General features: G+C 45.4%; 2 protein-coding genes across 5 annotated transcripts; one reads left to right on the top strand and one right to left on the bottom strand.

The window, feature by feature from the left end:
* Nucleotides 1-36,111: 36,111 nt before the first annotated feature.
* PTK6 (protein tyrosine kinase 6) lies at nucleotides 36,112-81,183 on the top strand. Of its 3 annotated transcripts, none has more exons than XM_088442048.1 (8): nucleotides 36,112-36,441; nucleotides 42,885-43,006; nucleotides 62,037-62,200; nucleotides 65,953-66,124; nucleotides 71,792-71,950; nucleotides 75,592-75,773; nucleotides 76,078-76,231; nucleotides 79,914-81,183. In XM_088442048.1, the coding sequence occupies exons 1-8, from the start codon at nucleotides 36,206-36,208 to the stop codon at nucleotides 80,150-80,152; spliced, it is 1,428 nt and encodes a 475-aa protein (XP_088298174.1). In that variant the 5' UTR covers nucleotides 36,112-36,205; the 3' UTR covers nucleotides 80,153-81,183. The 3 variants fall into 3 exon arrangements, with proteins under 3 accessions (XP_088298174.1, XP_088298164.1, XP_088298182.1); XM_088442038.1 differs by having other exon boundaries at nucleotides 75,568-75,773; XM_088442056.1 differs by having other exon boundaries at nucleotides 36,113-36,172; nucleotides 75,568-75,773.
* A 20,307-nt stretch (nucleotides 81,184-101,490) lies between these two features.
* PPDPF (pancreatic progenitor cell differentiation and proliferation factor) lies at nucleotides 101,491-114,466 on the bottom strand. Of its 2 annotated transcripts, XM_088442849.1 has the most exons (6): nucleotides 114,314-114,466; nucleotides 112,227-112,364; nucleotides 106,745-106,835; nucleotides 104,689-104,766; nucleotides 102,991-103,087; nucleotides 101,491-101,859 (listed from the first exon to the last, which is right to left on the bottom strand). In XM_088442849.1, exons 3-6 carry the CDS (start codon nucleotides 106,797-106,799, stop codon nucleotides 101,748-101,750), a joined length of 342 nt encoding a protein of 113 aa, XP_088298975.1. In that variant the 5' UTR covers nucleotides 106,800-106,835; nucleotides 112,227-112,364; nucleotides 114,314-114,466; the 3' UTR covers nucleotides 101,491-101,747. The 2 variants fall into 2 exon arrangements, with proteins under 2 accessions (XP_088298975.1, XP_088298974.1); XM_088442848.1 differs by lacking the exon at nucleotides 112,227-112,364.
* Nucleotides 114,467-143,173: the final 28,707 nt, after the last annotated feature.

Raw genomic sequence — 143,173 nt, 5'->3', positions numbered from 1 at the left:
GAATTTGAATGTGTTTTCGTGACGTATTTATTAGGGGTGAGCGGGTTCGGATTTCTGAAATCCGAACCCCCCCGAGCCCCCCCGATCCGAGTCCGATCCGAATCAGGCTCGACTTTTCCCGCCTGACTCGGATCTGAAATCGAGGCAAAACGTCATCATCCCGCCTTCCGAGTCTCGCGGGTTTTGGATCCTATATAAGGTACCCACGTCGGCGCCATTTTCTCACTCGGCTGTGGACAGTGAAGAGGGAGGGTGGGAGTTAGGGCTGTGTAGTGTAGTGTAGTGTAGTGCTGCTGTTGTCCACTACTTCAAAGTCCATAGGGGCTGGCTGTGTTGTGCTGTGCTGCTGTTGTTAATAGGGGCTGTGTCCACTACTTCAAAGTCCATAGGGGCTGGCTGGACTGTGTTGTGCAGTCAGTTCTCCATAGGGGCTGTGTCCACTCCAAAGTCCTGTGCAGTGTCCCAGTCCTAAAGGAGTGCTGCAGTGTTGTCCAGGGGGTGCTCTGTCCATCAGGGGTGCTCCCCCCAAGTGCTAAAAAAATAATATATTTTCTGTGTTTGTGAATTGTGTGCGCAGTAGCCGCACGTGCATCAACAAAGTAGTGCCAAGCGTGCGCCTGTGTCATAAGTAAAGGGCCGGCTGGCTTGACCGTTAAGGGTGCTGTAACCCCCGAAAGTACACTCCAGTCCAAACCAAAAAAAAATTATTTTCTGTGTTTGTGAATTGTGTGCGCAGTAGCCGCACGTGCATCAACAAAGTAGTGCCAAGCGTGCGCCTGTGTCATAAGTAAAGGGCCGGCTGGCTTGACCCGTTAAGGGTGCTGTAACCCCCAAAAGTACACTCCAGTCCAAACCAAAAAAAAAATTATTTTCTGTGTTTGTGAATTGTGTGCGCAGTAGCCGCACATGCATCAACAAAGTAGTGCCAAGCGTGCGCCTGTGTCATAAGTAAAGGGCCGGCTGGCTTGACCGTTAAAGGGTGCTGTAACCCCCGAAAGTACACTCCAGTCCAAACCAAAAAAAAATTATTTTCTGTGTTTGTGAATTGTGTGCGCAGTAGCCGCACGTGCATCAACAAAGTAGTGCCAAGCGTGCGCCTGTGTCATAAGTAAAGGGCCGGCTGGCTTGACCGTTAAAGGGTGCTGTAACCCCCGAAAGTACACTCCAGTCCAAACCAAAAAAAAATTATTTTCTGTGTTTGTGAATTGTGTGCGCAGTAGCCGCACGTGCATCAACAAAGTAGTGCCAAGCGTGCGCCTGTGTCATAAGTAAAGGGCCGGCTGGCTTGACCGTTAAAGGGTGCTGTAACCCACAAAGTACACTCCAGTCCAAACCAAAAAAAAAATTATTTTCTGTGTTTAGCCGCACGTATATATCAAATCGATATAACATAAATGGAGGACCAAACTTTCTCCGATAAAAATAAAATAGAGAAAGATCAAGAACCACTTCCTCCTAGTGCTGAAGCTGCTGCCACTAGTCATGACATAGACGATAACATGCCATCAACGTCGTCTGCCAAGGCCGATGCCCAATGTCATAGTAGAGGGCACATACAATCCCAAATGGCAAAGTTCAGGAAAATGACCTTGAAAAAGACATTTAAATCAGCTGAAGAGAAACGTAAACTTGCCAATATGCCATTTACGACACAGAGTGGCAAGGAACGGCTAAGGTCGATCCCTAGTATGTTCATGACTAGTGGTTCAGCTTCACATGACGATGGAAGCCCTCCTCCCACTAAAAAAATCAAAAGAGTTAAGCTGGCAAAAGCACAGCGAAGAACTGTGCTTTCTAAGAAGATATCACAAATCCCCAAGGAGAGTCCAAGTGTGGTGGTGGTTGCGATGCCTGACCTTCCCAGCACTGGACGGGAAGAGGTGGCTCTTTCCACCATTTGCACGCCCCCTGCAAGTGCTGAAAGGAGCACCCACAGTCCACTTGCTGATATGCAAATTGAAGATGTCACTGTTGAAGTACAACAGGATGAGGATACTGGTGTAGCTGGCGCTGAGGAGGAAGTTGGCGAGGAGGATTCTGATGGTGATGTGGTTTGTTTAAATCAGGCTCCGGGGGAGACAGTTGTTGTCCGTGGGATGAAAAAGCCCATCACGGTCATGCCTGGGCAGAAGACCAAACATTCCACCTCTTTGGTCTGGCAATATTTCTATCCAAATCCGGACAACAACTGTCTTGCCATATGTACCATATGTAAAGGTGAAATAAGTAGGGGTAGGGACGTCAACCACCTAGGAACATCCTCCCTTATACGGCACCTGCAGCGCGTTCATAAAAAGTTACTGTCAAGTTCAGAAACTTTGGCTAAGACCGTAAGCAGTCCAGGGACACCTAAATCCCGTTGTCCTGTTGTATCCAAGCGCCTGCAAACCACACCGTCAACTCCCTCCTCGTCAATTTCCTCCTTAGTCAGGATCGGAAGTAGTCCTGCAGGCCATGTCACTGGCATGACTGACTCTCCTATCCGGGATTCCTCTGGAGGATCCTGCATTGCTACGCCTACTGCTGCCGCTGCTGCTGTTGCTGCTGCTGGGAGTCGTTCATCATCCCAGAGAGGAAGTAGGAACACCACTACTTTTACTAAACAATTGACCCTCCAACAGTCCTTAGCGAGGAGGATGAAGTACGACAGCAGTCATCCTGAAGCAAAACGTATAACTGAGGCCTTGACTGCTATGTTGGTGTTAGACGTGCGTCCGGTATCCGCCATTAGTGCAGTGGGATTTAGACAATTGATGGAGGTAGTGTGTCCCCGGTTCCAAATCCCGTCTAGATTCCACTTCACTAGGCAGGCGATACCGAGACTGTACAGAAACGTCAGAAAAAGTGTCCTCAGTGTCCTGAAAAATGCCGTTGTACACAATGTCCACTTAACCACGGACATGTGGACAAGTGGAACAGGGCAGACTAAGGACTATATGACTGTGACAGCCCACTGGGTAGATGTATCACCTTACGCAGCAACAGCAGCAGCGTCACCAGTAGCAGCATCTCAGAAATGCCAGCTCGTTACAAGGCAGGCTACGCTGTGTATCACCGGTTTCAGTAAGAGGCACACCGCCGACAACCTCTTAGAGAAACTGAGGGAAATCATCGCCCAGTGGCTTACCCCACTTAGACTCTCCTGGGGATTTGTGATATCTGACAACGCCACCAATATTGTGCGGGCATTACATCTGGGCAAATTCCAGCACGTCCCATGTTTTGCTCACACAATAAACTTGGTGGTGCAGAATTTTCTGAAAAGCGACAGGGGCGTGCAGGAGACGCTTTGGGTGGCCCGAAAAATTTCTGGCCACTTTCGCCATTCAGCGACTGCGTGCCGAAGACTGGAGCGCCAGCAAACACTCTTGAACCTGCCCCGCCATCACCTGAAGCAAGAGGTTGTGACGCGGTGGAACTCAACCCTCTATATGCTTCAGAGGATGGAGGAGCAGCAAAAGGCCATACAAGCCTATACATCCACCTATGACATAGGCAAAGGAGGGGGTATGCACCTGACTCAAGCGCAGTGGAGAATGATTTCCGTGTTGTGCAAGGTTCTCCAGCCCTTCGAACTTGCCACACGTGAAGTCAGTTCAGACACTGCCAGCTTGAGTCAGGTCATTCCCCTCATCAGGCTTTTGCAGAAGCAGCTGGAGAAAGTGAAGGAGGAGCTAAGACGGAGCGATTCCGCTCGGCATGTGGGACTTGTGGATGAAGCCCTTCATTCGCTTTGCCAGGATTCCAGGGTGGTCAATCTGTTGAAATCAGACCACTACGTTTTGGCCACCGTGCTCGATCCTAGGTTTAAAGCCTATGTGGTGTCTCTCTTTCCGGCCGACACAAGCCTGCAGAGGTGCAAAGACCTGCTGGTGAACACACTGTCAGCTGAAGCGGAACGTGACACGTCAACGGCTCCTTCTTCATTTTCTCCTGCAACTGGGGCTGCCAGGAAAAAACTTAGGTATCCTAAGCAACCCGCTGGCGGTGATGCAGGGCAGGCAGGACCAAGTTTGGACATCTGGTCCGGACTGAAGGACCTGGCAACAATTTCTGACATGTCTACTGTCACTGCATATGATACTGTCACCATTGACAGAATGGTGGAGGATTACATCGGTGACAGCATCCAAGTAGGCATGGCAGACAGTCCATACCTGTACTGGCAGGAAAAAGAGGCAATTTGGAGGCCCCTGTACAAACTGGCTCTATTTTACCTGAGTTGCCCCCCCTCCAGTGTGTACTCCGAAAGAGTGTTTAGTGCAGCCGGGAACCTTGTCAGCGAAAGGCGTAGGAGGTTGCTTCCACAGAATGTGGAGAAGATGATGTTCATCAAAATGAATTATCAGCTCTTCCAGGGAGACCAGCCTCCAGAAGGTACAGAGGGACCTGTGGTGGTGGATTCAAGTGGGGACGAGTTAATACTTTGTGAGGATGAGGATGTACACACTGAAGAGGGTGAGGAATCGGTGGATGAGGAGGATGAGGATGACATCTTGCCTCCATAGAGCCAGTTTGTGCAGGGACACATTAATTGCCAGCTTGTTTTGTGGGGGCCCAAACGAACCAATCATTTCAGCCACAGTTGTGTGGCAGACCCTGGCGCTGAAATGATTGGTTTGTTAAAGTGTGCATGTCCTGTTTATACAACATAAGGGTGGGTGGGAGGGCCCAAGGACAATTCCATCTTGCACCTCTTTTTTTTCTTTGCATTATGTACAGTTTGGGGCCTAGTTTTTCAAACTGCCATCCTGTCTGCCACTGCAGTTTCACGCCTAGATGGGTCACGTGTTTGTGCCGCCCACTCGTGTCGCTTAGCATAGTCATCCAGCTACCTCGGTGCAACGTTTTGGACATAAAAACACTATTGTGAGGTGTGAGGTGTTCAGAATAGACTGGAAATGAGTGGAAATTAAGGTTATTGAGGTTAATAATAGCATAGGAGCAGAAAAACCTACAAATTCTGTGATTTTAGCTGTTTTTATGCTTTTTTTAAAAAAAATACAGATCCAAAACACAAAACCCAGAACCCAAAACACGGAAGGGTGGTTTTGGCAAAACCAATCCAGATCCAAAACACGAAGAAAGATCCAGATCCAAAACCAAAACACAAAACACGAAAAGTGGCCGGTGCACACCCCTAGTATTTATACATGCGTCCTTATTTTGCGGCCGCATCATTGATTGTGCGGCCCTATGATCCCTCCTTAATTTGTGCGGGAAACGAAACACTATTTATGGCTTGGTGTGTCTCAAGTCGAGGTGGCGTTTTTGGATTGTTGGAGGTTATCTTGGCTGGAGTTATTGATTGCGTAGAAAGGAGTTGGCGGTTGGAGATTCGTTTGTTGGTTTGATTTGCGTTTTTTATTTCCGTTATCTTTGTTGGTTTATATTTTTGGGACCTCGTTTCTTGATTTGGTAAGTTTTGTGAAGTCTAACTTTTGTTCAATTGTTGTTTCATTGTGTTTCGTATATTTTGTAATTTTTGGATCCATAATTTCTTCTATTTTCGATTTTGTTTATTTTCGACCCCAAAGACCTTTTGATTTTGAATCTTAGATATTTGCTCTTGGTAAGTCCATTTTTTATCTTGTATTTGCAAACTAATTAGCGCTTTTGTAGTAGTTACTCTTGTGACTTGTATTAGCGAACTAATTAGCGCATTTTTAACAGCTTAATAAGCATTCTAACTTTTTGGTGGTTTATCTTTCGCTTTTTGAGCCAACATTTCGAACCGTTTTGATGTACTGTGTTAAATGTCGCTTTGCAGTTTTGCTAAATGGGTGTTTGGCATATTTTAACTTTGGTCTAGCACAAAATTTATAAACAAAAATGCACAGAGTGAAATGTGTCAAGTAATTTTGGTGTTTATTTTCAGTTTGGACGTATCGTGACAATACCCCGGCATGTAAGCAGCAATGGATGGTATCATCAAGCTAAGTTGTTTTAATATAGTTTTGGGGTGGGTCAAAAGCCTTACTTTGAAATCTTTGAATTTCAGGTTGATCTGGGGCGGATTGTTCTGGCCATGCTCCCGGAAGCCGACCAACCTCAATCTCATCCCAGGCGTAGGCATCGTAGGCATGCAAGGCCCCAGATATTTCGAACACGTGTCACCCTTTTTGGAATGCCCGATGATGAGGTTTTAAGACGCTACCGTCTACCTCCCAAAATCATCATAGACACTCTCTCATTAATAGAAAGTGATCTTGAGCGGCAAATTGACAGTCCAACAGCAATATCACCACTGACGCAATTTATGGCGGTGTTACATTTCTGTGCCTCAGGATCGTTTCAAACGGTGGGAATAGTGGCGGGCATCTCCCAATCATCCTTTTCCCGGATCCTGAGGGCAGTGATGGAGGCACTTTTCAAGCACCTCCATCATTTTATTCAAATGCCTTTGGATATGGGTGCCCTTAGTGTGGCCAAGGCCAATTTTTACCAAATAGCTGGCTTCCCACACATCATAGGGGTTGTGGATGGTACTCACATACCACTTCAGCCTCCAGCATGGCTGGAGGCAATATTTAGAAACAGGAAACACTATCACTCCCTGAATGTAATGGTGGTATGTGATGCCTCCCTCCAGATCCTGTCCCTGAATGCTAAATTACCAGGAAGTGCACATGACTCCTTCGTCATCCGGCAATCAGGGATATGGCAGAAATTAACCAACCTACAAGCTGGTGATGCGTGGCTTCTGGGTAAGTGGAGACCTTTAGTACATAACAATGTTAAGCTTGATACACAGTGTTCCTGATGTTGTCTCTTATTTTTCACAGGAGACAGTGGATACCCTTGCATGTCCTGGCTGCTCACTCCTTATTTGGCTCCCACACCAGGCCCACAAAGTGAGTATAATTCCACACTTACAGCGACCAGGCAAGTGGTGGAGCGCTGTATCGGCCTTTTAAAAGGCCGATTCAGATGCCTCCACCGCTCTGGTGGCGAGCTCATGTATTTGCCGGATATGGTGTCGAAAATTGTGGTCCTGTGTGGGATATTTCACAACATCGCCATAAGGAGTGGTGTCCCAATGCAGCCAGAGGATGCCTTACCTGAGGATGGCCCCCCCGAGGTTGGTCGGAGGTCAGTATGTGGGGGGGCCATACGCGATGATGTGGTGGCCAGATTTTTTAGGTAAGTTTGACCAAAACTACAGTGTTTATACCTAATGTGTTTGTGTTTGTTTGCGAACATCTAATTTATTTATATTTTTTTCACCATCTTCTGTTTGTTCACATAATCTTTGGCACTCCAACGCTCACTACTTCCTGCTACCCTTACCAAACCTGGATCTGGTGATTTGGGGCATATATTCTGGAACCCATATCGCAACGCCATGTTTGTGGAATCATGTTGGCATGGTCCTTCGTCAACCAGTTCTTGATTGTTTTTTTTATTTAAATTTTTTATTTGTATGTGTTGTATTTGAGTTTATCACTGTGTTTTTTTTGAGGGAGTGACCACTTTGATTTCTCATTTATGTTGTGAATAAATGTTTGGAGAGTGAAATGGTCTTCCTTTTTTTGGACGTTAACAGCAAGTGTAACCAGGTTAACACACCTTACATTTGACTAAGGGGTAATCCAGTACTGACACCAGTTGATGTAAACTGAAATATGTTTTCAGGTTCCCAACCCACACCAAAAGGAAGCCTGTCCAAACCTTTGGATTTGGAAGATTGGCCTAAGCAGCTTGCACACCAACTAGGAACCTGTAAAATGTAGAAATATCTAATTGACAATACACCCAAAAAGGGAAATGACATTGTTACTGTTCTGTGTTTCTTGTGGCTGTTTTACATACAAATACAAAACACAATCTAACTTTTAAAAAAGGGAAATCCTTGCAGGAACAGTCAACTTATGTCAGGGAAAATTTTTTTTGTTTTTGAAAAAAAGAATGAGCCAGAACGTATATTCGAAATCAACAATTTATTTAGAAAACTAAAAAAAACAAAAAAAACTACTGGCGAAGGATGCCAGACAGCCGGTCAAGGCCCACAAGAACGCCAATGACATGTTGGCGCATCTGGCCAACACATTCGACCACCTCTTGCCGACGCCTCTGTTCCTCTGTGGGTGAGAAAAGTGTGTGGATTAATAAAACAATAGGGAAGCCACATTAAAAAAAAAAACACAACGAAATCACTCCTAAACCTAAAAAAACAAAAACAAAACAAAAAGGGGGTGCTGCCAAAAATACAAGGCCTATGTACAAATTCCCACAGGTGTGATATGTGTATGTTGAAACCAGCAGGAAGAGGTAAAGGCAAACTGCTAAATCACCAAAAGTAAACCCAAAAATCACGAATAAAGGCACGACACATGATTACATTCAAACAGTTTGTGCTTAAAAAAAATGCGAAAGAAAAACATACCGGGAGCCAAAACGGGAGCTCCGGAAGTCCCTCCATGTTCGTCCTCGGAGGAGCCTTCATTCCCCAAAGAACGGGGAGGGGTAATGACGGACTCCGGGGAGGGGGTAATTGGAAGAGGGGTGGGTGGAGGAGAGGGGGAAGTAGGACGGAGGGGAATGAGGCCCGACAGTTCCGGGAGAGGGTCTGGGAAGGCTGGGGAGGAGTGGGGTATAGGGGAAATATTTGGGGTGGAGTGTTGGCTGGGGGTTGTGGATAGTGGGCGGGAACGCCGTCTGGCCGGACGGTGACGGCGTAGTCTTGGCTGTCCACCTAAAATATGTCAAACAAATTGAGGTTAGTTTCTGGCCAAATCCGGGGCCCAAATAAAAAACAAAAAACCACCAACAAAAAATATGCAAATAGGAGTAGAATGAAAAAAACAGAAATAGAGGGAAAACATGCACACGCAGATATGAGGACAAATAATAAATATGACAGACAGGAAAGCATGCACACGCAGATATGAGGACAAATAATAAATAGGACAGACAGGAAAACATGCACACGCAGATATGAGGACAAATAATAAATAGGACAGACAGGAAAACATGCATATGCAGATATGAGGACAAATAATAAATAGGATAGGCAGGAAAACATGCACACGCAGTTTGCCCCACAAACACAAACATGAAAACCACAATACATAACACTTACTTTCCAGTATCTGCATGCGAAAGCATGCCAGCAAGCGGGGCATTCGCCGTTGCAGGTCTGACCACCTGCGCTCCAGCTGCCCGATGTTGCGGCGTGAACCTAAGGACCGCAGGCCGGACCGTGCCTCCGTATACGCGGAGCGCTTCTGCCGTTGGTGATGGGTGGAGGCTGGCTGGTGATACGGCGATCCATCACCTCCGTAAGCACCAGCAGCTCGCGCCTGGTGAATGCGGAGGCTCTCATGATGGCAATGGAGTTTTTCATACAAAACATTTTTGATAAAGTGTGCAAAAAATTTCTGATTGGCTAATGTATTTTGGAAATTAACAGGAGCAATTTTATTGGTTAGTGTATGAGTCATGTGTTCAACAGGGCCAGAAATCTCTGGAGAGTTATGATAGGCTTGATGCAGTGACATGCGTTTGCAAATTTAAATAAAGAAATGAACCCCGGGAAATATGCGGGGATCCACAGCAATAGAACAATTGTTTAATTGTGGTTCACATGTTTTTTGAACAATAAAAGCGAATGTTCCACCCGTATGTATTCTGCGGGTAAACACAAACACGGACAAGAGTAAAGTTTCTTGCATTGTGTTGAAAAAAAACAAACAATTAAGCTAATTGATACATTGATTGGCATGATACGATTGAGGGAGGTAGGCAGAATAAAGGAGCAGGTAATCGACATCTGACAAGGCCACTTCCGGTTTCACTTGTGCGTGCGTTTCCTTCAAGCCATTTCGGGGATGTACGCTCGCTATTTCGCACGCTCGTTAGTTAGAGGAGGGGTCGCCTGAGTTTAGGGAGGAATTTTAGATGCGAACGAAAATACGAGCGAGCCATTGAATTTAAATAATTTTGTACGTACGCCTAACGTACGTGCGCCCGCTTGCGAGTGGGTCTGAATGAGGGCCTAAATGTTTTTCTCATTTGCTAATTGTCCTTTGCCCTGTTTCTTCTACTATTCGGTAGCTTTCCTTTTTAGCACTGGTATACAATACAAATAGGGAGAAGACCAACTTCATACTGACCCTATTAGGTGAAAGTGTACCTGCTGTATACAGAAATATAGCGGCATATTTATCACAATCTGCATGTCAGATGTGGATGGGATGTAATAACATTGCCCAAATTCGCATTGCAATAACTGAATACATCACAAGCATAGAACTAATATCACATACAGGGACAGAGTTTGCGAGGTCTGTCCCTGTGAATCCTCTCTGCACAGTTTTTGCAATGCGGGGCTGCCAGCTACTTCTCCTGCCTCTCCACTTGAACTTATGCTACCTCGGTGATCAGTGATCTGGTGAGCTCCTCTATGCGGTCAGCTGATCACTGGGCTCCTGCTCTTTGACCTCGGTCCCCTGATGTGTGCAGTTAACTGAGTTGCTGGTGTACAGGCATAGTTGCCAAGTCCGCTTATAACAATCGGAATTGGGCTTCTTTTTTTGCAAGTTGCTTCTTTTTTTTGGAAGTAGCTTGTTGCTTATTTTTGGGCTTATTTTTGTGTGTGCATTGCCGAGGCACCCCTGGAGGTAAGTAAATGTGTGTGTGTGTGTGTTTTGCACTGGTAGTGACTGAGGGAGGGGGGAAGGTTGTGTCTGGGGAATAGAGGGCAGTGGACAGGGTGAAGTTGGAGGGGGCAGGCCAGAAGGAGAGGTAAACTAGATGATAGAAATGAGGCAGGTACATGGGGGCGAGTTAAAATTACTGAGGCTGTTAAAAAGAGGGGATAATGGAATTAGACAGACAGGTGACAGGAATGAAGGAGGTAAGGGTGAGAGAAATGTGGAGAAGAAGAGTCAGGTAAAGGAAAAGTTGGTACACACTAGACAATATGTCGCCTGATCCTGCTAATTGGGCTCACATATCGTCCATATCGGCCAGTGTGTACCCACTATGCGTGACTCTGCGCACTCCTGCGGGTTGTCCATCGGGGTCGTTCTGTTCCAGCATGTAGGGCCGATGGAACGACCCAGATGCCGTTGCTGGCATAGTGGTTGTAGCCGGTGCCCGACATATCGGATGTTTGGTCCTCACATCATGCAGTATGTATCGACTGCCCGATATATATTGCGTGGACGGGCATTGCATCACTGGGTACACACATCGGCAAGTGTGTACCCAGCTGAAGACTGGCTAGGGAATGAGGTATCAAAAGAGGGATGAGGTAAAAATATGGAGGCTGATGTAGAGGGAGAAAAGTAATATAGGCAGATAAGGCTGTGCATAAACTAAAATATTTAGGTTAGAGAAGAGGGGGAATAAAGGAAGTTAACCAGGTAGAGAGTGAGGACAAAGAGACACACCCATAAATTGGGCTTTTTTATTGGGCTTTTTAGGATTGGGTTGGGCTTGTTTTGGGCTTGTTTTTTGCTTATAGGTTGCTTGTTTAACATTTCGGAGTTTGCAACACTGTGTACAGGACACATCAGATGCTGGGGTCACAGAGCAGGAGCCTGGCGATCAGCTTATTATTATTATTATCCTTTATTTATATGGCGCCACAAGTGTTCCGCAGCGCCTTACAAAGTACATAAACAAATAATTTGACAAGTGACTTACAGTACAACAATAGGACATGGATAATATACACTGGTGTCACTTACCTTAATTGCACCCGGTGTGGTGATAGGCCCTGGGTCCATATTCTTGTGCGCTGGAGGCGTGCGAGCGGAAGGAGGCGTGGCTTCATCCCACTAAGCCACGCCCACTTGTTTGGCAGTCTTGTGGGGATGACACGCCCTCCGTCCTCTGCAGTTAATGGGCAGGGGAGAGGCTAGGGGCTGCTGTGCTGCTTCGCTGAGTAAGCCCGACTCAGCGCAGCAGCAGCTGCTGGACAGCCAACATCCTCTCCCTCCTCTCACAAGTGTGGCTGCTCAGTGACACCATCCGAGGGGGTGACACCAAAATAGCAGAGCAGTTCTGCTATTTTGGTGTCACCCCCTCGGATGGTGTCACCCAGTGCGGCTTGCACCCCCCTTGTGACGCCAGTGAATATACATTGCTACATTAGTGACCATAATACCTAGATATGCAACAGAGCGTAAGCAACCAAGTGTTAAGTGCCCTGGTGGGGGGTAAGAAGTAGATGAAAGTAAAGTAAGGAGAAACACAAGAGGGCCCTGCTCGTAAAAGCTTACATTCTAAAGGGGAGGGGCAGAAAAACAGGTGTGACACTGATGGGGTAAACAGGGAGGAAGGAGCATGTTGCAGCAAGTTAGAATGGGTGCTGATCAGAACTATTGTTGTTTGCACAATATTTACACAATAAACACACTGGTTTATTGCATCTAGCCCTGAGTGCCATTTTTTGCAGTCCTTATTAATAATGTTGGACTCTGATACCTGGGGGTATATTTACTACAGAGTGGGTTTTTGGATGTGGAGATGTTGCCCATAGCAACCAATCAGATTCTACTTCTCTTGTGAACATTTTTATATATATATATATATATATATATATATATATAGATATATAATTCGGTACTCCCCATTCCTTATACAATTGCCTGCGTGCCCTTGGAAATATCAGGTACACAAAATATGTAATGCCTGACCGGCAAAACACAACACGGCATTGCAGTAGTTGAATAGAAAAACTTTTACTTCAACGTTTCTGGGCTATCAAGCCCCGTCGTCAGGAAGACATAAACAAAACTAACGGTGCGTACACACTGGGCGATAAAGTGGACGACTGAACGATAACGATATCGTTATCATTCAGTCGTCCACTTTATCGTCCATTTTTAACACCAAAAAGATGAACGATGACGATGACGCGCGTTCCCGCGGGTCGTTCGTCATCATCGGGCTGACATGCAGGCCAACCTGTTGAATTTGTCAATAAACCTTTTAATACATTCCTGCCTGTAAACCTCTAAGATTCACCTGCCTAGATCCTCTAAGACAAAACCTGCCTATACCTTCTGAAACCACAAGATGTCGCTAATTAGCGCTATGTTTGATTATACCATTAATGAAATATTGAGACAGTTGAATAGCGGTCTAACGCGCTAAAGATTATTATTCAGGTAAAAGTACAGATGTTACAACGCTATGATCTAATGATGAGCGCAAATAAATTGTACAAACATTAGGTCATAAGGTACAGTTAAAATACATGAAACGGTTATTAAAGAGCAAAATACAATGAGCAATATGAGACAGAGAGAGAGAGAGAGAAAGAGAGAGAAAAAGAGACATCAAAATACAATGAGAGAGATATCAATGTCTGCTGGGAGCACATGTTCAAGATGGCTGGTGATGGTGTGTGTGTTTGTGTTTGTGTGTGAGGGGGGGGGGGGTTTAGGAATGCTTCCTGCCCTATTGTCCAAACCGCATGGTCTACAAACAAACTCCATTATGAAGCTACCTCATTGAAATCTCCCATAATGCCATAGTTAATTAAATATGCAAGCTGGATATCATATGCCAACACATCAGGCAAACACTGCACCATTTAATATTCCAACATGTACAACACAAGCTGATTCCAATATACAACAATACCATCCTACAACAGACCTCATCCAGTACCCACTGGGGAGGGGGAAGGGCTGAAGCACATGCTCTTCCTTTGTTTGCAAGCCTCATGATCCCTATTTGAAAACTCACATTAAGTTGTAACTCTGTAAATCATCCATCCATCAATGATCACAATTATAATAAGGACAATATACCTATCTGACCTATCTGACCAATACAACACCATAACTGGGTAGAATTATAATTTCCTTTGTTCACCCCACATGGAAGTAGCCATCTCTAATAAACTGCAGACAATATACCTATCTGACCCACACGGCAATTACTTATGACCATTCAAAGCTGTTATTAATTCAACTTCCATAATATAGAACTGATACCACCCTATGATTACATTCATGAGTACACAACACATACCAAGCTTATCTCTCCCAAGCAGAGATATTGTTCAAGCACATGGCAAGGCCCTAACACAGAACACATGGGATCTCAATCAACCAGCATCAATCATTTACAAATATTACAAAAACTCCATAATCAATCCCTTTCCTGCATGCTGATAACAGACTATTGTACCCTACAGTGTAGATGAAGAGTACAGATTAGATAACATATCATCCACTGTATGCTAACACAGACTCATGAATATCCTTAGAAAACTACAAACCACACACCATGCTAAGCTAATAACAGATTAACACCAAACATAGCTACAGACACCCAAATAGGCTAAATATTGCACATTTTATACTTAGCTATAACCCAGAGGAACTGAGACCCATTTTTCCGTTGTCTTGTGAGAGAGGAAACCTCTCTCTCCTCCAAAGATCTGCCAGTGTGTGTGCCGGCTGCCGGCCTTTTTTGTCCTCAGAATGTGCATGCTATGGTTCCCACCCCCTTTTACCTGTGAGGTCATCAGAAAAGGAGTATCCTTTTGATTACCTGAAACTACTGTTAATTAGGTTCTACTCCCAGTTAGCTAGCTCTATTGATTAGACTGGAATAACCAGTCCTTTGGACAAAAATGTAAACAGGCCTACACCATGTTATTGTCTTTTGGTAAAGGTTAGAAATCTGTTACAGGGCATTTATTGGACAATTCCAAATGGATACAAAAGGTCTCCAACCTCCTTTTGTATCCCCCACATGCAAATCTAAGCTGCTATGGCAAACAATATTTGAAACAGTTATTCTCTCTAACATTCATATTTCATAGCCGCATGTTCTGATCTTCATATTGATGTCACCGGAACGCTGTGGAAACAGAGTAGATCAGTACGGCTCCACACACAGTCCAATTGTCATTTACTAAGCCATAGTTACAGAAAACATTCATTTCTTTATATACTGACATTGCGTTTAAACCAAGTAATAATTATCCTTTTTTCGTTACGGGACCATTGCTTTTAAATGTATGTATGCGGGGAAAACACCACTGCTTTGCTGTTGCTCAAATATAAGTCTGTGGTGATTTTAATGTGTTGGAAAGTTATTTTATGTATTCTGAAAAAGCTGTTCGTGCTACTTTTAGCAACTTTGCACTGTGGTTTGTGTACTATGTATTTTTGACAAAATGGCGCTTGTGTAAGCTTTCTTTTCTAAAATGGAGTCTTGCTGCCATTCACAAGATGGCGTCGTGCAGGTTTTCCTGATTGCAAACAGATTCTGTCTTACCCAATTATCCGGTTTCGACAAACCTGACGATCTCGTCAGGTTGCTGCATGTCAGGGAATGGGGGAGAGAGCCCATCGCTGAACGATATCGTTAATGATATCGTTCAGTGGCTGTGCTCAATGTCATGAACGACATTGAGCACAGCCTGCCGGGGACACACTAGACGATATCGCTCAGGGAGCATATCGTCTAGTGTGTATGCACCTTAAATGTTTGTCTTCCTGACGACGGGGCTTGATAGCCCAGAAACGTTGAAGTAAAAGTTTCTCCATTCAACTACTGCGGTGCTGTGTTGTGTTTTGCCGATTAGGCATTACATATTTTGTGTGTGTGTGTATATATATATATATATATAATCAATTAGAGCGCACCTGGGATATTCGCTGACCAGAATTGGCTTACGTATGGAAAAATGGGGTGCAAAAGAAAGGTTTACGCAAATGAGCTAGCAATGGAAATCAATGGAAAAAAGCATAGTTTGTGTATAAACTCTGTGTGATACCTGGTGGCAAAGGATGCAGAGCAGTTCTCATGTTATTGTGAGTCAGGGTAGGGACTGGCCAGAGAGGGAGACTGTGATGCATTTGGCCATCTTGACAAATTATTGCAATATTTTGGAACCAACATTCCCTGAATTGAAATGAAATACAGGTTGGATGGCAATTAGGTGAGTGCAGAGCATGTATGATTTAAAAAAACATTTTTTTAATAGTGTGGCCACATATATCTCAGGCACCGTAAATGGTTGAGTACCGTGGATTAAAGCCAAGAGAGAGAGTGAGTATATATATATATGTCTATATATAAATATAATCACTGACAGGTGAAGAGAATAACATTGATTATCTCGTTACAATGGCACCTGTCAGGGGGTGGCAGCAAGTGAACAGTCAGTTCTTAAAGTTGATGTGTTGGAAGCAGGAAACCTGGGCAAGTGTAAGGATCTGAGCGACTTTGACAAGAACTGGATGTGATGGATAAATGACTGAGTCAGAGCATCATCAAAACAGCAGGTCTTGTGTTCCCATTATGCAGTGGTTAGTACCTATCAAAAGTGGTCCAAGGAAGGACAACTGGGGAATTGGCAACAGGGTCATTGGTGCCCAAGGCTCATTGATGCACATGGGGAGTGAAGGCTAGCCTGTCTGGTCCTATCCCATGGAAGAGCTACTGTAGCACAAACTGCTGAAAAAGTTAGTGCTGGCTGTGATAGAAAGGTGCCAGAACACACAGTGCATTGCAGCTTGCTGAGTATTGGGCTGCGTAGCCCCAGACCGGTCAGCGTGTCCAAACCGACCCCTGTCTACCACCGAAAGGTCCTACAATGGGTACTTGTGTGATACCCCAGAGTTGCAATGTATCACTTCAGTGTCCCTGTTGTAGCTGCAGATGTCTGAAACCTCAGGAGTCTCAGATTATAGGAGAGATAAGTGTGAAACCTGGGAGGAGATCTTCCAGTGCAGGTGTGATGCGGCTCAGGACCATACTTGCTGACATTCTGAATCCCGTCCCCGGGAGAAGCCCTGGAGTGGAGATTCTGCGACATCTTCGGGGAGCGGGACCGGACTGTATATGTCATCCGCCCAGAAAAAGCTGCAAGTAGTGGGTCCGCGAATAAAGGCCGGGGCTAAACAATGCGATTCGCGTCATTTTAGCCCTACCCCCTACTCGCGGACCCGAAAATTCCCTGTACAATCTCCCCATCCTGCTCACTTCCCTAGGAAGTGGGCGGGATGTGGGAGATATGCCTACTCTTCCAGGCGAGCGGGGGGTTACCCGAAAAATTGGGAGCCTCCAGCGACTTCCAGAAGGGTAGGCATGTATGCTCAGGACAAGGAAAAAAAGGAACAATAAAAGATGAGAGATGTGCAAGCAGGAGTGTGGAGCGAAGCAGACACTCAGCCAGAGAAAGATACTTAGGGGTCTATTTACTAAAAGTCCACTTAACGTGGAGTTTTAGCTGCTCCTGCTTCGCCTGCTAGCGCTGCGAAGTAGGAGCTGGCTACCGCAAATATTACTAAAAATAGACCCACCGAGGAGCGTGATCATTAAGTCACCCCCTCGGCGGTGTAAGCAGCACAGTAAACAGACCGTGTACTCGCCATCACCATCACCAGGTCTCCGGAGCCCGAGCAGTAGGAAGCAGAGAGAAGGGTTTTTTTTTTTTTTTTATTAACAAACTTTATTTAAAAATGGTCAACCTGACACAGCTCCTGCTTCTCCAGTGAGGAGGAGGAGGTACCGGCAGCTACAGGAGGCAATATCAGCACTGGAGAAGTCAGCAGACGGTAAGTGACATCTCCTCTTGGTAATACCTGGGACACTTAGCGCTGCCATCAACCATACCTCCCAACATGACCCTCTCCAGGAGGGACACAATGCTCTGGTCCTGGACTTCCCTGGTCATTTATGATTGGTGGTGGCTTCAGGGGTGGGGCTGCAGTACAGTCTAAAATTCAAATAGGGGAGTCACACCAACTGCCAGTGAGTCCCAGCCAGTGATGTTTGGCAGTGTGTGAAATGGAAGTTGGTGTTGCTCCCCTATTTGAATTTTGAACTGCGCTGCAGCCCAACCTCTTACCAGGGAAGTCCAGGACCAGAGCATTGTGTCCCTCCTGGAGAGGGTCATGTTAGGAGGTATGCATAAACACCTATGGCAGTGCTAAGTGCCCCAGGTGCATTGCGATGTTGTAGCCTGTACTTAGCGCTGGCAGGCTGCAGGCAGAGAAAATCCCTTTAGTACATACTGAGAAGCGGTATGTAGAGGGATTTTCTCTGCCTTTAGTGTTTTTCCCCCTTTTCTCCCGCTAGTAAATAGACCCCCGTAGTGTGGAAGAATTAAATAAGTAACAAGTAAGTAAGATGAACTACATGTGAAACACAATGCCCAAAGAGAGAAACTGCATTAAAGAGATTGCTGAGACTTGTGGTGCCACAGCCAGACGAAACATCACAGTGGAAAAGAAAGCTCCAGTCATCCCAGATTAACCTAAACAGGAGGGGAAGCAGTTGCCTGAAAGCAGAATCCTATTTGGTGAGAGATACTGCTACAATTAAAGTACATGACAGCGCTGCAACAATAGACTGTTTCTGCGTATTCACAGGCTCCATCTGTGCGCACAAACGATTCTGAAAGTATAGCCCAGGCTGCAATGGTTAAAACTGCTTTATTAGCTCTATTACATTGCTTTGATTCTGGACTTTATCACCCAATATAAGAAACTGAGAACTTTTATTGAACCACATATTACTGAGAGCATATAAAAATCCATGTGTCTGTATTATTGCATGATTATTGTAAAGCATTAAGTAGGTATTATTGTGAAATGTTTAGTAAGAAGCATCATCTAGGTGCATGAGAGGGTTGGGTACAGGATAACGGCGCTCGGAATACTGCGGTCAGTATCTCAATGCCGGCATCCCGACAGGGTTAGGTATCAGTAAATATATGCAGTAGTTATGTGGCTATATGGGTTGGGTATGAGATACCGGTGCTGGAATCCCAACGCTGGCATCCTGACAGGGTTAGGATACTGACACCTGTCGGTAGGTATCCTAACCCTTCCCCCAGGGCCGGTGCAAGATTTCTAGGCGCCCTAGGCAAACCCTACCTCCCCTGTTCCTCCCCAAAAGAGGTTAACCACATAAGCAGGTTACGTGTGTCCCATGCATATGGTACTTGTGAAAAAGGGACACAGACAAAGTGTGGGATGTACTAAGCATCACATTAGCGATGCGGTACATCCTGCCTGTCTTAGGTACATACTGCGGTTCATTATACAGTATGTATCAAGAATATCGCAAAGGACAGTTCTCCCGAATAGAGCTGTCCTTTGCGATGGCTCCGGACAGAGGGACTTTCAGGTTTAACACCCAGAAGTTCCTCTAGCATTCCTTCTGCGGAATGCATCTTACATTTGGGAATGCGGTGAAACCCCCGAAAACTGAATTTTCGTGGGTTTATTGCATTTTCACCTTCAGTACATCTTGTCCATAATCTTACTTGGAGGTGGGGATGTCCTGGGTCTTCCATGGAGATAGGATGAGGCGCAGTGCTGCTGGGGAGCAAGGTGGGTTGGGACAGAAATGAGTGAGTGGGGAGACAAGGTGCATGCAGGCAGTAGTACAAATGGCACCGGGAAGGCCAGGGGCAAATGTAGGACTTTCTAATATAAATTATATATATATATATATATATATATATATATAGCCACACACTAACACATAGTACACTAACTCATACCCTTTATACACACAGTAACACATACACACAATAACACATACATACTCGCTAACTCATGCACTGTATACACACAGTAACACATACGTACACACTTACACATATTTACACACTACACAAACCTACTTACACTACTGATGCAGCAGATGCTGCAGATTGCTAATGGGGGCACCTTCATCATTAGGCCCCCTCGTGTTGTGATGCCGCGATTAGCTGGTGATATGGGGCATACTTGCCTACTTTTGAAAAATACTTTCAGGGAGATTGCAGCAGAATGCGCCGTGCGGCGCACCGTTGAGGGGGCGTGGCCTGCCCAAAGGGCGTGTCTAGCTCCACCCATGGGTGTATATATTCCTATAAACTGACACCCTAGCTCCCCCACTGACATTAATATATCTCTGCCCTACCACATTCACATTACTAGATGCCCTACACACACACACATTCACACACACACATTCACACATACATTAACACACTCACACATTCACACACTCACATACACACACTCACATACATACATTCACACACTCACACACACATTTACACATACATACATTCACACTCACACATACATTCACACACACACACACACACACACACATACATTAAAACACTCACACATTCACACACACACACACACACACACACATACATTCACACACTCACAGATAAGTGCACTCACCTTGGGCCCGGGCACTTCTCCAGCCTCTCCACCGAACAGCGCTGTCTCCACCAGACCAGAGCTTCTCTCTGCAGCTCCAACAGGACTCCTCCACCATGTCTCAGTCGCCGTGGCTCCCATGTGCAGGTAGGAGAGGGGGAGGGATCCGCTGCTACGGCCACTGCCGCTGGAGCCAGACACTGGTGTGTGGTCTGAGTCTCCATGCGGCTGCTCATAGATGCCCGACACCTGCGTTGCTACAGGCTCCGCCCGCCACCGCTGTCGCGCCCAACCCAAGCACACTCTGTGTGCGCACTTCTCACTAGCGCCGGCCACCGCTACCCACAACCCCGCGGTGACCGGCTTTTAAGTAAAATATTGTGCCGTTATGACATCCCCCCGCAGGTCCCGCCCCCAAACTGGGAGTTGAAGTATACTTTGCGGGGGAGCGGGAGGCTTCATTAAAAACCGGGAGCCTCCCGCTAAAGTCGGAAGGGTAGGCAACTATGATATGGGGTGGGGCTTGTCATATAGGCTCCACCCCTTCTGCTGTACTGTATGAGCTAGAGCGGAGGTTGAGGAATCCAAAGGCTGTCAGTGGGGATGCAGGAGATGCTGGCGCCATGCTCCATCTCTCAATAAAGTTCGGAGCTGTGCCCCCTCACTTGTCTCCCTCAGATGCTGCCCTGACAGAGCCCTGGTGCATGCACTAGCACTGCTGGCAGTAGGGTTAGCATAACCTGGACAGTGGGACTCTGGGGGGCCCTGTCTCCCCCTCTCCCTACTCCTAACTGTAACCCTCCCTCCCCGATGACTAAACCTAATCTCCCTCCTTAGTACCTAAACCTAACCTCCCCCTCCCCCGTAACCCCCCTCTCCCTACCCCTAACTCACCCCTTTAGTGCCTAAACCTAATCGCCCCCACAGCCGAAACCTAACCTACTCCCCTAGTGCCTAACCCAAATCCTCCCCCAAACCCCACAACTTACCGTCGAGATGTAGGTGCCAGCATTCTGAGTATCAGCATCCCAACGGCTGGGATTTCAACTACCTTCCAGATATATATATCTACCAGGGCCAGCGCTAGGTCTCTAGGCACCCTAGGCAAAGCTTCACTCAACCGCCCATGCTTTCCCCAGCGCATGTGTTGTAGTCGCACGCCCCCCGCAAACATAAAACAGCATGTGCCACACATCTCTTCTGCATACCTATGGATGGCAACATACTTAGCACAAATGGACTGACTGCCAGCAGAATAACAAACAATGGTGCCACCCTACCATCAATGATATTCACAAAATATAATAAGACTAGTACTGCACATGTGCTTTTCACAATCATAGTCCTCAGTATTAACTCATTAAATGTGAAAGTAAAAAATGAGAGGTGCAATAGTGCATTATCCCTGATAGATTGCTAATGCAATTAAAATGGTAACATGCAAGCTCAAGTCGTGAGTATCTTCAGCAAAAAGAAGCAGGTTTGAGCTCTCAATGCTTTCCAACTCTCCTGGAAGGTCCTGGTGAGTCCTGAATTTGGGGGGGCTCTCCACATACATACATACATATACCAGATGCACATATACATAGGTACATACATACCATGGTTGCACAATGAAAACTTATTCTCAGCCTAGGCCTGGCAGCTGGATCTTCATCAGTCATCATCATTCATGTTTCCCCAAAGGAAGAAAGGAGGAGAGAGAAGGGGAGGAGCTCAGCTGCATACAGGTGCACATCGTGGGGTCACAGCGGAGATCAGTGCTGTGGCTGACCGGGTGTTAAAGACTGACCTGGAATAGTCAGTTTGGGTGTCGGGGATAGCGCCAGTTGAGAAGGTGGTGGCGGCTGAGGAAGACCCGGGGAAGGGCGGCGGCACTGGTTTCACAGCAGATGTCAGCCGATGACGTCAGCGCTGTGACAGCCCGGGCACAAGTACGGACAGACGCCAGTGTGGGGTGGATCATAGTGGGGCCCCCTGGTCCAGCAAAGTTGTGGCTGTGGGCGGCTGATAAGACCCGCAGCCACTGTCAATGGCATTTAATAATCATATTTTTTTTGCTGACTCGGGGGACTATACAGCGCCCTCTGCTGGCCAGCGCTCTAGGCAACTGCCGAATGGTAGTGCCAGCCCTGATATCTACATATAGATAAAAGATATCCAGTACCCAGCACTCCTCAGTAATTGTTCAAACGACTACTCCGGTGCCCTCCTAGGGTGTTATATAGCCCATATATATAGTTCCATTGAATGCGGCACTCAGAAGACTGTTTTAAGGTGCTGTAAAAAGTTTTTTTACAGCACCTTAAAACAGTCTCCTCAGTGCCGCCTTCAATGGAAATATTCATATGATATATATATATATATATATTATATATATATATATATATACAGTTACACATATATACAGTCAGGTCCATAAATATTGGGACATTGACAGAATTTTCATTTTTTGGCCTCTATTCACCACCACAATGGCTTTGAAAGGAAACAAACAAGATGTGCTTTAACTGCAGACTTTCAGATTTAATTTGAGGGTAATTACATCCAAATCAGATGAACGGTGTAGGAATTACAACAGTTTCGATATGTGCCTCCCACTTTTTAAGGGGCCAAAAGTAATAGGACAAACTATACAATCTTAAATCTAACTTTCACTTTTTAATACTTTGTTGCAAAACCTTTGCAGGCAATTACAGCCTGAAGTCTGGAACGCATAGACATCACCAGACGCTGGGTTTAATCCCTGGTGATGCTCTGCCAGTCCTCTACTGCAAATGTCTTCAGTTCCTGCTTGTTCTTGGGGCATTTTCCCTTCAGTTTTGTCTTCATCAAGTGAAATGCATGCTCAATCGGATTCAGGTCAGGGGATTGACTTGGCCATTGCATAACATTCCACTTTTTAGCCTTAAAAAACTCTTTGGTTGCTTTTGCAGTATGCTTCAGGTCATTCTCCATCTGCACTGTGAAGCGCTGTCCAATGAGTTCTGAAGCATTTGACTGAATATGAGCATATAATATTGCCTGAAACACTTCAGAATTCATTCTGCTGCTTTTGTCAGTAGTCACATCATCAATAAATACAAGGGAACCAGTTCCATTGGCAGCCATACAGGCCCACACCATGACACTACCACCACCATGCTTCACTGATGAGGTGGTATGTTTTGGATCATGAGCAGTTCCTTTCCTTCTCCATACTCTTCTCTCCCCATCACTCTGGTACAAGTTGATCTTTGTCTCATCTGTCCATAGGATGTTGTTCCAGAACTGTAATGGCTTTTTTAGATGTTGTTTGGTAAACTCTAATCTGGTCTTCCTGTTTTTGTGGCTCACCAATGGTTTACATCTTGTGGTGAACCCTCTATATTCACTCTTGTGAAGTCTTCTCTTGATTGTTGACTTTGACACATATACACCTACCTCCTGGACAGTGTTCTTGATTTGGCCAACTGTTGTGAAGGGGTTTTTCTTCACCAGGGAAATAATTCTTCTGTCATCCACCACAGTTGTTTTCCGTGGTCTTCCGGGTCTTTTGGTGTTGCTGAGCTCTCCGATGCGTTCTTTCTTTTTAAGAATGTTCCAAACAGTTGATTTGGCCACACCTAATGTTTCTGCTATCTCTCTGATGGGTTTGTTTTGATTTTTTCAGCCTAATGATGGCTTGCTTCACTGATAGTGACAGCTCTTTGGATCTCATATTGAGAGTCGACAGCAACTGATACCAAATGCAAATGTCACACCTAGAATCAACTCCTGACCTTTTACCTGCTTAATTGATAATGAAATAACGAGGGAATAGCCCACACCTATCCATGAAATAGCTTTTGAGTTGATAGTCCCATATATATATATATATATATATATATACACACACACACATACATACACAGTGTTCTCCTCTATGCTTCATTTCTCAAGTGTAAGTTTGATGCTGCTGAAAATTAGGCTGCACTATCTTTAATATATAAATGTTTTTCCAAGTAGTGCAAGTTATTGGCCACATCAAAGTGCTGGGTGGTGTCAGACTGGAGGGCAGGGCAGATCACTCCTCCAGTATAAAAGGAATGGCGTAGTTTCCGGCAGTAAGAGCTGCTGGTGGAAAACGGGGATGAGAATGGGCTGCCTTTATAATGTGTTTGTTAATGGGGGTACTTCAGTTTACTGTGCTAGTGGTCCAGTATTTGGCCAGTGCTTCCATCTGTGTCCAGCCAGTGTGTTGTTTATTACAGGGCCTTTTGCTAATCCAGCAACTGGAGCAGTTTCTGGGCAAGTTATCAGTCCATATAGCAAGTGGGGCTGACTATCTGGGGGTGTTTAAATTAATTTATTGGTCACCTTAACTAATGTTCGCACGATTGAGCAATTTAGTTGTTTTGTTCAGACGCCTATGTGGGCTCGATAGCACTGGGCTTAGCTGGGCTGTTGGGAAATTACTACGCAATAATAGTGTTTTGTCCAGCCAGAGCAAAATAAAAGTTTAGTGCAGTTATTTAAGGGGCACTACTACTGCATTGTATAATGTGTATAAGGATTACTACTGTGTGACATAACGTGAATAAGTGACATGACACTACTGTGCGGTGTAATGTGACGAAGGGGCACTGCTATGTGATGTAATTTGAATTGGGGGTACTCAGTGTCTCTGCCTTCACCCTTCCTATAACTCCCCCTCAGTGTCCCTGCAATGTTTGGGCCTGTCAAATTTCCTGTTTATTATCATTCTCACTTGTAGCTTCCTCTTCTTTTATATCCCCAGCATCTCCTGGCCTCCCCTATCTCTTCCCTGGCCCTTCCCCATAAGGCCATTGCCCTTTTTCAGGTGCATTCTCATGTCCCTATTTAAAAAATGGGAGAGGGGCGACAATGCTTTCTGTGGCACACCCAAAATTTTAGTTATGGATCTGCAGCCTATCCTCACAGTAAGGTATATTTCCCCTTCAGTAGCCGTACCTGGAAGTGATGTGAGTGAAGGCGGAAGTCCAGGTTTCTGCCCACACTTTCCACCAAAAGAAGAAAGTTGTCCCATTGCGGGCTCGGTGGCTCGCTTTGCTCTCCACAAGAATATATTCCCCCTCTATGCCCTCGTGGATGGTAGGGAATGACGTTGGTCAGTAACTGATGATGTTAGAGTCACTCTACGGAAGTGGATCTAGCTCTCTTCCTATCCTCACCTCCCTGTAACTCCCCCACAGTGTCCTTATCCTCATCCTCACTGTAACACCCCCACAGTGTCCCTATCCTCACCCTCCCTGTAACTCCCCCTCAATGTCCCTATCTTCACCCTCCCTGTAACTCCCCCCCAGTGTCCCTCTCCTCACCCTCCATGTAAATCCCCCTCAAGGTCCCTCTCCTCACCCTCCCTGTAACACCACCTCCGTGTCCCAATCCTCACACTCCCTGTAACTCCCCCTCAGTGTCCCTACCCTCAACCTCCTCGTAACTTTCTCTGTGTACCAATCCTCTCTCCCTGTAAAACCCCCTCAGTGTTCCTATCCTCACCCTTCCTGTAACTCCCTCTCAGTGTCCCTATCCTCACTGCTCTGCCTTCACCCTCTTTGTAATTCCCCCTCATGAGGACACACCCCATTTCAGTCAGACATGCCCCCAGACACCATGCCAAACTTCCAAGGTAGCATAAGTTCTGGTAATGGGTTGGAACTGGGACCACCAATTACCAAATGTCTAGTTTGCCTATGCTCCCAAGGATTCCTGTGCATGTCTCTTTCTACAGCCGGGCAGCACAGCAGAATTCCCTGGGACAGGTATACAGTGGTGTATCTCTGGCAGCGGTAAGTAGACAATCCCTGGAGTCCTCTCAGCTTCTGTTCTCCGGCAGTGAGGTGATCAATGTGGTCAGATCTTCTGACAGGTAACTGGCAGAAACAAAAAAACAAACAAAAAAATGGCAGCTGCTCAATCAATCTGGTAGTACTTTTTTCAGGTGCATGAAAGGGAGGGGTCATACCAAGTAGAAAAGAGAGCGGGGTTTAACCCCCTATTGTTCCTCAGCACACTGAACCATACCAGCAACAATATATGAACACTATGGGGCATATTCAATTACCCACGGGACTTCTCCCATGAGTAATTGTGGGGTGAAAGTCCCGCGGCGGTTAAGCTATTCAATAGAATAGCTTTTTCCCCACGTCAAAAAAACGGACTTTCACGCGAGAACACTGATTCCGCGAGAACTTCGGAATCAGTGTGTCATTCTTGCTCGCGCGAGGCCGTATAGGGCGGCCTCACGCTGATTTTACCTCGCACCTACATGAGGTACGAGGTAAAAATCAAACAGCGGGGACTCGCACGCGGGGTCTCAGGGACACCCACGCGTGGAATCCCTGCTAAATGAATCCCATCCAGCATGCCAATTAGCGGTTAATTGAATATGCCCCTATATGGTAATAGAATTTCAGAGATATTAGTTGCATGCATTTGCAAACGCATGGGATGCTGCTAGGCCTCGTCAAGGCTTCTCTGTTGCTAGCAGTCCCTACACTAAATGGTTCATGTCCAGGGCGCAGAGCACCCCAAAATAACGTCCAGCCCAGGACCCCCCCAGGACATCACACGAAAAATGGAAAAAGAGTGACAGTGCAGTGTAAAGTATAGAAGTGTGCAAGTAATTACTAAAGGTGCATACACACACAACGATTTTTTGAACGATTATCGTTAAATGATATCGTTTAACGATAATCATTTGAAAAAATCATTCACTTTCTGAGTCAAACGATGAACGATTATCGTTCATGCTCGTTCACGTTTGTAGTTTGTAATTTGTAGTTCAGTCAGACTTGTCAACTGAACGATTTTCAATAAGTTAATATGCAAAAATCGTTTGTAGTTCTAAAAAATCGTTCATTACATTTAGTAAATGAACAACTTTAGTAAACGATTTTAGTTAATTTTTTCAAGGGAAAAAATCGTTTACTAAAATCGTTCATTAACTAAATCGTTGTGTGTGTATGCAGCTTAAGTGTTAAGGGGTTAAAATATATGTGAAAAATTACATGAATAATAAACAAACATAAAAAAGTGATGTGAAAAGTAACTATGTGTATTAAGTGGTGATGCCCTCAGAAGGCCCAGCCAGAGCAGCCTCGGGGGCCCTACGCCCAAACGCTCACCCCAAATGTAATGTATGCCAATTAAAGCCTCATAATATAGGCACATATATATTTTTTTTGGCAAATGTAAGGCCTCATGATAAAGGCACATACATAAATGCATCCGAATTGAGAGCCAGCTTACCTGGGAGTCACCCCTGGGAACTCCAACTAGCACTACTAGAACCAGCATGCCCTGCTAATGCTAGCTCATTCATGCATCTCATAACCACAAACAAAAAAATGGCAGCTGCTCAATCAATCTGGTAGTACTTTTTTCAGGTGCATGAAAGGGAGGGGTCATACCAAGTAGAAAAGAGAGGGGGGTTTAACCCCCTATTGTTCCTCAGCACACTGAACCATACCAGCAACAATATAGGAACACTATATGGCAGTGTTGGCTAACCTTGACACTCCAGCTGTTGTGGAACTATATATCCCAACATGCCCTGCCACAGTTTTAGCATGCCCTAATAGCAAAACTGTAGCAGTGCATGCTGGGTTATGTAGTTCCATAACAGCTGGAGTGTCAAGGTTAGCCAACACTGCTATATGGTAATAGAATTTCAGAGATATTAGTTGCATGCATTTGCAAACACATGGGATGCTGCTAGGCCTCGTCAAGGCTTCTCTGTCACTAGCAGTCCCTACACTAAACGGTTCACGTCCAGGGCGCAGAGCACCCCAAAATAACGTCCAGCCCAGGACCCCCCCAGGGCATCACACGAAAAATGGAAAAAGAGTGACAGTGCAGTGTAAAGTATAGAAGTGTGCAAGTAATTACTAAGTGTTAAGGGGTTAAAATATATGTGAAAAATGACATGAATAATAAACAAACATAAAAAAGTGATGTGAAAAGTAACTATGTGTATTAACTGGTGATGTCCTCAGGAGGCCCAGCCAGAGCAGCCTCGGGGGCCCTACGTCCAAACGCTCACCCCAAATGTAATGTATGCCAATTAAAGCCTCATAATATAGGCACATATATATTTTTTTGGCAAATGTAAGGCCTCATGATAAAGGCACATACATAAATGCATCCGAATTGAGAGCCAGCTTACCTGGGAGTCACCCCTGGGAACTCCAACTGGCAGAGGCAGGCACCTCTTTGGGACAGGCACTTTTCCACTCATACAGTAGCAGCCCATCCCATAACAGCCATGGTCTGTCACTTTCTCCAGCCGGCAATCAGCAGTAACATCCCTGAAGTCAGGGTCCTGCAGGGGAGGTGGGTGTCTTGCGTTGGCATACCACAGCCGGGATTCCCTTCGCTGAGGCATCTCTCAGTGTCCTCAGCCGCTCCCTCTTCTGCAGGATTTCTAAAACCTATACTAGCTACATGGCAGAACCTGCTGCCCAGCTCCTTCCTATCAGGGCTCTGTCCTCCCTCACGCTGCCCTCTTTTATAACAGTGGCTGGTTGGCCCACTTAGATCCCTACTTCCTAACTGGCTCAGGGGCCCCAGCTACAGCCCACCTCCTGGGCCTCTGCCCTGCAACCTGCTCCACTAATGGGTCCCCAGGGATTTTCGTGGACTTTGTTGTTGCTGGCCAGGACTAGGGGGAAACCTGCCCTGTCAGCCCAGGCTCAGTGACAGCCTGCTGACAGGGTTATTAAAAGTTCACTTAACCCCTATCATAGAACTTAATGAAACATAATAAATAAAAATAAAATCTATTTGGGGGCTGCAGCACATCTCAGTGAACCCTTAGCTACTAAGAGGTAACTCCATAACTATAGGGGTACCACACATACAAGTTTAAGGGGTCTATTTACTAAGCAGAGTTAGGAGACAGAGCGAAAAGTGATAAGTAAGTGCTAAGGTGCCAGCCAATCAGCTCCCAACTGTCATCTCACAGGCTGTTTTTGAAAAATGACAATTGGTAGCTGATTGGCTGGCACCTTATCACTTTTCACTCTGTCTCCTAACACTGCTTAGTAAATAGACCCCTTAATACCTTATATCCTCTAATCTACAGCCATGGAATACTAAGGGCAGGTCTGCATTTTAAAATAATGCTTCTGTGAATGTTTCTGTAGCTACTTATATCCACAATACACAAAATGTTTGGATATTACGGTGCTTAAATAAAGTGGTTATGTATATGCAATTGTTTAAAAGGATCACACAGACAAAATCTGAGTTAACATACAATTGTATTGTTAATGTATAGGAAATACAGTGCACAAGATACAAGCAGTATTCAATTGGGATAGACAAATAACAAGATGAAATTATAAATGAAGTATTGCAGTGAGCTGTTCATCTTGAAAAGTAACCAGTGTGTTTGGAAATTAGAACTGTATCAATATGTTATTTGGAAACAATTGCCAGGCAAAAAGAAACAAAGCTGACAGTAATGCTGGCCATACACTCTGCAATTATCGGGACGATCCGCCCGATATCGGCGGATCGCCGCGATAATTGCAGCGTGTATGCGGGCGACCGAGGGTTAAATATTGCTCGGTCGGGCATGCTGGATTGTCCAGCATGCCCGTCCGATGCGATATTTACCCGGGAAACTGTCGGCCGCATCGGGCAATATATGCCCAGCGCGGCCGACAGACAGACATTTCCTGTGTTCCTTCCTACGGAAGGACAGGGAAATGTCTCCTCCCCCGGGGGGCGGAGCGTGGATGTCGGGCTATACACTGTGAGATTTCTCTCACAGTGTATGCCGGCGACATCTGCGGCTGGCAGGAAGCCAGATAAAATGTCTGTCGGTCTGACAGACATTTTATCTGGCAGTGTATGCCCAGCATTAGTAATCTCTGAAGACAGAACAGTCCCCGACATTTATTTCCAAATTAAGAATATTTCACCTAATCTATGTTTTATGAAGAATGAATAAAAAAACAAACCCTTTTATTTAAAAAAAAATAATGTATTAAAAGCTAAGTTTTATATTTTAATATATGACCAGTGCACCATTCCACTATTCTTTTTTTCTCCAATAAATCATCAAATTTTGTTAATAATAGCTATTTAAACCTGATTCAATATAGTTTTTGTTTAACAAAAATGCTAATTCAAGTTTACATAGCTATTATTTACATAATGTGATAATTAAAAATAAATCTACTAACATTTTTGAAAAAAAAAATTATAGTTAAAAAACCACACTCAACTATCAAATATCTGCTCTCAACAATAACTACCTGACCCTCCTCTGAATCTCCTCACAAACCTCAAAGTGAAAGAGGAAGTGGATAGCCTAATTGTGCATTTTGTGGTAATGTCAATTGACTGGGGTTTTCACACACCAATTAAAAGGCCCCAGGCAATGAATGTTAATTGAATGCCTTCTAAAGATAGGTACACAATGAACAGATGGGTTGGGTATGAAATACCAACAGTCGGGATGCCGGCTGTCATAAGACCGACAGCGGTGTCCCGTTGCTCAGTATCCCGATCGGGGCTCTGTGAGTATGCTAACCCTCCCCGCTTCTCTCCCTAACACTGACACTCTGTTCCTGCATCCTAACGCTAACCCTCCCCCCATCCTAACCCTCCCCGTTAGTGCCTAAACCTTATCCCCACCCCTTGGTGCCTAACTCTAGCCCGCTCCCAGAGGAGGTGCCTAACATAACCCTCCCAGTCCATAGCCTAACCCTACCCTCCCCCCCACGTAGCTTAATCCTAACCCCCCCGTGGTGCATAAACCTAGCCCCCCCATGCTGCTAACACTTAACTCCCCCCGCTATACTTACGTTAGAGGTGACGGCTGTCGGGTATCTGGCATTGGCATCTGAACTGGCGTTGAGATTCCAGGTCGGGATTCCGGCACCGGATTTCAACAGCCGGCATCCCTGCTGTAATTGTAATAACTTCAGATCAAGTGATCTGCAGGTATATCTGCAGATTATGGTTGTTCATACACACTGAACGTCCATCATCTGTCTCTGACCATGGGTCCCACTGGCCAGGGTAGCGTGTCCCGCCCCCCTCCCCACGGCCTCTGCTGCAAGTGTACGGGTGGGCGGCAGCCTGCCCATACACACTGTCTGGTGGACAGATATATCTGCAGATATATCTGCCATCGACCATGGAATCTACGCAATTTTTGTCTGTGAACGACATTGTTCACAGACATATCGCTGGTACACACCGGTCGACGGGCACTTGATATACTGGCCGATCAATTGATCGGCTAATATATCTTCCAGTGTGTACCCAGCATAAAACACAATGGTTTCAGTAGAAACTGCAGTCAAATAGACCACACCATGGTGGATTGTAATTTAGAAACCTCCGGGGATCGACAGGGTGTTTCAGTCTAGACATCAAAACCGACCTTTAGTAAATGCTGTTAATTAATCATAAAAACCATTATCAATTTGCTGCAGTTTCCAGCAGTTTCAAAATGACACCAAAGCTCAGTAAATTTAACCCGTAATGTCTTTCTTTCTAAAGCTGGGTACACACTGATAGATATATCGCACGTTGACATACTATTAATACTATAATGATAGAAGTTTATTCTTTGCTGATTGAAGTGAATTGTGAACTTGCTATTTATTTTATTATTTTTGTTGTTAAATCATATACTGTCAAGAATTTTGTTGAATGTTGCAAGTTACCTTGTGCCTCATCTAAGAGGTGCCAAATGAATGGAGCGGAGGGAAACCTCTCTGTGGTAGAGCTGTCCTCCTAGACTTCCACCAAAGCAAACCAGTTTGCAGAGCACATGGTACAGGTACAGAATATGTATATAGATGTGCCTAGTTTTTCAGTGCAGTGATAAATTTTTAGTAATTTTGTGGAGCAATATTAATGATACAATCCCCAAATCCAGCGCTCCCCTGCATAGAGAGGCTGGGTCCCAAGAGTAAAGACAGTGGTCCCCAAACTTTTTTGAATCATGGTGTCCTAGAATATCAGAATCTTTTGACGACACCCCTAGGCTAAAAATGTCTTGAAAAACTCAGCAAAAACTATTAAATTAAGTAAATTGTGCTCACCTGTCCTCCTTAGGTTCAATTCTGCTGTGGTAGACAGGGGTGTGCATCTATTTGTCCACATATTTTATGATTGGCAGCCACCAGCACTGATTTTGTTGAAATATGGAGTGCATTACTGCGCTACCACCATGAATGCTCCTTACTTGAAGGCCTGCGTATCTATAAACCTGACCTGGTTAAGCACCTGGACTGTTTAGTGTATCTGGAATTCTGCTGGTGTTGCTATTTAAATCTGCATACCACCACCAAATAGCACACAGATATCAACAGGTTATGGACACAAGCACACAAACTCCAAGCACCTAAATGCTAGAAGACACATGTCAGCACAGAGTGTCAGCGCAGAGTATTACAAAAGCAAATTAGTGAGATTGCATAACTTTTATCACTGCACAGCATGTACACAGGTGCTGCATCCATGATGGAGTTCATTAAACTGAATGGTTCAGAAAGTTACAACACATAGAAATTTGCAATGGAAAAGCAAATAAAGCGTAAATTTGTGGAAAATTACAGTTGTCCCAGATGAAAATACAAGCCCAGATTATATAGAAAGAGACATGGAAACAATAGGTTTAAGTGTTGAACATCATGTTTATTCTATTATACATGAAAAAATGTCAGCTAAAGACATGTGGATAGCCCTGCAGGCAGCATTTGTGGATGGGTGTCTGATAAGAATAAGTGGTCTGAGGAGTATATTGTATAATACCAAGTTGAGTGAATGAGTAACTACATTGACAAAATGATATCCGTATCCCAGCAATTAACGTCTGTAGGAGTCCAAAATGATGACAAGGAGACTGCAATGGTAATGCTACAGAACTTAATGCTTGAATTTGACTTCCTGGTAGTAGCGTTAGAAGCTAACATAGCCAAGCTAACTGCAGAAATTGTCAGGACAAAACTACTACAGTTCTAAGAACATGTCAGTTGAGTTAAATGCTTAGAATACTGCATTATACTCTAAAAGTGAAAGGCCCAGAAAATTCAAATACAAGTTTTCCGTATGTCATAAAATAGGACACAAAGCATCTGAATGTAAACTGAAAACTGTGAATGCTACATAAAGTAAGAAGTACAGCAGAAGAGATGAGTTGGCTTTGAGCGTCGCAGACCCGGACAGAAAGGATTTCTGGTATATTGGCTCAGGTGCTACAAAACATTTCAGTTGTAATAAAAAGTGATACACTATATTGAAAATGTATGATCCTATAACAACTAAAGGAATTAGAAATTAAGTGCTTACTGCTACAAAAGTTAGTCACTACCCACACGAAAATCAGGACTACAACCAAAGTCACAGTAATCCAAGATGTTCTTTATGTACCAGATATGGGAGAAAACATCTTAGCCATAAATATCCTAGAGCACAGAGTCCAGCTCGCAAAAGGAAAGTGCATTGTTCAGAACAAAAGATGGATTGTGAATACTGCAGGTACCCAAGCAATTATATGTCCTAGACACATAACAGTATTATGCATTGATGACATCTGAAGTACAGTCTATGGCACAGAAGGTTAGGTCATCTTGGATATGACAGTGTTCAGACCCTCCTAGATGGGATTGTTACCATAATATCAATGACTGATACAGAAAAGCCTATATGTGAAAGCTGTATTAAATGCAAGCAAAGCCATTGTCTATTTCCAAAATCAGCAAGCAGAGCTGAGGCATGCCTGGGAATGGTGCATACGGATATGTGTGGTCTGATGAAAGTTAAGTCAATAAGTGGATACAGATACTTTATAAAATTCATGAATGATTTTGCAAGAATGATGCATGTTTACTTCGTTAAAGTAAAAAAATTAAGTGATGAACAAGATTGCAGACTATAAGAAACTAGTAGTGATACAAACCAGTCACAAAATAAAAGTCTTGAGGTCTGATAATGGAGAATATCTCAACAAAGATGTGGAAATCTCCCTGAAGAAGCATGACATTGAGCATGAATTGGCCATTGGATACATGCCAGGGCAGAATGGTGTAAGTGAGCATGCAAATCGTACTAAACGAGTGGTTTTGGGCAAAAGCAGTGCCCACAGCAGTCTATCTGAAATATCAAGCTCCCTCAGTTGCCTTGAAGAACAAGACACCAATAGATGGATGGTCTGGGAGAAAACCAAGTATTGGGCAGCTCAGAGTTTCTGGGTGTACTGCCTTTGTACATATACTCAAAAAGAGAAGACAAAAGATGAATCCAAAATCCATGAAATGCATCATGCTTGGATATTGCCAAGAGACTAAAGGTTATAGACTCTGGAATCCAAAGACTAAAAAGCTTGTCAAGTTAAGGGATAGTGTATTCCAAGAGAGAGTACCACAAATAGAAAAGGTGGAATTGTATTTGCAGAACAAGTATGTGTTACTAGATATGCCAGCAGTTGGAGACATACCTGAACCTGAAGCTATCAGTGTGGACATCCAACCACAGAAAAGCGCCTCTGCAGAACCAGTGGAACAGTAGAAAGCCACCAAACACATATTATGAGGAGTTTGCAAATATTACATTATGTGAGCCCCAAAATATCCAAGTCAAGTAATGACTGGTATGAGTGGAAATCCAAAATAGCCAAGGAAGTTTCTCACCTCAAAGAGACTTTGGGGTATGTTTACTAAAGTGTAAAGTTTTAGAAGTGAAGATGTTGCCCATAGCAACCAATCAGATTCTAGCTATTATCTTCTAGAAGGTGATAGATAAATGTTAAGTTGAATCTGTTTGGTTGCTATGGGCAACATCTGCACTTTTAAAAACCCGCACTTTAGTAAATACACTCCTTTGAGTGAACTGAATATCATAAGCAAGGACCAAGATGGCCGCCATTTCCATTTCTGAGTCAGTCCCTCTATTGTAGCATCCACACAATGGTTTCATTACTGCACTGGAGACATTTAACAGATAAAAGTAAGAGAGAAAGCAGGGTCTACTCTACATACAATTTGATCAAGGTAAATGCATGCACAGTATTTTTATACATTACTATTATAAATATAATTGCTTTTATCATTTGGGCCCAGATGTACTAATGGCGAAAATGCAGTTTTCGGGGGTTTTACTGCATTCTGCAAATGTACTAAGTAACAGAATGCAATGAATTCCGGTGCTTCATCCCAGTGGGTAATGCCACCTTCAGGTAGTGTTACCCAATAGAAGTCTATGGGCGTCTTATTGGGATGCTCCAGGCTGGGAGGGATCCGATCAGATCCCTCACATCACCCCCCCGTGGCCCACGGCCTTCTGCACATTTCAAATCGTGATGAAGTGGTTCCATTGCAAGAAGCAGTAGTACCAAAATAAAATGTTCTCTAGCTATTGACTCTTAGATTAAAATCGAGGTTGGATCTGCTGCCAGGAAAGGGTAAGTAGAAGAAAGTCTAACATAACTAATCAGCTTTAAGTTTAAGAAGCAAATAATGAGAAATATATCCCAGAAAAATAAGATTCCAGCATTGCTTAGTGGCCTATTTATCATTCAATATTTGTGGCATAACCGCAAATCTAAAGTATCACCCGAATGTCCGACAGCAGTCTCAGCTACCATAGGTTTCTAGGGGGCTGTGAAGCTGTCAGATTTACCAGGGTCTGGAGTTTGGCCCGGCAGCTAACGCTATCTGTAGAACTATTCTTTTACTTGTCTTAAGAAGGTGCAGTGTTATAAATCAGGGTAGCTTCTCTCACCTGTCTCCTCCCCTCTCCTGGCTGTGTTCTAATCCACAGAGAGGTGTGTAACACAAAAGCTAATAGTGAATTCAATCAGGAAGTAGAGGTAGAATTTCAGATATATGACCTAGCAATCACTGCACAGGGTGACCCGGCACAATTTACATATTTCATAACCTGACTACTGTATTCTACTCCCACATACGCCCAGAAATGATGCCAGAACTGGAAAGTCCATGCTGGTGAAATTGTTTCTGATCTACCTGGCAGAACTGTGTTAAACTGCTGTGAGTCTCTTTAGTTTATTCTGTGAACACGAGATGAATGATTATGTAGTGATGAACCATCCAGCACAAAGATACGTTAGCCAGTGGGATTTCAAAGCATGCAGTCCAGAGGAGTTAAGTTTCAAAGCTGGGGATCGATTCCAAGCACTGGACAGGACTAGGGACTGGTGGCTCATGGAAAAACTGAACACAAATGGCAGTAAAACTGGCAAGACAGGATATGTACCTTGTAACTACATGGCAGAGGAAGGAACAGTTGAAGAACAGTCGTAAGTAACCACGGACAGCAATACAGTGACTGACATATGGTGAATGTATATAAAATTGACTCATAAAATACAAAGCTGGCTAAAATTTCAGCAATTAATTATACTAAGCACATTAGTAAACAGGTTTAGACTAGTAAACTATGCAACATTGCGATTAATAATAATATGGAATAAAAATGAGGTTCTCAAAGCACATATTTAAAATTACCTAAATTTCTGTAACAGGGAACTTACCACTCTCAGAGATCTATGGGCCTGATTCAGACCCGGTCGCAAGCGCTGAGCGCTCGCAACCGGGTCGATGGTGGCCCAGAGCGCATGCGCACGACGGAGCCGGCTCCGTCGTGCGCGTGCACGAGACCCGAATTGCGACGGGCAATCCGTCGCTTTGGGTCTCGCACCAAAGGGGGCGTGCTGTCGATGTTGAGTGACAGCACGCCCCCTTTGGTGGGCGGGCTGGGGGTGTGGCTGCCCAGACGGAGGCGTTCCCATGCCTACCGTTTGGGGCTGGCCCCACTGACATCATCAAAATTATGCTAAGGGCCTGATTTAGAGGTGGATGCAAATCAGGTTTGTGCTGCGTCTTCGGTCGCAGTGGATCTAAGAAGATATTCAAATGCTGTAGTGGCTTTCTTTTGTAAAGACACAACCACCGCTAGCTTCTCAGATCCGTTGCTTGCGTCCGAAGATGCAGCATCAGATGAACATTTGTCGCACCATCGGACCTCCAAGCAACCCTATAGTTGCTCAGAATGTCCATCGCAACTGAGATGCCAGGACTAGAACCACTGCAGTAGCTGGCTACGAAACGCCCTCCTCCCCTGTGTTTAGTCGCCACTCTGTCATCTCCACATATGTTTGTTGGCTGTCAGTTAAACTGCATCTAAATCTTCACTGCGACCACCATCGCAAGACCATCGATTGCCAGTGCAGCTCAGATGCATGCGCGGCAGCCAAAATATCGGGCAGTTGTGAAAGCATCGAAACTGCGAACAAAGGCCCTCATTCAGAGCCACTCGCTAGCGGCAGTACGCTCGTTCCGAGCGATGTTCGCACATCTGCGCATGCGTACGGATCGTTATACGCATGCGCGAACCAGTCAGTGCGGCCGAAATTCATGTGCTCGCAATATAGCGAATGCCTGCTATTTTGAGTGATAGAATGAGGCGTATGTGGGTGGTAACAGGGGAAGGTGCTTGAAAATGGGGAGTGGAGATCCGAACGCAGGCGTGCTTAAAGGTCAAAACGGGCGTTTTATGGGTGTGCATAATTAATACAGCACGTCATTGACCACGTCACTGGGTTATTTTATAGCCAGAACTGCTCGCAAGATTGTGGTAGCAAAAACCAACCACAAGAATAGCGAGCAGTTCATACGCTGGTCGATGTACTCGATTAATCTAATAAATAGCGGACATGACGTATGGTGCGTGCGGCCAGGGGGCGTTTTTAACAAATAAACGAGCGTATGTTTTGCTCGCTCATTCAGACTTAGAGGTGTGAACAGACTGCAATTTGCGAACTGATCATTTGAATAGCCACCCCTTGTTTTTGAACGAACGACCGCAAATAGCGAACGGCTCTGAATCAGGCCCAAAGACCTAAGTTACCCCCTCCAACTGTCTTTACTATATTTTGGCACTGTATACTATATGAAGGCAAGGCCATATTTGGAACTGTTGTTGATGCTTTAGGCATTATGAGGGAGTAGGCATCTAATAAAAAATGTCACCGGTATATTATTTAACGAACAGAAAAACAGGTAAAAAGTACATGAAACACTTTCTATGCTGTGTAAGAATGCCAAAGGAATTTCCCTAGTTGTTATTACCAATATAATAAAGGCAGTGTTCTCATACAGTATCTCACAACATTTCATACTGTATGACTAAACAAACAGTGACATACACAGTATACTGCAATAAAAGAGGCGTCCCACCTAGAACTACAGGTTAAAATTCCTTTACAGGTAACCTTTCATTTCTTGGCAGTTTTCTATGCTGATTCAGCTCCTTCACTGTCAACTTCATTTCCTGTTCCCTGACTACACAGCTATCAGTCTTTCTTACCTACCTGCTTGTAGAGACACAGGTGACTGGCAATTCCACACCCATTTATAACAAACGAATAAGGCAGAGAGAGAAAACAATCTTTACTATAGCCAGAGCTGACACAAGACCAGCTGGTGATATAGACATGTTGGCAGATATGGAGCCCCTAGGCTTCACAACAGTGCCTTCAACACATTATACCCACAGTGTGGCCAATTATTCCAGCAGCCAGGTCCCAGTTAGCTTGCCAACAGTCAGGGGCCATACACACATTACTAAGTTTCATAGATCCTTGCCTAAGTAAGTTGCACAGCTAGCAATCCACACTCAACTGGTACATTTTCAACTGCCCTTCACAGAACATTTGTGATATATCCACACACAGTCGCTGCAGCAGCTCATCAGTGGTTCAATCTTCTGCTATGGTTGCAGCAACCAGTTAAGTTCATTAGTGCTTTTAACACAAGTGACAGCAGCTAAATGAACCGTCACCGTGGGTTTTTGGCATCAGTGTCACAGATAATTATGGGATCACTGAAATGTGGGCCCAATGCAGAGAAATTCAATACAAATAATGTGAGCAATATAATAATGAACTTCTCACCTGTAGGATTCTGATGGTAAGCAAGTTCGGTGCAGAGGTGTCTGTCAAAAGGGCTAAACAATTGCAGTCCAGATAGCAGGCCAAGTTATATCGTTATCGTCTGTATCGTTCAATTTATCGTCTAGTGTGTATGAGCCTTAAGTTCGTCATTGGCTGATGGTTAGGTACATTCTGGAAAATTGTACCAAGGTGGCATTATTCTGGGATACAGATTACAAGGCACAATCCCATAATGAAACTGTTATGACAAAGTACAATTTCTCATAATAATACCTCTCTGACATTTGTTGTAACCTCTACTACATGACAGTTTAGCTCAGTCCACACTGGCTACAGTTTCACTTTAGAAAGTAGGCCCAAGTTTCCTTATCTACACGTATCTGTTCTTGTCATAATTACTTAAATGTTACTCTCTCCTAATATACATCATAAAGAATTTATACTGAAAAAAATAGAAGGTATTTACAATGTCAGGACAACACAGACTAACACCCCTTTCAGACATACGACCTGGGAAATTTCTTGCTCAGACCTGGGATTTTCTCCTCAGCAAAATTCTGGGTATTTGTCGAGACCCACCTTCCACACTACAGCTTCTACCTGGGACATTCCTGGGGTAGACCCCTTTCAGACATAAGCAGGGTTTTTCAGTGTTTTACAAAGCATAGTAGTGTCGGAATCGGTATGATTTACCGCCGGCATCCGGCGGTTGGAATCCCGATAGCGGCTGCCCGACATAGGTGAAAATCCCAATCGTCCCTAAGGTAAGTATCGCTAACCGGATTCCCTCCCTTACTTAGGGGTGCCTAACCCTAACCTTCCCCCCAGTGCCTAACCCTAATCCCCCCTCTAAGTGCCTAAACCTAACCCCCCTTCCCTGCCGCCTAAACCTAAGTCCCCGGGGGGGGGCCTAACCCTAACCTCCCCCTTCCCCTAGCCTAACCATAACCTCCCAGGGGGGTGCCTAACCCTAAGTCCCCCCCGGGAGCCCCTAACTCTTCCTCTCCCCCCGCGGCTGTCCGATCGGGATGCCGGGCGCCTGTCTCCTGTCGTCGGTAAAATGACAGGCATCTAGATTTAGATGCCTGTCATTTAACCCTCGCCGGGATAAAGCAGTCGGGAAGCCGGTTGTCGGGATTAGGTCCGCCGGCTTCCCGACTGCATACCTAATATAAATGAGTAGTTAACAAGAGGTTTAATTAAAATCCCGGGTTTCACCATTCAGACATGAGTAGGGTAATCTTCTCGGGACATAAGTCCCGGGAAATTCCCAGGTCAATTGCAGGGTCGGCTAACTGGGAACTTGTTCCCGAGGTCGGTACCTTTCAGACATACGCGAGACCTTTCAGTATTTCTGAAAAGGGTATAAGGGGTGTATTTACTAAAGTGCGGATATTTAGAAGTGGAGATGTTGCCTCTAGCAACTAATCAGATTCTAGCTATTATCTTCTAGAAGGTGCTAAATAATTGTTAAGTTGAATCTGTTTGGTTGCTATGGGTAACATCTCCACTTCTAAAATCCCGCACTTTAGTAAATATACCCCCAACAAAATAGAGTGCACTCAACAAGGAAGACAAAAGTACTTACAATATATCTAGTTGATTTTATTAACAGGAAATATATATATTATATATTTTTTCTGTGTGTATGTGTGTGTGTGAGGAGTTGCACTCGTATACATAATTTAAATATATTGGAGCATTACTAGTAAAAACATTTTGATGAAGCCATGTGTAAGGCTTCATCAGTGTTGGTAATCTGCATACCTGGCATACTGATGTAATTTAGTCTATTTGCACAGACCATGCCTTTAGATCTGTGTCACGATCCGATGCAAGAGTTCCTCTTTGGAGGACGGTGAGCCCGAGTGTTCAGATGGCTAGGGAAGTGACAGACCTAGTTCCCTTAATAAAGGTCAAACCCAGGTGTTGGCGAGACCTAGCCAGAGGCATGGAGTCTAACCCACTCAGTGGTCTTCACCAATGACCCCTCCAATTGGGATGTGGGTTTTGCCGCACCGAGTGAGCAGGTCACGGCCCCCTGGTTAGGTACCTGGGAGAGACAAGGAAACTAAGGAATTACACTGTAATACTTGTACACAGGAGATGAACTGAATACTTGAACACAGGAGTTGAACTGAATACTTGAACACAGGAGTTGAACTGAATACTTGAACACATGAGTTTAATTGAATACTTGAACACAGGAGATGCACTAAGAAATGTAGAAGTAATCACAGGAATGCAGGTTGACAGCTGAATTAGTAATTAGCTTGAAGCCTGGCACATGTAACACAGTCAGCTTGGGAGCTGAGCAGCACACTAATAGAAAACACAGTTACTGTTACATGAGACACTGGAGTTCTGTGAGAAAGCAGAAGTAACATGCTGAGAATTAGCATGGTAGCTGATACAAGTGATACTGGAGACGTCAGCGTGAGGGCTGAAACAACACACTGGGGATATAACATGGAAAACACCAGAGAGCAAAACAATCACTGGAACAGCAAAGTTGAACTGCAGTTTCCTGTTCCTGGAGTCAGACTTAAGTACCCCTGGGTAGCAGGTCATTGGATCAGGGGATCAGCTGAGTGACCACAGGAGTACCATTGGGAAAGACTGGTCAGGTGAACCAGGATGCACACACGGAAGCCCTAGCAGACCCCGGGGAGAATACTCAGACACCATTTGCCTCCACTTCCAGTGACTGAACACCTAAGCCCAAGGACACTAGCGCAGAGGTGAGTAGCGGCCGATCCCAGGCTGCATCCTGACAATCTGCTTCTTGGTACATGTGACCAGAGTTGCACGAGCTGCATACACCATAATGGAACTTTATTTAAGTCTTATACATTTAGCAAATATTGTTAATTTGTGAACTGTTTTGACCTGGACATCTGACACCCTATTGGATATCACTGATTGCCATCTAAAATCTACCATTGGCTCTCTATTATTCAGGGTTTTTTTTATGCTCATGTTGAACCACTTAATTACTTAAATATTTAGATTTTATTAATAGATTGGCATACGATGGGGCTATTTTAGACCCCATTACCATGCCTTATAGCTGTAAATAAAATAAATGTTAAAACAAAATAAAAGATTTATTTAAGATTACCTCAATTAATAACATCATGTTAAAGAGTTCAACTTTAGCAGGATGAGTACATTTCCCCATTAATAAAAACTGACAATTGATGCAGCGTCTATATTTGTAGACACCCTTTTTAAGAGCATGTCATGTACTAGAATCACGAGAAATAATAACAATTTTAACTAAAAGTTCTTTAAAGGTAGTACTGCATTTACAGAAATAATAACAGTGTTTTAATTATATGCGTACCAAAGACAGATGCCCCAAGGTGAGCAGGGACATTCCTCCCAATTTGCTCAATGATGGGAGAGATCTAGACTGACTCAATCAGGACAGTTGGGGGTATGATTTACTTCATCATACCAAATTCATCTAGGTACCAGTGATGTCACTGGCCTGTGAGAAGTGATATCACTAGTTCATTGTGAAATTCTTAAGCAGCACTTGTAAGGAACATTGGCTCAGCAGGTAAAATGGCTGCCTTCGCTGTGAAAGGAGATACTCTCACTTTAACTGTAAATGGTACAGTTCATTTCATTAGCTGTTGGAAAAAAGCCATAGTGCAGTAGCAACTTTTAAATGTTATGTAGCACTTCTGTATTGCACCATCAGATGCAGTAAATGTCTTTTACATTGGCTGTGAGCTTGCAGTCTCTTTATGCACTATAACTGTATCTGTCTGTCTCTGCAGATGGTTTTTTGGAGAATTGTCACGGACAGAGGCTGTGAATCTGCTGATGAAAGGAGGCAATGGGACGGGATCCTTCCTGATCCGTGCTAGTGATAAGAAAGACATTGTGTATGCCCTCTCAGGTAATCCATAATGTGAGGGAGGCAACTCTTTAACCTCTATAAAAAATATGTTATTCAAGTGCTTGAAAATTAAAGTAAAGTGAACCTGGTAAATAATGTAACTTTGTTTCATTATATGTCATACTAAACACTTGTATGTACACCTGATTCCAAATCATTTATAAGTTAAATCTGATAGTTCAATGTGACACTGCTGTCAGTAGCGTAACCAGGGCAGGGCAAGCGGGGCACATGCCCTGGGCGCCGTGGGACCCACGGCGCAGAGATGCTGCCGGCCACGATACCGGCCCGTCGTAGTTACCCAGTGTAGAGCTGACCACAGTGAGTGCAGTCAGCACTACACATTTACACACAACCGGCGCTAGGCTTCCCTGTGCCCAGCGCCATCCTGTGCTGCACAGCCGAGCCCCTTCCCTCCCCCTGAGCGCTTACCCAATAGCGCCAGGAGGAGGGTGGGAGGTGGGCTCAGGCTGTGCATTTTACACACACATAGCTGCCAGCGCAGCGGCGATGTGTGTGTTAACCAGAAGCCAATGAGAGTCAGACAGACTCTCATTGGCTGCTGCTGCACACACATCACTGCCACGCGATGGCGATGTGTGTGTTAGACAGCAGCCAATGAGAGTCAGACAGACTCTCATTGACTGCTGCAGCGCCCACTGCAAGAGCCGGGTTGGAGCTCACTCATGAGCTCCGCCTTCTGGCTCCTGCAGTGGGTAATGGGAGAGATGTCATGACGTCTCTCCCATAATGCAGAGCGCGCCAGCCCGGGAGGGCTGACGTGTGGACAGTGACATGAGCTGTAGCAGGAGCCGGAGCCAGAACGTGGATTTAGGTAAGTGTATTTTTCTTTTATTTACTGTTATATTTATTTATTTGCAGTGTGTATTTGTTGCAGGGGGGGGGGAGGACTACTACTGGGGGCACCACTGGGGGTGGGGGCTACTACTGGGAGCACTGCATCGGTGGGAGGGCAGACTACTACTGGGGGGACCTCTACTTGGGGGCACCTCTGGGGGGGACCTACTGGGGGCACCTCTACCTGGGGGACCACTTCTGGGGGCACTCCATTGGGGATCACTACTGGGGGCACTGCATGGGTGTCTACTACTGGGGGCACTATATAAAGGGCACTGCATAGGGGGGACTGCACTGTATGGGGGGGACTGCTACTGGGGGCGCTATATCAGGGGCACTGCATAGAGGGTCTACTACTGGGGCACTGCATAGGGATGTCTACTACTGGGGGTACTATGTAAGAGGTTTACTACTGGGGGCACCGAATATGGAGGACCACTACAGGGGGCACTGGATAGGGGGGACCACTACATGGGGCATTGGATAGGGGAGACCACTATATGGGGCACTACTGGGTGCCCTGTATAAAGGGGACCACTACTGGGTACTGGGGGCACTGTATAAGAGAAACTAATGGGGAGCTGCATAAGGGGGGCCACTACTGGGAGTACTATATAAGGGGCACTACTGGGGGCTTGCATAAGAATGACCACTGCTAGGGACATTGCATACTGGGGGTAGTGTACAATGGGCACTACTGGGGGCCTACATAAGAGTGACCACTACTAGGGACATTGCATACTGGGGGTACTGTATAAGGGGCACTACTGGGGGCCTGCATAAGAGGGACCACTACTGGGGGCATTGCACAGGGGGGACTGTATAAGGCGCACAACTGGGGTTAAGGTGCATATGGAATGGAAAGGAATGTTCAGAGTGACGAGAAAGGGGTATATGTGTCATGTTGACATGCCCCATTTTTAAGTGACCACGCCCATTTTTCATTGGGCGGCTTTGGCGCGTGCACATGGGGGGGGGCTCAATTTTTAAATTTGCCCTGGGCTCCAAATACCCTAGTTACGCCACTGACTGCTGTGCTAATATTTAAGTGTCACCTTGCACGTATCTGAATGACAATAAATCAATTTACAAATATTTGGAGTTCTGCAAGTGTATGGAACAAGTAGACTGTAGATTAAATACTGCTTCTTGTTGTAATTCTTAAATCTGAGCACCTTTCGATACAGGGAATTGTAAGAAACAACCTCTATTGTTGTTACAATGTGCAGTATCTCTAGCTGCATAGAACACAAGGGCTGGCTGGCAACTTCTAGCCTGGGGGCAAATGCAAGCAAATGGCCCTGGCTTTATTACCTATGCACAGCAATGGAAATATGGGTGTGAACCTAGCGTATCAAGTACAAGAAATGCAGAGTTGTTGGAATGGTGGAAGATGGGAGGAATAGGGGGAGACTAGAGGAATAGGGACAGGAATAGAGGGAGATGCAGGAATCGTTGAAGAGATAGTGGAAGAAGGGAAGAATAGGGGAAGATGGGGGGAATATAGGAAGTTGGCAAATAATAGGGAGAGACAGGTGATAGTGGTGGAATAGAGAGTAAATAAAACCTGCAAATGATGGGTGCAAAATACTAATATTATTTACAGAATTTTACTTGACTAATTTAATATTTCTTGTGGTACATGGTGCATAATATTTCCAAAATATCTGACATTAGCACTAGCACTGATTTTACTTTATTTCTGTTGTAAGTTTAAGAAACACAATTATCCTATTTATAGAGCTCACCTTTTACCTCACATTCCTCCACTATTGCTTATAAGGAATCAGTATGAGATGCCAGCGGCTAAATAGCCATCGGTTCAAATACCGACGCTGGAAGCCCGAATGGTGCAGAATCCTGACAGGGTCTGGTAAGTACCCTAACCCTCCCGGGGGGGTGCCTAACCCTAACCTCCCCCTCGATGGTGCCTAACCCTAAGCCCCCCTTCCCATAGCCTAACCGTCCCCGGAAGGTGCCCATCTCTAATCTCCCCCAGGGATGCCTAATCCTAACCCCCCATCCCCGGCTATGCACACTTACCACCGTCCAGACATTTGGCATTTCGACGCCGGTATCCTGATGTCTTTCGGGATATCGGCGTTATATTCCGGGCGGCGGTATTCCGGCGGAGGGATTTTAACTGCCGGCATCCCATCTGCCGGCATATAAACTGCATCCCGCTTATAAATATATTGACACAGCTTAGTGCCATAAACAAACCAATCATTCGGCATATAAATAAATTGTGTGTATGTTACAGTAAGTATTAACTTGTCACTTTGATGGGGGTGTGCGTTGAACTGTTCAGGTTTTGTTCCTGGATCCACCTGTTTGTGCTCAAAAGGGGAGCAGGAGGGTGTGAGGGTACTGAGGGAGGTGCTGTCTCAGGGCACCTCGTGCAGTATTTTGCGGCTTGCGAGGATGACAGGGAGCCGCAAGTACACAAGCCCGGAACTTCCAAAAAGTATTTGCTGATTGAGTTTTGCGGCTTCGTCTATTCTGGAGGAGGAGAGGATAAGTCTAAACGAGATGTGTGAGAAGCAGTTTAGAGCCGCTTTAAAAGTGCCCGATAATGGTCACTGGGGCAACCAAAAAATTTTTTTTAAAAATCTCAAAAAGAACCGGGGGGTGGGGAGTGGCACCGGTAAACCCTCCTCCTAGGAATGAAGATCAGAAGCCCACCATCAAATGATGGCTGGGGGCTTCCACCATTGAATCTTTCGATACGATGGTAATAATTAACCATCACATCAAAAGAATTCAATGGTAAAAACTATTTATATGATACGCGCACGCGCAAAAACCACTGCAGCGCAGCAGGCAGGGGGCAGGATCAATGGCGGGGATGGAGCAGCAACATACATACTGTGTACTCTCTAATGTACCACTGCTGCTGCACTGTGCTGCAGGGACTGTAGGGTACACTACATGTGCAGTCCAGCTCCAGCATGCCTGGCACAGGTAGAGAGGCTGATGAAGTGAGTCCAGCGTGTTTTTACAGCCAGGCAGTGAGGAGGAGAGACACCTCTGCTCTACTGTGTCATAGCTGACAGTGCTGAGCAGCACCCAGGAAGTACCCATGAGGATTCCCTGATGCAGACAGCAGCCAAGAAACCAGGGAAAGCATAGCTATTAGAATTTTTTTTAAAAACAAGCCACCATCGAATGGTGACAACCATCGGAAGGGCACCTTTGAATGGTAAAAACACTAATATCGAAACAAAAACATTGATGGTTAGTAAACATCGGATTCCGATATCCACCTCTACCTCTTCCACCACCCCGCCACTTCTAACAGCCGTCCCTGCTACACTCTCAACAAGGCTGAGTGGAGCTGCGGAGCATAGTCACCTTGGCTGCAGGCATGTGAAGGGAGGAGGAGGTGCCCGGCACCTAACTGCTCAGGTAGGAGGGAGGGGACCATGTAGCTGCTGCCTGCCCTGGCTCAATATAGATTTACTGCAGAAAGCAGCCCGTTGCTTGCTGATGTGGCCCAAGCAGATAAGCGCGGCCCCAAGTTCCTTAAAGTGTGCCGGCCCGGGGGTACAGATGCCACCCTACCTCCCGGCCCTGCCTGCCCAGATTGAAAATACAGCAAACTGTGACAATACTTAAAATAATCACCTAACTGCATATATTGTGGCTACTTACATGAATAATATTGTAATAAGTCATTGTAGCAGCGCTGATCACATGTAAGGCTCTTTCAACATACTGTAGGAAGATAAGGAATTATTTTATTCCTGCATGTTAAGTCTTGCTTACACTATGCAGCTGTACATATACATACATTATATAACTTACTCCATGCAACTATACATGCATTATATAATGGAGGTGTTCAGATGTACTGTACAGTAACAATTACTAATAATAGCAGAGTTTACTTGTTTCATACACACACTGTGAAACAAATATTTCTCATTTAAGGCTCTATTTATTAACATTATTTTTACTAAAATAAAGTGAAAATGGTGTTTTCACACCCTATTCACATTATTTTAGTATCGCCTAAAGTTACTAAAGGGCAATTGGAGTAGAATTCATAAAATTCTACTTCAAGCCCTAATTATCACTTAGTTTTAGTAAGCAGATAGCATTTCCCATAATTGATAAGGCAAAATGTGATCTGGACAAAGTTACTAAAAATAAATTGTGAAAAAATACCGGGGAAAGCCCTGTGATAATAACACCACCTGGAGGTGGCATTATTCAGGGTCTCCCCCGGTCTCCCCCGGTTACCGGACTCCTGCTTCGCTCTAACAGGCAGAGTAGAGCCTGGAGCCGGCCCCAGTGATCAGCTGTGTGGTCTAAACAGACCACACGCTGATACACTGTAAAAAAAGAATTTTTTTTTTACCAGAGTCCAGGGACCGGAGATTGGTGCTCCGGTCAGCTGGCCTCCCATCCTGCACTGGGGCGCAGTCGTCACCTGACCTGGTCCCAGTGCAGGATGGGATGTCAGCTGACCGGAGCCACGGAGGAATTCACCGGAGCACCAATCACCGGAGGAGCGGGGGTCGCAATAGCGGTGGGCGGGGCTTAGCGACGGGGCAGGGCTTATTTGTGGCTGGTCAGAGCATGCTCGGGCACTTGTCACGGTATTTTTTGCAAAAATACCGTGATAAGGCTGCGGAGGGGATTCGCAGGGACAGAGCTTATCACAAGCTCTGTCACTGCAAGGGATTTTTAGCAAATCCCTGTAATATTGCCTGAATTCGCAATGCTATTCAGTCAGTAATATCACACTACAATCTGCATTACAAATGCGGATTGTAGTAAATTGAGCCCTTATTAGCATATGCATCTAGTTCTAAGGCATCATTATCTATGTGTACTTGCACCTGCCCTGCAACAGTTCCAAAAGATACACCTTGTGTCAGCTGCATTTCTAGAGAGGAGGGGGCCCGTGTGCAGTCCCCATCATGGGCCCCCTCCTCTCCCTCCGGCGGCCGGCAGCGCACTGAGCAGCGCGCGGCCAGCGCAGCACTTATAGACTCTGGGCACTACAGTGTGCCCAGAGTCTATAGACCTATGCGCAGGTCACAGTGAAAATGGCCGCCGCGGCCATTGCCCCGGTATTGCGCATGCACAAATGATGGTAAAATGGCCACGGCAGCCATTTTCCAGCCGTTTTTACAGCGCCGCCCCCCCCGCGCCGACATGGGACTCCGGAGATAAGTATATTATGGGTGCAGGGTGTGTGGTGCGGGTCCCCCCTGGACCCAGGGGCCCGTGTGCACCGCACACCCTGCACCCATTATAAATATGCCCCTGCCTTGCGTTCGAGTCTACAAGGCGCATATGCATTCATTTGCTTTCTGAGTATGTGCAAAGGGAAATCAAGCAAGATAGGCTACGTAATCATTACACCGCACTGGACGACTCCCTATAAGTGGTGCTGGAATGTAGTCCCCGTTCTGGTGGTCAGGATGCCAACGCTCAGAATACCAGGGTCAGAAGCACCAACAGCAGTCAGAATCCCGGCTCCAAAATCCCGACCGCCAGCATCCCAACGGTAAGTAGTAGGGTTAGCGGCAGAGTTAGGTTTAGGGTTAGGCACTAAGGGGAGGGTTAAGTTTAGGCTGTGGGAGGGGAGGTTTAGGGTTAGGCTGCGGGAGGGGAGGGCTATGGTTAGGTTGTGAGAAAGGTGGGTTAGGGGGAGGGTTAGGGTTAGGCTACTTACCTTCAGGCATCAGGATTCTGACTGCTGGGATGCCGCTGTCAGTTTTCTGACCGCTGGCATCCCAACCGCCAGGATCTCATACTCAACTGATGCTAAATGGTTATGCTATGCATATAATTTATAGGTTGACTAAACTTCTGAAAAGACAGAAATAGCACATAAAACCAGTTACAAGTGCCTGTACAGTAATAATCATTAGTAGTAATAAGTGTTGGAAATGTTCAGGTGTACAGGTGCAGTGGTATGGCAGAGTTGTGTACACACCAGCAGAATGCCTTATCTCCCACTGTGGCACTCTCTCACAGTGAAGACAAAGTGTCTTCATACATGCTCAGTAATAGACTCGGTGGCCATGTTGGAACAGGGAAAGAAGCCTTCCTGGAGAAGCAAAAATGTAGTCTGCGCAATAGAGCACTCCCTTATCAACACTACCCCCCTGCAATATAAGCTTCTCCATTTTACACAAACATTTCATTTTAGATTTTCTGTAGCAACCTAAAAGGGAAACAGAGTTAAACACATAAAAAGGCATCAACATATCAAGTGACTTTAGTTTGGCCTTCTTGGCAGATATATTAGCAAGAGTCCACTCACTAACAGCATGGGCCATAACAACAGTCTCTTGACTCACAAACTCAGGACTGCTGTCACTATCACGATTTTTGTATGTCTTTCACACTTGTCACTGTTAGATCTTACAAAGTGTCTTTTCCTATCTTGGATTTCTACTCACACCATCTTGGGTTTGGATTCTGGATATCCTGAGGCTCACTGAATGTAATATTTGCTAATTCCTCATCATACCCCTTAGGTAATCTGCCGATATTTGATCTAACAGAAGACCTATTCTATGGTTGAACTTCCATACTTGTAGCTTGTGGTTCAGATACATCTCCAGCTGCTGGTATGTCGAGGTTTTCTATAGCTTGCGTCATTTCCTTGAATATAACATTTCCGGATTTGACAAGCTTTTTGGTACTAAGGGCCTGATTCAGGTTGGATCGCAAGGCTACGTTCGCACCCAGCCAGCCGATGTTTGCATTCTGCACATGCGTATAAAGACGCTGTTCACGTGTGTGAACCAGGCGCTGCAATCGGGAATGCGATCACAGACAGTACGCCGCAGATCCAGTACTCAGTGATTGACAGGAAGTGCCGTTCATGGGTGGTGACAGGGGGTGGTCGTGCGAATGCAGGTGTGTCAGCGCATTTGAACTCTGTTGCAGGAGCGTGCATAAATTATCCACAGCGAACCCATGCGCAGCCTGAGTACTCACTGCGTGCAGGAAGTTTAGCAATTCCTGCAAGAGGGTCAGGTCAACCATCATTCTGCAAATTGGTCCAATGGTTCTCGATTATACCAATGTTTTCGCTATCTTGCACATTATTACAGCTGTGAGGGAAGGTAAGGGGGTTCTTTATAATATGGTGCTGTAGCAATGGGTATGCATTCATTAGTATATTTTAACAGCGGCCGGGTGCGTGCGAATGCAGCCTTGTGATCCAACCTGAATCAGGCCCGAAAATTCCATAATCTGTAGCTAATGCACTATACTGATTTAGAATCCAGCTTGTGTCTTCTTTACTTTGGTATGTGTACATAAGCAGTACTTCTAAAAGTTCTTGATGTTTTACACTTCGCTTTCTCTTTGAGCATGCTTCAATAGGTGTTATATCCTTTAGGGCAGTGGTCGCCAACCTTAATTGGGGTGTGAGCTACTCGAGACACATTAAACATCCTGGCTAGTAACCGAACAAATGAAGGTCATTTAATGAAAATGAAAAAAAATGTTTCATAGAAAACAACAATGAATTTAATTAATACAGTGATATTGTTGCAATTTGTAAAAATTTAAGCACAGGCACATTTCACTGTTAATTACCGGCTCCAAGGAGGTACGTGCAGGAGACGAGCAAAAGACATACTGTAGGCAGGGCTGTTGTGTGATTTTCCAGGAAGGCTGGATAGGAGTCACTCGCAGTGTTTGTCATGTATTGTGCCGCTCCACATGGGTGGAACCACGGGGAAGCACGTCAGGTGATCGTAGCGGATATGGCAATCACTTGACTTGCTTCCCTGTGGCTCCACCCCTGGCATCGATGCCACAGGTTAGCATGCATCAGAAGTCCCTTCCACCAGGGGGCGGGGCTTGGACGCCACTGAGAGAAGTCGCGGGTGACCGGAGCTCAGTGTACTGGAGCCGCTATTACATCCCCACCGCAATCTCCCTTTGCTGCTCCTGCCTCTACAGCAACAGCGTCACTGTGACTTACCGGGCGTTGAAAGCGGCGCCCACGGTGCGCCCAGCACATCAGGCCTTCTGCTGCCTCCCAGCCTCTATTACAGGTACAAACGCCAGAGCCATGGCCCAGCGCTGCACGGGGAGTGCGGGTTCGCTATCCCGCTATAGCGCTGAATAACAGCCTCTCCTGGCCTTCCTGACACTGCTGCCAGTCGACTTGGTAGACTGATGCTGGCTGGCTTTTCCCTGGAAGCCACCATACGCTGTCTCCCCTCCCTGATACCGGATTTGCTGGCGGCCATCTTGAGGCACAGACACCTGGTTTATATTTCTTGCAGCCCTTACTCAGCTGCTCAGGCAAGTCTCCAATTTATTTTTCTATGCCATTATATATATATATATATATATATATATACTCTTTTATATTTCTCAAACACAATCTTGTGTGAGAAAGGGAGGATGAAGTGATTACTATAGGAGTCCCCCGACTCAACCACATCTCTACCTTTATCTATATGAAGTGTACTCACAGGAACATCACACGTATTTTTGAAATTTCTCAAGCTGCATAATCGGTGGGGAGGTTACTGCCAGAAGACAGACTGCATCAAGTTGAGCATAAAGAATTTTAATATCTACAAATAGCCATTTTTTCCTGTCTAATTCTGCTCCATTACTGGTACTTTACCGCCATCTAGTGGGGATATGGATAAATTCATCATTCCATCCACACCACCCAACGCACAAAGGCAGGCAAGACGGGAGATAACACTACATCAACAGACCACTTAGATTCTGACTCTGGTGGTTCTGCAAATTCTGTTGCTCCCGCTCAGGCAGATCCCAATCCCTCCTCACTTAAACACTGCTCGTCCTCATCACCGGCACTCCCATTAATGTATGAAGATATGGTCAGGCAATTAAGGACACAATGACTCCTATAATGGAACAACAAGCGACCAAATTCGCTGAAGCTCTGAAAGATATGAACGCGCATCTAGCTTCCACAGACCTTCAGGTGGTTACTAATGAAACAAAAATTGGAGAGCATTAACAAGCTATTCACGATATGCAACAACACGATATGCAACAACAAATGCAAATAATACAGAAACAAAATGATCAACTCCTAAATAAAGTGGACGACCTGGAGAACCGCTCCCGCAGAAATAATTTGAGAATAGTTGAACTACCTGAAAACCTCAAAGGCCCTGATCTGACCAAGTTTCTTAGCGTTGATTTACTACAAATTCTTGGGTTAGCTGATAATATTCCTGACTTTGCGGTGGAGAGAGTGCATCGACTGGCACCATTCACCAATTCTAAAAGACCTCGGACCGTCATCTTCCGGTGCCTCAACTCTGCTCACAAAACTGTAATGTGGTCAGCAGCCCGCAAATGAAACCGTATCGAATGGCAAAATTATCACCTCCTGATATTTCAGGACTACTCTGCCGAGGTGTCCAGAGCTCGTAAAGAAATGTCTCCAATCTGCTCTAAACGAATCCAAACCCAGAGGAAGTTCGCACTATTATTCCCGGATAGATTGAGAATCTTTCAGGGAAAGGAATATAAAGACTACTACAGCAGAAGATACAGCTGCATTTCTGGAAGAAGAGGAGACGGAGGCCGTGAATACTTCTTCCTAGCTCACTGACCAACAGCTACGTATACTCTTTCTGCTATGTTTAACCACGTATTTTTCTTACGAATGTTTCAGTTGATAATATTATCTCCTTTAAGGTCGATTATAATGTTTTTGGAGATGTTCCCTCACTGGGGATGGTTTTTTCTTTATGTGTCTTAAAATTGATTGTTTTTTTATGTTTTCTCTTCATAATATCTGACTATTAATATTTGAGTCGGGGTTCACCTGTATTGTTTCTGTTTATTTTTGAAGTATCTACTTTATATTGATTGACCTTGGTGTCTGATATTTACACTATGGACAATCTCTTTTATTGCTGGGTACTCAAGGAATTTCTCCTTTTCTATGTTTTTTCACTTTTTTCTTTTTCTTTTTTATCCAATCTATTCCCCTTTTTTCTACCAAATCTCCCTTATCCATTATTTTATAGTCAAGTAATTTGGGTGTTAATTTCTGTCCTTTATGTTAACTGGATCTCGTTGTGGTACATATGCAGCCTAGGTCTGACTTCGGCAGTATTGTATACCTATTGTCTGAAGTATGCCGGACGTTAAGATTTGTTCCTGGAATGTCCAGGGCATCAACTCTCCAGCTAAAAGACGTGAGATCATCACATATTTAAATCCTCAAAATGTAGATGTCTCTTTTTGCAAGAGACACACCTCACTGACTCAGAACATCTAAAACTTTCTATGCTAGGATACCGCGTAGTAGCTGTCTCCTCCTTTAATTCTAAATCGCGCGGGGTAGCAATTCTTATAAAGAAAAATATTCCTATAGAGGTCACACAGCAGAAGTCAGATCTAAATGGGTGTTATGTTTTACTCACAATTGAAATATATGGAAGGCCCTTTACTTTATGCAATATTTATTCACCGACTGTCTATGATAGTTCATTCTATATCTCCCTTGCTAACATACTGTATCCATATCTAGATACACAACTCATACTAGGAGGAGATTTTAACCTTATTGCCTCTCCATTCATGGATAGACAGTCACATATATTCACCCCATATAGACGACGCAAAATAGGAATTCAGTACCTCCTGAATCAATTACAACTGATTGATATTTGGCGTCTACACCATCCAATTGACAAATAATTTACATTTTTTTCTGTCCCACATTCTACGTTTTCCAGGATAGGCTATTTTTTGCCTTCAAATTGTTTAGCTCCCAGAATTAATGTATCTGGTATTGAACCTCCAGGCTTGACAGACCATGCCATGATTTGGATTAAACTTAGCTCTACAACTATCACTGGTAAATACAGTTTGTGGCCTTACCTGTCCTTCCTAGCTTCATCTAACAAATTTAAAGAGGTTTTGCAGACAGCTTGGAATGATGTTGCCTTCTCTAACTCCCAACATGTTACTGACCCTTCTTTATACTGGCAGACCGCAAAAGTGGTAATCAGGGGGAAGATCCTTTCATTTATTGCTCACCATAATAGACACTAGTCGGAAATGACTCTTTCAGCTCAAGTCGCCTTGACCGGGCATACAAAACTCTATGCCAATTGCCCTCGCCCTCCAACAAAACAAGATTTGAGGAATGTAAGGTGGCATTTGATACATTGGTGCAGCAGATGGGTGATTGTAGAATCCGCAATAACAGCTATAAATTCCATATACGTGGCAACAAAAATAGTAGACTATTATCTAATATATTATGGGGTAATAGATCTAATTCAAATATTTTGACTTTGGCTGATACAAACAGCACCCTACAGAGTACTGGCCCAGACATATTAGATATACTTCACTCTTTCTATTCTAAATTATACTCCCAGGACCCTATCGACATAACGAACAAAACAATTTTTTGGAGCAAAACTGTACTCCCACAACTATCAGAGGATCAAATACATTCTTTGCTCCAACCTATTATAGAGTCTGAAGTTTCCGCTGCCATCAAAAATCTTAAAATGGGACCAGATGGTTATTCTGGAGAATTTTACAAAATTATCCATTCGTCTGTAGTTACTCCCCTCACTAATCTCTATAATTCTATTCTCTCAGGTAACTCTCCCCCTATCTACTTTAATGAAGCCATAATAAAAGTACTACCTAAACCAGGCAAAAACCCTACCCTCCCCGCCTCTTATCGTCCAATCTCGCTACTAAACGTTGACTATACACTCTTCACAAAAATGTTAGCAGATCGGTTTAAATTGATAATTCCCTCCTTAATTCATTCAGATCAAACCGGCTTTATATCAGGGCGTAGCTCAGTTTCTAATATCCACAAGGTATTAGCTGTGTTGCAACACTTTGACGATATTCACGAAGACAATTTATCTATACTTTTATCATTAGATGCGGAAAAGGCATTCAATCTAGTAGTATGGGATCACTTATACGAAACACTCCAAAAGTATGGGTTCCCCCCCAAAATTGTTACTTTAATCCAATCACTAAATTCGACTTCCTCTTCTCGTATTTTGGCCAATAATTTTATCACCTCCAGTTCCAATACAAATAGGCACCCGTCAAGGTTGCCCTGTATCCCCATTATTGTTCGCCCTTGTCTTAGAACCTCTAGCCAATGCTCTTAGAGCTAAACTTCATTCCATGGTATACAAGTGGGCAATGTCGAACTGAAGCTCTCTCTTTTCGCCGACGATATGCTCCTCTTTATATCTCAGCCCACAATATCTATTCCTGCATTATTAGATGATATTTCTTGTTTCAGTTCTTTTGCGGGTTATAAAATTAATGTTGCAAAGTCTGAAGTTCTACCATTGACTCACCCAGATATGTTGTACCAATGTCCTGTTCTTTCCTCTAATTTTCACTTAGCCAAATCTAAATTAAAATATTTAGGTATCTTCATCACATCCTCCATCCATCTCATTTATAAAACCAATTTCCCTCAAATCATTGAACAAATGACCCAAAAGATTCAACATTGGATGACTCTTCCGCTTTCACTATTAGGAAGAATTGCAGTCATCAAAAGTGTACCATTTCCAAAGCTGGCGTATCCTTTACAAATGCTCCCCTTATTTTTATTGAAATCAGATCTAACAAAATGCACATCAGCTTTTCAAAGATTTATTTGGAACTGTAAAAAACCTAGAATAGCCCGAAACAGACTGCTTTATGCAAAAGATAGAGGTGGCCTGGGCTTACCAGACATTCAGACTTTTTCTTATGCAGTAGCTTTTCGATACATCTCTGACCGGTGTTTAAATCAATCCAATTTTACTAATCTTAGACTAGAGGAGGAATTATTCTCTCCCTTTGCTCCTGCAGCACTTCTACACCTACCGTCTGCAAAACTTCCAAAGGGAATTGCCCATAACCTATTTTTCAAGGATACATACAAGGCTTGGTCCATTATAAACAAACGTCTAAATTCAAACCCGCATGTCACAAAATATCTGCCTATATGGGGCAACCCAGACTTTTGCCCTTCTCTCTCAATCTCTCATTACAAACTTTGGAAACAAAAAGGGATTTCTGCAATTGTGTTCGACCCTGGAGGTACGCTTTATTCTTTTCAACAACTCAAAGATATCTAAAATATTCCTAACTCCCAATTTTTCTTGTATCTGCAAGTACGCCATTATATTAACAGCAAGACGCCTTCAGGCTCCAATACCTCACTGATTAGTCCACCTGACCCCTCCCCTTTATAGTCACTTTTTAAGTTGGTTTCTAACACTAAATATAAACTCCGATTCCTATATAATGATTTATTACCGAAAGATGTCATGGGTGTTTGGAGACGAGTATGGCAATCTTGGTCCCAAGACTTTCCAGAATTTAATTTTTCGGAACGCATTATGTCCATAATTCCAACTACTGTGAAATGGCTATGTTCTGCCCAGCTACAGGAAATCCATATAAAATTTCTAAACGGAGCATATATATCACAAGCCTAGATAAGCCACATGATACCAAACGAACCAAGTAGTTGTCCAAAATGTCGTGCATCATCTGCCAATTTTATACATAATGTCTGGCAATGTTCTAAAATTAAGAGGTTTTGGAACAAAGTATACAACTTTATGGCCCAAATTACTAGAGTCAAATTAACATTTTCTTGGGAAATGTTCCTCCTAACTGACTTTACCTCCTGCTCCCCAACACATGTCCATTCTAAAGTACTACCCTTTCTCACTATACTGGTCACTCTTGCCAGGAAACTGATATTACGCCATTGGATCTCCAAAACCGCTTTAGAATTGCTTAAATCAGAATTGATTAATCTTCTTTATTTTGATAGACATACAGCAATGTAAGACATTGAAAAAGGTGTTCATAAATTCTATAATAAATGGGAAATATATCTTACATTTCTACCCAAGGCCACCTCAAATCAGATCTTGAAAATTTTTGAAAACACCACATGGTCCCTATTAAGTTATGTTACCTGAATATATGTCTTCAATATTTGTTGTTTTTTCTCTGCAATAAAGTATATGATAACAATTAGATAACTGACTTTCCCTTCCCCCTACCCTACCTCACCCTACCCTTGTAATCTCTTTTTCCTTTTCTTATGGTTTTATTTTTAGCTTTTCTTTTTCTCTTTCTTTTAATTGCAAACTTTATTGCTATTTGAGTTTATTGTTTTCTTCATAAAAACTAAAATAGAATTCGTAAATGATACACGGAATATAGGTTTGTCTAGATTAAGTAATGAATCTTTATTAAAATGGCTTATCTTCGATATCTTATAATATTTCAAGTTTCTATAGTAATACGATGGGCCATAGACTGATTAAGTGTTTCTATGTATTCTCAGTTTCTCTATTCTGTTATATTGCTGACTGCAATTTCTGTTCTAAGCACTGTATATCAACAGAATATATTTATATGTTTTTCTGATGTATGTATTTTGGAATTCAATAAAATTGTTTTTCCAAAAAATAAAAAAAGAAGTCCCTTCCACCTAGTTGGCTCCTAGCTGACTCAGCAGTACTGCAGCTAGATGAGCTACCAAAATTAAGACTGCAAGCTAGAGGTTGGAGACCACTGCTTTAGGGCAACTGTGGGAGAACAGTTTAATTTGTCTCGAGTAGATCACACCATAATTTGGGCCCATTCTCTGGAGATACCCAGAGTGAAACCAAGGACAGTGATTTTGTTGAGTATACATGCAAGACGCCACAATCATTTACTTTATGTGACACTCCTCCCCAAGTTTACATCCCTCACTGATGGTCTCATAGTACACCACACCAGGGGAACATATGGTACTGACAAGATCATAAGTCTTATAGAAAGACGATCCCTAATAGAGTGTCTTACCCCCCACAGTGAGAAGGTGATTGGGGTACCCACACCCTTTTCCATCCCTAATTGGGATTTAGAAATTTTAATATTTACCCTTTTACAGTTGACCATTTTCTGATCCTATTTAATCAATAAACGCGATTACTTTAATACACCAATATAATTGATACGTTTTTTTCATATACCTCACATCTTCAGTTGAGCACATTCTTTATGATCAACCATTAAAACTAGGACCGCTTTTATAGGTATGCAGCCACTGATGTATTATTATTGTCTTTAGAGCGCAGTAATTCCAATTTAAGGCATATTCTCTCTTCTCTAATGAAGTATACATTTGTTATTCTTATGAAGTCATTTATGAATGTCACAAAATATCTGTTGCTACTTACTGACTTTTATGTCCAATGGATCACATACATCTGAATGTACTATTTCAAGTGGTTTTGTAGCTCTGCTTGTTGATTTGAGAAATGGTTTACAACTTTGTTTTCCTGCTATGCAGCTCTCACATTCCTGTGACCATCCCATTCTTTAGCTTTTAAGACCAAGGACCTCATTCAGAGTCTCGCGCTAGCGCTGTGCGCTCGCAAGCGGCCCGATGGTTTGCATACGCACATGCGCACGCTTCGTTCTGCATGTGCGCAAACTTCTCTGTACGATCGCAGGCCGCTCGCTCGCCCAGCAAAGACAGCCCAGTGAAATGAGTGACAGGAGAGGCCGTTTGTGGGTGGTAACAGGGGCAGGACACTAATAACGGGGGAGAGGAGGTGCGAACGCAGGCGTGCCTGAGTGTTTCAATGCCGTTTTAGAGGCATGCATAATTAACACGCAGCATCATAGTACACGTCACATGCCTGTTTTTACACTGAAGTCCTCGCAGTTCTTGCGGTAGGGTAAGGCAACCACAAGCGCTGCGATCGCTTCCAATTGTCCTTGATGTACCAATGTTTTAATACACTTCCTGGAGGTGACGCGTGATGGTGGGCGGCTCTGCCTGTGCGATTGGGCGTACACTGACTGCTTGCTAAGACATGGTGGGCGTGCTTATGCTTTGGCGAGCGATCGCTTCCCGTGGCGTCACTTTGACAAACTTGCATACACTGGGGGCGAGCGATCGCATCTAGCGAGAGCCTCTGAATGAGGTCACAAATCTTCTGTGCCAGAGATCCAGTGACTGTGACTCAGTGTCATTGCGCAACAGTGCTGTGTATCAAGGATGTACAATTGCTGACACCTTGTGCCTGTAGCTATTACTGTCCTTCTTCTGTTTCATACAATGCACTTTCCTTAAGTGAAGTGAACTCTGTGACATTTCTGTTCAAGGATACCGATGGCTACAAGATGTGTTCCCATTTCTGGTACATAAAGCATGTCCCAGATTCCTGTGACTTTAATTTTTGTCCCAACTTTCAAGTGAGCTTTACTTTTTCCAACTTTTGCATCTGCAAGCACTTGATTGCCAATCCTTTTGATTGTGATTGGGTCAGATTTGGTTAATGTGAAGAATGTGAGGAACCATACTTTATTGGGGCTGAAATGCCTTGTTATGCCTGAATCAATATACCAACAATATTTTCTGTGGTTATAAGTAACACTTTGCTTGACTTCAAATGCCTTTTCACCTATCTTGAGACAATTATAGCATTTGACTTTAATCTTTCTCAATTTTTCTACGCAATGCAGTTGTCTCTGCACTTGACACACATTATACACATTCTTGGAACTGTAATAACTTGCTCTGACTGTGTCTGTGGTCAACATTTCTGTGTTTAACGCCACAACCAGAAAGTAAAACTCAGGCATTAAATTCTGTAACATTATTGTAGCAATCTTTTCATCTTTTCATCGTCTGCTGTCTGCAATGCTTTCCACATGCCATTTGCTGATCTCTTCCTATGTATAACAGTGTATTACCTATAATACCCATGGCTCTCTCTTTGTCATCTGGGCTTGGATCTGCACTTGGTTCTACTGTGACCTTTCATAACCTTTCATGCTTCAATTGTATTTACATAGCAAACTTCCAGATTTTATAATTAACTGCACCTTTCAACTTTATAAACCTCATCATGGGTATAGCTCCTGTGTGTAGGTTTCTTGCAGCCATATTTATGCAACTTCTGCACACTAATCAGTCTCTGTACTGATATACTGTGCTGGAAACACTCTGTGCTGTCCTCATTCTGTGTCCTGTAGCAGTCTGTGCCTAAGATTGCACCTGTGTGCTGCTGTGGATGTCTTCGCAACTTGGTTCCTGTATGCTTTATACTTGTGTGCCTGGGCCCATAACCTGTTGGAAATGGTTGTGTACAAGTGTGGTGGTATGGCAGAGTTATGTACACACCAACTGATGCCTTATTATTAGAGACAGCCTATTTGCCTAACCAGTAGGATGGTTTATTGAAAGATATGTGATGTACAGCTGTATTCACTGTGATACACTGGTTATGATGGAGCGGAGCGGGGTGTGATACAGCCCACCAGCCAGTGTCTGTATTTAGCTTCGGGTAGTGGTGCAGGATGCTGGAAAAGATGTAATTGCAGGATAACACACTGGGTCTCTCAGAACTAAGTGAGAGATGTCTTTCTCCCACTGTGTCACTCTATTATGGAAAAAACAAGATAGCCATTCACATAATCAGTAGTAGCCTCAGTGGCCATCTTGGAAAAGGAAATTAAGCCTCCCTGGAGGAACAAAATGGAGTCTGCACAGTAGCGCACTCCCTTATCAACAATAATATCTACAGGCAACTACGTTTTTGAATAATTCTATAAAGGGGTTCTTCACACATATCTAATTTTCTCATGTAAATTAGTCGGTCTACTTGAAATGCTTCTGATTGGTTCCATACTTATACCCCTTTCCCACTGACAGCAAATAACCCGGGTTATTGCACACGAACACGCAGCAACCCGGGTTACTGTACAGTGTGAAAGAGCCCAGTTGAAATAACCCGGGTCGACCTGACATTTCAACTCGGGTAACGAGCAGGATTGAACACGAGTTCAACCCGGCTTGCAGTGCAGTGTGAATGGGTAACCCAGGTCGAGACGACCTGGGTCCCATTCACTGCATACTCGTTTTGAGTGATAAAACTTGATGACAAATATGGCTGACATTCACAAACCAGCTGGTTCTAAAAAATAAACAATGAGACCTCTGTGGAAGAATCCTAAATGACAAATACATATCTGTGCATCAAATGATTTTGCATTTTCAAGTGTTTCTAATAATATATATGCAGCTTACATAATACAATAAATGATGGCGATCGCCCTGCTGGTTTTTATTTGTCTGGCAATTTATATTTAACATGTTCTTTGCATCTTTATGTCTTAGTGCGTATGCAGGACACTGTAAAACACTTCAAGATCCTTCGGAACAGCGAGGGACAATATCACTTGAATAGCACCAACATCTTTCCAGATATGAATGATCTCATTGATTACTACCACTTGAAACCAGTTGCAAAGGATATAATCCTAACCACTCCTTGTGTAAAGGTGAGGAAACATTAGGTGGCACCTAATTAGGGTCTGGTACGGGATGCCGGTGTTCGGGATCCCGCCGGTCAGAATCCTCTGCTGGCATTCTGACAGGGTTAGAATACTAACACTTTGTCGATCGTTATGCTAATCCTCCCCCTCTCCCTACCCTAACCCTCGCCCTCTGCCTACTCTAACCCTACCCCTCTCCCTCGATCGATCGGTATGCTAACCTTACCCCTCTCCCACCCTAACCCTCCCTTCCCGAGGCCTAAACCTGAAATCCCACCCTAGTGCCTAAACCTCAACACCCCCTTACCTCACCCTAAATCTAACCCTCCCCCTAGTGCTTAACCCTAACCCTCCCCCTAGCCCCGCTACTTACCTTCGAGATCCCCGGCAGTCGGGACGTCCGCGCCGGTATTGTGACTAATGTCGGGATTGTGGCATCGCCATTCTGACCACTGGAATCCAAGCGGTCGGAATATTGACCGCATCCCCCTATTTATACCTGGCATGTAAACACAGTTAGTATATGGCTGTGTGGTTGTATTTATTGGGTAGACCTCACCAAAAGAGGGACAGTGTTTGGTTAATTTAGTATTTCAAAACAATATAGTTTTGATCAGATCAGTGTCCACTTCAAGAAGATCATCACCCAGTACTAAAATTATAGGGCCTGATTCAGACTTGGGAATAGAGTGAGATATCTCTCTCAACTGTTCATCTAGGTGAAACCATGCTGCACTGCAGGTGGGGCAGATTTAAAATGTGCAGAGAGATTTAGATTTGGGAGGAGTGTTTCCAAACTGACATCTAAATTGTAGAATAATAATAAAGCATACTTGCCTACTTCCCCAGAAGTCGTGGGAGGCTCCAGATTTTTCGGGGAACCCCCACACCCCCGAAAGAGTAGGCAAATCTCCCGCATCCTGCCCACTTCCTAGTGAAGCAGACAGGATGGGGAGATTTTCCAAGCAATTTACGGGTCCGTAGAAAGGGGACGTGGCTAAATGACGCGAATCGCTGCATTTAGCCCTGCCCCCTCCTCACAGACCCGCTAATCGCGGGGCTTTCCTGTAAAGGGGGCGGGTCTAATGACGGCTATTGTCAGGCTCCGCCCCCCGAAAATGACAGCAGCCAGGTCCCCTCCCGGGTAGGTACAGCAAAAAATCGGTAAGTATGTAATAAAGCTGTGCAGTATTTGTGGGCTACATGCAAAAGCAGCCAGTATTTACCCCACATGTAAAAATTTTTATGTATTTACACCCCTTGCATTGCAATATGGTTTGTTAAGGTTCACAGTTGAGAGAGATATCTCACTCTATTCCCAAGTCTGAATCAGGGCCAGTGTGCAATATCTACTCTTCACATAGCTAGCCTAGTCTTCATAGACATGGAAGTAACTCATTCACAAAGGACCACTCTTACCGAGAGTAGTAATCAACACCGGCATACACGCGAAGAGAGGTGAGATGCATCACATCCCGAATGCGATACGTCATGCATCCCACTCAATATCACAAATAAAATATATTTTTTTAATAGTTTGGCTACAATATATATTTTATATATTCAACTAGATACACTGTAAGATAATTAAATCATAAAAAATATATCTAAACTCCCTTAAGTACAGTATATAATTGCATTTTGTGAAAACAATAACAATAGATTTAGTACATCTAAATAAATACTGTATAAAATAGTTGCAAAAGTGTTTATAGGAATTCTATACAAAAATAATGTTTACATTGCATAAAAAGAATAAAAATTGTTGCAGTAATTAAATATATACTTACTATAATTGTGCCAACTATCATTGCTGTTTACATATAGTAATTCACATAAACTTTTTACAACAATCATAAAAGCAGTTTTTACATAAATCATATAAACACTTTTGCACCGCTTGCGTGCAGACATTGATCATTTATTCTTTAGGATGGAAAACAAAAGTTCCAGCCCTGTGTCAGTGTGAGAAGTGTAGCAATCCTGTACACTCAGTATCTGTATATTCTGTAGAGAATCACAATGTTAAAAGTCATTATATAGGGCCTGATGAGTTGTACGCTGTTAGCATTGCTGCTTCAACTTTGGACGCAGCAGCAATGCTAAAATGTGCTAATGCAGCAGGAGGCATCTGAGGACAAAAGACATCCCCTGACGGCATCACAGATTTTATTGCGGCATCTAAAGATGCAGCATTGGACCACCATCGTGACCGTCTGTCGCGGCATCGGCCATCTGAGTGGGTCTAAGACTACTCTGATCTGACTGGCCGTGGCAGCTCCGTAGTCGAGGTCAATTTCAGTAGTGATGTCAGCGGTCAATCCCGGGAGGCCGGAGCAGCAGGAGGAAATCTGTTCTCCATATGTGCAGAGCAAATTTTCCGTTTCGCAGCCTGGGGAAGGATGTGGACAGCACAGCCGCATGGGATGCGACCGTGTCAGTGAAAGCCAAGCTGGCTGCGGTCGCATTTCATGCGACCGTGCCAGGTAAGTGATTAAGGTCTGGCACTCATAACATATACAATGTATATACAATGTAAAATAAATTCATATGTTCTATTTGGGGCCACCATGAGAAATGACAAGTGCGATACGAATTTTGGATCCCCTTTGTAGATGTTGTGTGAGGTCATTCCCCCCCGTCCTCGGTTCTCTCAGCAATTAAAAATGACCATGTTTTTTTTAAATATTGATAGATATACATCAACCCAAAAGAAGTGTTGATATATATGGAACAGATTAAAAATTAATTGCAAACAATAACCTGAAACCGGCAGCCTAACACGACCCAAAACTAATAATTATTTTAGGTGTAATATGGTGAGAAGAAATAAAACGCAAAGTTTTACTTACCGACATTTATTGGATCAATTCAGTAGGTCTACTGATATGTTTAGGGTAGATGTACTAAGCCTCGGAGAGAGATAAATTACCAACCAATCAGCTCCTAACTGTCATTTTACAGACTGTTTGAAAATGATATTAGGTACTTTGTCTCTATCCAAGGCTTAGTACATACACCCTTCAATATTTCAGCAGAAATATTCTCTGCTGCCTGGTCTGGTATAGTTTGAGTGTCAATGTCCTTTCCCCTAAATTTCAGATAGGAAAGGCAGTGTGAACAACTGACAAGCATCTCTACTGTCGGATAAGTGACCTTGGCAAGACAATCAGGGAAGGGGGCTAGGTAAAGCACCAAGTGTCCGGCACTGGGAAAAAAATATTACTGCATCTTTGCTATCGATGACTGGGAACCATCGTACCTCTGCCATTGATGGAAAAACCATTCACCATTGGTGGGAAACCGGTATTAGTTGCTAATCATCGATGTTCAATGTCCATCCCTAACTTCTAACTATACTTAGATGCAAATAAGAATTTCATAGGGGTGAGGCTTTGTCAACCCCCTACAAGACTGTCAGAGCAACCAACACTATATCCTGCTAACCCACTAAATACACAGAGTATGAAACCTTGTGTTTTATTTCAGGTCAGATAATTGTAGCTAAAAAAAAATATTTACTTATTGCTAGAATAAACATTTAGGCAAACAGAAGAAAAAGAATGTGGTAAGATGATACAACAAGAGGCAACCTGCTTCCCCAAGACCTCCAGTGCAGCGGGTTACCACTTGCTCAAGGTTAATGCATCCCCAATTAGGTTTATTTTATGTGTATTACTAACACTGACTGTGTCTGCACATTAAAATTATTTAGTTATAAGCAACATGTCTTTAATGTCCTTTTATCCTGGGTGAAGGATGAGCCGGAAACCAGTAACCTGAGCCTGATACCCATTGACGAGTGGGAGAGACCAAGAGAGGAGTTCACCTTGGAGAAGAAGCTGGGATCGGGGAACTTTGCGCAGGTCTATGAAGGCTCATGGCAGGGACGAGTGAAAATAAAAGTGGCTATTAAAACAATAACGCAAAGTGAGTGATTGTTATGTTCATGGAACATTTTATTTCATGTAATTACAAGGAATAAACAAAGCATGGCTGGTAAAGTTTAGTGCCGGTAATGAACATTTTCGGGGATCGCATGCTCTTTGTCCTTCCGATTTGTCCACTATCAGCGTAAATTTCATGGCTAAATGCTGGTTACAATTTTGGAAACTGCTGCTTATTATACTTTTAACTTAGAAAAATCAGGATGGAATTTTTGGTTTAAAAGTGTGGTTCTGCATCAGCTTTAACCAAGTAAATCGGCACCATACAAAACACAGAAATCCTGGCAGTTTTACAAACCTGCCCCTTAGTAAATTTACTCCTGAGTGTAATTCTCTTAATTGTATTTATGTATGTATGTATGTATGTATGTATGTATGTATGTATGTATGTATGTATGTATGTATTTATGTATTTATGTACATACTAGAGAACAATGCAGATGATGTTAGATTCGAAAATGGATCCATTTGGATCCCTCAATCTCCTCTGGCCCTCACACTGAAGTGTGCATTGCTGGGACGGAGCCTGGCAGTGTAAACTTTTGCCGCTAGTATTAGCATTGAAAGTGTCACAGTAACACTTTGCTAGGACAGCGGCTTCTTGGAACAGCTGTGTCGGCATGGTAAATTGCTCCAATATGTCAAACCTTTTACAAATCGTGGCGAGCTTGATTGAAGAGTTCTGCAGCCTTATCACATATTTTTATAAAATAGAGGACCTCATTCAGACCCGCTCGCAAGTGATGAGTGGTCGCAAGTGGGTCGATGTTTAGGCCCTGCGCACGCACAGCGGCCGCACTGCACATGCGCAAGCCCCGGAGCGAGAGAGATCACTACAAAAGGGGCGGCTGTCGATGTTGATCAAAAGCTTGCCCCGCTTTGTAGGCAGGGCGGGGGATGGCTACACAAACGGAGGCGTTCCTTAAGGAACGCCTGCCATTTTGTGGGCGGCCGCACTCACATCAGCAGTGATGTCAGTGGGGAGCTTCCTGCTCGATCAGAGCAGGAAGCTCCCTGGGGCTTGCGATTGCCGAGACCCAACCTTAGGGTCTCGTCGCAAGCCCCGATGGTCGCGATGGTCTTGACCATTGCGACCATCAACCTGGTCAGACGCTAAAGCTGTGGTTGGTAACCCACAGCTTAGATAGCGACCAGGAGGCCGCACTTCAAAACCCAAGCGGCCGCCCACATTCAGAGCAACCACTCGCATTTTGCGAGCGCCTCTGAATGAGGGCCAGAATGTCTTATGTCTTCAGATTCTAGAGGTATTTTTTTTTTTTTTTTTTTTTTAGAAAAGTTGCATGTTGTCTACAAAACAACACTACCTTTGTGAGTGAACACATGCAGGCTGTCATTTAGTCTACCAGCCCCATAACAGGGCACAAGTGTGCCCTGTGCTCCCCCGCACCCTGGGGCAGATTAATGAAGCTCGGGCAAGTGATAAAGTGCAGAGTGATAAACGACCAACCACTAAGCTCCCAACTGTCATGTTACAGGCTGTGTATGAAAAATGACAGTTGGGAGCTGATTGGTTGGTCGTTTATCACTCTGCACTTTATAACTTCCCAGAGCTTCATACATCTGCTGCCCTGAGCGGCACGCATATCATTGTAGAGTCGCACCTCATCGTGTGGGTGGGGACACCACTAGTGGATAACTAGGAAGCAGCTCGGAGCATCCTAAGGATGCTCCAAGTGGCAGTACATATCCCACCGCACTGTGGGAGACGTCATGACGTCTCTCCCCACACAGTATGGGAATTGGGAGATGGAACAGGGAGCATGTTGCGGCAGCAGGTGAATGTGGCTTGTTCCGCCCCCCCGGGCATTCGACGGCACCGGGCTCACTCTATACAGCTTGGTAGCCTACTGTATAGTCTGACAACCAGACCCCAATCATTTTTAGTGACCGGGTTTCTCTTCAATAAAATTCAATCATTTCTATCAATGACCACTAGATGGTAGCATAAGCAAAAGGAACACTTCTAAGGGTGCTGTAAGATACATAGGGCCTGATTCTGAATCGCATGTAAATTGGTCAAAATTCTGTCCGCTTCCAGTGATCAGAAATTCCTTGCGAACTCCCACCTGTAAGTCAGATGTAGTTACAGTGCATCCGGAAAGTATTCACATCACTTAACTTTTTCCACATTTTGTTATGTTACAGCCTTATTCCAAAATTAAATAAATTAATTTTTGTCCTCAAAATTCTACACACAATGGGTCTCATTCAGAGCCGGGCGCAAGCGCCGAGTGCTCGCAAACGGGTCGATGAATTTCTCTCGCTCCAGAGCTCATTACAAAGGGGCGGCTGTCAATGTTGATCAACAGCTCGCCATGTTTTGTAAGCGGGGCGTGGGGGCAGCTACACAAACAGAGGCGTTCCTAACGGAACGTCTGCCGTTTTGTGGGTGGCCGCACTGACATCAGCAGTGATGTCAGTGGGGAGCTTCCTGCTCGATCAGAGCAGGAAGCTCCCTGGGGCTTGCAGTTGCTGAGACCCAACCTTAGGGTCTCGTCGCAAGCCCCGATGGTCGCGATGGTCTTGACCATCGCGACCATCACCCTGGTCGGTTGCTGAAGCTGTGGGTGGTAACCCACAGCTTAGCTAGCGACCAGGAGGCCGCCCTAAAAAAAACAAGCGCCCGCCCTCATTCAGAACGAGCGCTCGCTTCTTGCAAGCGCCTCTGAATGAGGGCCAATACCCCATAACGTGTAAAAAGTTTTTTTGAGATTTTTGCAAATTTAATTAAGAAAAAATAACACTAAGAAATCACATGTACATAAGTATTCACAGCCTTTGCCATAAGGCTCAAAATTGAGCTCAGGTGCATCCTGTTTCTACTGATCATCCGTAGAGATATTCCTACAGCTTAACTGGAGTCCACCTGTGGTAAATTCAGTTGATTGGACATGATTTTGAAAGGCATACACCTGTCTATATAAGGTCCCACACTTGACAGTGCATGTCACAGCACAAACCAAGCATGAAGTCCAAGGAATTGTCTGTAGACCTCTGAGACAGGGTTGTCTCAAGGAACAAATCTGGGGAAGGGTACAGAAAAATAGCTGCTGCTTTGAAGGTCCCAATGAGCACAGTGGCCTCCATCATTCGTAAATGGAAGAAGTTCTGAACCACCAGGACTCTTCCTAGAGTTGGCCGGCCGTCTACACTGAGCGATTGGGGGAGAAGGGCCCTAGTCAGAGAAGTGACCAAGAACACGCTGGTCACTCTGTCAGAGCAACAGCATTCCTCTGTGGAGAGAGGAGAACCTTTCAGAAGAACAACCATCTCTGCAGCAATTCACCAATTAGGCCTATATGGTAGAGTGGCCAGACGGAAGCCACTCCTTAGTAAAAAGCACATGGCAGCCCGCCTGGAGTTTGCCAAAATGCAGCTGAAAGACTCTCAGACCATGAGAAACAAAATTCTCTGGTCTGATGAGACAAAGATTGAACTCTTTGGCATGACTGCCAGGCATTATGTTTGGAGGAAACCAGGCACCGCTCATCACCAGGCCAATACCATCCCTACAGTGAAGCATGGTGGTGGCAGCATCATGCTGTGGGGATGTTTTTCAGCGGCAGGAACTGGGAGACTAGTCAGGATAGAGGGAAAGATGAATGCAGCAATGTACAGAGACATCCTGGATGAAAACCAGCTCCAGAGCGCTCTTGACCTCAGACTGGGGTGACGGTTCATCCAGAGCCATAACTAGACATTTTGGTGCCCTGTGCTAGAAAGAGCATTGGCGCCCCCCTAATTTTTCAAAGGGACATAATGCAACCAAAAAAGGGCCATAGCTTCATGGGGAAGGGCCAGGGAAGAAATAGGGGATGCCGGGAGATGCTGGGGATGAGAATGATATAAACAGAAATTTGACAGGCCCAAACAGCGCCCCCAGACCTGTGGTGCCCTGTGCAATGGCACCGGCCGCACTACCCTAGCTACGGCCCTGTGTTCATCTTTCAGCAGGACAAGGACCCTAAGTACACAGCCAAGATATCAAAGGAATGGCTTCAGGACAACTCTGTGAATGTCCTTGAGTGGCCCAGCCAGAGTCCAGACTTGAATCCGAAGAACTTCTCTGGAGAAATATGAAAATGGCTGTGCACTGACGCTTCCTATCCAACCTGATGGAGCTTGAGAGGTGCTGCAAAGAGGGCGAAACTGCCCAAAGATAGGTGTGCCAAACTTGTGGCATTATATTCAAAAAGACTTGAGGCTGTAAATGCTGCCAAAGGTGCATCAACAAAGCTTTGAGCAAAGGCTGTGAATACTTATGTACATGTTTTCTTAGTTTTTTTTTTTTTTTTTATAAAATTTGCAAAAATCTCAAAAAAACTTTTTACACATTGTCATTATGGGGTATTGTGTGTAGAACTTTATTCCATAATTTATTCCATTTTGGAATAAGGCTGTAACATAACAAAATGTGGAAAAGGTGAAGCGCTGTGAATACTTTCCAGATGCACTGTATATAATCAAACTGCTCACCTCCACTTGCAACAGCAGCCACCGCACTATGGCCCTCATTCAGACCCACTTGCGAGCGGCTGTCCGCTCGCAAGTGGGTCGATGGTCTGCACTGCGCATGCGCACGACGGAGGGAGCTCCGTCGTGCGCATGCGCGAGACGCGACGAGCGAAGGACTTTCCTTCGCTCGGAGTGTCTCATCAAAGGGGGCGTGCTGTCGATGTTGACTGACAGCACGCCCCCTTTGGTGGGCATGTCGGGGGCGTGCCTGCCAGACGGAGGCGTTCCCAAGGGAACGCCTACCGTCTGAAGCCGGCCCCACTGACATCACTAGTGATGTCAGTGGGAGTGATTTTGGCTCTGATAGAGCCAAAATCACTCCTGGCCTTGCGGTTGAAAAACTCAACCGCAGGCTTTTGCTCGCAGTTTCGATGGTCGCGATGGTCAAGACCATCGCGACCATCATCCTGCACGCTCGTATATGCTGTGGGTGGTGACATATTAATGGAGGTGGGCCCTGATTCAGAGCGAGCGCTCTGGTCAGAGCGTCCGGCTCTGAATCAGGGCCTATCACCAGTAACATCAGTCTTTGCAGCATGCTGTCCTTGGCACAGGGGATCAGACTGACATTGGATGGATCTTTGCATAAGCAGAATATCTTGCACCTCAGTCTGCATACCTATGGGACATTTCTTCTATGTACGAATGCCCACTGACACCCATTCATCCCTACATAAGAAGCAGCTGAGATGTGGCGGTCTCAGAATCACCCGTAATTGCTCTGAGTTGTATATGCAGGCCCCAATGCAAGTTTAGTTTGCTTAAAAAGTATGAGATCTGTTTAAATTGGGAATTGTGTGAAGCTCAAAATCAGTCCCACAGAGTGGAATACGCTGATCACAGGAGGGCAGTGCATGCACAAAGCGGTCTGTAAAAAAGTGAGTATATATTGTACATTGGAAATACATTGCATATTGATTTGAATACTCAGATTAGACCAGACAACTGCCAAATGCAGCATTATGCATCGGTAATGCTGGGCATACACTGCCAGATAAAATGCCTGTCAGACGATTTAACAAGACATACTGTGCATTGGTCAAAGTAAATAGCAATGCTCTGCATTAGCCACTTGTACATCCTCCTCATTCTCTTTACTTCTATTAATCCTCAGATGTTACGAACTGTGAAATGTTTGTGAAGGAAATAGCATTTCTGAAGACCCTCCACCATCGCAACCTGCTGTCGCTGTATGCCGTATGCTCAGTGGGGGATCCATATTATATCATTACAGAGCTACTGTCTAAAGGAGACCTGCTCAATTTCCTTCGAGGTGGGTGTAACCTGCCATGTGGGCAGAGTGATTGTACAGAGCAATGTCCAAACTGATCAAATCTAGAACACACCATTGTTAAAGAGTCAAATGTTATTCTATGCTCTTTCATCATCGGGGGCAGGATGGATACAGAAGATACAGAAGAAATTCAGCATTGCTCCAGTGCGGGGACAGCTGCTCAGAAAAGCAGCTGTGCCCATTATCAGCAACACTTCTACCAAAGTAGCAGGGATACTTACCACCTCCGTGCCTGCATTGTGCCGGGGATGAGGCCTATGATGACACGATTCAACGTGAATCGCGTCATTGTACCACCCCGGACTGCCCACTTGTCCTCTATATGTTGATGGCCGTGCGGGGGTGGGTGAGTGGGTGGAGGGGGTGCGAGAGACTTGCCCACTTTTCTGGGGGCCAGGAGCGCCATACGATTTTTAGGAGTAGACAAGCATGACCCAATGTGACACTTCAAGAGTATCAGGTTGCCCATACCTCCCAACTTTCCTGCTTTCAGCGAGACACGCCTACTTTTCAGAAACTGCCCTGCCATCCCACCTGCAGAGAGCAGTGCCCCAAAGGGAGGGGTGCAGAAGTTGGGGGAGAGCATTCTCACTCCTGCTCTGCTATGCTATATGCACATTGCGGGGAGAGCCTGGAGGCAGCCCAGCATCTGCGGGAGTGCTAATCATGCCCCCAGAATGAGGAATGATTAGACCTTGTTCCATTTTCAGGCTCGTATTTACGACCACAGATGTTGGCAGGTATGTGTTGCCTATCCCTGATTAAGGTCAGTATGGTAGAGAAATTTAAACATGCATAATATAGGACGGGATGCAGCAACGGGAGAAATACGGTCAAACCCCCAAAATGTGGGTTTGACCACATTTCTCTTATGCACCAAGCCCCGAAATGTGATGCATTCCGGGGCTTGGATGCGGTGGGTAACGCCATCTTCGGAGAGTGCTGTGAGAGGCGTCCAATTGGATCCCTCCCAGGGCTCCTGCGGCGCGCATGTCCTTCTGTGCATGCTCAGAAGGATGGCAGAGGGACTTCTGGGTCACAGACCTGGAAGTCCCTCATTCGCAAAGGATAGCTCTGAGAGAGCTGTCCTTTGTGATTTTGTTCATGCGTGCCGGCATAACTAATGCCAGTATGCGTGTGAAGAGCTGCGAGATGTATCGCATCCCGAATGTGATGCGTCATGCATGCTGCCTATAGATATAAAGCAATAATAAAGCTAAGGATTCAATAAAGTCATAGGTTTATAGGAATAAAAGGTTGGCAGTGTGGTACTTATCTGCTGTCAAATGCTATGTTTCTTTAGGTACAAGTGCTATGCTATGTTTCTTTAGTTACGAGTGATATGCTATGTTTCTTTAGGTACGAGTATATTTGCTGTTTTTTTAATGAAGACGCAGTACTTTCTCAGCCTCTAGGTGGTACAGTAGAGAAAACTTATCTAGGGTTAAGCAGCCTTAAGGCACACATCCACTAGATGACAGGCAAAAGACTGCACGATTGCGACATTGTAAGCGTGCAGTTGTTTGTCAGTCTGTGATGTGCCTACACTGAACGAGCAGTCATTCAGTGAAGGCACATCAATCATCTGGAAACATGCTGAACCTGATGATATCGTCAGGTTGTACAACATATTTGTATGATGATAGATGTCTAAATGAAAAGTCGCGGACCTATGTATTTTCTCTGCTGCGATTGGGAGAAAAACACCTTCTTGTCGGGCATTTGGCCTCAGGCAGGCGAAACAAAATCCCTGATAAGTGCCGGCTTCGGGGCTAATTGGTTAGCCCTGGGTGAGGTAATTTACCGCGGCTAATTGGATACCCCTTTTAATTTGCGTTTGTGATGTAAAAATAACGATTGAACTCGCATTGCAAATTTTCTTATTTTCACAAGAATGTATTAATAATCGCATACAGGAACAAAGTTTGCGATAAAGCTCTGTCCCTGCGAATATCTCCCCATTCACAAAAAATACCCTGAAAGTGTTACCGCTTGTGTGCCATCTGCCTCCACCCCACCTCCCGTGATCGCACCCCCTCCCCTCCCCCCACGTGATCCCCCTCCCCACTAAGCTGACACTTACTGTACTTGTACAGTGATCGGTGATCCAGTGGGCTCCTCTGTGCCTCCGGTCAGCTGATCCACAGGTTCCTGCACCCCAGCATCTGATTTTGTGCTGTAAACTGAGATGCCGGTTTACAGCACAAGTCAGATGCTGGGGTCACAGTGCAGGAGCCTAGTGATCAGCTGACTGGAGGCACAGAGGAGCTCACCAGATCACTGATCACCGGTCCCTGAATTTTCGGGGAGCCCCCCGCACCACCAAAAGAGTATCCGGATCTCCCACATCCTGCCCACTTCCTAGTGAGTAGGGCAAGATGCAGAGATAATTTCCATGAATCGCGACTCCATATGGAGGGGCAGGGCTAATTGATGCAAAACAAGGGCCCTCATTCAGAGCCATACGCTCTGAGCAGAGCGCACGCTCTGAATGAGGGCCGCCCTCCATGAAAATGGAGCGTCCTCCTGGACGCTCGTATAGCTGTGGGTCACCACCCACAGGCTATACGAGCGTGCAGTTTGATGGCCGCGATGGTCGTGACTATCGCGACCATCGAAACTGCGAGCCGGAGCCTGCGGTTGAGGTTTTCAACCGCAAGCTCCGGAGTGATTTTGGCTCTATCACTAGTGATGTCAGTGGGCCGGCTTCTGACGGGAGGCGTTCCTGTGGGAATGCCCCCGTCAGGGAGGCACGCCCCCGGCACGCCTACCAAAGGGGGCGTGCTGTCAATCAACATCGACAGCACGCCCCCTTTGATCAGACACAACGAGCGAAGGACTTTCCTTCGCTCGTCGCGTCTGGCGCATGCGCACGACGGAGCTCCCTCCGTCGTGCGCATGCTCAGTGCAGAACATTGACCCACTTGCGAGCGGACAGCCGCTCGCGAGTGGGTCTGAATCAGGCCCAATGTCATTTAGCCCCGCCCCCTCCTCTCTCTCGTGATTTCCGGCAGTTTGCCATGATGGGTGGGGCCTAATGACATAGTAACCTGGCCCCACCCCCCAAAGTGGTCAGCTGTGTCTGCTCTCCAGGCATCTCCCGGGGAGCAGATAATAAAATTCAGTAAATATACTTAGCCATAAACACTGAGAGGTATATTTACTAAAATGAGAGTTTTTAGAAGAGATGTTGCCCATAGCAACCAATCAGATTCTAGCTATTATCTTCTAGAAAGTGCTAGTTAAATGTTAAGTAGAATCTGATTGGTTGCTATGGACAACATCTCCATTTCTAAAAACTCTCACTTTAGTAAATATACCCCTGAGAGTGAACCCTGGTTTTAAATCTCAAAATGTACTATTGATCCTATTTTCATTTCTTGCAGATCACACAACTAAAATGTTTCTGTATATTGTAAGCTTAGTCCACATGGATTCGCAAAGTTTCTTCTCTGTGTATGTGCCCATTTAGTTATCTGCTTAATTTCCTTCTTGATAAATATTTAATTCAAAGGGGAATTCAGCAAACAATCATGATTTCTTTCAGTAGTTTGCAATAAATGTCAGACTGATTTTGCCAATCTGACAATGGTCAGTTGTGTGTTGTTGTGTTTCACCAGGCCGTGAGGGAGAGGGGCTCACTGTAGATGGACTACTGGATATAGCTGGGCAGGTAGTGGATGGGATGCATTACCTTGAAGCAAATAATTGTATCCACCGAGACTTGGCAGCCAGGAACGTCTTGATTGGGCGGAACAACATCTGCAAGGTGGCAGACTTTGGCTTCGCTAGATTTATTAAGGTGAGAAATGATTCCAAGGATTAACCATCTAGACCAAACAATCGTACTCCCATTTTTGGAGATGCATATTATAGACAAAGTATATTTATAATATTTAATGTCTTCACATTTCTATGCTTTGGGTATGTTCAGAGTGGCTTTAGACAGCAACTGAATGTGCTTAGAAGAATAAGTGCTATGTAGTGTGACCTAGTGGAAAGGTACTGACATTTATTCATTATATTTAAGGATTCCAGTTTTTAATTTTCAACTGAAAAACCCAGATCAATGCAATTCTAAGAATTTCAATACTCTCTTCTTCCAGGATGAATGCTACATATCACATTCTAAGCAAATCCCTTACAAATGGACAGCCCCTGAGGTGCTGGCCTATGGTCGTTTCACCCTTAAGTCAGATGTTTGGTCCTTTGGGGTTTTATTGTTTGAAATCATGTCCCGAGGGATGAACCCATACGCAGGTAATTAGTATTCCGTCATTTATAATGTATTCAATATATTCTGTAGTATAAGCAACTAACAGTTAGGCAATGTGTGGCACTTATCTTATATATAAAATTCATTGGTCTGTTTGTTTGTGTGTCTGTCTGACTGGTTATGCATTCGGACACCCCTGCACCGATTGGGATGAAACCAACGCAATGTGGTCCATTTGGATCCCGGCCAGGTTTTAGGGGGGTTAGGGTCTCAGTCTGACATCCCATTGGTGTATGCTGGGCAGAATTTTGACCCAGGGACCCTGTTCTGGGCTTTCCACTGGATGGATTTGGACGACATCACATAATAAAACTTTATAAATTGAAAATTTAAACCTGGGCAATGCCGGGTACTTCAGCTAGTCTTATATATAAAATTAATTAGCCTGCCTGTTTGCTTGTTTGTCTCTCTGTCCAGTTATGCATTCAGACACCCCTGCATAGAATGGGATGAAACCAACATGAGATGGTCCAGTTGGATCCAGGCCAGGTTTTAGGGGGGTTAGGGTCCTGGTCAAACCTCCCATTGGTGTATGCTGGACAGAACTTTGACCCAGGGAGCCTGTTCTGAGCTTTCCACTGGATGGATTTGGACAAAAACTTCACAGAGTGGTAACAATGGATCCCAGAAGACATACTAGGGGTTAAGGTTCTGGTCGGACCTTCCATTGGTGTGCAGAACTTTGACCCGGGGCACTGGGCAGAATTTTGATCCAGGGAGCCTGTTCTGGGCCTTCCACTGGATGGATTTGGAAGAAAACTTCACTGAGGGGTGCCAATTGGTCTGCAATGCCTAATGGAGTGGTTTGGGTTTGGTCGGACCTCACAGCGGAGTGCGTCTGGCAGAACTTTGACCCAGGGAGCTTGTTCTGGGCCTTCTACTAGATGGATTTTGACAGCATCACATAATTTGGCTGAAAACTTCACAGAGTGGTTTCATTGGATCCCAGAAGACATACTTGGGGGTTGAGGTCCTGGTCGGACCTCCCGTTGGTGTACGCTGGGCAGAACTATGACCCGGGGAGTCTGTTCTGAGCCTTCCACTGAATGGATTTGGATGAAACTTCATAGACGGGTGGCAATTGGTCTGGGATGCCTAATGGAATGTTTATGGTCTCGGTGTGCGTAGTGTAGATGCTTTAGATAAATGTAATTTAACCTGTGAACCTTTCTTTAAATGATGAATATAAAACTAGAAAAATGGGTTGTATTTCTATAACTTTGTGATACACGACAAACAGTGGCTTTCACTGCACTCATTCAGAATATGTTCCAAGATGTGAGAGTGTATACAGCCATGGCCAAAAAATTTGAGAATGACACAAGTATTGGTTTTCACAAAGTTTGCTACTTCATTGTTTTTAGACCTTTTTGTCAGATGTTACTATGGTATACTGAAGTAAAATTACAAGCATATCATAAGTGTCAAAGACTTTTATTGACAATTAAGTTTATGCAAAGAGTCAATATTTGCAGTGTTGACCCTTCTTTTCAAGACCTCTGCAATTCGCTGACTGATGGCCACCCATTCTTGCCTAATCAATGCTTGGAGTTTGTCAGAATTTGTGGGTTTTTGTTTGTTCACCTGCCTCTTGAGGATTGACCACAAGTTCTTAATGGGATTAAGGTCTGGGGAGTTTGGGATGGACCCAAAATTACAATGTTTTGTTCCCCGAGCCACTTAGTTATCACTTTTGCCTTATGACAAGGTGCTCCATCATGCTGGAAAGGCATTGTTTGTCATCAAACTGTTCTTAGATTGTTGGGAGAAGTTGCTCTTGAAGGATGTTTTGGTACCATTCTTTATTCATGGCTGTGTTTCTAGGCAAAATTGTGAGTGAGCCCACTCCCTTGGCTGAGAAGCAACCCCACACATGAATGGTCTCAGGATGCTTTACTGTTGGCATGACACAGGACTGATGGTAGCGCTCACCTTTCCTTCTCCAGACAAGAATTTTTCCAGATGCCCCAAACAATCTCATAGGGCATTAATCAGAGAAAATAACTTTACCCCAGTCCTCAGCAGTCCAATCCCTGTACCTTTTGCAGAACATCAGTCTGTCCGTGATATTTTTCCTCGAGAGAAGCGGTTCTTTGCTGCCCTTCTTGACACCAGGCCATCCTCCAAGTCTTTGCCTCACTGTGCGTGAAGATGCATTCACACCTGCCTGCTGCTATTCCTGAGCAAGCTCTGCACTGGTGGTGCCCCAATCTCACAGCTGATTCAACTTTTGGAGACGGTCCTGGCACTTGCTGGACGTTCTTGGGCGCCCTGAAGCCTTCTTCCCAACTACTGAACCTCTCTCCTTGAAGTTCTTGATGATCCGATAAATGGTTGATTTAGGTGCAATCTTACTAGCAGCAATATCCTTGCCTGTGGAGCCCTATTTGTGCAAAGCAATGATGACTGCACGTGTTTCCTTGCAGGTAACCATGGTTAACAGAGGAAGAACAATGATTTCAAGCTCCACCCTCCTTTTAAAGCTTCTAGTCTGTTATTTTACCTCAATCAGCATGACAGAGTGATCTCCAGCCTGGTCCTCGTCAACACTCTCACCTGTGATAATGATAGAATCACTGACATGATGTCATCTGGTTCTTTTGTGGCAGGGCTGAAATGCAGTGGAAATGTTGTTTTTGGGATTAAGTTCATTGTCATGGCAAAGAGGGATTTTGCAATTAATTGCAATTCATATGATCATGGTATTCTGGATTATATGCAAATTGCCATCATAAAAACTGAAGCAGCAGACTTTGTGATAACCAATACTTGTGTCATATGGTAGTTTCAGCTTGGCTATGAGTGGCATACAACCATATGTCATTCTCTTCTCTGCACCTCAAAGGTGACTGGTATTTACCGCCAGAAATGGATATAGCCCTTTCAGGGGCAAATTAATGCCCAAGAGGGACCATGTGCAGCGGGCCCCCTCCTCCGAGCAGCGTGCCCTCCTCCCAGCCCCTAATCTTACCTTGTACCAGCAAGCGGCTCCTTCCTCTTTTGCGGCGTCATCTTCCCAGTGTGACAGTATGTGGTAAGATAGCGTGTGCGCACAATAAAGGAAAGGCTCCGGCACAGGCCAGAGTCTTTGGGTTCACTGCACAGTGACATTTTTCCAAAGATGTCACTGGGAATATATAGCGCCACTGAGAAGAAGGGACCTGCTTGCTGGCACGTGTTAAGTATACGTGTAGTCTGGGTGCAGAGTATACTGAGAAAGGACCCATTATAAATGCGCCTATGAGCCCTTTTTAAGTTGTAGTTACAGAATTGGTTAGGAGGTAGATCCAGGTATATAATCATTTTAATCTGTCAATCCACAACGCTCCTGACTGAGCCCACAAAATCTCAGCTGGATGTCTACAGTGGAAACATCATAGGACCGGTATACACCAGAGTTGAAACTATATAGGGGTTTATTTATTAAGCCTTGGATGGAGATATAGTAAACAGAATTAGAGTAACAGCCAACCAGCTCCTAACTGCCATGTCACAGGCTGTGTTTGAAAAATTACAGTTAGGAGCTGGTTGATTGGTATTTTATCTCCATCCACTTTATCTCCATCTAAAGTCTTAGTAAATAGACCTCATAAACAGCTAAGTAAGGCAGATACTAATTTATACAGAGAATTTAGATAGAGATAACTTCTGTCATGCTTTCCATAGGCATCCCCAACTCAGAGTTGCTCGAGTTCCTCAAAAAAGGCCAGCGCCTGAAAGCTCCACCAAACTGCTCTGATAAAGTCTACAACATCATGTTGGAGTGTTGGGAAGAAGCCCCGAAAAAGAGGCCAACATTTAATGAGCTGAAGGCTTCTATAGACAACCTGTCAAATTATGAGCTCTCAGACGATTCTCCGAAAGCTTCCAAAGCAAAAGGATGGCTGGCCAAGCTTAAGAAATAATGAAGACTAAAGCGCTGAACTTCAACAATACAGGACTACAGGAATGATCAGCGTGTGGTGGAAGGGTGCCCTGGGTGACACAGAGCAGATCTTACAATCATCACATCACAAAAATGTTTAATCTTCACATCACAAAAATTCAGTGTATTTATGGTAATGCAAAAATGTTAAAGATAATCAAGATTATTAAAATTAAATGTCTACCTCTATCCTATCTGTAACTGTTTTCTATAACCATTCTCTAGTGCTTCTTCCATCTTTTGGAGGAGCTGTGATATGAATTTATGTATCTAGCAAACTGTTACAGGTAGTATAGAGATCATTGCACATACAACAAATAATTACTTAAGCTGCATACACACACAACGATGTAAGTAATGAACGATTTTCGTTCAGTTTTTCCCTTGAAAAAGTGAACGAAAATCATTTTACAAAGTAGTTGATTTCGTTTATCGTTTTACACTGAACGATTTTTTGAACGATAACGACGTCGTTATAGTTAAATCGTTCAGAAAATCATTGTGTGTGTACGTACCTGTAAGGTGCATACACACAACGATTTTGTTACCAACGATTTTATGAACGATTTTATGAACGATTTTCTGTCAGATATTTTTTAAAGTGTCATGAACTATTTTTTGAACTACAAACGATTTTTGGAACTTCCCTTAATGAAAATCGTTCAGTTGGTCAGTCAGAATGAACTACAAACTATAAACGGGAACGCGCATGAACGATAATCGTTCATCGTTATAACTCAGAAACTGAACGATTTTTTCAACGATTGAACGATAACGATGTAATTATAGTTAAATTGTTCAAAAAATTGTTACGTGTGTATGCACCTTCAGGGTTTATTAGACCTTAACTACCAGCACCTCTCAACCAAACAAGGTGTGCCATTGGCTGGTTTTGTGCAAAAAAGACTTCTCGAGCATGTTGCACCATAGTTTAACACCCAACCGCTCTCCACGAGAAATGTGTGGACAGAATGTTTTCAAAGTTATTACCATGCAAAACTTTTTTTTTTTCAATAAAAATAAAAGTATAGTATAAAATAACTATAGTGTTAGATGGCTAAATTGGATTAGATTGGGTCATTTGGAGCACAGACAGTCACCCTGTTTGTGTCATAAGAATATAACCGCACACACAGTACGATGGAAGTCCTATCTGAAGCACCTGTACCAACACGCCAACCGTCATCGGCCGCCACATTTTTTTTGGGCTCCACATGCAGCAATAATGGACCAATATAACAGCATAAGATAACAATGTAGCACACTGGTCAAGGACTGCATTCCCATACCAGATTGTAGTGCAATAGTGTTCCGAGCAACAAAAATTGTCCTACCATTTTATATATAGATTGTGAGTCTGCATTTAGGACTTACTGGTACTGTATGTTCATATGATATGTTCCATTTTTAGCTACTAGTTTTCCAGAAGCTGCAGTAGCAGAGGGAAGTAATGTGGTCTAACACCTTGTTATTCTTAGAGGCCTTTGTGAGAACACAAATTCTGAAAAGGTAAGAGGGCAAGATCTTTTCGACTCTGGTCTGGCCCAAACTGTCTATTGGTACTTGGAGAACAAATGACAAATTGGGCAAATAAACACTAAGGTAACACAGTGGTCACTGCAGAGATCACTTTGTAACCATAATCAAGTTGAAGCTGATAAAGGCCATTAACAGCCTTCTATATAGTCCTAGTATCTTAGATGCCACATTTTGGTGTCCAGGTTGATTTCCCCAGTTTGTCATGCACTTCTTCAAGGTCATTTTTCTTTTGGTAATATATGAAAATACATGCAGTGATATGGACTGCTAATAATCGCACCACTGCAGCATTTAATACAGGGGTGGCCGGACTTTTGTGACCTGGGATCTTCTTTTTTGTTCACTTACTTAGCGGTGATCTACCATTGTCAATGGGCCTGATTCAAAAGGTGGACACTATGCCAATGTTTGCGCTATTGAATAATTTATTTTTGTTTCAGGGAAATCTCCTAACTGTACAATGGCAATCGCAGTTGCTTATGGGATCGCTGGTATTAGCGACAGTGTAAATCTGTAAAGAAACGGCAACCATGCATACATAGAGCCCACCTTTGAATTAGGCTCACAGGTGCACTGATTTTGTTTTCTCAACAGCTCTCACATACTGTACATAAAATACAGTAGATTTAAACAAAAATTACAAACACAAACAATAAAACATAACAAAAAATACATCCAGTCATTCTGAGGTATACAGAGTTACCACAAATCTGCAATCTCTTACATTCCCCCCAATATCATAAACTAGTAATAAACTGTAATTATCTCCACTGCTTAATAATATAAGGGGTTGTCTTATTTAAATAAATAAGTCAGTCAGTCACTCAGTGTCGGTGTGTGCGGCGGGGAGCTGGTGCTTGAGGTGGCATAGTACCACAGCAGGAGGAGCAGTGGCGTAACTAGGGCAGTGCGAGCGAGGCACATGCCCTGGGCACCGTAGGAGGGCGCCGCCGACCACGGGGCTTGTGCGGTCAGGGCTACACATTTACACAGGACCGGCGCTAGGCTTCTCTGTGCCCAGCGCCGGTCCTGTGCTGTACAGCCGAGCTCCTTCCCTCCCCCTGAGCGCTTACCCAATAGTGCCAGGAGGCGGGCTCAGACTGTGCAGTTTAACACACACATCGCCGCCAGCGCAGCAGTGATGTGTGTGTTAACCAGCAGCCAATGAGAGTCAGACAGATCAGTGTGATTGCTCCCCCCACAGGCAGTCTCCCTGCTTCCACTGCAGCCGAGCACACATCAGCGTGTGCTGGGCTGCTGACAGGTAAGAGGGAGAGGGGCAGTGTCGGACCCAGGCCCCTGCCGGGTCCCTCCAACAAGCCTGGGCTAGGGTAATTAGTACCCCCCTCCCCCTCCTGGCACCTATGCTCCTCAGAATCCCCAGCGTGTTCCTGCGATTTCTGTGTCTGCTCTTGAGTAAATGTTAAATTACAAAAGAGAATGGTGCACAACTGCATATTTATATAGTTTGCAGGGGAACGCCAGACACCCCAGCACTGCAGGGGAACGCCAGATACCCCAGCACTGCAGGGGAACGCCAGACACCCCAGCACCAGCCATGTTGTAAACTATCAATCTACCAATGTTCTGTAATCATTTCCCATAATACAAGGCTATCAAACAAGTGGCTGTAAATAAAACCCTATTCTTCTTATACCAATCTTCCAGCCATTCATTACTGATGTAAAGTACTTACCGTAAAGTGTTCATCGTGAAGCTACTACAGAAAAATAAATTGTAAATAAGATAGTGCTGAATCCCATGGGATGGGTGATACATCTGGCATTTGCCCAAGTCACCCAAATGTTGAGGGTTTTTCTGTACAAGGTTTTGTCTATGCTCTAAATTGTAAATATCTTATTTTATACTCTTAATTAGTCCTTTATACTCTTTTTTGTTGTTAAGAACACTTTGTTTATCTTCAAAACCCAACCCTGCATACATGTCAGAGATGGAAAATGTGCAATCAGATCCTGAAGGTTACACTAGGAAACCTACTGTATATAGAAAGTATTCCAGGATACTGGCTATGCAGTGCCAGGGCTACTGCTGTCCTTTCAAAGGGGCCGTGAGTCACAGTTTCCCAATGTCATCCCTATACCGCTCAGTGTCACTGCTGCCTTCATGATTTCCCTAAGACCTCCCTGTCTTGAAGCTGCAATATGAGGATGCAGAATAGAAACTGGGACAAAGGTTACACATCTATGTTGCCAGACAAGGAGGGGCTGTATCCTGGCCTGGGCTGCTCTCATGCAAACAGTGCTCTGCTATGTTTCTCTAATCTGAACTGGTTATCCATTAATGCCCAGTACTATGAAAGGCGGATTGGGAGGAGACTGAACATTTTGTTTTCAAACATTTCCATGAAATGCAAAAATAAAATGTTTATTTTACTTCTTTTGTTCCCAGCTGGTAACCACAGAGTGACATTGTGTTGATGTTAAGTTTTATGTTATTAAATATATGGAACTGTCTGTTATGAATGTTATAAGAACACAATTTCAAGTTAATGTTTAACTGTTTGTTTGAATGACTTTATATATATTATAGGTCCTGATTCAGAGATTGACGCTATAGCACAGCTGCTGCGGCTGTGCTGAAATGTGCAAAAGCCACAAGAGGTGTCGTAAGTAAAAAGACGCCACCTCCGGCTTCTCTGATCAACCGCGTGACCATCAGACATCCGAGTAACCCTCAGCCGCTGGCTTCGGCATGGCCAGAAAACAGGGCTGACGTGCCCCTGTTTTTTGGAATGTTCCACGGCGCAGACCCCAAAGCACCAGTAGCGTGTCAATCATGCTGCTGCGTTTAGGGCACTGGGAGCGACATCACAGCCCCAGATCTGAACATGCGCATGCACAGATCTAATAATATTGGAGATGTGTGTAAACATCGGGTTTACATACATCTCTGAATTAGACCCAGTGTGTCTATATTCACTATCAGAGCAGTTATTGTCATTTTATAGTGGAGATTTATTAAACATTTCAGAAAGATGAAGTAGAAAAGTTGGCCATAGTAACCCATCAGTTTCTGTTATTTATTAAACACAGCATACTGACCTACTTATAAAGTCTCCTCTCCGAGAGAAGCCGGTAATGGAAATGCAGCATACCACTTTAGGTGGCGGGGCCGGACTCTCAAGTACACCTCGCAGTCAGACACCTAACACAAGGAGTTATGGTTTTAAACTGGGTACACACTGGAGCAATGTTATTCCGATTTGGCTAAATCGGAAAAAGAAATCATGCATATCATGCAGTGTGTATGCAGGGACGGTTCTAGGGGCGGGCTAACAGAGCCGTCGCCCGGAGCGCCGGCCCTTAGAGGGCGCCGCCGAGTCCCCCTGTCATTTGCTTTTTTTTATTTCAATATAATTGCTGGCTGCTGCTGCTGCTACTGGCAGACGGATTTATATGGCATATAGCAGTATACTCGGAGGCTGAGCCTGAGAAGCTCCACCTCCTCTGCTCTGTCAGTCAGTGCTCTGCTCTGGGAGCTTCCCGCCCGGGCATGGCTGCTTACAACGAGTGTGTGGGAGGATGACAGCAGACTACAGAGTCAACTCGGAAATGTGCTGCTGGGGTGTTGATAAGGAGGAAAATGTGCTGCTGGGGTGTTGGTAAAGGGGGGGAGTGTGCTGCTGGGGTGTTGGTTGGGGGGGAGAGTGTACTGCTGGGGTGTTAAGGGGGAGTGTTCTGCTGGGGTGTTGGTAAGGGGGGAGAGTGTGCTGCTGGGGTGTTGGTAAGGGAGAAAGTGTGCTGCTGGGGTGTTGCTAAGGAGGGAAAGTGTGCTGTTGGGGTTTTGGTAAGGGGGGAGCTGCTGGGGTTTTGGTAAGGGGGGGAGTGTGCTGCTGGGGTGTTGGTAAGGTGGGAGTGTGCTGCTTGGGTGTTGTTAAGGGGGAAGTGTGCTGCTGGGGTGTTGGTAAGAGGGGGTGTGTGCTGCTGGGGTGTTAGGAAGGGGGAGGAGTGTGCTGTTGGGGTGTTGGTAAAGGGGGGTGTGCTGTTGGGGTGATGGTGAATTGGGGGGAGTGTGCTGCTGGGGTGTTGGTAAGGGGGGAAAGTGTGCTGCTGGGGTTTTGGTACGGGGAGGTGCTGCTGGGGTGTTGGAAAGGGGGGAAAGTGTGCTGCTGGGGTTTTGGTAAGGGGAGGTGCTGCTGGGGTGTTGGTAAGGGGGAAGTGTGCTGCTGGGGTGTTGGTAAGAGGGGGGTGTGCTGCTGGGGTGTTAGTAAGGGGGAGGAGTGTGCTGTCGGGGTGTTGGTAAAGGAGGGGGGTGCTGTTGGGGTGATGGTGAATTGGGGGGAGTGTGCTGCTGGGGTGTTTGTTAATGGGGGAGTGTGCTGCTGGAGTGTTGGTAAGGGGCGGAAATGTGCTGCTAGGGTGTTGGTAAGGGGGGAGGGAATGTGCTGCTGGGGTGTTGGTAAGTGGGGGGATGTGCTGCTGGGGTGTTGGTAAGTGGGTGGGGGGGGAGTGTGCTGCAGGTGCTGGGGTGTTGGTAAGGGGGGGGAGTGTGTAACTGCTGCTGGTGTAAAGGAGGGGGAATGTAACTGCTGCTGTTATTAGGGTAGTGGTCAAGGGGGGAGCAAGTAATGGAGGCAGGCTCAGAAACATTCCCAGCAGGTACCCCTTATCACTGAAAGGCATCCATATACACCTGTAGCCCTTATCACTGGGGGGCAACATAATTAAGGTACACCTTACCACTGAGGCAGTAGGCTCCTCCACATACCCAGGTACCGCTCACCACTGGAGGTAGGCTTCACCACCTACCTCTATACCTTTTTCTACTGGAGGCAGACTCCTCCACATTCCCAGATACCACTCGCCACTAGAGGCAGGCTCCTCTGCACACCCAGGTACCACTCGCCACTAGAGACAGGCTCTTCCACACACCCAGGTACCACTTAACCCTAGATACTGACACTGACTACTGGAGGCAATCTCGTTCACATATCCAGATACTACTGGATTATGCAATGTATTATAAAGGGTATTACTGCGTGTGGCATAATGTGTTATAAAGGGCATTACATGTGTGTGGCATAATGTGTTATAAAGGGCATTACTGAGTGTGGCATAATGTATTATAAAGGGCATTACATATGTGTGGCATAATGTGTTATAAAGGGCATTACTGCGTGTGGCATAATGTGTTATAAAGGACATTACTGAGTGTGGAAAACGTGTTATAAAGGGCATTACTGCGTGTGTTATAAAGGTCATTAATGCGTGTGGCATAATGTGTTATAAAGGTCATTACTGCGTGTGGCATAATGTGTTATAAAGGTCATTACTGCGTGTGGCATAATGTGTTATAAAGGTCATTACTGCGTGTGGCATAATGTGTTATAAAGGGCAGTACTATGTAAGGCGCATTATCGCGCACAGCAATCATTCATTGTGAGGGGAGAGCTTGGGGGAAGCCCAGCACCTCCGTAAGTGCTGTGCATGACCCAAAGTGTGATGAATTGGGGGTGTTCTGCAAGGAAACACCCCCTTCTCCATCAGTCACGCCCTCTTTCCGGAAGCACGAGCAGAGGAACACCATCTGTAAGAACTTTTTTCTTTTGGGGGGGGGCACAAATAGAATCTTTCGCCCTGAGCCCCACAATGTCTGGAACCGGCCCTGTGTGTATGCACAATATACGTGCTCCCGCAGTCCCATGCAGCGTCGTCAGGTTTGATGTGCTGCAATGCGGCGCCATGCATGTTAATGTATTCTGCAGTGTGTACTGGCTATAATGCGGTGTCCAGGGTGTACCCGGCATTATACTGGCAATTACACCTTGCTTCATACTGTGTAGCTGGAATTACCATGTGTCCTCTGCAGGAGCAAATAGCTCCATGTCTTAGGTGTCGGACTGTGGTCTATAAGGTTGTTAGTTTAAGTCCTGGGTATTAAAAACTTTGTCTATTTTGAATACATGGCTATATAATTGAAGGTGCAGATAGCTCCTGAATGGATGCAGGAGCCAAGCAACTGAGCCTGCATTATTTTAAAAGGAGTATATGGGAAAGATTTCTGGACTGCACAACCTGACTATATATATGATGGGAGGTGCTACCTGATGAGACTAATTGCAGGCACAGAAACAGACAAATCTCAGGTGCACAACTCCAAATTATTAATAATATATATAAAATAAATGCAATAAAATTTTGCAATCAATAGAGGTTTTTAGCATAATCATGGCCAAGGTTATGGGCCCACCCACCATATCCAGGTAACCTCTTTCGGGTAGGTCCCTAACATACTAGGGTTCAAATCCAGAGCGCAGGACCCCCCAAAACTGGCCCAGCCAAGCTGCCCCAGGGCACCAGCATAGTAAGAAAAGTGCAGTGTAAAGAGATAGTTAGGAGCAGCTGCAGCTGCATATAAAGAATGAAATTAAAAATTTTGATTGCAAAATTTTATTGCATTTATATATATTATTAATTATTTGGAGTTGTGCACCTGAGATTTGTCTGTTTCTGTGCCTTATTTTAAAAGGAGTAAACAGATTTTAAACAGAAAATCCAACTTTTGTAATTATTAATAACAGTCAAGGCACTATAGTTTCTATATGACACTTCATTTCATTATTATATTATTTATGTGAGTTTTTGCATTTACTATTAACACTGTCAATGTGAAGCTGCATCTATATGCTATTATTAGGTGTAAATATACATACATTTGACTGCGATATGCATGACAAATTTACAGTTATTGAGTTGAATATATCTTGAGATACTTCCGACTTAACATTCTGACTGAAGGTATGTATAAAAAGATATACACAAAGACATGCACTGGGTCTTTTTGAGGTGTATGTGACATACTGCAGTGTAGCCATGCCACCTAATAGCAACACCCCGACAGCCTGCTCACCTCTTCCTGACTGATGATATAGTAGCTCTGGATTGGAACCTCCGCCGATGCAACTAACTGTGCCACCCCTCAGGTACAGTACCGGGATCGGTATCTGCCGATCTCAGTACAGTCAGTGCAGATTTGGGTAGTGGCTGCCATGTGCATACCAATGTGTTCAGTGCCCAAATGTGCCAGACTCTGGATAAGGCCTTTTCTCTCTAGTCCTTTTTAGCCTACATGCTGTTTAGAGCAATAGTAATATCTAGTGATTTTCACTCAAAAAAAACAAACGAGTCATCTTCCTAGGAGAGGGAGGTAATATGGGGGCTTTATTTTAGGGATGGACATCGGAAGCCCACCATCAAATGATGGCTGGGCTTCCACCATTGAAACTTTTGATGTGATGGTAACTATTTAAATGACTGGTTGCAGGGGCGGGGCCTATGTGAATGGGGCGGAGTCTCACTGCTCCCCCGTTCACGTCATTGTGCTGGGCTGTCTCCATGCTCCCCCTATTCAGAGCATAGATGCCGTGTGCATGGGTACGACATCTATTCTCCTGCTGTACCCCCGCTGCTCTGCTGTGCAGAGCAGCAGTGTGTGCTTTACTCCCATAGCCAGCCATCATATGGGCATCGGAAAGCTGCATCCGATGGCTGGCAACCATCGAGTTCCCGATATTCGATAGAAAAAATACTTCCATCGAATCGGAAACATCGATGGTTGCTAACTATCGGTTTCCGATGTCCATCCCTACTTTATTCTCTTCACAAATGCAATGTGCATAATGCATACACACTGCCCTGACTCCTTTACCAGCACACTTCGAAAATTTAAAATATTAAGAGAAATACTAATTTGATCCTGTCAGCACGGTCTATGGTGAAGTGTCCACTGATTGCATTAGGGGCTAATTAAGGGCTTCAGTCGCCCCAGGTTAATACACTTGTAGCACCCCTTGTAATGCTGTTAAACACAGAGCACAGTGTGTGTAAATGCTCGAGAAAATCTCCATTCATACTGCACATGTGCAGGTAAGAGACAGGACTGGAACTAGGGGTGTGCAAGCTGTGCCACCCTGCAGCCAGAGTCTTTGCAGCAGTGCCACCTGAACAGTCCTTAGAATGCTTCAGGCATGCACACCGCTGCCCTTACAGCCCCCTGGAGCATTCTGAGAATGCTCAGGGCATTGCTGTAATTCCCGATTTGTGACCCCGCCCCCTCCATATGATGTCATGAAGAGGGGACATGGCCTGCTTCGGGGACCGGGATTCCTAGGTACGGGACTGGTAAGACACAATGCTACTCCTGATGGCAATGTATTAAAGTCCTGATAAAAAATCTCCCACTGTAAGACTAGTTTGTGGGGATAAAGGTAGACCCCTTCAGGGGGCTCCTTAATGTGAGGTCGTTGTCCAGCATGTTACCCCTGCTGGACCTTTGGTCTACAGTCTTGGGACCGAGCAGTCAGGCAGTCTTAACTGTTACAGATGTAAATGTCTGGTAGTATTCTGTAGCGTCGTCCCGCACAGGTAGGGATGGGAAAAAATGTGCTTACCTACCGGTAGGGAGCGCTAGCTCAGTGACAGTGTTATGAAAACAGGAGGCTTCCATGATGTGCAGTACCCTTTTGGAGTGTTCTCGGTATGAATTTCACCTTCCGGGGTGCCACCTCACTTTGCCATGCCATGCAAGGGCTTCTTGTGTAGATAATAGGACCCCACGGTCCCGTGGGGTCCAGATGTGCCGGTCACTGGCAGTGCTATGGCTTGGTATGACACTTGGTGTCCACAATGGCAGTGTGAATGCTGGTCAGTGTGCAAACTTGTGTCGGGCAGATGTACTAAGCTCTGGAAAGTGATAATGTGGAGAGTGATAAACGGCCAACCAATCAGTTCCTAACTGTCATTTTTCAAACACAGTCTGTATCATGACAGTTAAGAGCTGAGTGGTTGGTCGTTTATCACTCTCCAATTTATCACTTTCTAGAGCTTATTACATCTCCCCATGTGAGGTATTCTGGGTGCCGGTCGCAGGGATGCTTTCCCTGTCAGTGCAAAAGCCGGTCACTGTACAAACTTGCGTCTGTGTGAGATATTTGTTGGCTGCCGGTCGCAGGGATGCCCTCGTTGTCAGTGCAGAAGCTGGTCACTGTAACACTTGTCCCATTCAGCGAAGAGCATTCCTGCGACCAACACCCAGAAAATCTCACACAGACGCAAGTGTGTACAGTGACCGGCATCCGCACTGACAGCAAGAGCATACCTGCGACCGGCACCCAAGACTGTAGACCAAAGGTCCAGTAGGGGTAACGTGCTGGTCAAGAACTGCACATTAAGGAGCGCCCTGAAGGGGTCTACCTACAGTATATCCCCACTGTCACAATCGGGTTTCGTGGCGTGGAGGATTGCGGTCCATACCGGTGAGGGCGCTGTGGCGCGGTCCTTCTGTCGGGGGAGCTGGCATATGGAGACTGGCATTGGCTGTACGCAGAGGTCTGCCAGCATTGGGCCATCCTGGCAAGGGTAAATCTAGCGGCATCTCTGCGTCACAGGTGTCTGGGCGCCACCATGTTATCTTTGGCCATGTGACATAGCAGGCCAATCATCTGTAGGTCACCTGCTCTCTCTGGCCTATCACGCTCCGCTACTGAGTACTTAAGGGTGTTTGGCGCTCCCTGTAGTTGCCACTGCAACGTGTTCACAGCGTAGCTGTGTGAGAGAGAGAGTTCTCTGCTCTCCTGTACCCTAGACTTGTGCTCCAGTGCTTGCCCTAACTCCTTGTTGGCCTCTGGCTCCCTGCATAGCATGCACCGCTCGCCTTGCCTTGTTCTCCGCTGGAGATTAGCACTGCACCTTCCACCAGACCCACTCCTGCCTGAACCGGTCTCCTCAGTTAACCCATTCCTGCACAGCCATCATCACAGCATTTTCGGATTTCCTTTTCAGCAATCGTCACAGCATTACCAGATATCCCCTTCAGCCCCTATTCAGCAAACCAGGAATTCCACTTCACTCTCACAGTCTATCTGGATTCATCTCTGTCACTGATCTGGACATTCGTTTAATCCCACTCACTACAGTTCCCTTCAAAGAGAGAAATCCACACAATGGGGTAGATGTATGAAAGCGGCACGTTAAGTGCCGCTATAACGCTTCCCACTTCGCCTCTTTACCGAGGCGCAGCAGGAAGCACTACCGATGAGATGTAAGAACATCTCATTGCCTGGGGAGGGGGAGCGTTAATTCCCCCCTCCGGCGCTACCCGCTAGAGACAGCAGCGCATCAGCCTAGTGCTAATGTGCTGTGTCTCTGTCCCGACCGGCTCCACTGAGCATGCGTGGGATCTCGCAAGTATCGCGAGATCCCCGCGTGCAGCCCTGGAGCCGACAGCAGCCTCAGCAGGGACAGCGCTGTCCCTGCTGTGGGGATAGGCTAGCGCCAGGCTGTAGCTGTCGATAATGACAGCTACAGCCGGCCGAACGCTCATGCGGTATGACCGTTCGTACATGACCCTGCCGCTCGGCGCTGCTATCTTGTATCTTGTAGATAGCAGCGCCGATAATGACAGGGGTGCATAGCGCCCCTGTCATTTACCGCCCAGACCCCCGATCATACATCGGGGAGAAGCGGTATCAGCACAGATAACGTGCGCTGATTCTGCTTCTGGGCTTCATACATCTACCCCAGTTTCACATCGGGCTGCACGCGGATTACCGTGTATGCACTGCTACTTCTTGTTCCAACACTTTCAACCGCTAACCACCAGCTACTGCCTTGAATGGATTACAAGCTACGGCTCTAAGTGCTACCCACGTGAGCCCTGCTAGTGTGACTGGAATCCCCCGGCCAGCACCTGTGTGCCATGCGTCCACCTCACAGCAGGACGGAGGCGGAGATCAGAAGTCCCGTCACTTACACTGGACTTCTCCGACTGGTGCAGTCACATACCCTCCGGAGAAAGGGAGTCGGAGACCGGGAGTCCCGCAAGTTACACCGGCTCTCTAAAACTGGGGCCTCACATCACATACCCTCCGAATAGACGGAGATCAAGAGGCACACGGAGTGCTTAACTCAGGCGGCTCCCTTCATATAAAAGACGGAGGCAAAAACCACTAACTGTAATTTTTCATATTAAAAATCAGTTGATACAGATCTGTTTGCTCAGCATTTTACATCTTCATACAGCTTGTTAGTGAGCATAATAAACAGCTTGTTTACAATTATAAAAGCTGGAACATTGTTATAATTTCAGCAACATTTTGCTTTTCCAGCTAACAGCTACATTTATATGGAACATTCAATTGTTCATTCCTCTTATATAAACGGAGACATTACATTGCTATAAAATCTGGTGTCTCCTTCTATTTCACATCGTGGGGCTGATTATTTCAATTGTCACTGACTATTGGAGCTGGCAGTGAACTCAGGGTCTGATTCAGAGCCGCTCGTAAGCGGCCGCTCGTTCGCTCCGAGCGATGTTCGCACAACTGCGCATGCGTATGGGTCGTAATGCGCATGCGCCAACCAGTCATTGCGGTCAGAAATCGAGCACTCGCAAAATAGCGAGTGTCTGCTAATTTGAGTGACAGGATGAGGCGTTTGTGGGTGGTAACAGGGGAAGGTGCTTGAAAACGGGGAGTGGTGATCCGAACGCAGGCGTGCCAAACGGTCAAAACGGGCGTTTTAAGGGTGTGCATAATTAACAAAGCAGCATCATCGACCACGTCACTTGGTTGTTTCTTAGCCTGAACTGTTCACATGATTGCGTTAGGAAAATCCAACCACAAGCACTGCGAGCAGTTCAGATGCCTTTCGATGTACTCGATTAATCTAATAAATAGCGGAGATGACGTAGGATGCGAGCGGCCAGGGGGCGTTTTTACAAAATAGCGAGCGCATGTTTCATTCGCTCGCTCAGACATAGAGGCGTCAACAGACCGCAAAGAGCGAGCGCTCAATTTAAATAGCCGGCCCCTTTTTCTGAACGAGCGAGCGCAAATAGCGTCCGGCTCTGAATCAGGCCCTCAGTTTGCATATAATTATGCTGAGGGATTTTCCTTTGATGTTACAAATCCCCGCTTATTAATACTGTTGTGGTCATCTCAAAAAATTATTTTTATTTGTACATTTAATTTTTTCCTGATGTATTATATATTGAATGTGTAGAATTGTATAAAGGTTGTGTTTCCTTTTTTATGTAAGCTGTTTTTACATATATTTTAGAATTTTAATTGTTAGAACAGTAATTTATTATCCATTAAATGCAATTTAATTTTATTATACATATGGGCTTATTTATTTTTGTTTAGGTTATATGTTCCCTTCTCTAGCGCTGTCTATGTTTTCAATTTATTGTGCGTACACAGTACACGATATGCTCCCTGAGCGATATCGTGTAGTGTGTCCCCGGCAGACTGTGCTCAATGTCGTTCATGACATTGAGCACAGCCGCTGAACGATATCATTAACGATATCGTTCAGCGCCGGGCTCTCTCCCCCATTCCCCAACATGCAGCAACCTGACGAGGTCGTCAGATTGTGCTGCATGTTCAGGCGATGGACAATGTCGGAAACGACCAGCGGGAGTGCACATCGCTGGTCGTTTCCGACATAAATGTGCACGATTTGTGCACGATTACTGAGCGATTGCACGATTACGATGTCGTAATCGTGCAATCGCTCAGTAATATCGCCCAGTGTGTACCCACCATTAGTCATTTTTTATTGGTTTGCCACCTGATTTTGACAGCTGCATGAGGGTTATTTATTTTATTTTATTTGTTTTATTTCACTATTCACTCCAATCAGCGCCACTGGCTATTTTTTCTAAACAATTATTTGTATTGTTTTGCACTTTACATTGCTAAAAACATTCTTCTGTGGACACTGATATGGAGGTAGATAAATACCTTAAACACAAGTGTAACTGGACACTAATCATCCAGAAGACAAATATTTTACATGTAATCACGTGCACTCACCGTTATCCCATATGATGAACAGATTATTTTACTTGACCTTGTTGTATTTATTTCTGACTACATTTCGATAGTGCTGCAAATTCCATCTAATCTGGTGCTATACACAAATGCATAGTATAGGCACAGATGGTGTTCTATATAGAAGAAATATGTTTGAGCTGGAAGCAGAGAAGTATATTGGGAGTCTGCCAGGACCTGGAGCAGCTGCAGGGTCAGTTCCACAGGAGTTCTTGTTGCTGAGTAACGAGGACTCCTGCATTCTACCAGTTTCTAGGGGTCAGGAAGTTGTACAGTTTAAGGGGTCTATTTACTAAGGCTTGGATGGAGATAAAGTGAACTGAGATAACAGACTGTGTTTGAAAAAATGACAGTTAGGAGCTGATTGGTTGGGACTTTATCTCTGTTTACTTTATCTCCATCCAAGGCTTAGTAAATAGACCCCTAAATGAGCCCAACTGGTGCTGGTTTCTATACGGAAAGTTTTTAAAGCTTTATCTCTGTTTTCTTTACCCGATAATGATTTTGTTTTTATTGCCATAGTGGATACAGCACCATTATAGGCACCACCTATGGCACAAATTGTTCATAAGAGTTTATACTGTTGTGGAACAGAAAATCTTATTGACAATGACAGCACAATTACCTGCCTCCTTCACATCACTGCAAAATCCCATCACCAAAGGGCTGCAGCATGAATGACATAAGGGGCACTGCAACTGCCATTGCAGAGATCTGCGCATGCGCAGATCGATAAACATCGGAGATGTACGTAAACCATCGGGTTTGCATACATCTCTGAATTAGGCCCATAGATGTCATTGTGATATAAGTTGGAGATAGAATGATCCCACACAAGTACGTATGCCTGAAGGTACAATGGAATCTGGCCTATCAATAAGTGCTTATATAAATACACTTTACCAGGTACAGTGTGTTCTGGGCACAGACAAAGAACAAAGTCCAGGATCCATGTACGCCAACTGCAGTGCCAGCCAGAAATAGCATTAACACTCAGAGGATTCTATGGAGATAAAGGAACTAATAGGCTGGTATAAAGCTTGTATTTCACACCTGCACTCACTAATGACCATAAAAGTCAGTCACTAAAGGCCCCCATACATCAGAGATTGATTGCAGCAATCGTGCAATTTGCAATCGATTGTGTATAAAAACCTTTCCCTTTTTCAATCGATTGTGGCCATTCTGCAATCGATTGAAAAAGGGAAAGATTTTTGTAGACAATCGATTGCAAATTACACGATTGCTGCAATCAATTGCTGATGTATGGGGGCCTTAACTTTTGGAAATTTGTTTTCGATCACGGATACTGCAATATGTATCCAGCCTCCCTGGCAGTGGATTTAAGCCCTTTTACAAGTAAAAAAAAAACCCCAAAACATATTTTGGAAATAGGCACATTTAAAAATGTGTGTTTGTTATGATGGGTAAACATTTAGGGGCCTATGTATCAAAAGTTGATGAGAGATAAAATTTTGAGATATAAATCATCAACCAGATTCTAACTTACATGTTATAGGCTGTGTTTGAAAAATGACAGTTATGAGCTCATTGGTTAATACTTTTTCTTTCACAATTTTCTCTCTCTTCAAGCTTTGATACATAGGCCCCTATGTGTGTGACGTTATACCTATCGTACTTGAAAGACCAATGGAAACATTTTTGAAAAATAAAAAGTATTGGTAACTTGTCTGCTCTAGAGATGTATGTATCAGATGTATGATGATTATTTTTATGTAGTTTCATTACAAGTAAACAACCCCTTAGCAGCTTGTGCCTTCGTCCTCCATCCAGTCTTGTGTGGTGTAAGGGACCACCAAGGTGAGACACAATATAGAGAGCTGTGTAAAAACAACAGCCTACACAGTGCGGGTGCTAGGTTTCTCGGTACCCAGCTCCGTCCTGCGCAGCCCTGTCGCTACTGCCCTCCCCCTATGCTTATAATAGTAATGCCAGCAGATAGGTGGAGGACAGGGTTCTTCCGGAGCTGGGCCCTGGCGCCCTTTTGTGGTTGCACGCATGGAACGTGCCTCGAGCCAGCCCTGAGCCTACCACAGCAATGATGGGCTATGCATGGTTGGCCCTGTGAAGGATGAGTTGATCGTAATACCCCTTTTACACCAAAATTCCTGGTCTGACCCAGACTTTGGACATGGGGCTTGGTTCATCACGGATCGCAACAGCGTATGCAGGTCGGCTGATGGTGTGTACTGCTCATGCGTATGCACCGCAGTGTGCGTGAATTAGCATTGCGATCACCTATGCAGATACAAAGCCATTGCAGACCGAGGGACAGGACGTCAGTGTTTGGGGGGAGTGGTCGGAGAAACACAGGCGTGCCTGCTCTTTGAACGTGGTTGCATGGGCATGCATACGCAGTTTGAGTTCTCACTGCGTGCGACGAGGTTAGCAATTTCTGAGTAAGGTCAGACCTGTTGTAATTGTGTGAAGGGCCGCTGTTACCAATGTATACGCAGGACTGCAAGGTATTACAGATGTGAGATAGCGGTAGTGGGCGTCTCTATGCTGGCTGTGTGATGGGTTTGCTATTGCATTCATTAGCATATTTTAGCAGCAGACCTGTGTGCGTAATTGCATCTACGAACGCAATAGCAATCCATAGTAAATCAGGCCCACGGTTCTAACCTGGGACAGACCCCGTTCACATTGCGCCTCCAACCTTGGTTGTTTCCAGGTTGGGACGTTTTCTGCAGGCGCTTGGAGATGACGTCCTCTCCATGCACTGGTGAGCTGGCTGTCCCTATGTTGTAAACAGGACCTGGGTCACCCATTTACACTGTCATGTAACTCAGGTCCAACCCTGCTTGCTACCTGGGTTGAATTGCCGTGTCACTGGACCTTATTTTTCGTGGACTCTTTTACACTGAGCACCAACCCAGGTGTAAAAGGGTTATATTTATGGGCTTGGTTTAAGCTCTGTTGGCATTCATGGCAACTCCTCTTTATAAACCAGTGCTTCGCAAACTCTGTCCTCAGGACCCCACACAAGTCATGTTTCCAGGTCACCCAGGTGTATTCACTACTCACCGACACATTTAAAAGATCCACAGGTGGCGCTAATTATTTCACTTGTGATTCCATGAGACCAGGAAAACATGCACTGTGTGAAGTCCTGACTAGAGTTTGAGAACCTGTGTTCTAGACCCAGAAACGCTGCAGTCTGCGGCCAATCAGCTGTAAGACTACTGATAAGTGCAGCTTTTATGTAAACATTTAGGCTTTGCTTGCTTATAATGGCCAGGTCATCATTGGTGAAGGTATGCAGTTATTATATAAACTCATGGTTGGTAGATTGTCTATAGCAGTGTTCCCCCAACTCATTCCTCAGGCAGCAGTAACAGTGCATGGTTTCCATTTTTCCTAGTTGGTGTATTCATTACTGGCTGACACATTTTAAAGGATCTGCAGGTGGAGCTAATTATTTCACTTGCAATTCTGTGAGACTTGGAAAACATGCTGTTAATACTCCCTGACGAATGAGTTTGGAAACACTGGTCTATAGGAACAGGTTGCTCTATTCCTAGTTTAAGGAAAGGTCCATGGCAATGAAGTCTGTCAACTGCTTTTCCTTTAAACTCATTCTGGTTATTCTAATGACAGCGACTTACAGTACAAGACAATACAGAATAAGAACAGTTTATAAACATTGCTGTAGCGATCAAAACACTCAAAAAAGCAGCAGGGCGTCAGCTATCAAGTGTAAAGTGCCCTTGTGGAGAGTTTTGAGTAGATGATCGTATGAGTGAGGGAAGGAAAAGCACATAAGGGAAGAGGGCCCTGCTCGTGAGAGCTTACATTCTATAGATCCCATATTTAAAAAAAAACACCTCATTTTAGATTTGTAATTCTGAATATCTGGGAATCGACATTTTGTTTGTGATAACAAGCACACCCATATACTCTAGTACAGAGATTACACATATTGGGGTAGATGTATTATAGCGGCACTTAACGTGCCGCTGTAACGCTTCCTGCTTCATCTCTTTACCGAGGCGAAGCAGGAAGCACTACCGATGAGATGTATTAACATCTCATTGGCCGGAGAGGGGGAACGTTAACTCCCCCCTCTGGCGCTACCCGCTAGAGACAACAGCGCATCAGCCTAATGCTGATGCGTTGTGTCTCTCTCCTGGCCGGCTCCACTGAGCATGCGCAGAATCTCGCAAGCATCACGAGATCCCCGCGTGGAGCCCTGGAGCCGGCAGCCGCTGCAGCAGGGACAGCGCTGTCCCTGCTGCGGGGATAGGCTAACGCCAGGCTGTAGCTGTCGATAACAGCAATCCCTTGTTTTATCTCCCCTGCTATGTTGAGAAGGATTTTGCCCCCTGTAGTTTAAAGTGGTAATAACTGGGCTTCAATACATTAGTTCAGAGGTTCCCAAAGCACCCCAACAGTTCAGGTTTTTGAAATATCCATGGTTGAGCACAGGTGGTTAAATCAAATTGACTGAGCTACTAATTAAGTCACCTGTGGTCAACCAGAGATATCTCTATAACTTGAACTGCCGGGGAGCCTTGAGTACTGCGTTTGGGAACCTTTGCATGAGGTGCCCATACATCTGCGATGAAATTTCCGATCGCCCACCATTGATGACATGTTAAATGTCCCCGATTTGACGATTGCAATCAACGAACCTGCGATGCCGGGTTGCAGCAATCCATCGCAGTTGTATGGGGCCCATTAGTTATATCTTCTCCAGTGAAGACATCCAGAACAAATTCCAACTACCCCCCCATGATATTTTATTGTCCCCCGCCCATAATCATGTGGTGCACAGGTTAAGGGCTGTAGACAATTAGGTCGACGTTGTTAAAATGTTGACTTGTCAGAATATCAGCTTGAAGCTGCAGGAGGTTAGGGGACGAATACTTGCCAGATCTGACCCAGAAGCTGTGCTGGAGCAGGCAAGTCACCATATGTTAATATTGTCAGTGTCTACATGAATGTTGGCATAGTCAATGTTGACAGTCTCATGTTAACATATCATACCACACCCATTATTAATACTCCTTTACACTTGTTTGTCTCAGCTAGCTCTTCCATGTGGGCATAAGTGACCAGGACTCTTGTGGGTTTTATAGCAACCTTCATATGTTGACAAAGGTGATATAGTAGAGATATTACAGTAAAATGTCTTAGTGGCCATCTCTAAGTCACATACATTAAAGGATTATTTACCCTGCTGTGACTTCACTCCAGTACACGATTGACAGAATTATGTGCAGCTCTGATCTCCTTCTGCATACTTCCTATGAGACAGTTGCAGATACTGGGGTCCATTTACTAATATGCAAATTTACATAAACTACACACATTTACGATGTGTAGAAATAATACGGTAGCCCAACAAGGCCTCCAATGTTTTTAAACTAAAAAACCAAATGAAGGGGTCCATTTACTAAGCAGTGTTAGGATAGAGTGAAAAGTGATAAGGTGCCAGCCAATCAGCTCCCAACTCTCATTTTTCAAACACAGCCTGTGAGATGGCAGTTGGGAGCTGATTGGCTGGCACCTTATCACTTTTCACTCTGTCTCCTAACACTGCTTAGTAAATAGACTCCACTGAAAGGTTTAACTCACTCAATCACTTGGCTGAACTCTAGTTCCACAGACCCTCTCAGCTCGCAAACAGATGGTTTCTTACCCATGCTTGTTCTTTAAAGCCAGGTACACACTGAGATGACTGGCAATCGTGATGTTTAGGTTGATTTGCCTTCACCCTGGATATCACATGATTGCCTGTACACACTGCAGCAATTAATGAAGGACGGAACGGTAACTCGATCCGTCCTTCATTAACATGCATGGCACTGCATGCAATGTCATCAGGTTTGATGTGCAGCACATCAAACCTGACTACATCACAAGACCATGGGAGCGCACATATCGTACACTGCATGATCTGCACGATTTGTCGTTCAGATTTGGGCAAAATCGGCCACATCGCTCCAGTGTGTACCCAGCTTAAAACCATAGCTCCATGTTTTAGGTGTCTGATTGCCAAATCGAAACGACAGTCTAGTGTGTACCCAGCATAAGGTTGTCACTCCTTTAGCTGACAGCACCAGGAACTTCACAGCTCTCAGCTACTATGATCTGAGAGAATACAGCTTTCTGTCATGGTCCGTTGACTTTTGCCGATTCTTATCCCCCTTCTCTTGGGGGTTCTTTGCGGTCAAATGTGAAGCACAACTTCCCACCTTCCTGTGGACCAAGGGGCATATGTATCAAAGCTTGATGTGAGATAAAATTATGAAATATATATCACCAACCAACCAATCAGCTCCAAAATATAATTTCTTAAACACAGCCTGCAAAATATTAGTTAGAAGCTGATTAGTTGGTGATATATATCTCACACTTTTAGGTCACATCAAGCTTTGATACATATGAACCCCAAATAAGACTACTTCTGTCTTGGTGTGAAAAATTGTACTCTCACATACCATTGGCAACACACTACCTCCAAAGGGGGCATTCTACTAGTCATTTCTTAAACAATTTGCTTAAACTACCTTACAAAAGGAGGTTCTCCAGGCCTTCAGCATTTCTGTACATTTTTTAATAGGAGCTGGCACCCTGAATCTTCTCAACAGGCTTTTCATGAATTTTAAAAGGAAAATGGACTAAATATACCTGTAGCTATGACTTACTGGCCTGCAGAACTGCAAAGTATTCTCCATCCATTCCAATAAGTGAGAAATCCTATAAACTTTGCAGCAGATGTTACTATCTTGTTTAAAACAATTACCTTCAGTCTGACCCTTGTTGGAGGCTGATGAGATGCGATGTAAATCCATTCACATGAAACAGTGCTAAGGTCTTTCGGAAAAAGGGGAGAACAATATATTCCCGTATATTGTAGACCTTTCTAGTTTGAGGGATCTAGGCAATAACCAAACCAGTTTTTGAAACTGCTCACCTTTATTACACAAGTACAAATAAAAAAAGGCCTCATAAGGCAAGGTACCAAACAATTAAGAATGTCTCAGTGTGACTGATGTAGTAAAAACAGCTTATATTTTGTTATTTTAACATAATCTTAAACAAAAATGGATGACTAAAGCAATGGGAGCATTCTAAGATAGGGGAGTAGGGGTGGGGGAGGGATTGGGCTCCGCCACCCAGCGTCTTCCAGTGAGGAGGGGAATGCATGAAGGGGTCAGACAGAGGCGCTGGAGTCAGTCTTGGTGTCATTGACATTATTTTTCCTCACTGTCTCCTGAGCCAGGCCACATGGGAGCAGGCCATTGGTCATGCGGAAGCTTCCTGAGCTGTAGAGGCAAGAGAAAATTACAAGAGTCAACCACCATAAAGTAAAAGTCATACTGTTAGAGATGTGAAACTAAGACCATTGTTCTCCTCTACCTAGCTGACAGGTGGGTACAGAGCTACACAAAGCATGCGGAAACCTATACTCCATAACATAATGCTACTAGTAAACACCACATCCGAAGCAACCAAACCACAATTAGTGTTTCAACCACTACTAATCCACTCTATTTTGAAGGTACAAGATAAAGAAATTCACTGCCATCTTGAAGTTGGAGCTCCAGATGGGGTAGTCTTTAATCTGGCCAATCCAAGCACGTTAAAAACAGATTTAGGGCCAGATTCAGACACGGTTGTGTCTTTATGGTAATGCCGCAGTCAATACTGAGACCTCCACATGCAGCAGCGCTAATCTGTCTCTGTTCACAATCAAAGCTTGCACCCGCCCCATAGCAGGATAGATTTCTCTGTCTGAACATGGAGTCTTGTGCCAGCGCTACTGCATCTTTAGACAGTCGCTGTCAGTAACACCTACATCTGGTTACCGCCCAGAAACACCCATTGAAATCCACAGCTCTTGCATCATAATTTGCTCAGCGGTAACCGCTGGTAACACATGCCCAGTGCTTCCAACATCGCTCAACTGCATGCGTAGTGGCATTGTGTGCACCTCTGAATCAGGCTCTTAGTGGTTGAATAAGCACTTTAACCAAAAAAGCCCATGAATTCACCAAGGATGAGCATTACTATGGACGTACTTCACGACCATTATTCATAAGGTACTGGTTCCTGCCGATTTAATAAACTGCTCTGGAAAATCTCATTCAAGTCACACAACTGTCATCTCTGTTACATACAGTATAGATGGTGGAGTCATGAGTAGACAATGTACAGAGTACACATCCTATCCTGCAGAACAATATACTTCTGCCCTGTGTCACCCACTACACACATGAGAACTGAACGTGATAGAAACAGGTATAGGCAGGTCACTTGGCAGAGTTGATTAGGGAGTAACTCCACTAGTTCATTTGCAAAACGAAGATTAGAGGATGTGTGTAACAAGGATGTAATACTATATCACCACATTAATTATGTGTCACACATGAAAAATACCACTGCTGTATACTCACTTCTCTGGGGATTCCGAAACAGTGGTCATGGTAAGATGTGATGGTTTGCCAAAGAAGAAGCTGGCCCACCAGTGACCAGGATCTGACTTTGGAAGACCTGTAGTATAACAAGAACAGGTTTATTTAGTTGCAGAAGCAACGATTTGGATCAAGGGGCCTATGTATCAAAGCTTAATGCGAGATAAAAATCACCAACCAATCAGCTGCTAACTTACATTTTATAGTCTGTGTTTGAAAAATTAGTTAGGAGCTGATTGGTTAATACTTTTTCTTTCACAATTTTATCTCCCATCAAGCTTTGATACATAGGCCCCATAGTGTGATCCTCTCAAGCTACGTATATCTAAAAATCAAGCCTGACAAGAGTCTCATCCTAGTTTTCCATTTTCAGAATGTATGCTAGGGTCCTGTTTAATCCTTGCTCTCCCATCCCATAAAAGTGAAAAACTATGTATCAAAGCTTGATGTGAGATATATATCACCAACCAATCAGCTTCTAACTTACATTTTGCAGGCTGTGTTTAAGAAATGACAGTTTGGAACTGATTAGTTGGTAATATATATATATATATATATATATATACACTGCATTTCACAATTTATCTCACAAAGCTTTGATACATATGCCCCTAAGAGCCGTATTCAATTTGAGCCGAGCCACGTTAAGTTAACGCGGCCCGGACTTAACGCCGACTTCGCCTGTTTTGTAGACGTTAAAGTATCGCGTGCGTGCATGCCTTACCCAGTATTCAATTTCAAAGTACGCGTAAACGGCACCCGGCGATACTGTAAGTAGTGGAAAGTACTGTCATTTTTGGGGAAATCAGCCTGTCAGCCCTCAAAAGATGCTCTGACATGGGGGTTCACTATGGCACCCCCCGATTTGGCTCGCTGAAGGTATTTGGTGTTTTTAAATGGGCTCAATAGCGTTTTTCTATACCTGAAGCAGAACAGTATTTAGGAGTATTTTTTCCAGAAAATAAGTTATCCCAGCAAATTTGGGGTACTTGAAAAATGGGGGTCAGCATATTTAAAGTTGAAAAAGTGAACTTAAAGAAATTGTGAAAAATCCACCTGCCGCAAACACCTGCAATCAAAAAAACACCTGGGGCATACTTGGGGACCCCCCAGAGTCAAGTTCGCTAGTTTAAGTTTGTACCCCAACATTTTTTTTTCGCCCCCTTTTTAAAAGTAAATTTTTGGGGGGTCCTTAAGTTTTTTTTTTTTTTTTACACAGATTACCTTTGAGGGACTGTATGAAGGCTGCACGGGGGTTCCTGAAACTTTGCACCCCAAAACCCCAATACTGCACTTTTTTCCGCCTGCCATTCATTGGTGAACCTTTACCGCCTATTACATTGCATTGCATTGACTTTCCGCCTAGGCGGAAAGTCTTTCAAATTGAATACGGGGTAAAACCAAAACAGGCGATAATGACGTCACCGGCGGTAACTCAACGCGGATCCGGACTTAACGCTTCAAATTGAATATGGGCCTGTGTTCAATATAAATATTCCACATGTAATTGTGTTGTATAACCGGACTCCAACTCTCTGAAGTGTTTGCTATTGCAGGATAAGAGAATATAAAAAGGTCAATATTTACAGTAGACTTGTATAACTACTAGTTAAAGCACCCCCCCCCCCTCTTGTGGAGGTCATCACCTGATACAAGATTACAGCAAGTGACATTATGTACCTGGGTGGTGAGGAATGACCTCGCCAGTATAGTCCACACTCCCACAAGAGCTATTACTGGAAGTAGATCCCAGACGTCCTGTAAAGAAACAAACATGTTATTTTCCAGCGGACTAGGACTATACTCAATATGGAGGCCATTAGAGGGCAACAGATGTACCTTCTGAGATTAAACACAATCAGTGGTTAATAAGTGATAGGATTTAGACATGTAACTGAGGCAGGTTGCAAATGAGCATTAAAGACCGAACAGAACAGCTTTTGTGAGCAACAGCAGAACAGTGTACACATGAGAATCAGAACTACTGTAATTGTAAGCTTTACCAAAATCATGTACTGCCCAGTGAGAATTGCATTTCAGGGGGAGCAGGAGAGTGGTCTGCTTGTCCAGATTTAAAAGTGGTTGCACAGCAACTTTTAGTAAAATACATTGCTTTAGGTTGGTCTTCATTCTATGCTTTTAATCCATGTATTTATAGCAGACATGGGTTTATATTTGTTATTCTAACCATTGTGCTCTCTACATTGGATAGGCCTGTATCCAGAAAGCAGTTTTTAGGTCTTGTATAGAGTAATAAACCAGCTGTGCCAGATAAAACGTTACATAACTGAAAAGCAAGGGGTTTTAGGAAAAAGGAAAATGTATAAAGTTGCAGGAGGGCAAAATTATTCAGTAGACTGTGGGGATCATGACCATTACACTGATGACTCCTCTGCATTCTGCAGTATTTAGTGACAGTTATAGGTAAACATTCTTTATCATATATTTTGTTGCATGACTGTCTAAAGACCAAAGAGAATGCAGACTTAAAAGCGTGCATCTGCATGCCTGGCTAGCCATACAGAGAAAGTATTATAGGGCAAAGGTTACCAAACGTGGTCCTCAAGGCTCCCCAACAGTTCATGTTTTAGAGATATCCATACTTGAGCACAGGTGACTTAATTAGTACCTTAGTCAGTTAGATCTAACCACCTGTGCTCAACCATGGATGCTCTAAAACCCGAACTATTGGAGAGCCTTGAGGACCGCATTTGGGAACCTCTGCTATAGGGGAAACAAGTTACTCCAACAGAGCTAATCAGCAAAGCTCTGAATGTAGTTGGTTGCCGAATATATACTTGTGTATGTTTAGCTGATATGTAAAAGATGGAGATGCAACATATCTATTAAGTTAGCATCTAATCAAAGTGGAGGTAGTCTGCTGTAAATAGACGCTAAACTTTCAGAGAATTATATTTTCCAGACATATTAGCTCACTTGTACCCTTAGATGCATGTTACATCTACACCAAAAAGGGAACCAGTTAGAACGCCGGTATTGATTTTAGGTCAACAAAAAAAAAAGTGTTGACAGTTTTTTGGGCTTATTTTTAGGGTTAGACTAAAATAAGCAAAAAACTTTGGACAACATGTAACATGTTGACATTATGAACAGTGTTGACATATTGGATGTCGACCTAAAGTCAATGCGGACATTCAAAAAACTATTAAATGCACAGCCTAATGTCATCTGTTAACAAGAGCCATTGGAATATTCTCAGTCTAGACAATACAGTTATTTGAAGGTGGAGTTCCCCTTTAAAAGAAAAAATATCTGTGCAGCTAACAGAAAGTCCATGACTTGTGGCTTGCAAGGGGACCTCACAATATGGCTACCCCAGAAGGAGTTTAACATACTGCTACCCTTAGATAGAGCATAGAGTGAGGGTATCATAGCAGGAATTCTCAAACTAGTAGAAAGCTGCAGGTTGTCTGCAGATATGTAGGGCATAAAGCAGAGGCTCCCACACGCGGTCCTCAGGGCTTCCCAACAGTTCATGTTTTAGAGACATCCATGGTTAAGCACAGGTGACTAAATTAGTACCTCAGTCAGATTGATTTAACCACCTGTGCTCAACCATTGATCTCTACAACCTGAACTGTTGGGGAGCCTTGAGGACCGCATTTGGGAACCTCTGGCATAGAGTACTAAGAGGAAATGGATTATAGACAAATGCTAATAATGAATTATAATATAAAGGTTACATTACTATACATACACCTATGAAGATACTCACTGCGGTAATAGTCATGGGTTGCGACAAGAGAGCCACTTGATGGAATGGATGCCATGTTTCAAACCTTGTTTTCCTTAAGATGATATAAACCCTGCAAGATAAGTGAAGAGCAGTCAAGTTTTATAGCAAAATTAACTCTAAACAGGAACAGGTTTGAGCTATTCTGTAACAGGCCTGTTGCTGCCCTGGTCTTTATTTTAAGGGTAGCCCTCATACACCTCATAGATAATGTCTAGGGCAGTGTTTCCCAAACTCATTCCTCAGGAAGCAGTAACAGTACATGGTTTCTATTTTTCCTAGATGGTGCAGAGGTGTATTAATTACTGGCTGACATTTTAAAAGCGCCACAGGTGTCGCGCCCCCCTCCCCATGGCCTCTACTGCAAGTGTACAGGTGGTTGGCTGACCGCCCTTACATACAGCACGAGGCGCCTAAAACATCTGCAGATATATTGGGCATCAGCTGTGCAGCACAACCGACCAGAGATGTTGGTGAAAGAGGTCGTTCAAAGACATCTCTGCTACACACTGGCCAACTCACACAAGATATATTGGCCGATCAATATTACCAAATACACTGCCCTACTTCCTTAGTCTTCAGCCATGTCTTTATATCAGTTCTGGTGACTGCTTTACTATGCTCCTGAAGCAATACAAATAAACACCAAGGGCCAAATGTAATAGGGTGAGTTTAGCAGTAAAACTCTTAAGGTGCGTACACACTAATTAAAATGTAAGATAGAAGCTGATTGGTCGGTGATTTAGATCTCACAATTTTGTCTCTCATCAAGCTTTGATACATAGGCCCCTTAATCTTGAGGTTTTTTTTGAGTCTAAAAAACAAGCATGTTTGCATGTTCTCTGACTTTAATACTTCGGCTGAGTTTAAAAATGTTAAGAGTTTTCTGTCACATTTTCTAAATTCACCCTATTACATTTGGCTCCATCTGTTCATAGATCACAGGCAGAATCGAAACAGATAAGTTTATTAGCTTGTACCAAATATCTTGACCTAACGCATCAAAAAGCAACGAACCCCTTTTATGTAATGGCTTTTCTCTAGCAATATATAAAGTTGAGAAGCTAGTCAGAAGCCCACTTTACCTTCTCACCAAACAGGACTGAGGGGCTGATTCAGACCTGCTCGCAAGTGGGTCGATGTTTGCCCCTTGCGCATGCGCCGCCTCCAGCGTATGCATGCGCGAGCCCCAGCGGGCAACTGAAGTTCAGTTGTTCCGGGGCTCGTTACAAGACGGGGTGGCTGTCGATGTTGAATGACAGCTCGCTCAGTTTTGTAGTCGGGGAGGGGGGGTGGTTAGGCAAACGCAGGCGTTCGGAACACCGGGCGTTTGTGGGCGGCCCTACTGACATCACTCGTGATGTCAGTAGTGAACTTCCTGCTCTACTAGAGCAGGGAGTCCATTTGGGCTTGTGAGAGCTGAGACCCTACCACAGGGTCTCCTCGCAAGCCCGATGGTCGTGATAATCGCAAACCATTGCCAGGCCGCTCACACAAGCTGTGGGTGGGCACCCACAGCTTAGAGAGCTGGCAGGAGAAAGAAAAAAAAATATATATATAAAAAATCCCCACCCTGATTCAGAGAAAGCGCTCGCAGACAGCGAGTGGCTCTGAATCAGGCCCTGAGTCGGATCCCGAAAGCTACAGTAATCAATGCAAGCAAGGCAACTACATTTCATTTGAATGTGGTATGAAGTGTAAGCAGCACTGCTTTTAGAGAATGTGTAAGCATTCCCTACGCAGGCTCCTTTATGTTAATTCTTAGGAAAGACAGGGCTGAGGTTTAATGTACAGCCGCCAATTCTGTTATGTCCCTGTTCCCCTTTTGTTCCATACTGTGGGAAGTGACAGATGCCTGTGCACCTGGTTAAGATAAATGTCCCTTCACTCTGTGGCTCCAGTTACACAAATAAGTACAGTTATGAACATGGGGGGGGGGTCATTCAGACCCGCTCACGAGCGCAGGACGCTCGCAAGCGGGTCGATTTTCCCCCACTGCGCATGACGGAGGGAGCTCCGTCGTGCGCATGCGCGAGACCCGGCGAGCGACGGGCTCTCCATCGCTCCGGGTCTCACACCAAAGGGGGCGTGCTGTCGATGTTGATTGACAGCACGCCCCCTTTGGTGGGCGTGCCTGCCAGACGGAGGCGTTCCCATGGGAACGCCTACCGTCTGAAGCCGGCCCCACTGACATCACTAGTGATGTCAGTGGGAGTGATTTTGGCTCTGATAGAGCCAAAATCACTCCAGGGCTTGCGGCAGCGAGACCCTACCGCAGGGTCTCAGTCGCAAGCCCGATGGTCAAGACCATCGCGACCATCACGGACGCTCCCATATGCTGTGGGTGGTCACCCACAGCTATGCGAGTGGCCAGGAGGCCGCTCCATTGTCATGGAGGAGGGCACTGATTCAGAGCGAGCGCTCTGGTCAGAGCGTTCGGCTCTGAATCAGGCCCAGTGTTCCCCAATAATAGCAGTTACAAGAAAGACATGCAGATGTTGAGGATCCAGAGAATTTTTAACTGCAAATTTCATTTAATAACCTGAATAAGAGCTGCCATTTTGAAGGTTTGCCAGATATCTTAAGCTAGGTACACACTGGCAATTGATCGGCCAATAGATCATGTATGTCGGTCAGTGTGTACATCCTATATTCTGAACAACGTCCAACAGACATATCGCATCAGCTGATATTCACTTGCTGCAGAGGCAGTGACGCGACCCCCAGCCAGATGGCAGTTCAGTGTGTATGCACAACCTTCGTCTGCAGATATTACTTTCAGAGGTTTACCAAGCTTTAGGAAACATTTATAGAATCAAACGAGATAACATTTACTGTGGATGATGGTAGAATTAGTATTTCTGAATCATTGCAAAAGACATGACTTGTGAAATCAATAAACATGTCAGATGAAAAGTACCACTAGCGAGTATAGTTCTCATTTTATTCTATTCATTTAGATCTGAGAACTCAGACATGTCTTCGGTGTAGTTTCTGAATAAAGGTAATGTTACACCTCAATCTGGGCAGTGGAGAAGATTTTCCCAGGTTACATAACAGTCTGGGGAAGTGATCAGAAGACAGACCTAGGGCCGTATTCAATTAGAAGCGAAAAGCCGAGATCTGCGAAACGTATCACCGATTGAGACTTTACGCCTATCGGAAAAGCACCGGCGTGTTCAATTCCATCTGCTTTTCGCGTACGCGGAAACACAATGCAAGGCGCGAAAAAGTTTTGCTTCTGAGTAGGTGGAGAAAAGAAGTGCAAAATTTTTGTTTGGGGGTACAAAGGTGGGAAAACCACTCAGAACCCTTGGGACAGCCCCCCCAATGGACAACTGCATCAAACAACAACTTTGAATTTGGGGTGGAAAAGTGCAAAGTGGGTGGAGAAGTTCACAAACTAGCAAAATAAGGTTCTGGGGATGCTCTAAGAAGGGGTCAAGTGTTTTGGGGATTGCAGGTGCATTTTTGGGGGTGTAATTTCACTTTATTTAAAAGTTCACTTTAGAGATATTAAAAGATGCTTGCACCCATTTTCAGGTACCCCGAATTTGACAGGACTACTAATTTTTCACCTGAAAATACTGCTTTATGCTATTCTTCACCACTTGTGCAAAGACGCTAATTAGAGGCTATTGTGCGAACTTAAGTACCCCAAACAGTTTTATTAGGGCTAATCGGGCACTACTACACTGATCCCCAATGAGTCTGCAGCTTTTTTTTTTTTTTGGGGGGGGGGGGTTCAGGCTGATTTCCCCGATTCAGACACCACTTTTCGCCTGCTTTGACTTCGCGTATCTCCGTTTTCGCGTCTTTCGGAATTGAATACGGCGAATAGTGGGGGAGTGCACAATAAGTTTCCACGGCTAAAATACGCAATACGTCCGGCAGGCGAAACTATCGTGGGTGCGAAACTAACGTTATCGTTCATGCGGAAAACACAGTTTGTCTTTGGCAGGTTGGTTACTGGAAAAGAAGTGAACTATAACAATATGAACGATTTTAACTATATCGTTCAAATCGCTCATAAAAGTACAGTGTGTACGCACCATAAGTTGTGGTAATGGTGGGAAATTTTCTAATGCACAGCAGAATTCCTGTCAGTAATTATAATAAATAACACTGCAATGTGAAATAAGTTCTGTTAATACCTATACATAATGAATAAAATTAGCTCTTACCAAAAGGACCTCTTAGTTTATAGAAATTTTTTTTTGGATTTTCAGTCTTCTTTCTAGTTGCTATAACAACTGCTAGACCAATAAACTGAATATGAAAAGGTTACACGTAACGATTTTGTTACCAACGATTTTCTGAACGATTGTCAGATTTTTTAAAGTGTAATGAACGATTTTTTAAACGGCAAACTTTTTTTGTAACTTCCCTTAATGAAAATCGTTCAGTTGGTCAGTCAGAATGAACTACAAACGGGAACGCACATGAACGATAATCGTTCATAGTTATAACTCAGAAACTGAATGATTTTTTCAACGATTGAACGATAACGATGTCGTTATAGTTAAATCATTCAAAAAATTGTTACATGTGTATGCACCTTTAGAATTAACAAATACACCCCACACTGGGAAGTTAGACCTATTAATGATGGAATCTAGAATTTTAAAATGTATTGCATTGGGGGAAGATCTTCGAAGAATACTTCTTGGGGTTAAATTTGTCATATCACATTACTTAAACCAGGTATCTTCATTTCTTGCACATGAACGCTTGATGCTTATTAGTGCAATTCATGGTAAAGGAGATACTGTGTATTGTGACATTCCAGCCAGGGCTATACCGATACAAGACCTCCTCTACATCTATCCTGGCCATTTCCTAGCCAAGTTCTACCTATGGACGAGATGCATCAAGCATTGCCACTCTCACTTTCCAGAGCTTGATACATATGGGGAATGTGGTCAAGCCTCTGAAAACTGCAGGTTTGACAGCATTTCAGTGTTAGTACAGCCCACCCTATGTATTCCTGGAGCAATAGGCCAGTCCTATCTATGTGCAGCTGTATCAGCAACTTAAAAGATCAGATTTAGGATACTGCCATTAAAATGCATACTTTAAAGCTTTGTACAAGGGCATCGATAGACATTTCAACTTGAAAAGTAATTAAAAACAGTTTACAAATTACATAAAAGAAAAAGAAAACAAGGTAACAGTAATCTAGCCATTTATACAAAAAAAAAAAAAAAAAAGGGACAGTAAATATCGGACAGTAAGCAGGTGATAACTTGGCATCAACCAACGACAGATTAATACAGAAAACAATTAAAAAAATGTTTAAAAATTAAAGAACTAATATAAAGAGTAGAGGAAATTGAAGGGGTATGGAAAAGGAGGAAAGAGGAAGATGAAAAGGAAGTAGGCAGAAGAAAAATCACAGGAACATCAGACGAGGACCTACAAAGCCCAAGCATTACTGAGAGAGGAAATGTATTTTAATACATACTAGTGTTCACTGCAAGGAGGTCAATGTAGTGTCCTCTTCTGAACCCGTAACACCTGGTGCAAACGCTCCAGTTACAAACCAAATTTCGTCACATTTGACATTCTGTTTTAATGCCAGTGGCAAGCTGGCTTATGTCAGCTTGTGAAAAAGAAAAAAAGTAAAAATACTTTGCTCTATTGAAAGCTGATAATTGCTAGTAAGAACAAATATTTTGTTAAACTTTGTAACAAAAAGTTGTGTTAGAAATGACAGATCAGGTTTGCACAATCATATTGCACAAAAGGTAGCTTAGTCACATTTTTAAATGAACTGCAGAGGAATGAATGGTCTTGGTTGGCAGGTGACCAGCCACAGGGCTAATACCTCAGTGTGGGGTAGATGTAACGTGCCGCTATAACGCTTCGCCTCTTTACCGAGGCGAAACAGGAAGCACTACCGATGAGATGTATAAACATCTCAGCGGCCGGAGAAGGGGAGCTAGAGACCCGCTAGAGACCACTGGGTGTCAGTCCCGGCCAGCTCCACTGAGCATGCGCGGGATCTCACAAATATCGCGAGATCCCGCGTGCACCCTGGAGCTGGCAGCCGCCGCAGCAGGGACAGCGCTGTCCCTGCTGTGGGCATAGGCTAGCGCTAGGCTGTAGCTGTCGATAACGACAGCTACAGCGGGCCGAACGGTCAGGCGATATGACTGTTCGTACATGGCCCAGGCTATCGGCGCTGCTATCTTGTAGATAGCAGCGCCGATAATGACAGGGGCACATAGTACCCCTGTCATTTACTGCCCAAACCCCAGATCATACATCGTGAGCGGATACCGCTTCTGGGCTTCATGCATCTCCCCCTGTATTACATAACAGTTCAGTTATTAATGCCCAGAGGTGGTGGGGAACAACGCAGCTTCAGCAGTAACCAGAACCGCTTTGGACTGGTTTAGAGATCTGTGGGGAAATTCTGCTGTCACTGCAATTGCTGCATCTTTCACTAGGACTCCAAATGCAGTGTCTACCAGACTGAGCCATCTGCCACATTTGCAGCGGCAAAGCAAATCCAGAATGCCTGCTGTCTTTTACATAGCTTTTTTTGTATTAAAAATAGCCTGCCCCAATTATATCTTCCTTGTGTGAATGACCCACAGATAGGCTAGACGTGCCGTTTAACGTCTAGAACATACATGATGCACGACTCCATTGCCATTAGGTCACACACAATTGGCATTGTATACATTTATGCTAAATACAATTTACACTGCAATATGCTGGCGCTTTAGATGATATTTCTAATAATAAAAGTTAGAGGCAGACAGGATGGAAGGGGTTAAGGATGGACTCTACAGTTCGAAAACTGGTCTGAACTGGCTGAACCGCATCCCCCTCCCTCCTTCCCCAGCTCTGCGCCTCCCTCTACCCACAGCCAAGAAAAACACCGGTGACAAAGCCGGGCAGCACCGCAGCTGCTGGGACTAATCTGCCTGCACACAGCCCCGCTGCTGGGTGTCTGTACACAGTACAGAACTAATGTGTGATCGAAGAGTTTACAATCTAATACGCAACCGACGCGACTTGTGGAAGCTGCTGAATATTTGTCCCCATACAGTGCCAAGAGGGCACTGTATGGGGACAAATAGATGTATGGGGACAACGTAGATGGGTAGAAAAAAATATCTATTAATCCATTCTGTCACAGCTAGGGCTAGGCAATTGTTTTACTAGAGAACAGTAATATTACTCAGTGCCATCACCTCCCCGGCCTGTGAGCGGAGTACACTGACTGTACATTTCCTGATGGCTTAGCTATATCCTGCGTGTACACACACCTACAGCATGGCCCTGCCACCGGATTAACCCCTTCTCTGCCACTAGTATAGAACCAGGGTTACCCGCTTGTATTGGTTTGTATACCCTAGAGGGGACTCTAGTGTATGCCGAGGGTAGATCCTAGCCCGCAGAGCTTGCACGTCAGCATAGAGATGCTTTATTCATACAGCACTAGCAGTGTACACACCTCATAATACAGTGACAATGGGCACGTAACACAGATATAAGAGCCCGTTTCATACACACACTCACACTGGCACCACGGCATACCTGTATTCCGACTTGCTATGTCCTCAGGAGCCTGGCTCTGGGGGTTAGACGCTAGGCGACGGGGCCCATTTGAGAAGGAGAAGCTGGGACTTGTCTCCACGACCAGAGATGATATCGCCAAGTGTATGTTCTGCCGGCAGAAGCCGGGAGAGGGGGTTTTATAGGCTGGTGGCAGTGGTGGGAGGGAGCTACTAGCCGGGAGGTGAGGAGAGGCGGCAACAAGCTCACTCACTCAGACAGTGACAGCCTGGGCTGGAGGGGGGGCGAGGAGTGTGTACACTGTAAGAGACAATAAGATAAATATAGTGACAGCTACGTTATGCGGATGCACAGAGGTTGCTCCTACTCTTTATACCCTTCAGCAAATAATCATGTATTGCTATAGAAAAAGTGCGGGTTCATGCATTGCAGATGCACGTATTCTGCAAGATTTATGTTGGCATAAGGTAAAAATGGATGGTGGTTAATGCTGGGCTGTATTTCCAGTTGGTGCTACCCTAGGCACTGTGACTAAATATATCCTTACTTTGTAGTTGGGCAGCCCACATAGTCATGTCCATCTCTCCATGACCCCTCCTTCATGATGTACACTGGTAAAATAAAAGGTTGGTAAAGTGGAAAGACAATGAGAAGGAAAAAAAAATCATTAAAATTATAATAAAACCAATTTGTATTGTGCCTTGGAATGTGCTGCTATAGACACAAGCTTACTGTAGGTTGATATGGGGCACAGGACCGGATTAAGTATTGTAGGGAGCACCATGGCAACTCATTTGTGGGTGCCTTTGCCAAAAAAAATGACATGCCACCTAGTGTTCCCATATGCCACACAGTGTCCCCCTATTATGCAATTCAGTTTTCCCCATATGCCACAGAGTTCCCCAATTATGCCACACATTGTGTCCCCCTATTATGATAGTGTCTCCCATATGCCACACAGTGCCCCAATATTATGCCAGTGTTCACCTATTAAACCACACAGTCTCCCATATGCCACACAGTGCCCCCCAGTTATGCCACACAGTGTCCCTCTGTTATGCCACACTGTGTCTCCCATATGCCACACAGTCCCAATGTTATGCCACACAATGTCCCCCATTATGCCACACAGTGCCCCAATATTATGCCAGTGTCCATCTTTTAAACCAGTGTGCTCCATATGCCACAAAGTGCTCCAATATACCACACAGTGCCCCCTATTAAACTACAGTGTCCCCCATAGGCCACACAGTGTCCCGATATTATGCCACACAGTGCCCCCAATATTATGCCACACAGTATCCCCATATTATGTCACATAGTGTCCCCTTTTTATGCCACACAGTATCCCATATGCCATACAGTGCCTAAATATTAAACCAGCATCCCCCATATCCCACACAGTGTCCCAATATATGACACAATGTCCACCGTTTAAACCACAGTGTGCCCCACATGTGACAGTGCCAATATTATGCCACAAAGTGCTCCAATAATATACCACAGTGCTCCAATATGCCATACAGTGCCCCAATATTAAACCACAGATTGTCCCCCATATGCCACACAGTGCCCCCACTACTGCTACTCAACTGTGAATCTTGGTGGGCTCCTGATGACTTTTCTGAGGTGGTTTTGCATTCCTTAAGGTCCGAGACAAGACTGCTACTGCAGTAATTAGAGAGCAGACAGAGAAATACCATTCACACATGCCCCTGCACCGCCCACCACTGTCGCCACCACACCCCCTGCAATGCTGCCCTGACTGCCCCCTCCTGGAGGTGACAGCCAGAAAGTAGGCATGTGACGGCACAGAACTGATCCATCGCATGGGAGGAGTGTAATGGATGAGTGTCACTGTTTTAGTATTCTGTAGATCCGGCCCAGGACCCTTAAGCATGATGGATGTGCATAGGAAATGTGGAAGCTTGATAATGCTTTGGCTTATGAGTTTTAACAGGAGTGTAGGCACACTAGTGACAATGTAGCAACCACAGACTTGTGATATTCATGGACACTGGACTGGGGGCCTGATTCAGCAAGGATCGCTGATGCGATCACGTATGCAGATGGTAGATTGTTGCGTACTGCGTATGCAATATACAGTGCGCATGTGCAAATGCTTCACTGCGATCGCACTGCAATCACGGACTCCACACAGAGCAATCGCAGAGTGATTGACAGGAAGTGAGCGTTTGGGGGTGGTGATGGTGGGGTGGCCGGAGAAATGCAGGCGTGCCAGTGCGTTTGACTGCCGTTACAAGGGCGTGCATAAATTAGTCACTACGATGGCATACGCAGCTTAAGTGCTCACTGCGTGCAGGAAGTTAGCAATTTATAAGTGAGGTCTGACCTGCTGTAAATGTGCGAGTGGCTCCAATGTACTTCGATGTTACCGATATTTTGTCTGGATTGCGAGGTATTACGGATGTCCGAGAGGGGAAGTGGGCGTCTGCATGTTGGCCGTGCGAGTGCTTTGCGATTGTAAACATTAGCAGACTTTCGCAGAATACCTGCATACGCGATTGCATCAGCGATTCCTGCTGAATCAGGCCCTGTAACCGGAGTGATATGTTGTCAGAGTGCAGCTTGAGGAAGCTGAAATCTGGTACTGCTCTGACGCAATACCTGGAACTGGAACCCAGTGAGGAGCTCAGATAACAATTTATGACCAAAAATTAGTAATAAAATAATTTATTACGTGCAACACAAAGAGTGTTATCTATGCTATTGAGTGTAGATGCCGCCTATTTTACATAGGCAGGACCTGAAGACCCCTAAAAATTAGATTGGGGGAACATTTAAGAAATATTAAAAAAGGTCTAGAAACTCATGCACTATCACACCATTTTAAGAAGTACCATAGTAGCAATACCATTGATATTTTACGTTTCATTGGCTTACAGAATATTAAGGGACACTGGCGCCGAAGAGATTTGGCAACCCAGTTAGCCAAAGCAGAAATGAAACAAATATTTGAACTAGGAACCTTGCAGCCAGGGGGTTTAAACCTGGATTTTGAGGTCAAATGGTTTTTATAGTCTCAAAACTCTATATACCTTTTGATTGTACTGTAGCACTTTGCATTTTCCTTTTCCATCTTTTGCACTTTAGTACCCATAACAGCAATTTTTGCACCTTATGTTTACCATTTCTATTAGTGTATATTAGTTTTTAATATCTGTGTTTTTTCCATTAAGATTCATTGGGTTTTATTGTGATAAATGGAAGTCACATTGGACACCCGCATCCACTCCGGGCTTTCTACACTATGGCCTTTTACATATCAGCTGACAAGCGATGGCTTCAGCTGATCACCATGACAAACTACCGGACATGACGTGACGCTAAGAAACATTCCATAAAAAACTACATTGGAGATGATGGACGTTTTCCGTACCACAGGAAGTGACGTCATGCTGTGGGGCAACCAATGTAAAAATAAAGATGGAAAGGTGGACGTACCCGCTCTCCGTAAGCTGTTATAGGACGAATACCGGAAGTGGCTCTGAAGAGGCAGAGGATCATGCAACTTGTAGTTTACCTCTGTCTAGGGATCCTGCCACGCCGGAGCTGCGGGGATTGGACTACTGGGGTTTATAAGGGACAGGGGAGGGAAGGCACCACAGGCACCTTTTTGGATCTTACCTTGAAAAAGACCCCAGAACGGGGGTCGAAACGCATTGGTACGAGGGGCATCATGCGGCATTCAGAGGTCTCAACTCCCGGTGATTGTGGCAGAGCATCACGTGCAGTATCCGGACCCTACGCGGTGACATTTACAACTTATGCTCATAAGAACTGTCCGTTGTCAGTTCTCAATTTCATTCGGTAATTGTTTCATTTGCAGCCACTAGAGCAGCGATTTTCAACCTTTTCAACTCGAGGCACACTACACAAGAGTTTAAAATTGCCAAGGCACACTATCCGGCTATGTGGTGTGAGTGACCAATGAAAAAACATAAACACTGGCTCCCACATGAAAATATACACACATATTTGCCTCCACAGGAATAACACACACTACATTGGCCTCCTCAGGAATAAAACACACTACATTGGCCTCCTCAGGAATAACACACACTACATATTTGCCTCCACAGGAATAACACACACTACATAGGCCTCCACAGGAATAAAACACACTACATTGGCCTCCTCAGGAATAACACACACTACATAGGCCTCCACAGGAATAACACACACTACATAGGCCTCCACAGGAAGAAAACGCACTACAGTACTAGCGCGCTGAGCTGACCACCGCGGCAAACTTGACAACCGCTTGCGGCACACTAGTGTGCCACGGCACAGTGGTTGAAAGATGTTGCACTAGAGGATTCCCCATGATCTATTTTATTCATTGTTGTTCATATATTAAAATTGTACTTCACTATATTTTCCTTCTTCTGTTTTCTATGGACGGATGTCCTATGAGAGAAACAACCCAGGATAATTGAATACATACCATCTGAATTTGGGGATGTTAAGTATATTTAGCGCAAGTGTATGAGATTGCTTTAAAATTTTTTGCATGCTTGTTTATTAGGTTTGGGAACACCTTCATTATGCTGATTTCCACACCTGCTGCTGACACCTGCGCTCAGTGTTTCTTTTCCACGTTTCTATTCTATAATACTGAGTACAGGTAACTTCCATGCACTGTCCCAGCGGCACTGACGCCAGCGGCAGATGAAGTGATCCGCGGCTGTATACGCTGGCTCAGTAACGAAGCAGGAGGGTAAGTCTGTAGGCAGCGTGGGAGCTGTGGCGCTGATAGGTAACGATGATGCACAGTGGCAGATGGAATGCAGATAATGGTTACACACACCGACTCAGTAACGGAGCAGGAGAGTACATTTGTATGCAGCATGGACGCTGCGGCGCTGACAGATGACGTATACACAGTGGCAGATGGAATGCAGGTAACGGCTTCAGAGAGTGGCACTAATAGTTGAGGATGGTAAACAGCGAGTAGACCACGACTTAGCAATGGAAGTCACAGGACACGATACCAGAAGAAAAGGAGTGAACCTGGATCCTAGATCTATCCTGGTAAAAAAACACTTTGTTTAGACAATGGGTTGCTTCCAGGGGCCAGCTTAAATAGTGAGTGGTGAAAGGCCATTGGCCTGACTGACCAGGCGCATCAGTTAATCACAGGGAGGCGCGCCTGGGATGTCTTGAACACTAAAATAAAATAATGTCTCAGTTTGTAAGGGATGCTAAGACCCCGATTCATGACAATGAGTAGCCAACTTCTGTGCTCGTTAGTAGTGTATGGACGGAGATGGGACGCTTGTTTCAGACAGATCTCCAGCATGGAGTGGGTACTAATGCCAGTACTAATGATGACACCAGTGGACAATAAAAAACAGTGGGCTGGCTGGCTGGCCTTCTGCGTGCAGATGCACACATACTCAGCATACATGGGTGTTTACTCACTATAGCATAAGGTAGTAAGGAGGCTGACGCTGCTGTGTTCAAAAGTGGGCACAGAGGCTTACGTTTCAAAATGTCTGCAAGGGTCCTTTACACAGCATTATATAGGGCCAATGTCAAGCAACTCCTAGTTCATAGTGTGAGCACTTTAGAGCTCATTGCATACAGATGTAGTCAAGATCATGAGTCGGTGTTTTGAGACGTGAAATGTGATTTCCACGTAGGAAAATAATTTTTAAAATCTTTTTTTTCAAACAGCCTAATCTGACTTGTAGGGCTCCATTCTATGGGACCCCCTTTCTTTGCATTGTTGAGGACCCCAGGTAAAATTAGAAGTAGCAATTTGCATAGCAGATGTGATGGGTCATTGTCACCTCATATTGACTCTTCTGCCTGTCACCGTTATAGCATTTCGAAGTCTCAGCTCAGTGACTTGTGAAGTTAGTACTGGGCCTTTGAAATGTAATTATTACATCTCAGGCGGGTGGGAGTACAATGCTGCCAAGAGCGGGCCTGTTATTCACTCTGAGAGGTTCCCCCTGATGCAAAGATAAGGTGTCCCCAACCAGGGAATCTTTGACATTCAGATAAAGGTGTCGAAAATTCAGAATGAGCCTTTAAATATATCTTTCTCACCAAACATGAGGTAGGACAGACAAGACAGTAAAACCAGTTATAAGAGCCCACTGTGAATAATGTAGCACACATATTTAAGACCTTAATTGCACATTTATATACCTTTTAGAAATATTTGATTATGGGCAGGGGCGGTTTAAGAGAAGAGGGGGCCCGTGTGCAGTCTCCGTACAGGCCCCCTCCTCTCGGCAACGCATTAGACTCTGGCTTTGTGTCAGAGACTACTGCACATGTGCAGGTCTCTGGAAACATGGTGCCCGCACTCAGGGCTGTCTTAACAGCAGTGCAGGCTGTGCCGGGTGAGGGGGGGGGGGGGGGTGTTGGCTATCAGCAGAAAAACAGAAGTCATTTACAGGAAAAAAACCACAGTCTGAACATGTACAGTACAGCAAATTTCCTATGCAGTGCCCCCATTAGTGCCCCTTATACAGTGCCTCCAGAAGTGGTCCCCCCTACGCAGTGCCCCCAGTAGTAGTCCCTCCTATGCAGTGCTCCCAGTAGTAGTCCCCCCTATGCATTGCCCCCAGTAGTAGTCCCCCCTATGCAGTGTCCGCAGTAGTAGTCCCTCCTCTGCAGTGCCCCCAGTAGTAGTCCCCCCTATGCAGTGGCCCCAGTAGTATTCCCCCCTATGCAGTGGCCCCAGTTGTAATCCCCTCTTTACAGTGCCCCCAGTAGTAATCCTCCCTTTGCATTTCCCCCCTTTAGTAATCTCCCTATGCATTGCCCCCAGTAGCGGCCTCCCTTCCCATACAGTGCCCCCAGTAGCGCCTCCCCCTATACAATGCCCCCAGTAGCGGCCACCATCCCCATACAGTGCCCCCAGTAGTGCCCCCCATATGCTATGCGAGTCCCCATGCCCCCCTTACACACACACACAAAAAAAGCAACTTACCTGATCCCTGCTCCTGCCAATGACTGCCACTGTCCACTCCTCCAGGCCCACTCTCGCTCTGCACTGTGGGATGGGAGAGACGTCATGACGTCTCTCCCATCACCCACTGAGGGGGGAGCCCGAAGGCGGAGCTCATGAGTTGAGCTCCAGCCGGCTCCCTCCGTGGACGACGCAGCAGCCAATGAGAGTCAAACAGACTCTCATATTGGCTGTGTGTTTGTAAACTGTGTAGGGCAGACCGCTGCGCCCTTGCGCAACTGCCCATTTAGCCTATAGGTAGAGACGGCCCTTCCCTAATTATGTTTCTAGAGACATTTTTACTGTGCATGTGTAAATCTCCGGGAATATTGCTGCTGCTCCATTTTCCCGATGATTTCTGTCTACAGCGCCAGCCAACAATGACTCCGGACAGATAAGTATAATTATATCATGGGTGCAGAGTGTGTTTTGTGGGCTCCCCTGGACCTACGGGCCCGTGTGTGCCAGACACCCTGCATCCATTATACATACACCTATGATTGTGGGACATCAGAAGGAAATTAGGCCTGATTCAGAGGTGGACCCTAATGCATGCATTGCTGCAATTTATTTCAAATCCGCAGCTGCAATAATATGCAAATGCTAATTTCTGCTGCCCTTTCCCTTGAAAGCCCTGAGGCCAGGGATCCCTGGGGAGTTGGGGACCCCCCCAATAAAGGGGTCCCCCTCTCCAGGGTACTCCTGACCTAGGCTGTTAGCCCGGGGGTATCATTGCCACCCCTGGGCGGTGGGTGGCGGGTTGATAGTGTATGTAGTGTATAAAAATGTGAATTATTTACATTGTCTTTACAGTGGAACTATAGGTCCTATCAAGCCTCCCCAGCATGTTGGTACTTGGAGAACCACAAGTACCAGCATGCAAGGAATTAAGGGGCCGCTGGTACGTGTAGCTCACCTGTAAAGAAATGTGTAAAAAACACAAGATACACACCGTGAAAATAAAGCTTTATTACATCCATACACACTCACACATACTCACCTGCTTCCAGATGTTCACGTCCCCTTCTCTACAGTTAGCAGCTGCTGATTGGCTGGCGTTATGTGCAAACGCTGTGCAGTCCCGTCAGCTGGCATTCGCGAGCTATCTGTATGTGTGGCAACACACATACAGATAGTGGGTCCGTCTGGTCCGGTAAGTCATTTATTTTGTTTTGCCAAGTCCCGGGGATGCTGCAGAGACCAGTGCCAGGATATAGGTAAGTATGAAATCTTTCTTGCAGGGCCAGTCATTAAGGATTCTACTGGAGAAGGGGACAGAAACATCTGGTATAGCTAAGTATGTGTGAATGGGTAGGTGTATGTAATAAAGCTTTACTAATCATGATGTGTGTGTTTTGTCTTTCTTTAACTTTTTATTTTACAGTGGGGGTACAGGTGCCACCCGTAGTTCCTTAAGTGCCAAACGGCAGGCATGCTGGCACCTGTAGTCCCACTGTAAAATACAATAGTTTACTTATATTTCCCCACTTTATTACCCCCGTACCCAATGCTCCAGGGGTGTTGGGAAGAGCCCTGTGCTTCAAACCAAGCCTGGGGTTAAGGGAGAGGGGGGCCCCTTTTTGGGGGGGTTTCCACCTCCCCTGAGATCCCCGGCTTGGCCTGACCGGCTTGGGCTGATAATGCTTTGACCCCGGAGCCCCGGTGAAAGGGTCTCCGGGCTGTGGCATTACAGCCCGGCCATTTTGGGTCTGGTGCTGGTTTAAAATATAGGGGGGACCCTACGCATTTTTTCCCCCTATATTTAAAACCAGGACTGGCCCTGCACCCTTGTGTAGGTTTCTAAATTATGGTGTAACCCTACACATTTTGTTCCCCGTAATTTTAGAAACCAGGACAGGCTGGCAAGCCTGGGGCTGGTTAGGCTTTTGGGGGGGGATCCTATGTCATTATTTTTCTGATATTTAAATTTATTTTCTATATTTACAGACAGAAACATACATGGATCACACTGATCTGTGTATGTTTCTGCCAAACTCTCAGATCACAGACAGGTATATTTTTTTCACAAGTTTCTCATGAGAATTTAGAAACTCTATGCTTGGTAAATTCCAGAATCCTATCTTCACTAGTGAAAAGTTTCTCGAGTTTTGTCGATGGTGAATTGAGGAGAGTTTGCCAACTCTCCAGTATTTTCCCGTAGTAAAGGAGATCTCTCTCCCGAGTTTGACATTAGTAAATTTGAGAGTAGGGAAAAATGCCAAAACTCTCCCAGACTCGATTCTTAGTAAATTTACCCCTAACACTCCACCATCAGCGCACTATTGTGATTAAGTAAATCGCCCTAAACTGAACTTTCTCTAATCATGACCACTGTGGTTGCAGCCCTCACTGACACTCCCATAACACACATGAGATGGAGATTTTTGCATACACTTCAAGCCACTTCCCAGTCACCTCCAAGCAAATTTAGAGACATTTGGCCAGCCCCCTCCGGGAGGGGGCTGCCAGGTCAGTGCAACAGGGCATGTGGGGGCGGTCCGATGCGATCGCGGCCCTGCCCTTGCTTTATAATGCCAATATTACCAGCATTATAAAGCAGGGGGCGGGGCTACGATGACGCGATTCAGGCAAGTATGTCCTTTTTGGACTTTTCACGCATGCGCAGTAGCAAATAATCTCTCTACTGCACAACATTGACACTGTGTCCAGTGGCGTCACAAGGGGGGTGCGGGGGGTGCGGCCCGTATCGGGTGTCACCCTTCAAGGGGGTGACACCAAAGAGCAGCGTGCACACACCGCGGGCCGCACCCCATCCGCACTCCCTTTCCCGGCACCACCGCACCCCGCCGCTGCCTGGAGTCACTCACCGCGTCCAGCGCCACACACAGACACAGAGCGGCCTGTGTGTGGCTCTGGACGCCGGACGCCATCAGGGGGGGAAAGCCAGTACTGATGTACCGGCCTAGGTGGGGGCCCGCACCGCACATACATTGAGTAGGAAGCAGTTTCCTGCTAGAATTAGCAGCGCTGCGGGCCCCTTGTCACTCATACACTCAGGGCAGAAGGGACTAGGAGCACGGTAGTTGCATGCCCCGGGACACCCTAGGTAACCACCAATAGGATGTTGTTATCTCGGCTGACTGCCAGGCTCGTCCTGTTGCCCGCCCCCAACTCCTCCTCCCCTGCTCTAGGGGAAACTCCGCACACGGTGTCAGTGTTACCTGCTCCTCTCATCTCTCATCCTCACACCGCCTTCTCACCAATCAATGTGGAAGGAGCAGCTTTTCATGTCTGCAGCTCCTCCCAGCCGGGAACATGGAGGGAAGAGGGATACCTGAGACGGACTGCTTCTATCAGGTACCAGTCCCTCCATACCGGGTCACCACTGACTGAGCCTGTTCATGCAGTTCATTATTATAACATGGCAGGAAGGGGGGACTATATATTACTATATACTACTATTACACAGCGCTGTACATGGAGGGGTTGAGGCTCTGTGTAATAGCAGCATCAGTCATTGTGCAGCTACTCAAACTGTAAACCCTGTAATAAATGGGCACCTGGATATAACCACAGACTTACTGAGAAAGGAGGCCCTAATTACCCTTACTAGTGATACATAGGGGGGCCGTTAAATGCTATGTTTCTATTGAGTATTGTAATGAGGTGATTCTACATAGTTAGTGCCTCTATACAGCTCCCCACTACGTGACATGGGGCTTCTACACAGTGTGCTCTTTGCTTCCTTCCCCAAGTGTGCCTCCGCCCCCACCCCACCCCAAGTGAGCCTCTGCCCCCTCCCCACCCCAAGTGTGCCTCCGCCCCCACCCCACCCCAAGTGAGCCTCTGCCCCCTCCCCAACCCCACACCAAGTGGGTCTCTGCTCCATCCTTCCCCAGGTACTTCTATCACCACCTCCCTTTTTCTGACCTTGCTGCCACCCTCATCCCAAAAAGTACTTCCCCCCACCTTCCCCAGGACTGGTGGCTGCGATCAGAAGTAGCCCAGACAAATGGAAGCATGACCTTGATTATCGCCACATAAATTACAGGCTTTTTCTCCCCCTTTAAAGGGTTGTCTATAACCCTGCTATGAGGTGCATGTTCTTACTCCAGGTGCCTGCACTCCATTAAATATCTGAGTCGAACGATTCGGAAGCCGGGGGCCCTGCCTGTTTCATCTGTACTGGGCCCCACAATTCCTGATGGCAGCCCTGCCGGCCGCGGTGACGTCATCACGCATCGGCACGCCGGAGAAGGAGAAGATGCGCGCCCGGACATCGTGAAGAGAGGTAAGTACTATTGCACAGGGGAGGGGGCACAGCATAAGGGGCGTTACTGGGGGCACAGTATAAGGGCACTACTGTCTGGGGGCACTGTATGGTGGCACAGTATAAGGACACTGCATAGGGGCACCACTGGGGGTACTGTATGAAGACACAGTATAAGGGCACTACTGTCTGGGGGCACTGCATAAGGGGAGCTCCTGGGGCCGGGCATTGTATAAGGGTCACTACTGGGGGCATTGCATAAGAGCACTACTGGGGACACTGCATAAGGGGAGCTCCTGGGGGTATTGTAAAAGTGGCACTGCATAAGAGCTCTACTGGGGGTACAGTATAAGGGCACTACTGTCTGGAGGCACTACTGGGGGCACTGCATAAGAGCTCCTGGGGGTATTGTATGAGGAGCACTACTGGGGGCACTGCATAAGGAGCACAGCGTAAGGGACTTTAATACAGGAGGCATTTCATAAAGGGCTATAATACAGGGGCATTGCATAAAGGGGTATAATACAGGGGGCAGTGCACAAAGGGGCACTACTAAAGGGGTAACTGCATAATGGGCACAGCTACAGGGGGCATTGCATAAGGGGCACTACTACTGGGGCATTGCATAAGGGGCACTACCACAGGTGGCATTGAATAAGGCGCACTACTACTGTGGGCATTGTATAAGGGGCACTACTGTGGGCATTGTGTATAAGGTTCAATAATGTGGTCATTGTGTAAAATGGGCACTACTGTGTGCCAGAACATAAATAAGGGACACTACTTTATGGTGTAATGTGAATCAGGGGCACTATGTGCGGTGTAATGTGGATAAGATTGTGCTACTGTGTGGAGTAATTTGAATTTGGGATAGTATTGTATGACAATGCCCCTTTCTTTCGAGATCACGCCCCTTTTTTGCACCACACGCCTAAGGCGCATGCTGTCCTTTTATTGATAAATCGCTGAGGAATGGGGGGGTTATTCCACCACGTCTCTAGGTCCACTTTAAGCACTGCTACCCAGAATATCGAGCGTGGCATCATCACCTTGGTCCCGAATTTTTATTTTGGATGGGGGGGGTGTCACCGTGCAGCACAGCACCGGGTGACACCAACCCTAGTGACGCCTCTGACTGTGTCCACCTCTGAATCAGACCCATAGTCATATAATAACAGCCCACTATAACCTATGGCAATCTAAATGGCCACTGATTGTACTTTCTACCTGTGTTTTTTGTACTTTTCCTTTCCCCAACTCTGTCCAATTAATAAACTAATTGACAAATAGGGGCTGATTCTGAGCCAGCAGCAGCCACGACTACATCTTTGGCCTCAGTCACGTCTACATTTTATGCTAGTGCTGCGACCAATTGTCACAAGTCTGAGACGCCCACTTGCAGCATATTGATAAAGTTAATTTTCGTCAATATTGGTTGCACCTGAAACTTGCACCAGCCTTATGGTAGGTACCGTTTCTCCATCTAGTTTGGCTTCTGTGTGAATGGTTCAGCGTCTTTGGACGCAGTTGCTCTCAGAAACACACCCACGACATGTCCGCATTGGCTTAGCACCCCCGTTTTACAGGCCCTGCATCTGATTCTGTACTGCATCTCTGAGCGCTAACAGTCAGGGCACATGTGCTGTGCAACTGGGCCAGTTCAGCTCCAGCCTTCTGGGAGCTTGCTGACTGTCGGCTAACAGTGGGGGGCGGGGGCCAGCCATTGACGGCACATTGGGGGCGGAGCCAAGCGATTGCGTCATCGTGGCCCCGCCCCCTCTTTACAATGCCGTTATTTTCGTCATTGTGAAGCAGGGGCGGGGCCACGATGACGCGATTCAGCGTGAATCGCGTCACCGACCCCCCGCTGCGGGGGTTTCTAGTTTTTTCTGGGGGGATGTCGGGAGGGTCGCAGGCTTCTGGGAGGCTTGCTTGCCTTTCCAGGGGCTGGGAGCAGCACCCGAAAATCAGGAGGCTCCTGGCCAAATCGGGAGGGTAGGCAAGCCTGAACTGGGCTGCATGTAAACACTCAGTGGCGGGCTGGGCCGGGGGGCAGGGTGCCAAGTGCAGGGTGCACAGACTGCACCGTGTGTGTAGCGCTAACCGGACGGAGTTCGGTCAGCGCTACACAAGTGACAAACACACAGCCGCTGGCTCCGGCAGCTGTGTGTTTGTTGTAAGCAGCAGCCAATGAGAGTCTGTCAGACTCATTAGCTGCTGCTGCGCCCAGTGCAGGAGCCGCTCCATCTTCCGGCTCCCGCAGTGGGCAATGGGAGAGGTGTCATGACATCATATGACGTCTCTCCCATAATGCCTGGGAAGGACAGACGGAGGAGCGGATGGCGACGGCGGGAGCGGGGATTCAGGTAAGTGTTTTTTTTTTTTTAACTACGTGTGTCTGGCACTACAAGGGGGAGACCACTACTGGGGGCACCACAAGGGGGGAACCACTACTGGAGGCACTGCAAGGGGGGGGACTACTACTAATGGGGGCAATACAATGGGGAGGGACTACTACTACTGGGGGCACTACAAGGGGGGGCTACTGGTTGCACTACAAAGGGGGAACCACTACTGGACTGGGGGCACTACAAGAGGGAGGGACTACTACTGGGGGCACTACAAGAGGAAGACTACTACTGGGGGTACTACAAGGGGGAGATCATTACTGGGGGCACTACAAGGGGGGACCACTACTGGGAATTATAACTGGGGGCACTTCAAGGGGGGGACTACAACTGGGGGGACTACTACTGGGGGCACTACAAGGGGGGACTACTATTACAAGGGGGGACTACTACTACTAGGGGCACTACAAGGGAGGGGACAACTACTAGGGGCACTGCATAGGGGGGAGGGGACTACTACTAGGGCCACTACATAGGGGGGAGGGAACTACCACTGGGGGCACTGCATCGAGGGACCACTGCTGGGGGCTCTATAAAAAGGGCAATACTGGGGGTACTGCATAGGGGGGGAGACTACAACTGGGGCCACTATTTAAGGGGCACTGCATAAGGGTTACCACTATTGGGGGCACTGCATGGGGTGTGGACTGCTACTGGGGGCACTATATAAGGAGCACTGCATAGGGAGTACCACTAATGGGGGCACTATATAAGGGGCTTACTACTGGGGGCACAAGGGGCACTGCACAGGGGGGACCACTACTGGGGACACTGTATAAGGGGCACTGCATAGGGGGATCACTACTGGGGGCACTACTGGAGGCCTGCATAAGGGGATCCTCTCCTGGGGCACAGGGGGGCACTGCATATGGGCACCACGACGGGGCTGTTCCTAATCTTTATTTTTACTTTACATTAATCCCATATGGACCTGCCTCCTCCCTAGAACACTTGAGGGGGGGGGCGCCGTAGCACGCATGTTCTTCGGGCACCCTGGCTACACGCTACCCCTCTGCCAGGGCCGCCTGCATGCATTTGCCCCCCAGGCTAAAAGTTGCCAGCCAGCCCCTGTGTACACTTAAAGCATTGACCAACTGTGTGCGGCATCGACACTGCATCCGACTCAGAATCAGCCCCATAATGGTGAGAGAGATGCTAACCAAAAATATATATCAATAATATTCCCCCTGCTCCAAAAGTTTTAATTCTCTATTGGGTAATTGAGGCAATCAGTGTTCTGGACACATTACAAGCGGCTATACGTATGAAGAGTGGAAAAGTCAAACATTAGAGGTGATGATGAGTATCTCGGGAGTGGCATGTATCCCAAGCATCGGACCCCGTCATTCCGATGGAAGAGAGGCTTAATATTTAAATATGTTATATGTAATGGTGTACTGCAGTGCTTAAAGTGGTCCTAGAGATGTGGTGGAACTCACCATCCCAATTGTCGGCGTTATGTAAATAAAGTGACAGCGCGCATATAGATGCACACCACAAAAAGGGGTGAGGTCTCACAAGAAAGGGGTGTGGTCACACAATAGTATCCCCAATTCAAATTATGCCACACGGTAGCACAATCTTATTCACATTACACCACACATAGCGCCCCTGATTCATATTACATCACATAGTAGTGTCCCTTATTTATGTTATGACACACAGTAGTGCCCTTTTTACACAATGCCCACATTAGTGCAGGGGACATAGATTGCAGGTGCACACTCTAGGTACTAAGAACAATTATAGACAAAAAATTCTGATAAACTCTACAATTAACATGGAGTATAAGTGAGGCTCTTAGTACATGTTTGACCAAAAATGTTTGCCCATCCGCCTTCAAGTGTACAAAATATACACAAATATAGTACTACTATATCCTGTGGATGAGCATGCGTGCAGGGCTCTGTTGTTAGGATCTGTGGGGGAGATGTATGAAGCCCAGAAGTGGTATAAGCGCACTTTAGGTGTGCTGATACTGCTTCTTCCCGATGTATGATCGGGGGTCTGGGCGATAAATGACATGGGAACTATGCGCTGCTATCTACAAGATAGCAGCACCGATAGCTTGGGCCATGTACGAACGGTCAGATTGCCTGACTGTTCGGCCCGCTGCAGTGGTCATTATTGACAGCTACAGCCTGTTGCTGCCCTGTTCCACAGCAGGGACAGCGCTGTCCCTGCTGGGGCTGCTGCCAGCTCCAGGCTGCATGCGGGGATCTACTGATACTTGCGAGATCCCACGCATGCTCAATGGAGTCGGCCGGGACTGAGACACAGCGCATCAGCACTAGGTTGATGCGCTGTGGTCTCTAGCGGGCAGCGCCGGAGGAGGGAGTTAACGCTCCCCCTCTCCGGCCGATGAGATGTTCTTACATCTCATCGGTAGTGCTTCCTGCTTCACCTTGGAAAAGACACGAAGCAGGAAGCGTTATAGCGGCACGTTAAGTGCCGCTATCATACATCTACCCCTGTGTTTGTTGTGGACTCGGGGTAGAAACAGGAGCAGACACCAGAACAGATTTAAACTGAAAGGTGGGTTGTTTAATGTGACTGTTGGTAGACATAAACAATAATAATACTGATTAACATCTGTGACTGAAGGAACAATAGTGATGCAACGAATGAATGTCCAGATCAGCGACAGAACTAAAATAAAGTCTTGATTAACTGAGGTAACTGTGGAGCTGAAGGAAAAGTCCAGTAAGTCAGTGGTAATAGAAGGGTAAGGAATCCAGGAACACTGTGATAACAGCTGAAAGGGAAATCAGGTAATGCTGAGATGATGGCTAAACAGGGTAATCCAGAAATGCTGAAATAGTTGCTGAAAACAGGTGCAGGCTGGAGTAGGTAATTGGGTACTACAGGTTTAGGAGAGAATGGGTAGGTTTGGGGAACTTCAGGTTCAGGGGGGAGTGGATAGGTAGGAGGAGCAGGACTTGATCCACAGCAGGAAGCAAGGCAGGGTAGCATGGTGCAGGTTTGCAAGGAGCCAGGGACCAACCAGGAGTTAGGGCAAGCATCGGAGCATGAGACTAAGGAGAAGAGTGCAGGAACTCTCTCTCATAGCTGATGTACATGGTTGCACTAGCAACTACAGGGAGCTCCAAACCCCCTTAAGTACCCAGCAGCAGACCGTGAGTGGCTGGAGAGATCACCTGACGCATCAGGATAGGCCCACTATGTCCCATGACCTTAGGCAAGATGGCCGCTCCCATGTACCTGTGATGCTGAGACACTGCTAGACTTACCCTTGCCAGGATGGCCCAATGCTGGCAGACCCCCGCACACACACAATGCCAGTCTCCACGTGCCAGCTCCCTCACTGGAAGGACCGTGCCACAGCGCCCCCACCAGCAAGGACCGCAACCTCCATACCGCAAAACCCTGGTCGTGACATCTGTTATGTGCCAGCAGCCACATAGGTTGGTCTCATATGTACCAACTGCCTTACTCTCTCGGAATGTCTGGGAAACTCACAAACTTTAGGGAGTTCTCCTGCACTCCGGGAGAGTGAATCAGTCTGGATCATGGCCCCAAATACTGCTCAATTCCCTAGTGAAATGAGTGGTCGCGTGACTGGATTGGCAAATCTGTCATGCTCCGGCCCTTAAAAAACACTTTCTTACCTCTCCGGTGTCTGTCCAGGCTAGCACTGAGGACCACTCGCTGTGTGCATCACTCCCGGATAGCACAGAGGTCCACTCATGCTGCACATAGTGTCCGGCTGTTGCTGAGGTCTGTCTGTGCTGCTCCTGCCCCGTCCACTCAATGTCTTGTCACTGAGCATGGAAATGGCTCTCTGCAGCCCCTTGCTCACAGCGTTTCTTCCCAGCATGATGGTACACAAACTGCTTGCCTGAGTTCCCCTCCTAAACCACAGTATGGGCTGCATCCATGTTGGACACTGGGCCTGATTCAGAGTTGGGAATAGAGTGAGATATCTCTCTCAATCTGTGAACCTGAACAAACCATATTCCACTGCAAGGGGTGTAAATACATACATTTTTTTACATGTGGGGTAAATACTGGCTGCTTTTGCATGTAGCCCACAAATACTGCACAGCTTTATGATTACTATAATTTAGATGTCAGTTTGGAAACACTCCTCCCAAATCTAAATCTCTCTGCACATTTTAAATCTGCCCCACCTGCAGTGCAGCATGGTTTCACCAAGATGATCAGTTGAGCGAGAAATCTGAATCAGGCCCTCTGTCCCCTGATCCCAGCTGATGGCAGCACCCAATCCCCGGGAATCCTACCCTATAAATTTTATTTCCTGACTGTCCTCTGTTGCCAGTACAACAACGTCGCTTCTGCTGAGGTTACAGCTCTGTGCAGGGCCGCAGAGAGCAGCGGCGGGCCCAGGTACAGAGGGGGCATGGCCTAATCGCTGGAGGCGTGGCCACGCCCCCTTGAGCAAAAAAATAAAAATAAAAAGTTTTGCGGCGCTGCGCACCGGGGAGGGGGCGCTGTGGGCCCCTCAGCTCGGCGCAAAGCAAGGGGGGGCGCGATCAGTGTGATCGCTCCCCCCCACAGGCAAAGGAGATTGAAGTGGCTGCTGCTCAGCAGCCACGAGCAGTCTCCCACTGCAGCTCAGCACACGCTGTGATCTGGGCTGCTGAGAGAGAGAGAAGGGAAGGGGAGCGGCGCCGGACCTGGGCCCCCACCGGGCCCCTCAGGAAGCCCGGGCCCGGGTGATCTGTACCAGCCCCCCCCCCCCTCTTGGCGCCCCTGAGCTCCCAGGTACTCTGTATTTGAATGGTCCCAGTCCGTTATATTCCTGATCCAAGTCTGGTCATCAAGTCTCCTATTCCATCTAACATTCCAGTCTGATTTTACCTCAGAGTCTTGTTAACATTACCTCTGTCGGTTCCAACCGATACCTCCAGCCATCGGTCCCATCCGATACTTCAATCATCGGTTCCAAAACGATCTAGTACTGCAATTCATCGTCTTCGGATCCAAACCAATCCAGTACTGCAATTCATCATCATCGGTTCTAAACCGACCCAGTACTACAAATCATTATCTTCGGTCCCAAACCGATCCAGTACTAAAAATCATCATCATCGGTTTCAAATCGACCCAGTACTGCAATTCATCAACATAGGAATCCAGCAGATCAAGTTCTTTAATTTATCAAGTACATCAGTCTCAAACCTATCGTCAAGTTCTTCAATTCAACAACATTGGCCTCAAACCGATCAATTTCTTAAATTCATCAATATCGGTCTCAAACCAATCCAGCTCTCAATCCATCATCATCAGTTCTAATAAGATTCTGCCCATCTCTTCAATATCATATATCCAGTTCCCATTCCAACATGCTGCTCAATAAAGACATTTACTTTACAGTCCTCGCCTTTGGGCCCATCATTCTCTACAGTTCATATACTCCTCACATCATACATGAGGAAATCCTGGCTCAAGCTACCCAGTTACATCCATGCCTCCCAAGTCTCCTCTTCAGCTTCCCTCGCCTGTTCCGACCAAAGCCAAACCTCAGGGGTGACAAAATCGCAGCATTGTACAGTGGTCTCCACATTTTCCACATATTTTATCTTTCCGGATCCCCCAGAGAGATCATCTTCAAAGTGAGTAAATATTGCAACTACCACACAGAGAGCCCACTCCTGATTGGACTGGACCACATTATTAATCATTTTCCTGAAGCAAGTACAAACAGAGTTGAAATGCATGTCCCTTACCAGGAGGTAATAGACAGCCCCGGCCTTGAATCATATAAGTAGTTTTTTATGTTGTCTACTCACCTAGAATGTCCTTTACACTCCTAGATTAAAGGAAGACTTCCAGGTCTCCCATGGCAGCAATTGCTCCGCCCAGAGGACTGCTCACTGAGCAGGATATGTCATCATATCCCACCCAAGCCTTTTTATACGGTCTCTCTCAAAGTTGGTAAGTACGACTAGAAGCTGTTTACTAGTGGTCATTAATAACTATCTAGTAGCTTTATTCAAGTGCATCAATATAGGATGAGAAGGGAAGAATTACCTCTCTATAATAAAGTTATGATGAGTCTAACTGTAAGCATTATTTTCAAATGACCATACTATTTGGGGACAATTCCATGAATTACAGTAGACCTGTCACCTACACACAAACATGCCTCCCAACATTATAAAAACAGGAATCAAGACACGGGGGGCAAGGCTGTATCATAATGGAAACAATCATACCCAGTGGGATGTGCTAGGCCACCTCTAACCTCACTCCCAATATACACAGAAATGTCTTCCAACCTCCTGCAGGTCAGAAAGTACATGTTGACCATGGGAGTGTGGGGCAGTTCTCTCAAATAAGGAACTGTCCTGCCAAACCTCGAATAGTTAGAAATTGGGACAGTTTGGAGGTACACACAAAGGAGACAGCCATTTTGTAGACAGAATCATTATGCTGCCTATCAGTTTTCCTGTTACATCACTGATTTCATATTTATGACAAATAACTTGACTGATATGCATGAGGTGCTGGTTACTTACTGACTCAACAGTCTACAATCCTAAAAAATACTAGTCCAGTCCACAGATTAGCTACTGGCTTGTTTTACTTGGTAACAATGCTAACATACAGTAGGGTGTCCAATGGGGAGGAACCTTAGAATTCAGATTAGGGGGATATGAGTTGCTGTAAAATCACTATTATGGTGATGTGACTTGTGTCCTCGTGGTCCCACTTCCCACTCAGCAATGGTGGCTCTGTGAGCACTGTCTGGGAGCACTGTTGCCAACTCTGAAATGAGAAACAAGCAACTCTTGAGTGAAAAACAAGCCCAAACAACCCCAACCCAATCCGATAAAGCCCAAAACATAAGCCGAAAGTAATATGGTGGTACTGGGGTGGGGGTAATTTAATGAAAACCACATACGTTATTGTTTATTAAAGGCAAAAGATTAGGATCACTAGCAGGGCTGCCATCAGAAATTCTAGGGGCCCGGTACCAACAAAATAGGCAGGCCCCCCCCATGTATAGGTCAGAGTTGAGCGGAGCTATGGATAATGTGGGTGGAGCTATATCAGGGGTGTTGCCTCAAATGGTGGGTAAACCAGGGAAGGCTACGCATGGTGGAGGGGTCAGGGGGTGGGACGGGGCAGGGAAGACTGGACAAGGGGGGCACTGGGCTGTGATGGGTGGACTGGGGTGGCAAAGGGCAGGGAAGGCAGGTTAGACTAGGGGGGCAAAGGACAGTAGGGGAGGGGCAGAGAAGAGAGAAGACAGGAAGGCTGGCTGAACATGGGGGGTGGTTGCAGGGAAGGCTGGCTGGACTGGAGCAGGTAACACAGGCTGGCCAGGCTAGGAGGGGGGCACAGGGAAGACTTGCTGGACTGGGGGAGGGGCAAGGCAGGCTGGCTGGACTGGGGGGGGCATAGGGAAGGCTAGCTGGACTGAGGGAAGGCAGGCTGACTGGATTTAGCAGGCTGGCTGGACTGGGGGAGGGGCAGGGCAAGGCTGACTGAACTGAGGGGGGGTGCAGGAAAGGCTGGCTGTACTGGGGGGGGGTGGCTGCAGGAAAGGCTGGCTGTACCGGGGTACAGTGCAGGGAAGACTAGCTGGACAAGAGGGGAGGACACATGGCAGGGTCAGCATACCTGCTTTCTTCATTCTTTTCTCCTGAGAGGGGGCACGGCTGGCAGCTGCAAGGAGTGCACCAGGCGGCAGGCAGAGAGAACGAAAGAGCATAATCGCTGTGGCATTCAACTATGGACTGTCACTGGAGCTGGCCACGCCGCTGTAGCATTTGATCTATGGAGCCGGCCGCTAGCCAATCACAGCTCGCGGAACGGCATCCGCCGCTCCTGATTGGCTGATCAGGAGCTGCTGCTCCTGATTGGCTCGCGGAACGGCAGCCAATCAGAAGCGGCCGTTCCCGATTGGCTGCTCAGGAGTTGCTGCTCCTGATTGGCTGCCGCGGCTGGCTCCAGTCCTAGATCAGCGCAGCTGATGCCCTTTCTCCCTGCCTGCCACCTGATGCATATCTTGCCGTTGTCAGCTGGGCCCCCTCTCTCTCCGGGTCCGGTACTAGAGTACCGGCAGTCCCCCCCTGATGGCGGCCCTGATCACTAGCGCTTCAACAGACAATATAAGGGCAGCAATACACTGCTGAAGTCGCCTACAAAACTTCCCCACAATATATATAAACAATTAAGCACGTGTCTGCGCCCTCTTGTAAGATATAGAAACTTTTTACATCTATAATGACAATCACAGACGTAGGTCCCTTTTAAATGTTCATAGGGTTCCTCCAGAATAAATGAAATGATCAGAACGTAGTCTCTTTGGGACCACCACGAACTTCCTTAGTTCACAGTAAATTCATCCGGTCACATAAAATGAAAAGAAAAAAATGCTCCATATAGTGTAATATAGTTTTTAATTCCAAAATATCTCACAATAAAAAAATCACATGACATATCAAACTCTGTCACCCCAAAAAAAGTAACAAATGGCCTCGTACCATGTGGATGGGGTGTAGTTTCCTAAACACCCAAAGATGGCATGAACAGTAACACTCCAAATGCCTCCCGGGATGGACAAATGGAGCTGTTGGTGTTCCCAGGGTGATATCACAACACACACTCCTTCCACTTTATGGTATTGGCTCCTTTGCATAAACCACCAATGCGTTTCGACTCTAAGCAATGAGTTTTCCTAAAGGTGTATATAAATGGTGACATCTGCTGGCTTATATCCCCCCAACTGTTCCCTCATTGGTGGTTCAGCCTTTGAGCGTTATTTTTATACATAACATAAAAATCCACAATGTTATTGTTTATTGTTCATTTTATTAAAATACATATAAATATTTGCAAAGCACTGCTTTTCCCTGCTCTACGAATAGACTCCACTGTGCGAAGTAAAGCGCAGGGCACTCGGGGCCTGATTCAGCACAGGACGGAATTGCAAAGCCGCACACAAGCAGCTTTGTAATTCCAACCTTGCTAAAATGCAAATGCAGCAGAAGGTGTCTGAAATCTCCTTACTGCATCTGCGATCCCAGGTTGCGACCGAGGTTGCAGTCTGGGATCACCATTGCAACCATCGATTGCGATGGTCGCAGCTTTGGTCAGGCTGCGGTAGCTGAAGCGGGCCGTGTTCTGTCATCCTGCAAGGCCAGGAAGTCTTCGTGCATGGATGCAGATCATAGCCTTGCCACTCCCGGAAAACGGGGGCTACATGCCCCCATTTCCGGGAATGCAGAAAACAGGGGCAACATGCAGCTGTTTCCAGGAACGCAGGCCGTCTCCGCCCCGCAAACTTCTCTGCCTGTCAATCAGGCAAATGCATACAGGTGCCTGTGCGATATAGTAGGACCCGTTCTGCACATGCTCAGAATGGGTCCTGCGCAGATTCCCAAGCAACTAGTGTGCACTGTTGAATCAGGCCCTCTCTGTGTGGTAAAGTACAGGACAAAAGAGTCATTTAAACAAACACGTCACAACAAAATAACTGACATATGGGAAAATGTAACTTCTATTGATCATTTAAACGAGTCATTCTAGTTAACCAGATCTATATAACTACATATACAGAGAGATATACATACAGACAGACAGCTAAACATGTATTGGTGAAGGAGCTATATAGCATTTGCTCACCTTAGTAGTGGAACCTGGCTATCAAGCCCAAAAACAAGCTATCTAAAAAAAAAATAAGCCCAAAAACAAGCAACAAGCAACCATCCAAAAAAAACAAGCACCTGGGAAAAAAAACAAGCCCAATTCCGCTTGTTATAAGCGGACTTGGCAACTATGTCTGGGAGGTTGGTATAGTCTCCGGTGAGAACACAACAAGATTCCAGAGTCTCCCTGACATTCTGTGAGAGTAGGCAAGTGTGATGTAAAGAGGCTGTGTGAAGTTGCCAAGTCCATTTTAATGATTGTTCCTGTTTTAGGACTAGCTGTAGAACTCTGCTGCTTTATACTGTAAATCAATATTTTTAAAGTGTTTGAAATACAATAAAATTACATTCTAGCCATGTCCATTTTTTTCTATGTTGTTGGGGGTGTAGTGCCACTGTGTGGTTAAGGTGTGAATTGCATGTAATGTGCCTACAATTTCTTTCTGAAAAGTCTGTCTAAATAAACGTCACACATGTTGCTAAGGTTATATGATGCTGGATATATGAGAGTAACATAATATCTAGATGAAAGTTAGGGTTCTATTTATTAACCAAAATATATATTTTCTACTGCATTTTAGCTGGAGAAAAGGCAATTTTTCTCTTATCTATATTTCAAAAAAGAAAACTATTTCACAAAGTTGTCATTGTGCTTCTCTTCCTGATGAAATCCCCATAGGGCTCATTGGGAGCTGATTAGTAATACAATGTATGGGGAAGACAAAATTTTCTGTGCTCCAAACTTATCGCCTAAAACTAACGCTTAATGTACATGTGATTTCTTTTTTTTTTTATTAAATTTGCAAAAATCTCAAAAAAACTTTTTACACGTTGTCATTATGGGGTATTGTAAAATGAATTTATTCCATTTTGGAATAAGGCTGTAACCAGTGGCTGGCTGGCAACTTTCAGCCTGGGGGGCAAACACAAGCAAGTGGCCCCGGCTTTTCTACTAGTACATTGTGAAACACTCCCGAGCTTGGCCCTGTTAGGTTAACGCCATGTCCAGATGGCGTTACTGTATAGTAGCCTATGGGCTACAATTTAGCAAATTCTTCTGGAGAGGGGTGCTCCGGATCCCTCTCCGTTGGTCTATGGTGATATATGTGTAGGCCGACAGCCAGTAGCGGCTTTAGGCCCAGGCGAGCCGGGCCGTCGCCCGGAGCGCTACTGTATCCAGCGGGCACAAGAAACGCCCACCCGCCCTCCCGGCACTGTAGTGAATAAGTAAGCTCAAGGGGAGGGAGCGGAGGAGGGAAGGGCCAGCAACACAGGACGGCGCTGGGCGCAGCAAAGCCTAGTGCCGGCCCTGCCGACAGCCGCAGATGCACAGACCAAACCAAAAAGCTTCCAGCTCTTCACCAGGGCAGACTCTTATCGGAGCCTGTCTCCAGGCAAGAGGATTTTAGTAAATTTGAATGAAAATATAAATTTACACATTACGCCTTTGGTGTAAAATATTTATCGCATCCGCATTAAAAATGCATATTGTGATAAATACGCCCCTTAGTTACAGAAATTTGCGCTTACCTGCTATCCTTAGGATCAATTTTGTGGTGTTGAATGTGATTGGCCCACCGTCTATCCATGCCAAATGTGATCACAGCCAGCGATAAGGGGGCAGAGGCAATCATGCTGGTAGGGGGCATAGGCACAGATGAGGAGTAGGCACAGGTACAGATGAGAAGACGGGTACAGTGGGAGAGTCTGCAGGGGTTAAGGGGCCAGTGGGAGAGAGTGCAGGGGAGAAGGGGATACCTTTCAGAATAACAATGGAAGTGATCCTGCTACTAGCTGCAACAGCAGTAAAGGGGGATATAGAGGCTGGTGTATGTAGAGTCTGCTGTATGATATTCTTGCTCTAGTCCACATCTTAAAAAAAAAAAGTCACCCAGCCAACAAGCGGCCCACAAGGAAATTCTACAACCAGTCTGCCACTTGCAGCATGCCATTGAAGGGTGCATTGTGCTATGGGGCATGTCTACCACCACTCAGTGTAATTAACATTGAACTTGAATATATTGGCTAATCCCAGTATTTATTTACAATTGGTAAGACGAGGGTTTACAAAAATATACTGAGCATTGTACAGTCTACACATACACAGCGCAGTGCAATATTGTGCTGCACACATTACACACTACACACAAAATTGAGCAATACTGCACTACACATCACTATGCATTATGCTGTACACATACATAACACTCTACAATATCCAGAGCTCACATATACTAAGCACTGCAAAATATATATAAGACAGCACTCAGAGACTATCAAAAAATCCAATGTATTAAGGTCAAAGTGAGGTGACGTTTTGGAGTACAACCCCCTTTCTCAGCTCAATAGATATCTGTGGTGTTGACTTGAGAAAGGGGGTTGCACCCCGAAACGTCGCCTCACTTTAACCTTAATACATTGGATTATTTTTGATGATAGTCCCTGAATGCAGCCCCTTCTTTTTGTGCTTGTGTATTTTAATCACATGGCTGGGCACCAGAGCATTGACCAGCATAAAGTGGGACATATATATATATATATATATATATATATATATATATATATATATGTGTACACACAGGTGTGAATGTTTATATAGATATATATGGTATATATATATATACATATATTATACTGTGTGTAATATATATGTATATATATAATATATATATACAGTATATACACTGTATAATAAATATATATATATATGAGTGCCAGTCTGGTGAAGCACTGCACTGGGAGCTGCTGCTTACCTGTCAGCCCCAAGGTGGCATTGAGGGCCTTAGTCTCTCAAACACATGGGGAGGCCATGTCACTCTCAGGCAGCCCACCCAGGTTGGTCCAATGCTGCTATTCTTTCCCAGTCCACGAGCTTGTGGAAGGACTCGAGCCGCAAGATGATGATGTCATCATCTTGCGACACCACAGCAGCTCCTCCGCAGCGGTGCCGGCAGCTGTGTGGAGGAGTAGGAAGGAACATACTATAGTCCAGTCATTGGTACTCGTCCGATGACTGGACCGGAAAAACTCCTATCCCCCCCCCGCGAAAGCAGTGCAGCAGCGGCCCTAGTGCTGCACATTTGTACCGGCCCATGGGGGCAGATGGCACCCTGCCCTCCCGGCCCAGTCCGCCACTGGCTGTAACATAACAAAATGTGGAAAAAGTGAAGCGCTGTGAATACTTTCTGGGTGCACTGTGCGTGTGTATGTATGTATATATATATATATATTTATATATATAAAATCAGAGATAGATAGAGATATATATCTCTCTATGTTTGTGAGCTATTCTCTGTCTTCCCAGCCCTGCACAAAGTGTTCTTCCAGCCCCCTTCTCCCTCAGCCAGGCAGTATATAAATCTTATCCTTCCAGGCTGGTGCTGTGGCTTCTCTCTTCTTCAGTGGTGCCGTAACGTCATGACGTCACATGTGCCGGAAATAAACTTTATTGTACAACAGCAGAAGGGGGGACGGGCATCTCATTCATGGCAGGCAACGGGTTCCTTTCACATTGGGGATGAGGTAATAGCGGTGGGTTGGGGGGGAGATCGTCCAGGGGCCCCATTTATTTGCACTCACAGTAGTGGTGGCAGGTGGGTATTAAGACGGGGACCCCTTTTACTTGCACTGGTAAGTAGAGGCGCTGTCCCCATTCATTTGCACTCCTAGTAGCGGCGGACGGGTGGTAGGAGTGGGCTGGGCCTCCCTTTTCTGTTGGAGTGTCCGGGCCCAGAACAGTAGTCTCAACAGTCCCCCCTGATGGCAGCCCTGCTCAGATGTCTGATAGTCCACGCAATGTTCCCAATGTTGATCCGATGCTGCTTCTTCGGATGCATGCAGCAGATCTGAGAAACTGGCAGTGGGCCAGTTTCTCAGATGCCACCTACAGCATTTCCATAAGTTCTCAGATCCGCTACTACTGAAGAGGCAGAAGCTATCCCTTTTAAAGTTAGAGTTTTTTGAACTGGATATTTTGCCTTTTTGCTACCAATCAGATTCTAGCTAAAACTCTTCTAGAATGTCCCCGATTTCTGAGTATGTATATCATTATGCTGTGCTGTATTATGGAACGTATATTAGATGCATGCAAGAAAATGTGTATTTGAGTCGAAACAGATTTTGTTTTGGTGGGGAAATAAAACTGTCACTCTTCTGGCTAATATGACTAAATCCTTCAAACAACGCCATCATGTCATGGCTATCCGGGACCCCCAATCTACGACCCTGTTTACTAAAATGTCTGATATTGCTGCGGTGTTCCAGAATTACTACACATTACCAAGCCCCCCCCCCAGATCCTGTTCTAATGACTAAATTACTTGATGAATCAGACCTCCATAGCCTTACTCCAGAGCAAAGGGATATCTTAGAGGCTGATATTGTAGAAGAATTAGCTTCAGTTATATCAGCTCTTCACCCCAATAAATCCCCAGGATCTGATGGGTACTCCGCTGAATACTACAAACTATTGAAACCTGATACCATTCCCGCTCTTCGTGAGCTTTTTCATGGTATTCAAATAGACAAGCCAGTTTTTCCCACTTTTAATAAGGCCTTTAATACACTCATTCCTAAGCCGAACAAGGACCCCACCCTCCCCTCATCTTACCGCCCTATTACTCAACGTGGATTTTAAATTGTTGCCAAAAATATTGGTAGACCGCTTACAAGCTTTCTTTGCCCCACTATTAACTGTTCATCAACTGGCTTTTGTAAGAGGCAGACACTATGTCAAAGGGATTCGAACTGTGATTGCGGTAATTATGGCTGCCAACCTTACTACTAATTCCTCAAGCAACTAAAGCATTTGATATGGTCTCCTGGCCATAATGGGAATCCCAACAGCGGCTGTCCGAAGGGAGACGTAATCTTGACAAAGGCAGGTAAGTCTCCTAACCCTCCCCTCTCCCCCCTCTAACCCTCCTTTAGGGGTGCCTAACCTCCCCACCTAGTGCCTAACCCTAATCTCCCCCCATTAGTGCCTAAACCTAACCCACCTCGTCGCACCTTAAACCTAACCCTCCCGGGGAGAGCCTAACCCTAACCCCCCCTAATAGTGCCTAACCCTAACCCCCCCTTCCCCTAGCCTAATCCTTCCCGGGGGGTGCCTAACCCAAAGTCCCCCTAGGGTGACCTAAACCTAACCGGATTTACCTTGTTTGGTCCCGTGTCGTTCTGGGTTCCGGTGTCGGGATTATGCCAGGTGTTGCCTGTCATATATCCTCCGCCGGTATTCTCCTGTCGGGATTGTGACCGGCGGCCATATCTTTATGACATACTAGCCAGAAGAGGGTTTGGTCCTATCTTTATAAAGATGATTAAATTTTTCTATACTCAGTCTACTACCTCCTTGGTAATAAATGGGACTTTCAGTGACCATATTACTATTAAAGAAATTAAGGTGTTGTTATCAAAGCGCTTAGAACAAATTAATATACTCAAATGAAATCCTTTTGACTTGTCACTTTCTTAAAGTGTGTCTTTTTCAAAATACACGCTTACATGAAACAGGGCCGAAACTAGGATATCTGTCACCCGGTGCAAGGCAGCAATTTTGCGCCCCCTCCCTTCCTGTACCTGGATTTTGTCCTTGCTCCTCCATAAAGCAGTGTA

Source organism: Taudactylus pleione, unplaced genomic scaffold (genome assembly GCF_031769625.1).
Source record: "Taudactylus pleione unplaced genomic scaffold, aTauple2 ptg000018l, whole genome shotgun sequence".
Lineage (NCBI taxonomy): Eukaryota > Metazoa > Chordata > Amphibia > Anura > Myobatrachidae > Taudactylus > Taudactylus pleione.
This window is presented reverse-complemented; position numbering and strand designations above follow the sequence as displayed.

What these genes read in the sequence shown, in the direction of transcription:
- PTK6 (XM_088442038.1), top strand. Translation starts at nt 36,206, where the DNA reads ATGAATGATTATGTAGTGATGAACCATCCAGCACAAAGATACGTTAGC. An exon ending in CCTGCTCAATTTCCTTCGAG is followed by an intron (nt 71,951 to 75,567) that starts GTGGGTGTAACC and finishes GACAATGGTCAG; the next exon opens with TTGTGTGTTGTTGTGTTTCA. An exon ending in GCTTCGCTAGATTTATTAAG is followed by an intron (nt 75,774 to 76,077) that starts GTGAGAAATGAT and finishes CTCTTCTTCCAG; the next exon opens with GATGAATGCTACATATCACA.
- PPDPF (XM_088442849.1), bottom strand. Translation starts at nt 106,799, where the DNA reads ATGGCATCCATTCCATCAAGTGGCTCTCTTGTCGCAACCCATGACTAT. An exon ending in AACCCATGACTATTACCGCA is followed by an intron (nt 104,767 to 106,744) that starts GTGAGTATCTTC and finishes GTTTCTTTACAG; the next exon opens with GACGTCTGGGATCTACTTCC. An exon ending in GGTCATTCCTCACCACCCAG is followed by an intron (nt 103,088 to 104,688) that starts GTACATAATGTC and finishes GTTATACTACAG; the next exon opens with GTCTTCCAAAGTCAGATCCT.